The 104,195-nt window shown below is 46.0% G+C and overlaps 7 protein-coding genes across 14 annotated transcripts; 2 read left to right on the top strand and 5 right to left on the bottom strand.

Moving 5' to 3' along the window:
- Positions 1-2,851: 2,851 nt before the first annotated feature.
- On the bottom strand, positions 2,852-19,714 carry LOC108918801 (zinc finger protein 800-like). Of its 6 annotated transcripts, none has more exons than XM_018726355.2 (7): positions 18,763-19,714; positions 14,424-14,508; positions 13,809-13,950; positions 8,055-8,150; positions 7,825-7,968; positions 5,146-7,471; positions 2,852-3,723 (listed from the first exon to the last, which is right to left on the bottom strand). In XM_018726355.2, coding segments are annotated over exons 2-7 (2,763 nt in total). In that variant the 5' UTR covers positions 14,478-14,508; positions 18,763-19,714; the 3' UTR covers positions 2,852-3,722. The 6 variants fall into 6 exon arrangements, with proteins under 6 accessions (XP_018581871.1, XP_018581875.1, XP_018581872.1 ...); XM_018726359.1 differs by lacking the exon at positions 18,763-19,714 and adding an exon at positions 18,703-18,728; XM_018726356.1 differs by lacking the exon at positions 18,763-19,714 and adding an exon at positions 18,483-18,676.
- Positions 19,715-21,819: 2,105 nt separating this feature from the next.
- Positions 21,820-27,642, bottom strand: efcab10 (EF-hand calcium binding domain 10). The gene is made up of 4 exons (XM_018726145.2): positions 27,117-27,642; positions 25,717-25,881; positions 25,542-25,632; positions 21,820-22,582 (listed from the first exon to the last, which is right to left on the bottom strand). The coding sequence occupies exons 1-4, from the start codon at positions 27,217-27,219 to the stop codon at positions 22,537-22,539; spliced, it is 405 nt and encodes a 134-aa protein (XP_018581661.1). The 5' UTR covers positions 27,220-27,642; the 3' UTR covers positions 21,820-22,536.
- Positions 27,643-31,795: 4,153 nt separating this feature from the next.
- On the bottom strand, positions 31,796-49,588 carry atxn7l1 (ataxin 7-like 1). Of its 3 annotated transcripts, none has more exons than XM_029247446.1 (11): positions 48,615-49,588; positions 43,695-43,799; positions 41,625-41,704; positions 39,823-40,015; positions 39,275-39,723; positions 35,453-35,535; positions 35,099-35,355; positions 34,458-34,644; positions 34,240-34,361; positions 33,216-33,912; positions 31,796-33,048 (listed from the first exon to the last, which is right to left on the bottom strand). In XM_029247446.1, the coding sequence occupies exons 3-11, from the start codon at positions 41,638-41,640 to the stop codon at positions 33,025-33,027; spliced, it is 2,028 nt and encodes a 675-aa protein (XP_029103279.1). In that variant the 5' UTR covers positions 41,641-41,704; positions 43,695-43,799; positions 48,615-49,588; the 3' UTR covers positions 31,796-33,024. The 3 variants fall into 3 exon arrangements, with proteins under 3 accessions (XP_029103279.1, XP_029103280.1, XP_029103281.1); XM_029247447.1 differs by lacking the exon at positions 48,615-49,588 and adding an exon at positions 48,086-48,447; XM_029247448.1 differs by lacking the exon at positions 48,615-49,588 and adding an exon at positions 46,598-46,666.
- A 4,779-nt stretch (positions 49,589-54,367) lies between these two features.
- sypl1 (synaptophysin-like 1) lies at positions 54,368-63,689 on the bottom strand. The gene is made up of 5 exons (XM_018726372.2): positions 63,204-63,689; positions 61,524-61,642; positions 57,672-57,876; positions 56,325-56,516; positions 54,368-56,067 (listed from the first exon to the last, which is right to left on the bottom strand). Exons 1-5 carry the CDS (start codon positions 63,273-63,275, stop codon positions 55,936-55,938), a joined length of 720 nt encoding a protein of 239 aa, XP_018581888.1. The 5' UTR covers positions 63,276-63,689; the 3' UTR covers positions 54,368-55,935.
- A 2,795-nt stretch (positions 63,690-66,484) lies between these two features.
- nampt1 (nicotinamide phosphoribosyltransferase 1) lies at positions 66,485-77,551 on the bottom strand. Its single transcript, XM_018726343.2, has 11 exons — positions 77,373-77,551; positions 73,070-73,226; positions 72,124-72,227; positions 71,599-71,727; positions 69,721-69,879; positions 69,334-69,470; positions 68,763-68,988; positions 68,521-68,640; positions 68,245-68,385; positions 67,153-67,287; positions 66,485-66,868 (listed from the first exon to the last, which is right to left on the bottom strand). Exons 1-11 carry the CDS (start codon positions 77,424-77,426, stop codon positions 66,755-66,757), a joined length of 1,476 nt encoding a protein of 491 aa, XP_018581859.1. The 5' UTR covers positions 77,427-77,551; the 3' UTR covers positions 66,485-66,754.
- Positions 77,552-79,068: 1,517 nt separating this feature from the next.
- pik3cg (phosphatidylinositol-4,5-bisphosphate 3-kinase, catalytic subunit gamma) lies at positions 79,069-89,752 on the top strand. Its single transcript, XM_018726255.2, has 11 exons — positions 79,069-79,253; positions 81,680-83,710; positions 84,281-84,346; positions 84,723-84,948; positions 85,312-85,415; positions 85,600-85,746; positions 85,944-86,034; positions 86,771-86,901; positions 87,455-87,566; positions 87,676-87,833; positions 89,347-89,752. Exons 2-11 carry the CDS (start codon positions 81,692-81,694, stop codon positions 89,626-89,628), a joined length of 3,336 nt encoding a protein of 1,111 aa, XP_018581771.1. The 5' UTR covers positions 79,069-79,253; positions 81,680-81,691; the 3' UTR covers positions 89,629-89,752.
- Positions 89,753-93,111: 3,359 nt separating this feature from the next.
- LOC108918697 (cAMP-dependent protein kinase type II-beta regulatory subunit-like) lies at positions 93,112-103,949 on the top strand. The gene is made up of 11 exons (XM_029247454.1): positions 93,112-93,771; positions 95,736-95,771; positions 99,656-99,711; positions 100,252-100,335; positions 100,528-100,634; positions 100,784-100,937; positions 101,645-101,746; positions 101,851-101,925; positions 102,100-102,168; positions 102,319-102,454; positions 102,583-103,949. The coding sequence occupies exons 1-11, from the start codon at positions 93,462-93,464 to the stop codon at positions 102,714-102,716; spliced, it is 1,263 nt and encodes a 420-aa protein (XP_029103287.1). The 5' UTR covers positions 93,112-93,461; the 3' UTR covers positions 102,717-103,949.
- Positions 103,950-104,195: the final 246 nt, after the last annotated feature.

Here is a 104,195-nt window from a genome sequence, read left to right as displayed (position 1 = left end):
GCGCGCGGGCTCCCTACCTGTCACACACTTACGCGTAAAGAGAAGACATCTACCCGGAGGTGTAGCAGGGGGACAGGGGGTCGCGTCCCCTCCTGCGTCCCGTCCGAGCGACCGCAATGATAATGTACTCTGCGTAGTGTGTAACTCCGCTAAGTGCCGCTCGTCGTGCTTTCCGCCCCCAGACAAGTTGTCTCGCCGCCGCAGCCGCCCAGTGTTTCGGAGCACAAGTCAGTGTCTCGCGGAAACCTAACATGGACGCAGAGCACTTTTCATCTAGTAAGATCGGTCTCCGGTGCGCGATCGCAGCACCTCGCAACTCTCGTCTCGTGCTCAACAGCAACAGAACAGGCAGCAGATCGATAACGGAGCTCGTTTCGGCCCCGCGCGTGTTCGCCAACTTTGTGAAGCCAGGCGACGGGCACGCGACTCGTTTCTGGCCCCAGCACGAGCAGCGGCAGCTCGGCACCACACTCGCTTTAAATGCTTCGTGCCCAAGTTCTTCCCCGGAATCATGCATCGAGGGACTGCCGGGTTCGGACCTCACATGCACCAGGGTGAGGGGGGGGGGGTGATGCGCTCCGCATTCCTGCACAGCTGCGCGCTCCCGCTCCTTCCGCAAGAAACTATTTACACCTCTAACCCTGTTGCAAACATTTCAGCATTTCCCACATAAAATAAGAGTGCATATTAACAGACACCGAAAAACGGCATCATGTGCGTAGAATCGGGTGAAAATGCTCCCAGAAAATAAAATAAAATAAAATTTTAAAAAATGTCCGCGCGGGAGCACACTAAAAGACACTGGACAAAACACGCAGAAACACACACGCAAACACAGTCAACACCGAAGAGAGACGTCTACCTGCCTTCCGTGCGTTGGCTCGCGCGCGGTCCTCCCTCGCGCCGTCGCCGCGCCGCTCCGGAGCTGCGCGAGGCGTCCGTCTCGCGGTGCTGAAAGGGACAGCGCAGCGCGAGAGCAACGAGGCGCGCGCGCGCGTCTCGTCCGAGCGAACGGCGGAGAAACTCCCACCGGCCCTGATTGGTCCCCCACCCCTCTCCCCCCGGTTCCGCCGCGCGAGCCCTCGGCCTGAGGAGGCTCGTTCACGCTGAGAAGCGCGAACACGTATCACTGAGTACTTCGTACATGACAAGGGGGCGGCAGGGGCGCAGCTGAAGGTTGATGGTTCGAATCCCGCTCATACCGAGTCTCTAGCACCTTTGAACAAGCTTGATCACCCAGACCACGCTACTGTATAAATATGCTAATCAGGATAAAGTTGACAGTCTAACGCTGTAAGTCACCTGGGACAAAGGAGGTGGGTAAACGAAGCCCAATAAAAGTGAGATGCTCCTTTGTTACTAAAACGAGCCACATGTTGTCAGCAGGAGGCGATCAAAACCAATTATATGCGAAACAGTTTAATTAATGTGGACGCTTAGAAGTTGGCGACGGTGTGGAAGGAGAAAACGCGTCATTAAGTGCGACTAACTGGCCCTTCGTCACTGCACTCATTGTCATTGTACTGGGGTAAATGAACCGTGCCGTTCCATAATTGCAACATTCCTGTGCCTTTACATTTTTTCCACTTAGCAGACGCTTTTCTCCAAAGAAAGCGACTTACAATGGATACTATGTAGCGTTATCAGCCCACACACCTTATTCACCAAGGTGACTTACACTGCTAGAGACACTACTTACACTGGGTCACTCATCCATGCATACATCAGTGCAACACACTCTCTCCGTCACTCACACACTGTGGGGAAACCTGAACAGCATATCTCTGGACTGTGGTAGGAAACCGGAGCACCCGGAGGAAACCCACGCAGACACGAGAACGTACAAACTCCACACAGACTGAGCAGGAGATCGAACCCAAGTTCTCTCGCATCACCCAGGCGCTGAGACACCGTGCCGCCTTTAACATGTATCACAGCCCGTATTTCAGCGTTCTTCCTGGTATCTGCCTCCCACACCACACCCTGACAAGTTTTTGCGGCAAGTGTGAAGCCCTGCGATGGACTGGTGTCCCGTCCACGGTGCACCGCACCCTGCCTTGCGTCCCGTACTTCCGGGACAGGCTCCGGACCACCGGGATCCTGCAGCAGGACGAAGTGCTAGTGCCGTTGACCGAGAACGTGCCAACAATTACCACACTTGTAAGTGCAGCTTGCATTTCATTTACATAAGACTGATGTTGATATAAAGGTTTTACATTTCAAAAGCTCACTATAAATATTCCGTCCTTGGTGCAAACGAACTGTTTAAAATGTACAATCTGCGGAAGAGGGGAGGGAAGCACTGCACACAGTTCTCTGGAGTTCGGTGAAATCCTCCCCGTGGAGCTCAGCGCGGACTGCGGAGCGCTCCCGTGGACAGCGCACTGTCGCCATCTACTGGTCAGTGTTTGACATCGCACCTCCGGCCGTTCCATCAGTTTGCTGTGAACTAATAAATTTAAGTTACTGTCCAGGTATTTCATCTCCATTATGTTTGCGGGGGGGGGGGATTCAGTACACGTGCCAAAACAGAACAAGAAGTGTAACACAGTAGTTCAACCGCAAGAGGTTTAAACATTTTGTATCTGAAAAGGTCTGACATTCATATACACTGCTAGTTGACAGAAATCTGATACAACGTTAATGTAACAACTAAAATCAAGTTAATTAAAGCAGACTGACCATAACTGACCTGTAATCTGTGAGTAAAACCAGGTAGTCATCTGTAGTGTCCAGGAAAAACCCTTTCCCAACAAAGTTTAGATAGAGAAGGATTCTGCTCTGCATTCTTCATAAGCTATTTTAGATTTCAACACCCGTTACATTATGAAGAATAAAGGGAGGGGTGGTTTGGTTCAGTTCCTGTGAATGTTATGTGAAGGCTAATGTCTAATCCCCTTTGGAATAGTTGAATAGGCAGCTGTTTCTAATAATCCTTGAGATAAAACTTTTCAGGCATTGTAAGCAATTCTAGCTTTGAAAATATAAAAAGTGCTGGGAGACTCAAAGTTAATTCATGAATAAGGTGTATTCATCAAGCATAAAATACATTCCTTTTCAACCATAACAAAGTACATTTTGCAGTACTTCGGTGAAACACCACAATGGCTACAGTCTGCTTTACATGTTCTTTACAATTAAATCAGTCTCCAAGGATCGGCATCTGGCTAGAAATTTGTCATCTGATTTATGATATGAAGTTAAGAGTTTAAAAAAAATCCAGAACACTGCATATTTAAGCCTATTTCCAATGCTTATATTTTCATGCCCTTTAACAAAAGCCTATTAATTCAAAAACACGGAAGTGACGCAGGAACTAAATCGATCCATATGTGCACCTGTACACACAATTCCACTTACATTTCAAAATAAATGGTTATAAAGAAATTGTTTAAAAACATTTACAATACATTCGCTGCTGGAGGACCATCACACTGGTTATTGTCCGCAATGTTTTGGAGAAAATGTGTTGAGAGCTCCAGAGGGGCAGTGCAAAAACAGTTGGTTTCTGAATATGCACCGTTTCCCTACTTCATCAGCAAGCCCGCTCCCTCCTCCCAAGAACATTAAGAGCACAAATTTGCGAAGTCCTTCCTCTGTATCTTTTCTCTCATTCCTTCTGGTCTTTTCTTCCAGTTCAGCTCATTTCTTCCTTTTCAGTGGTTCTCCCTCTTCTTGTCCACTTCATGTGATTAAGAGGTCAAGAGCGTCTGCCAGGGACATCTGAGAAATGGGAAAGACAACACCAGCAGATGTTCAACTGCGCTCCAGTCTGTAAAGGGCTGCCTTTACCGCAGTTTTCTCAAATGTTCTGTAACACAAAGACCCCTACGAGTCCGTTCCTTACATCTCGAGCATGGAGCTGGCGTACGGAGTTTACTGGTTTATTTAAGTGCTTCCCCCCCTCCCCTTTTCACCTTGCAGCCCAATAGTTAAAACACAGTAAGACACTGTAAAGGACAGGATTAACTCAACTCAACGCACAGCCTTCATAGCTCATGTCTGCTGTTCATGAGCGGTGACAAGTATCAAGATGACGAACACCACACGTTTGTGGAATCAGCTGCACCCTAACAAGCAACGAAGAGGCTTTTGGGGAGACATTGTGTTTAAATTGGGTAATGTGTATATGGTTACTGCTTTGCACTTAAATGACCCGGGTTTGAATGCCACCTCTGGCAGTAGTACCTTTGAATGAGGTATTTTCCCTAAATCGATCCGGTACATTTACTCTGCCGTATAAATGGGTAAACCATTGTAAAATTTCTTTGAAGAAAAGCATCAAATAGATGTAAAATTTTGAAGTATGAAATATTAAAATAACCTAACTAGGAAATACCTTGAGGAACTTCTGTACTGATTATGACTCAGCAGCAAAAGTGACTTTGGAGTTGCAAACAAAATTAATTAAGGACAGACTCAGTCTCAACTGTTTTCTGCAGTTCAGCAGCCAGCGTATATCTGAGCTCCACAGATGTACTATACTGTCTCTTACTGTTTACTTTTATTGTTAATAACACTATTAACACATCTAGGGCCCTTGTTTCAAATGGGTGTCAAATTCATTTCTTTGTTAATTTCTGTAATTAACTGAGGAAACAAAGAGCACTGTCATGAAGCCAGTTTGTGATTCTCCATCAATGACCATGTCAAAGTTGTCCCCTGCCAGCTCCACCGCCGCACATTTCTGGGAAAGTCCCCCCCCCCCAATCAGGAAAAAAAAATTACAATGTTTGATATCTCTGATACTCCTTTAAGTGCCAGTTGAGATAAAGGATACAAAAGCAAAAACAAAAAAAAAAAAAAGCTAAAATCAACATGGACCACACAGGATGAAATCTGCACTTCTGATTTCTCTGTGGTCATCACAAAATGTAAATCTACAAACACAGCAAACAAAATCGTTTCTCAGTCCACGTGACTGTCACATCCATTTGTTTCAAAAATGGAAACTTGGAAAAGTGAGAACAACCAAAACCAAGGAATGTAACATACCCCCTTACCCCTCTCTTTACATTAATGTTGTAAATGTTGGTCTCAATAGTTTCTCCGTTTTTTCCATATCACATCATCTTAATTCCTGTACTGAAACCTGCAGAACACAGGACACACCTCACACAAGTTCTGTTAAGAAAGTAGACTTACCAAAGGTCAGCCTTGGATCGAGTCCTCCGGCCCGATTGTTCCTGAAGGGAGGGGGCCCTGTGGCTCCTCCTATGGGACTGTAGGTGACTCTTTCTGGCAAAGGCCCGCCCACATAAATCACACGTGTAGAGGGACAAATCCTTGGTAACTCTGACCTTGGTTGCTTCCAAGGTGGAGCTGGACCTTGTGATGACTTCACGCTTTCGAGTGGCAAGGGCCCCAGATCTCGTTACGCTGGTAGCGGCAACCTGCTTTGCTGCGCGTTTCTTGCTCAACTTGAGGACCACACTGGCTGGCTTCTTTATTACCTGGCTGTCTAATCTGGCGGTGACCTTTTCCAGGTAGTGCGAAGGCTTCTTGTGAACCACACTCAAGTGGCGCAGAACATCTCGTTTGCGCCGCGTCTCGTAGCTACACTGGGGGCAGGGAAAGAACTTGATGAAAAGGTTGTTGCCATCCAAGTGCAGGCCAATGTGTTTGTTCAGGTTTGCCCTCGAAGAGAACTGACGCTTGCACAGCTTGCAGTAGTGCTGCTCAAGGTCAAACACCAGCTCCAGCTTGGACTTGTGGAGCTTAGAGCTACTGTTCTGCTGCCTGACCTTGTTTTCCCTCGCCACCTCTCTTGCGCCATCTTTCGCTGCGTCTGTGGGGTCCTCTACCTCCCCCAAATTAGTTTTGGCATTGGAGGCTCGTTGAGACAGCGAGGATCTCTTTTTAACGGCGTTGATCTTGTGGAAGACACGCATGTGTCTGCTCAAAACCCACTCTGTTTTGAAGGTCCTCTTGCACATGGAGCACCTCCTGTTTTCAGCCTGAGGACAAGAATCTTGTTGACTGGATGTAGCAGACGTGGTCTTCCGTAAGATTAACTTCCCAGGCTTTGTGGCGACATCCCCACCCTTAATCATGTGGATCTTGTGGAAAACACGCATGTGTCTTATCAGAATCATCTTAGACTTGATGTTTCTCTTGCACAGTAAGCACGTGTGTGCCGACAGGCTTTTATCTGCCTGGGGAAGAGCATTTTGTTGACCAGAGAGAAAAGGGGACATGGACATCAGCAAGTCTGACTGGTGAGGCTTAGATGTGATGTCCCAACACTTAGCCGGAGCGATCTTGTGGTAGGCATGCATATGTTTTACCAGAACCATGTCCGTCTTGTAGCTTCTTCTGCATAAGCAGCACATGCCTGCTGACTGGCTTTTTTCTGCCTCCGGGACAGCAGGGAGAGAGGGTCGACCCTTCAGAGACACCATCTCCGTAGGTTTATTTGCAGCATCCTGAGGCAGACTGTGGTGCTCCTTGTCAAAATGACGCCGCATACCAACCTCAGTGGTGAATGATTTGTTGCACACGGAGCAGTCATAACCCACAGTATCCAAGGGACCACATGACTGATTTTGAACAATGGACACCAGACTGACTGGTACAGTGTGCGTTTCAGTGCATTTCCTCAACTCCTCAATGTTCTTTTTGTGAACCTTGAGGCAGTGGTGTCCCACACTACGTCGAGTGCTAAATTCCTTCCCACACAAGCAGCAGGAGATTCTCACTTTTTCTTCTTTGCTAGTTGTGCCCTCTTTATTGCATTCTTCTTCTTCATCAGAGGAGGGTGCTGGTTTTGACCGTTTAGTTTTACACTTGCTTTTGGGTTCAACACATGTTTCATAGCTAGGCTTTTGGCCTGTGGGTTCAACACGTGCTTCCAGGTTGGGCTTTTTACCTGTGGGTTCAACACGTGCTTCCAGGTTGGGCCTTTTACCTGTGGGTTCAACACGTGCTTCCAGGTTGGGCTTTTTACCTGTGGGTTCAACACGTGCTTCCAAGTTGGGCTGTTTACCTGTGGGTTCAACACATGCCTCCTGGCTAGGCTTTAGGTTTGTGGGATCAACATGTGTCTCCTGAGTAGGCTTTTTGCCTTTTGGTCCAGCAAGTGTTTCCCGGATAGGCCTTTTGCCTTTGGGCCCAGCAAGTGTCTCCTGGATAGGCTTTTTGCGTTTGGGCTCTTGGCCTTTGGGGTTCACAAATGTTTCTTGGCCAAGTTCTGCCACAGCCACTGAATCACCTGACTGTTCCAAATTTTCTTCTGCAACCTGTTCCACAGAACCCGAGATCACTGAGACTGGTCCAGTTGCAGGCTCTTGTTTTGAAGAGTTCTGCTCTGCATGTTGATTCTGGTTGTGCTCTGTAGTTAAAGTCTGGAAAACAGCATTCTGATTTCCTTCTATAGGTTCCAGTTGGACTGTATAACCTGTCATATCTGTTTGTGGGTATATGGCCTTTAGAAGCTCATTTACAGCCTGGCACTGTTTCTCTGGACAGGTATCTGCAGGGAGAACAATAAAGACTAGTCCATATGACTAGAAACTAAAGAATTCACAAAGACATTTGTTCATTTAGCTGACACTTTTCTCCAGAGCAACTTACAATGTTAGTTTACCTACAGTTATTTACCCATTTGTACAGCTGGGTTATTTTTACTGGAGCAATTTAAGGTAAGTACCTTGCTCAAGGGTACAACAGCCAGAGATCAAACCTGCAACCTTTGGGTCCAAAGGAAGCAGCGCTAACCACTATACTAGCAGCTGTCCCTTGAGTAAGATAAGAGGGGAGAGCACAAGAAGACTACAGAAAAGGAAGATCGGGGAAATGCATCACACAGACAAGAATTCCACTAACCATCAGTCTCATTTGGCCTGGTAAAACAGTAGAACTCCTTGTGTGTCACTAAGTTGGGTAAGCCACGGAAGAGGCTACGACACTGTCTGCATTCAAAGATGGTGTCAACCTCCTTCAGTAGGATGCGCTTGAGCTCTGCAGTGCCTGCACGGGCAAACGAAGGTGTACAAATTTAGGCATAAGCCAAGCAGCAAATGCACAATTAAGTCCAAAAGGTACAACTCGCATACCAGAGCGGAAGCATTCAATGATCTGCTGAATCCCAGATTTGGAGGTATGCAGCTGCTTCTGGAGTAGGGGAGGGTCCCCAGGCTCCATGACGTCCACTTAAAATACAAACAGGGAAACAAATCATTGCCGACACCCACAACAAATGTACTTTAGCATCCCGATCCAAATTGTACATAAAGTAAACAGAAGCTGGACACATTTAAAAAAGAAGCATGAAGGACAGGTTTAAGATCCACATATTAAAAACCTCTGACAAGAGACATAATATCAGTCTCTGAAGAGATGACTATTCAACGGATGTGCCAGTATCGGTATGAAAAACACCCTTAAGGTCATACTCATGATAACTATCCAAACTGCCTTAATGAAATCAAGATCACAGAAACATTACATCTACCCTAAAAGTTATTTAGTAAGCCATTACTAACATATTTAACCTTTCAATCAGGATGGGGTTATCACAATACTTAAACCACTGGAAAAAACAACCATTCAGGGAACTATCGAAATATTAAATATGACCGTAAAGCCTGGGAGGCCATTTCAAATCCATCCTTATATTCCGTTTATACATTTCTGTTTTAGGGGCATGCAGGCAACACAATGTGACAAGTTAATAGACAGCTAGTGAGGAACAGCACATCAAACCGCCTGTAACTCCCCTGGACGCCAACTTTAATGTGATGTGCAATTTCTTTGTCCTCGATCTAGCAGACTTCAGACAACCAAACCCAACCTGCTGCATCATGTGAACCAGGAGAAGGAAAACGCACAAACGTCATGAAGATCACAGGCATATGCCGCGCACATCTGACTCGTGTGTGGCCTTAAGAAACTTTCAGTGGAACTATGAGCAGAGAGGTTCTCTGATACCACAGAAACTCAACCTGTCACACAAGCTCCAGCAATCCTCTCTTTGAAACGGGCATTCCAAGATTGCTTTTGCATCTCTTAACTTTTAAGACGAATTCAACTTCACACATCGGTTTAACTTTAAATAGGTTTGGTCTCATGTCACTTTCATGAAAAAAATGATCAAGTCATGAAAAGTGGATGCAAAATATACATTATAGGGATACAGCGAGTTTTGCGGCGCCTTCCCTCAAAAAAGTTCCAATGCAGTTTTCAAAATGGTGTTTTTTATGGATTTATACAAATACCGGCCAAATCGTTGTTATTGAAGACATCTCAGATATTCAGACCAGCCAAAATATTGTTATTGAATTACAGTGGGTTAAGTGTATAAAAAAATAGGGGGTGCGGTGGCACAGTGGGTTGGGCCAGGTCCTGCTCTCCAGTGGGTCTGGGGTTCGAGTCCCGCTTGGGGTGCCTTGCGATGGACTGGCGTCCCGTCCTGGGCGTGTCCCCTCCCCCTCCGGCCTTACGCCCTGAGTTGCCGGATAGGCTCCGGTTCCCCGCGACCCCATATGGGACGAGTGGTTCTGAAAATGTGTAAGTGTATAAAAAAAATAAATAAATAAAGATGGGGGGGGACTGGACAATAATCACCCTACTGCCCTGATTGCGTCCCACTCTTGTTCTTAATTACTTAAATTACTCATTTAATAAATTGTTTTTAAATAAATAGGTTAAATGTTTACATGACGTAAGTGCATTATGGTAACAGCAAAATCTTTACAGTATTCACATATAATATTACCACACTTTCAGTTAACTCAAATTGTTCTATTTTTAATATACATTATTACACTAGAGGTTATATAGCTTATGTATTTGGTTTATATTCTGTAAATAAATTTAAAACAAAAATTTGGATATTTGAAAAATAAAGTGACTACTTAACGCCCAAAATAGTGTGAAATACTAATAATGGCCTGCACATTCCATTTCTTTAATAGGTCAGTTTCACTCCATACTAAAATTCAGGAGGTCCATCTGTTAAATGAAAGTCAGGACTGTACTGTAATAATGATCAAATGCATGATTACTGTGCTGAAAATTCATTTAAAATACAAACAAGAATGTAATAAGGGAGTGTGTAATTTGCCAAGGAAAATCAAAATTATGCTATTATAAATATAATTAAATAATTCAAAATCACTGAAATGATCTAATACTTCTGCCAATTTACTGTAGGAAATTTCAGTTGTATGTTAAGAAAAATGTAATCTACATTTATTCACCTAGCTGATGCTTTTCTCCAAAGCAACTTACAATGTCAGGCTGGTTACAGTTATTTACCCATTTGTGCAGCTGGGTAATTTTACTGGAACAATTTAGGGCAAGAATCTTCCTCAATGGTACTACAGCCAGAAGTGGGATTCAAATCTGCAACCTTTGCTTCCAAAGGCAACAGCTCTAACCACTTTGATACTAGTTGCCACTACCTATAATATGTATTTTATAGGGGGGCGCAGTGGGTTGGACCACAGTCCTGCTCTCCAGTGGGTCTGGGGTTCAAGTCCCGCTTGGGGTGCCTTGCGATGAACTGGCATCCCGTCCTGGGTGTGTCCCCTCCCCCTCCGGCCTTGCGCCCTGCGTTGCCGGGTAGGCTCCGGTTCCCCGTGACCCCGTATGGGACGAGCGGTTCAGCAAATGTGTGTGTGTGTATTTTATATATTCAAATTTCAATGCACACCCAAAAACCTTCAACTGCTATTTACATGAATCATGACAAAGAGGGGACAATTGCTAAGTTACTATTATACTGAGTATGCAACACGCATCTTACCTTTGTGTTGACCACCTAGTGGTTAGAGCTGCTGCTCTTGGATCCAAAGATTGCTGGTTTGAATCTCATCTACCACTGTAGTAGTACTGAGCAAGGTAATTACCCTGAATTGTTCCAGTAAAATTATCCCGCAGTATAAATTGATAAATAGTTGTAGGTAACTTAACACTAAGTTGCTTTGGAAAAAGGCGTCAGCACAAATGAACTTATATAAATAAATGTGACGACAATTGTGTGAAGCGTGTCAGCCTCTATTAAGCAACTTGGAGAGATACCAACTAGCTGGTTCCTTGGAACCTGAGCCACACAGGGTTTGGTCAGCAGAGAGAATGGCCAACCGGGGAGGGGTGTTAAAAACCAGACACAATACAAACGGCAAACTTTCGGTTCATTAGACAAAACTGAGCAATGGCGAAACCTCCCTCGACGCAGCCTCAAACTCAAAGCAAATCAACTGCAAACAGGACAAATACATCTGACAGTACAAGGTCACTGAGTTACACACATATTGGTGGGAATAAATTGTGTGCGTGACATAGCGGGAATGAGAGTAGACTGGAAGAGTAGTGAAAAGAGCAGTTAAGAGAGTTAAGCTGACATCAACAGGCTGCCCAGCACCCTTCTCAACATCTTAATCTGCTTCAGGTTCCCTTCTCAACTTAAGCACCATGAAAACCTCAATAAACCTTTTAATTCAATACTACTATAGATGCATCTGAAAAATTTAAAGCAGCAATTCTTGAGATGTAGTCCAATAACATTTTTAGTCACTACAACCTCTAATGAGTGAAAACAGGAACATAAAATTTGATTATTCAGTTCCACAAGTGGTTCCCCTCCACTAACCACAACCAACTCTTCATCCAGAATGATCTCTGCGATGTATATTGGGGTCTGGATTCAAGTTTGGTCATTCCATAGACTGCCCTCTTCATGGATCAGAAGCTGTCTGGTCTGCTAAAGTCGCCTTCCTCTACTCATTTCTCATGGTTCTCTGCCTCTCTACAGTACAGCGAAGCCCCACGAAAACAGGAGTTTGGATATTACACAACTGGTGATCGTCTCCCTTCCTCTGCCCACCCACAAGTGACCGCTTTGTGATTATTATCCACCTTGTGACTATTATGGATTAATTTTTTTTTTTTTTTAATAAATAGTGATAATGTAAACAAAATCTTAATACAGAACATAACCATGGATAAAACGACTCAATTTGTTTACTGTTTTAAAAAAAAAAAATGGAAAGCTCTGGATCAATTACAGAATGCAAAACAAATTCAGCTGACTAGAGGATTTGGTATTAGTGAGTCTAAAAGGGTGTAGAAAAGAAGAAGAAAAGCTGTGTGGTTCTCCTTGCTTTTAGACGACCAAATGTAAAATATTGTTTTCGTTAACATCACAATAGGGCAACCTCACATTTTACACAATTTAATTTTTGTACCCCATTTAGGGCAGGGTTTCACTGTACTTGACGTGGTCAACCACTGGAGCTTCTTTACCTCACAACTTGCTTTTGAATCATCATCATCATCACTGAACTGGTCTTATGTATCACACAGATTTTCCCAGTTCGTGTGGTGCAGAGCTCCCCCTGTTCTTTAGTCACCCCCGAAGCGTCCCGTAGGGTGCGGTGCTGATCCTCTTACTCTTCTGCACCTAGACCACTTCCTCCTGCTGCGTCATTGCTTCTTGTGGCTTTTCTGTATCACGGCTACGCAGACGACACATAGCTCTTCCTCAGTTCTCCTCTCACGGATTTTCACATGTCCTCTGGCATTGCAGCATGCCTCTCTGCCCAGATGACTGATCACCATCTACAACTCATGCTTTCAAAGACTAAGATCCTCCGTCTCTCTACTCTCCTTCAAACTAGACAACTTGCTCATCTCATTTCAGCCGATTCAATTTTCTGTACCTCCCAGCACAATGAAGCCATAACCTGATTTTGCAGACTGCCTCTACAGTTGTAGAATGCACCCATGTTTCAAACCACATTCTACCTAGCTCTTTGTCAATGCTCTATCATTTCACCTGAGCTACTTCAACTCCTTCCTGTCTTGTCTTCTGGCCTCTGCCATCAAAATTCTTGAACATTAGTGCAGGAGTTGTGCTTGACTGCCGAATCACTGCCATATGTATCCGCTAATTATACCTTTCCACTGGCTTCCAGTAGTTGCCTGTATCGAGTACAAGACCGTCGACGATTCAGCAACCTGACACCTATAGGACCTGATGCATCTCCACACCACAGCGAATGCTGCACCCTTTCTCTGGGTACTTGCTTGTTCCCCACACACACACACACACACACACACACACAGTCTGAGGGGACACACCCAGGACGGGATGCCAGTCCGCCGCAAGGCACCCCAAGCGAGGCTCGAACCCCAGACCCACCGGAGAGCAGGATGCGGCCAAGCCCGCTGCACCACCGCGCCCCCCAGAACCCATCTCCTTTGGATTAATTGTCTCCTATTTTCCTGAAAGCTACAGTGCTGCTTGGAAGTAATGAACCCTACAGGAATGGTCATTATTCTTACACAAAACACTAAAATACACTTATAAAATCTAAATCTTAAACTTAGAAAATAAATAGATGATTATGATTCACACACCTGATTCTACTTACCTGCTTGGTTTAACCAATGCAACCTGGGTTCATTTATTTTTGCACCCGCACTGCTTCTGTTTTTCTATTATACACACGATTTCCTCTAAAGCAACATATGGAATTGATCATTACACACCTATTATGTCAGATGAGGAAGACTTCTTGTCATTAAATTATTTTGTGAAGACTAAGGACACTAGAGGTTCACATACCTTAAAGCAGCACTGTACATTAACTGGTTCGACATGTGCTGCGCTTATCTGCGCGTTATGCAATATGTACCAGGAAAATGATGTGCCTGTCAAACGACCTGTTCTATGACAATTATGTATTTGTATCCAAAGCTCTTAGTCTGACGAGCGCTCTTTTGTATACGGGGTTGCGTGTGAAATAAATCAGTGCAAATGTCGGGGAAGCCAGTGTGTAGGAATACACCGTCAAAGGGAATACCTGGAGGTTTAGGGGCTGCCCACACCTCAGATGGCTCAGGCCCATGTTGTTGCTGCTCAGTTTGGCAGTACTTGTTTTTGGTTGGGCTCTGCTGTGAGCTGGGTGTGGCATCTGAGGTCACCAAGATCACTTTCCTGGGATGCTAAAGTGGAAAGAGAAGAAAGGGCTTATTCACAAACCCCGGTGCTTAACTTACCAAGTCAGTCACTACCCTACTGTAAACAATCAGTTTCCAAAACAACACCACAGATGTGTATCCTTTCAGAATTACTTCAGTTGTTACACTGAAATACAAGAGTTGAACAAGAAACGCGCAAAGTAAATTTTCTCTTCACGACTCGCAAGGTTTACAACCCCGTGACACTCAATCAAGCAAGTCCTCAGGACTCCAGAAGAGTTCCTGCCTATGGGAGTAGACTGCCGAAGTACAGTCACACATCAGTTCAGTCCCATCTGTACTCCATCTCATGGGGCTCACTTTTAAACAACTTTTCTAGGAGGTAAGGAGAATCAGCACAAACTGGTGAATCCGGTATCAAAATATTCATCCTGCTCAGTTCCTGAAATGACACTGCTATACGAGTGACTACATCCAAGGAGAGCGTGTTGCGTTACCTGCTTGCGTGGCCGACGAGTCGTCTTTGCTGAATCCAGGTCCATTTCCTCCATGCTGAGCCTTGCTGGTCCCAGACTAGCTTAGCTGAAGGGGGGGGGGGGGAAAAAAAAAAAAAAAAAAAAAAAAAAATCACAGGGGTACCACTGGTTACAGTCTAACACTCCTTGAGAGCATTCCGCAAAACAACAGCATGAGCTTTCACTGTTAGTTGGGGATAATTAGTGTACACAGGTGGTTCGTTTAAAATAAAAACCATGATGTGTCAACAATAATGATTATGATGACATACAGATTCAGATTAACTCAAGCTGATTTGTTTGTTCAGTACCAGCACTGTCTGACCCCATTAGTAAATCTGACAAATGTACAGTACATACACCTCTCTGAGCAGAGAAATTACTGTGTCTGATCAGGGGTTCAATCAGTGTTCTGGGGGGGGGGGGGGGGGGGGGGGGGATATATATATGTATAGAAAAAGTAGCACCCAGAACAATAAAACTATTCATCTCACTGTATGCGAAAGCTCTACATAACCTTAGAACAATATGCTTTTTCAAGCAAGTGAAAATTGTACCTTAAATTGCATCATTACCTTTAATTCTGTGACACCAGAGTACATAAAAAGGGCTAAAAGTATGAACAAAACCATATCGTTCTATTTTACAGTTCTTCAGTACCCATGGCTACATGCAAACTTCCTCTAACTGGAAGTTTCCGTCTTGTGTTTATATTATGCATTCGAGTTCTTATAAAAATACAGCCGTTAACCGCAGTTTGTCAATATTCATAGCAATTTCTCACACATCATAAATAGCAGAAGAGCAACAGGCTATATTATGGTACTTGACCTAACTGCATGTGCTATCTTGCCATGTTGTGAAACCAGGGCTAAATACTGAAGTGTGTCTACATCTATAGAATCAGGTGATATTCTGGATCATTTAGATTCAAATTTGTTCATTCTTTGGGACTCATAACAGCACTTATTGTGGTGTTCTATATATATATATATGTATATATATATATATAAAATACATTCTCTATATATTATATATATATATGTATATTCTCTATAACTCAACTTGTGAGAATTACACTCAAGGTAACAGTGTATATAATAATTCTTGGATCAGTTAGCACTAGGAGACAAATCTATGTTAAATATGCTGGAAATGTACCTTTAGCTCACTTTATCATTGCAACACTTCAATCAGTTGGACAAGGGAAGCGTTAAAATCAAAACAATACTGTTGTGTGTAAATCTCTTGCTTTCAGTCCAAGTTTCAATGAAGTACTGGTGACACCAGTGTAAATTCCATAGCACCTCAGTTCCAAGAGCGAACCCTCTTTTCACATTAGCCACACCGGCGAAAGCCACAAGAGGGAGTGTAGCAAGAAAGCACATCGTACATGTCTGTTGGGGGGAATACAGAACTGAATGAAGGGAAACATTTCATTTGACCTATAACAATCCATTCTGACTTCATATCCCCCCCAACACTAGCTATTGTTATTTAAGACTCTGTTGCCTTTTGAAGACCATCTCTTGTCTAAGCATCTCTCATTTGCCATATTCTTCCTCAGATCTGTGTTCCTAAACCTTACCTCTTTAAATTTCTCAGCTCTGACCTTAAAACTATTTCTGCCTTGTTTAACTTTTATTAAATAACTGTGTGTAGACTAGTCCATCCCTAAACTGAGTTTGCGTTGGATGCAACATATTTCATTATAGACTAATGAACCAAGCGTTACCTTGTAAGCACTTGTTGGCTTTGTTGTGCACTAATCCAACAGTGTAGGTCTCCTGGAACCAGTGTCAGCTATTCATACCTTCCTCTGATCTTTGGAGATCACAGGTCAAAGGGGGTTGTTTTTCTATGTGAATTCTAAATCAATCTCAGACATTGCAAGACTTTCTGTATTTTTACTTTTCCACTACCAGCACGTGTCATTCAGGGACTGGACTCATTGCCATATCACTAACTACATGAACCAGGAGTGTATGAGATAGGAAAAAACTAAGAGAATGGATAAGGGTTCCAGAGAGGCTTCCGAGTTATGCAATTCCTCCTAGGAAGCAACGGCGCAGCTTTACATGGACTGCAGTTGTGTGGGTGCAGTAGGTCTGGACACAAGTAACCGGCATCTCCGTCTTTAAATGACAAACAGCACTCAATCACCAACCCCCATGCCGTCCCTTCCACAGAAGACATACAAAAACAGTAGCTGCTCATAACACCTGTAAGGAAGTACTGTTAGTCAAAATTTCAACTGTACGCTAAAATGTCTCTTTAAAAACTGCTTTTTACTAGTAAAAAGCATCAAATTCCTTAAAAATTAAATAAAAGCAGTTCAAGCATCGCCCATCCCCCATTTCCCCCCTCCCCTCCCACAACTAACGGAAAGAAATTTGTTATCACGTAATAATCCAGACAGATTATGTGAATCTGCTTATTTCCCATGTTTCCGACACACTGCATGCAGTCCACTCACAACACCTGAGTTCAGCTTCTTTGCCCAGATTTACCAAGTCCGTGCTGCGGCGTGGGGGGTTTAAAAAGAGTCACGCACGTGCTCCGAGAAACCACGTGACCTCTCCAAAAATACACACCGCTCGTAACTATTTTCTTCGGGAACTTCAACGTGATTCAATTCGTTACGCGAACTGCGGGCCGAAGCAGCAGTCGGGATTTCGCAGCTATTTTCCAATCGGTACCGGCGAAGATGCTGATCTACACAGCGCGCTCCACGTCTCGCGCCGTCTAATCATGCCGATAGCGAATAGCGACTCACCACACTTCCCCGCAACTGAGCTCCACGACTCAACGGACGCGCGCGTCTCGTCAGGTTGTCCCACACGACCGACCAACCATTTAGCGACCGAAGCGCCAGACTGGTCGGTGACGAACGGCTCGCGTTCAAACGCGCAGCCGACGAGTCTCGTGCGACATCATCTAGCGCAAACACTAATTACGTAATCGCGTTTGTACAGTGTTACTACCAGCTCTCTTCCGCACGAGAGGGGGCTATTAGTGCGCATCGTCAAAACGGCCCGCGTGTTAAGTTTTACACCGAATGAAATATTCGATCGAAAGATCCTCCACCATGAATCCCGAGGAAGGCTAACTTTTCAAAAGTTGCGTGTGCGACGGCAGGCGCGCGCGGCCGCCGCGTGTCTGCTCGCGAGGAAGAGCAAGGACGCGGCACGCACGCGCCCCACGACTGGCGCCGTGAAACTGCGCTTAGAGACCAAATAATGGATGTTTTTATTCTCGCTCCAACAAAAACTAAAGCTAAAAAGTCATTTAGCGGGGAAGCTGATGGGGAAAGCAGCGGATGTTTACAGCCACCGACGGTGCGCAACGAAACGCAGTGGTTGCGCAGCTACAAATATCACATTTTAATGTTGGCTTTGTAGGGTAGACGTTCAGCAAATAACATTTAAATTATTTCCCCGTTATGAACCTCTGTTGAGAAGCGTAAAAGCGGTCGTGGTTTTCGTGTCCATGTTGTATTTATCAGCAGGATCTTCCTCAACGGTAGAGTCAACTCAAAAAATACGCCCCGGGGCCGATTTTGGACCAGTAATGCCGGCGTAACAAACTTCTACAAAACGAAATCCCAGTGCAGAACGTAACTTTTGCAGCATGAAAGGTCCTCTTTTTCGACGGAGTGGAAAGAAAGGGAGTGCGGCGTAAAAGTGTTTAGAAGCCAGTTTGAAACGAGGACGTCGTCGTCGTGTCTCCACGTACTCGCCCACATACACAGCGCGTTAAAGATGTCGCGTCGAGCAAAAAACCCCTCGAAAGCCGGGGAACTGAAGAGCCCGGGAGGGTGAAAACAGTCCTCAAGTGGCCCGAGTCGGGACCGTAGGTAGCGCAGCTGCTGGCCAAGCGTTTCCGAGCAGCAGCTCGGCGCACAGCACCTGGGACCTTCCGGCTCGGCGCGTCCGTCCGCCGCGCTCTTTTCCACACAAAGCGGCGCGATAACGGGATAAAGTCGTGTCCGCGCACCTCCGGGGACACGCACGCGCGCCGGCGACTGTGTGTGAAACGTACACCGAGAGGTCAGTCAGAGCTCCGGGAAGCGCCGCGTTCGCCCTCCTTGTGCAGACAGACCAAAGAGGACGGTGACGCCATTTTCTGCAAAAAAAAAAAAAACAACCACGTTCTGGAAGCCGCGCGGCGAAGCGCTCGGGTTCTTTCAGACGCCGCGCCGCGCGGCTCGTATTTTACTTTCACGCGCGCTTCCCGTGCGTGCGTTTCGCACAGATCTTACCCCGCGTGGCGTGCTCAAGGAAAAAGGAGACGCGCGAAAGGCGCGAGAGGGGAGGCTCGCCTGTGTCGCTCGCTGTGTCCCCGCTGCGCAGATCGTCCGCTGCGCCGCTGCCTTCTTTGTGCGCCCAGCGCGCCAGGAGGGACACCGTCGTCGGCTCGGGAGCGGCGCTCGGGCTGCCGCGCAAAGGTGCGAGAGCGGTGGGAGTCCGCGGCTGCGCTGTCCTCCGCGTCCCCGTCTGCTCGGTCCCGTGGCTGCGCGCTCGTGAGATGCGCCGTTTCGGCCTCGGAGTGCTCGCTCGCGCTCGCGCGCGCGCGCACTCTGCCCAAACCATGTGAAACGTGACGACGCAAAATACTCCTTTATTTTACTATCGACGTGCGTGACGACCTGTGTGACACTTTCAGGGAAATAGCAGTGGGCTCGTGTGTAAAGGCAAGCATCTGAAATATTATCTTTAAGCGACTTTCTAAAACAAACTGACAAAATCTGAATAGCAAGTTGAGACAGTTTGATTAGTCCCGTAAAACTAATTAACTGTTTTGTCCTTGTTGAGCCCCGCGCATGATGATGATGGTACCTCACCGGATCTCTTTGACAAATTTATTTTCCAACCAGGCAATTATATATATCGAAATACTGAAAATATTTTCTTGGTGGGTACCGTCAAAATTTGTGGAAAGTTTTCTTAAGATAATTAACAGAGGAGTAAATCATATTAAACATAAGTTAAACTTTAAGATGCAACTTTTAAGCAGGTGATGAGAACTAACAGTGTTTCACTACTTTGAGTTTGATGGAACACCGAACAGTGTCACGAGAACTCGAACCTGGAGCCCCGGGTACTTTGTGAAGAAGGTTGTAGAATTTGCGACATTTTGGTACTTTTTAAAAGCGTTGCACTTCGCACTTCTAGTCACCTTTCCCCAATCTCGGTATGTAATTTCACTGAGTTTTTTCCTCAGTGTGGTATAATTTATAACATCGTCACCATAGGCTCGAACCCCTTTATTCACTAATTCAGTGGTTCTTTACAAGTTTTACAATCTTTGGAGTTCCCTGGGAAGTATATATTACTAAAACTATTCAAGACTTGTTTATGAAAAGTGTATCTCGACTTGTGCGCAATACTTTCTGTTGTAAGTTGAGAAGTGCGTGGATTTCGTGAAACTAAAGAGGAAACAGTCCATTGTAATAAAATTGTAATACAAATGAATACAATACATTCTAAAAACAAAGCCTTGTGTACAGTGAACCCACATGTACTGAGGTCCAGTTTAACAGAAAAAAACTTCGGCTGATGGCCTTATTCAGTATAAAAGCATTTATGCCTGTTACAGTCTTACATCCAGAATGGGTGGAAGAAATAGTTAATATTTAAGAACACCAGCTGCTTTTGCACTTTGCTTTCAGTCAGTGCCGGGTTTTTAAAAGGAACTATTCTGTCCCAGTGCAGCATAGTTTCTGGCCTTTGGGCTACTTTGTACAAAACAGTTTAAGGAGCGACGCAATCATAAAAAGTGTGAACAGTAAAAAGGGTTAATAAAAGAAGGCCGCTTGACCATGTTGTGTTATTTCAAATAATATTTTTTTAGAGAGAAGTAGTCAGTCCATGGGCAGCAGCAGTGATAAGCAGCTTTTAGGCTGTCGGGTTAATAGGTGTAAGGACAGCTGGTTATCAAGAAAGATTGGAATTTAAAGAAACTTGTAAGAGACTTTCTTTCAGTGCTTCTGCGTGTTTCCTCTGGTGAGTTTACTTGCTGTACTGTTGTTCGGTCCACAGTCATGGCAGCCACCATGGATGGCTGCTGTAGTAGTGTCCTGGGTTCAAAAACTCAGTTTAAAATGATTATAATGGTGCCTACGAAAAAGAAACGTAGACTAATGCTCCACACCTGCTGCAGAAAAAGGGCCTTTCATAGTTTAGCATTTCTAATTCATAAAGAAAATTGAACACTCAACAGTGAAGCATTTCTTTGAAAATAAGAACCTCAGAGGTTAAAACACAGGTTGTCCAAGAATAGGTTAAAATAACATTAAATATAAATTGAAACAATTTATAATAGACTTCAGAAAGACAATTCTTTCTTCCAATGATAGCACAAGGTTTTCCCGCAACAGAGAAAAGCTCAGTAACTACTTCTTTGACTGGTGTTATAAATTCACACACACTGTCTGAAACCGCTTGTCCCGAGCGGGGGTCGCAGCGAACCGGAGCCTAACCCGGCAACACAGGGCGGAAGGCTGGAGGAGGAGTGGACACACCCAGGATGGAACACCAGTTCATCACAAGGCACCCCAAGCAGGACTCAAACCCAAGACCCACCAGAGAGCGGGACCCGGACAAGCCCTCGGCACCACCGCAGCCCCCTTGTTATAATTTAATGAATGTTATAATATAAAAACAGAAAGGACACTGCAAAACTGGTAATAAACTGGTAAATGAATGAAAACATAACCTCAGAAAAAGCTACAAATAAAAATTTTGTTACAAATGTAATTTTTTTTTCATGCATCAGAATACCTTTGATTTTGGTGTTTTAGTTTTAGGTAGCTTTTTTTTTTTTTTTTACCAAGAAACCAATATTTTTCCCATTAAAAATAATGGTAATTTTACCATCTAACAATAGGATTTTTTTTTTTGCCTTACTTGATTCTTGGGAAGTAAACTCTTATGTGAAGAATCAATTAAGCCGAAATGCATAAAAGTCAGTACCATGTATACACCATTCAGAGCCTAATTCACCAGTTCACTGAACCCTACAAGATATCCACTTTACCTCCTACAGATGTCTTCTTAAATGCCCCTTTTGATGTCAATTTCTCTACATTAAAATTGTAAAATAATTTACAGTGAGACAATGTGGTAGGTATACACTTAAAACACCTCTTCCATTAACTCATTTTGACTGACCTCTCAATCAAGGTCTCAGCATCTTTGTACCAATAAGTTTCATTTTGTGACCTGTCTTGGCACAAAAGATACCTTATCTTAAAGGTCAAACAGAGTAAATACCTGTCAGACATTCACCAGAAACTTCTAATCGTGTGAATGTCAACACCAAACACAGAAAACAGTGACAGTACTGGCGATGGGAAAAACATGCACTCACTTGGGTATGACGTTTAATGTCTTTATTTTTTGTGGAAAATTGAGATTTACAGAAGTTTTGTCACAACAAGAAAAACTTGAGAATATCTAAAAGAGAGAGTCATACAAAAGAAATATACTGGCTCCTCAGTGTCCTCCTTATTAACACAATTGGGAGTGGAAGTTGTGTTCACAGCTAATTTTGTAGGAAACTCCAAGTTACAATCAATAAAAGGTGCAGAGTAGCGATATCTCTTGATTTGCTAGTTAGGTTGTTACATAGCTACGAGGAATAAAAAATAATTTGTAAGACTTTTCATTTTAACATTTGTACTAACTTCGAGCTACGATAAAATTGCAACTACTTTAAAATGACTGAAAATGAAAATAACTTGCCTTCACCAGCTCATGTACAATACCAGTTGTTGGTCAGTTCATCTGCCAAACGTGAAACATTCTTGTTATTGATCACAGACGCTCATAACAGCAGACACAATAGACACAAGATGTAAAATCAGGAAAGCCAGTTGAATTAAGGTGGTGCGACACCCCTTTTCTGTTCAGGTGCCTTTTGCTGACATCTGTCAGCTGGGAGCATAAATACAGATTGCATTTGCTCTACAACAAAACACAAATTCTTATAAAATACATAAGTAAAGGTGATGCAATTAAAAAACTACAAACATGTTTTCATCTTCAAAAATCTGTAACACCCATTCACATCACTCGTAAGCCAGTGTACTGCATCACGCAGATTTATATGTTGCTGAACTTCTCAGTAATCCCTCTTTCCTGTTAAAAAAAAAAAAGTGTCAGTATTTAATGCAAGATGGCTATGTTCAAAAATAATAATCAGACTAAATTACAATTTACGTGGTACCATAGTGCCAAAGTCCACCTATAGCTATTGTCTCGTGAACAATCAGTGAACGAGTAGGGTTGGCTGTAGGTTTGTGCAACACAATGAGCTATTATCATATCACACAGTCACTCCTGTAAAAGTTCTTGGCCAAAACAGCATCAGGTCAAAAACAACTCAAGTATTAAGCACTTTGATTCAAAATAAGCCTTTCAGTGTTCTGAACCACTGGAATCTGGTTTTACGGCTTCGATGCGCAGTTTTAACTCATTGAAAAAATACATTTTTATGCACGTTATCAATAAATCTGCTCTGAGAAAATTAGATATTATCCATTGAATTAATCAAATAGATACAAAACAAATAAATTAACCACAGTATGCTAGATATTAACTATTATTTATTTGACACCTTTGTCCAAAGCAACTTACAGTGTTGAGTTTGTACATTAAACCATTTACATTTATTCATGTATACAATCAGGTGATTTCCACTGAAGCAATACAGGTTACATACCTTGTTCAAGGGTACCGAGGTAAAACAAGGGGTTCACACTTGCATCCTTGACTGCAAGGCAATGCATGCAATTCTACGTTTCCCGCTGCCCCAACTGGATAGTTACCTTCATCAAAAGTCATTTAAAACTGGCAAGAACAGGATTTGAACTGCTTTCTCTGAATTGCTCCAGCAAAAAAAAATCCAGCTGTATAAATGAGTAAATAGCTAGAAGAACTGTTGTTTCAAACCACTTTGGAGGAACGTACCATGTAAATGAAAATATAAATACAGTAACAAGCACTGGCTTCAATGCATGTCTATTGCAGCTAGATAAACGCTGTCTAACTTTGATATCTTAACTAAATTCCATTTGCTAATGCTGACATTGACATCGGGCAGAAAGAACACAGAACATGTTATGCAGTTAGTGAACAGTTCAGTAATAAACCTGCTGCACAACAGGAGGAGAGCAACTATACATTTTATACATGTATATTACATACAAGGGGGGCGCAGTGGCGCAGTGGGTTGGACCCGGTCCTGCTCTTCAGTGGGTCTGGGGTTCGAGTCCCGCTTGGGGTGCCTTGCGACGGACTGGCGTCCCGTCCTGGGTGTGTCCCTTCCCCCTCCGGCCTTACGCCCTGTGTTACCGGGTAGGTTCCGGTTCCCCGTGACCCCGTATGGGACAAGCGGTTCTGAAAATGTGTGTGTGTGTATTACATACAATACTGTATATATTTCGGCTGAACATGGGATTTCATGCAAACTGAGCATTACACCATTTTGGAAGACAATGAGCTCAAGGCCTGTGTAAAGTGTAGGTGTGCTGTAGCCACCATACCCTTTCCAATCATGTACATTCCAGTATGTATTTGTAGATCCAATAGACAACTACTTCTGTGTAGTGCAGTTGTGGTTAATGGCTATCAATTAGAGGGCATGTCCAATTAATTTTTTTTTGCCTTACTTGATTCTTCTATATTAATTACAGAAGAATTAATATTCTTCTTCTATATTAAAGTCCATTAATTTGCCTGCTAGTTAATATAAATAAATATTGACATAGCTTTGCCAGCTTCTTGGAACTTGCCTCTAAAATTAAAATTTAGTAGCAATTCTCCAGTAGCAGTTATAAGCTAAATAAAATATTTCAGAACCGTAACACGTGCTTTAAAATGACTCCTTAAAAATGTTACTTATGGTTTTAATCAGTATAACTTAGTTTTTTCAAACATGATTGGAGCATGGACCATGGCATGGTATGGATCAAGCGGGTATTTAATAAAACGCTAAGGACTGACCAAATAACTCGGTTCAAAAACATTTCAGACCCGCTTCACGCAGAAAATTTCCTCTCACGATACGAAAAAAAGTATTCACTTATTAATTTTTTGAAGGTTGTGAATTAAGGCGGGCGGAACTCGGCACTACCTTCTGATTGGTCAGCACTTCGCTCTTGTTGGTCAACACTTCGCTCTTATTGGTTGGTCACATTGAAAAGAGATATGCAAAGTGATATTAACGCACATCTCGTGTGCGAGTCAGTCTACGTATGACAGACATAGTCTAACAACAGGAGGTTGCTGACATTTACAATAAGCGAGATCTGATTTGTTTTTGATGAGAAAATTAAAACATTAAATGCAAAAAAATTAAAAGTACAAAATAACCAGGTAAAAACATCCATCCAAAGAATATTTCTGGAAAGTAGACTAGTTTCTCCAGAAATTTAATGACACGTAGTAACAGATGTAAATATTAATTTACTATATTATATATATAGTATATAGTACTATATTACTATACTATAAGTATAGTATTTTATATCTAATATATATAATAAATATAAATATTATATAATGCATAATATAATTAAGAAATATATATTATATACATAATCCTATACTTTACTAAAAATAATAACTCGTTACCATCCAAGTTTGGTTTCAGCACATACGCAGAGTTCAGAGCAGCAGGTTACTAAAATAAGTTCCCAGTCTCAAACGAGAAAAACTAGAGAAAAAAACGCTTTCAAATTCTGTCGCAGGTAGCGTCCAGCCACAACACTGCCATGTTCTTCCACACCCAGGACGGGACGCCACTCCATCGCTTGGCACCCTAGGCGGTGCTCGAGCCCCAGGCCCGCCAGGGAGCGGCACCCGACCAAGCCCGCTGCGCCACCGCACCCCCCGCATGTAACACGATTTTATTCATTTTAATTACATTACCGAATCACTGCAGACGAGTGCACTGACTGAATGTAACCGCAGTGTTCGCTGAAACAAGCCAACCCTGCTGCCCACCCACCCCCTCACACTCACACACACACACACACACACACACTCACGTAACAACAATCAATAAAAATGTACAAGAGTGTCGAGAGCTACTTACGCCGCTCTCCTGAAAGTCTCCAGAGAAACCTGATCGGCGGCGGCGCCTTCGGGAAACTCATCAAAGCCCGTAATTCCCAAGGTGGAGAGCGCTGCGCAGGAAGAGCCAAGAAGCCTGAGTTGGAGCATCCGCACGGTCTACTGGAGCGATTTCAATGAAAGGGTTAGCGACCCACCCTCCTTGTACTGCACCAGGGTGATGTGTCCCTGTCCCGTGGGGTCCAGTATCCCGAACACGGCGTCCACGTTGGAGTGGTCAAAGAGACAGGGGGTCTCCGCAGCGCCCGCTCTGGACGCCTGCAGCTTCTCCAGCTGCGCTATTAGGAACTCGAGGGGTCGGTCTGCGGGGTCAAAACAGGTAAAATGCTAGTCGAACAGTTCTCAGATGAATCAGATTTGACGGGTTGAGTCACATCCCGCCAAATCTGACTCATTTGAAAAACTTTTTTACCCACACATAAGTATAGTTTCTTTCATCTGCCTCCGCATTAGGGATCGGAATATACAAGATTTCCGTTCAAATTTCCTGGATCAGCGGGGTGTCCGATCACATTCACATTTATTTATTTAGGTGACACTTTTCTCCAAAGCGACTTCCAACGAACTCTGTGTAGTGTTATCAGCCCACACACCTTATTCACCGCAGTGATTAACACTTACAGTGAGTCACATGATTCATATATCAATGGAACACACTCTCTCTGTCTGTCACTCACACACTATAGGGGAACCTGAAAAGCATGCCTTGGACTGTGGGAGGAAACCCACATAGACACGGGGAGAACATGCAAACTCCACACAGACTGAGCGGGTATCGAACCCACGTCCTCTCACACAACCCAGGCGCTGTGCCCCCGTGCCGCCCAGAACAGAAAAACCACCAGGTCGTGGGGGCTGAACGAGCGAGACTATAATAAAGAGCAAACAGCATAAACAGAATTCCGGGGGTGGCATTAGTTCGGGTAAAAGAGGTCCAAAGATGATAAATCCCAAAAAGAAGCGCAGAACTTGTGAGCATGACAGCTGCAATGAAGTTGGCTAACAGCGGTCACAACCTGAAGTGATGATCTGTGGGTTCTAACTAAGTAATGAACAGTTACAATAAGCCACCAGATTTTGGAGGGGAAAATGAAAAATAAGATAAGAGTTAAGAACAGAAAACTAAACATACTAGTACGAATAATGGAGGGGAGGGGGGGGGGGGGGGGGGGTCCTGCAAAATTCTAGAAAGCCTAGTATTCCATCTGAACACTGTCGTACTGATTGTGTTTCTGACCCCCCCCCCCCCCCCAACCAATCAACCCCCCGTCAACACGCGACGATGTTACACCCCTGCAAAACAGAGCTCTGCTTTGCGAGCTTCTAAAGTGAAACACGTGCACAATCACGGCTCTACATTAAAGTATTATTAATTTCAACATATGTGTGTGTGTATATATATATAAAGTAAGTCTCATTTGATTAATATGAATCGAATGCAGTTAATCTAGTTGTACTGTGAACCTGGACTCCGGCAGTGGCGCTGGTGACACATCCACAGCGCAGCACGTGGGAAGAAGAGCGAGGAGCAACCCACCCGGCCTGTGGAAAAACAGCATACTCGTCAAATTGTGCATTAGCTCTGGTATTTTGTGCTTCTGCAGATAATCTGCGGCTTCTCTCTCGCGCGGGGTCGCCATGTTCCGTCCTTCGCAGGCGCTGAACTGCGCGTTCCTCTGGTTGCTAGGATACCGCGCGTCTCGCCTGTCGCCAGCGCGCCGCTGCCGCGCGCGAAAAGGACGCTGGTTCGTGTTGTTCGTTCACGTTAAGTAAGTACCGGGGTGGAAGAAATCTTGAAAAGCCTGCTGTCGGTGTTGATCCCGAAACAGATCTTAATTCCACTGCCGCATTTGTAAGACTCCCACGGAAGGAACCAGAGTTATGGGAGTGGCGCGTGCCAATCAAGGGTAACGTGTCCCAGCCAAATTTATGTACAACTCAGCTGAGTACTCAACATCTTTGCCCCCACACATGGCATGTCGCTATTGCCCGTACTGAGAGAACCTGCCAAGAAAAACAAAGCTGCCGGAGGAACTCGGACCCACGGAGACTCCATCCAAAATCATACGTACGGCGTGTCGTCTACACCAAGTGACCGGAAGCCCAACTTTTCTGGATTTTGTCTCGATGGATCAGTGGAGCCACGGGCAGTGCGACAGCAGTATCTTGGGAGGACAGCGCTGCCGAAATGAACCCAAGAGGAAGCAAGAAGCACCCAACCCATTCTTTTCATTCTAGATGGGGGGAAGGGGGGGAAACAACTTGCACTATCTGGAAAGGCCAAACTTTAGATTGAGAGCTGATTACCTTAAGAAAAAAAGTGCGGCGTGGAAGTCGCGAAAAATTAGGCAACACTTTGGTAGACTATATATAGCCCCCATTAAATGTGAGAAGCAAAGGTAAATTCAAATTCAGTTACTGTTAAATGCAAATGGCTTTCAGAGGGAAATACCCTGTTCAAACAATATGGACCATGGATCATGGAGGTGTCTAAGCCAAACTTAAGGTTTTCAGTGGGAATTCCCTTCCAGCTATCACCCTACCAATAAGGCTGTGCATGCTATTCTGACATTATCCCAGTCTTGTGTCACTACGTAAAAGCGCTCTACAAAAAAAAAAAAAAAAAAAAATTGAATTACAGCTAGAAAACAATTACTCTCCATACTCACCAATTTGAGCACTTTTCTATGAACACAATGACCATTGGGCCCGTTTTCTCTCAAAAAGCATCTCTCACAGTGCTCTTATTTTTCATTATACCAGGGTAAATGTTTGAGCTAGAGGACAGCAGTGGTCAGCATGATTTTGGCCCAATGGAAGCATACATTCTCCCCATAACTGACATTGGCACAGCTGAGAAACGCCAACAGTGCATTTTACTATAGGGGAAAATGTGTCCAGTTCCTTTTCATCCAGAGTCTGAGATTCACATTTTTGGATTTTACGGCAACAGGTAGCGCAAGCGCTTAAATTTCAAGGAAGGGCTTTGTGTCATTAAAGTCAATTACCGTTGTAAAATGGGACACGACAAATAGGTAAAAAGCCATTTAGGGTAAGAAAGGAACAACATGACATAAGGGATTAAATTGAGAGACAAAATATGACTGCGCTGCATCAACTAGACAAGATATTGATTTCTTAAAAACATATAAATTATTTTTATTTACAAAGCCAAATACAAAAACATGACAAATCACCACCAGTTTCTAGGCAAGCTTTGCAGAAAATGATAATCCATGGCAGTTTCACTCCATCTCCCTTCTCCTCCATGCACAGTTGGCTCTCAACTGTCACAGTTCTATAAGTTTGACATTTTCAGTTTGGTTCTGTTCCCCATCCCTCACTCTGGGATGGACTTGATCCTGGTATTGTACATCTACCACAACACATTTAGGACCACAGTTAAATTGTAGAAGTCAGAGGAACAACACTAACATAATGGGAATTAAAAAGAATTCACAACTTTACAGTGCAACCGTTATCAGGTGTTCAGTTTATTAAAAAAAAAAAAAAAAATATGGCTAATATAAATTTGCATAAGCAACAATTCTAAACACAGACATGAAAATATCTGCTTCCTTTGTTGATAATGCCATGGGATAAAATTTTGTGGAAAAGGTATAAAGGCATGTTTTAGACCACATTGTCACCAAGCCTTGGCAATGCCAAATAAAATACACACACACACACACACACACACACACACACAATGTATATATAACTCTCCACTGAAAAATTTGGTCAGATTTATATACAATGGATACAAAAATAAGGCATTTTCTTTAACACTCCTACACATGGAAGTGTCATGTTTGGGCACTGGGAGCAGTATTTGAATAAACGCTATCAGTTATGGTTTAAGAATGATAGAAAAATAAAGCAGATTGAAGTGTACCAATCTTGGATGTTATTAAAATAACATTTAGCTTAAAATAGTTTTTCAAACTTCTGTTCATGTAACATTTTTCAATTTTTTTGAAATTACGGGGACTGTTTGGAGAAAAGTGCCATCCATCTTTTCAGGAAATATCAGGCCAAGTTCAGGACTTTTTTTTATTTTTATTTATTTTTTTTTTTTTAAAAAATTAAGGACTTCCTACAGTTTTCCAGGGAATGGTTTGCACACACTGAGTGCCTTGCAAAGGTATTCAGACCAGCTCTTGACCAATTCTACCAACTGAATCGCAAACCGTACATTAAATTTTCAATATTAAGGATTTTATAGAAAGACGCTGAAACTCAGTTATTTTACAGACATTATCCAAGTTAGGAAATATTTTTAAAATAACTGTACAGTTTGTATATGTATTCAAACCCTACTCTAATACTAATATAGTAATGTTTTTGCAGTAAAAGTCTTCTGGGGTATGTACCAGGTTTTCATATTACTAACGGGAGCCATAGTGACTTGAAGGACCCAGGTTTGATTCCCACCTCCTGTTGTTTGTACCCTTGAACAAGGTACCCTCCCCTTAAATGTTCCAGTAAAAACTACCCAGCAGTATTAATGGGTAAATCATTGTAAGTCACTTTACAGAAAAGCCCCATCTAAATGAATACATGTAAATGACTAACAATCCTTTAACTTACCTTTAACATAAGAGCTGCTTTAATGTTTCACAGGTAGAAGCCAGTTGTAAGGCAACGTTTCCCTCATTAGGGAAGCTGTTCCCATCCATGTAGCATGGGGATTGAATACATTTGCAAACAGCATACTTCAGTTTTTTTTATAGATATTTTAAATAAAAACCAGAAAAAAAAACCACCTTAAATAATCTGAAGTTTCAGTGTTTTGAAAAAAGTATCAGAGAAAAATTCTTAATGCACCATTTCTGACTCAAAATGAGAGCACTGGTCAAGGGTGTAAATACTTTTTCAAGGGACTGTGCTAAGCATCCCTTCTGCAGACATCAGTCCTATACACAGGAGGCAGAAACAATCTCTGACCACTATTACACAAAAAGGTCCTTAATTAGTCCCGTCCATCTCGTATGGATAAGGAGGATTGCGGCTGTGCTCTGACGTTTGGAATACCACTTTAAAATTTCACATTTTGACATCAAGGAGCACCACAGGTGTGGCCGAGAGTGTTATTGTGCTGATCTACAGCACAAGGAGCTGCGTGTGGTGACACTTCTTTGCTAAATATACTATACTTCCTTGCATGCAATCAATGTCATTGTTAGAATATTTTCATCTATAAGGCAACTAGGAAGCCTCTCTGACTTTACAGAAGAAGCCTCTAGGTTCACAAAATGCAAAAGAGGGAGCAGGATGTGCACAATACAAAATGAGAACAAATTGAGAGAATTCACACACTGGGACAGCAGTTCTGGCAGCAATATGCTGGTTTCATTCCAGAGGGTGGCATGGGAGAGGTGTATCTTCTCAGCTCTCAAAAAGAAAATGACCAAGACCACCTTGATCAGGATCCAGAGTCCCCTGCAAAAGCAAAGTGGAGCCTGTGTATGTATATACATGTATGTATGTATGTGTGTGTGTGTGTGTGTGTGTGTGTGTGTGTGTGTGTGTGTGTGTGTGGGGGGGGGGGCAAAGGCTGCGTTTGTACATAGCCTGAGTGAAGGAGACCAGTCATACTGGTTCCCAGTAGCAGCCACTGCAACACAAACCCAAAAAGACTACAGTGGACCAGTGAGCAATACACAGCACTTATCATAGTGGTACCAAGGGTCCACTTTTTTTAAGAAAAACTCATATATTACAATTATGAAAATATTCATTACGTTCATAAAGTTCCTGAAGTAAGACATAAGGTGCTTTTTATTCATTCCTTAGCCAAGTAGCTGACTGTTTTCATGATCAGGTGTTTAGCACAGAAGTACTTCCCACAGATGATGATGATGATGATGATAATAATAATAATAATAATACTTTCCTACTGTAAATCGTTAACGCTTCTAATCCTGTTCACCAGGAGAAAATTACACTTCAACACTGAACAGATTTCAGACTGCCTTCGTGTATCCATCAGCATCGTACACAAACATTTTTGACTGCCTGACCTCCATCATTAACTGGTGCACAGGTACAAGTCTTGCTGGATTTTGGCCTATCCTTAAGATACCAGACAGCTAAAATTAACCACAAGAATTGTGTAAAACATTGTTTAAGAAAGAAAAAATTACTGCATCTGAGGCCATCATAAACAAAAGACTTGTTGGAGCAGTGACAAAATATTGTGTAAAGGCCAAAAAAAAGGAGCAGAAAGCAGGGAGGAATTCCCATTAGAATGGAAAAAAACTGCTCAGAAAAAAAAGCTTCACTGTGTCGGAAGAGCCCCACTGCTAAAACCCAGAGTCAAATGAGGCTTCACCCTTTTCAGAACTCACCGTGCGCAGAGATTTCAGTCGTACTCATTTGACGGAGGAGGGTGAAAACACTTTGTGTCTTAGGTCTGACAGAACAATAAATACAAAATAATAAAGCTACAGATGCATTTTAACCCAACAAGAACACTATGATGATGCAATCTGCTTTTAAAAGAGCTTATAAATATAATTTTGCTAGACATCTGCCGCACTAATCTGGTCAGTAAGAAAAAAAACACACACACACGCACACACACACACAAAACCAGCGCTTAAATTTTACTTGAAAGACCTGACATTTGTATTCCTTGCAATATCTAAAACAAACCTTGAGAGCAAGACTTCAGATATTAAAATGCAAACTGTAAAAATGTGCCAGTATAATAAATTCCCTTGGTTCAAAGTTCACTGTTCTTCAGCTCAGCCCGTTCCATTGCAGGCCCGAGAACTCTTAAGTGCACTTCTAACACTGTCCTGCTGGGGGCGCCCCTTCCGCAAACAGCCCCATGTTATGAGACCGGCAGGTTTGAGACCAGGCTGGAAGTGGTATGTCAGCCCTTCCCCATGTGAAAACCCCACAGAAGCACAGAACTTGTGACGTCCTTCCTGGCAACAAAACTACAACTTCAACACAAACTCAAGAAAACGAAAATCGGAACAACTGCAAATATTTGAAATCTATATGAAATGCAAACGCAGGAACAGTGATGGAGAAACCAAAATATGAGCCCTTGCAGGTACAGGTTAGAATGGGCATCTGACCTGTGAACATCTGGAGCTCCTTAAACGGGTGGAAGGTGGATATGGGTCCATCGGTGTCAATCCAAACCAAAGTGTTCATCTGAAACCACCCCCCGAATGTATCCAGAAAGTGCAGGCGAAGTTGAATGAGGGGCAAAGAAGGGCCACAGGGGGTATGCGTGTGGGGCCCATGAGTTCTGGACCCACCTGGATATAAGCCTCCACAGTGAGACAGATAAATTGACCCAGAAAGAGATGACGCAGGGCTGACGTCTTTTCCACAGGGTCTTCTCTCTCCAGTGAGCCTTTCCAGGTTAGAGTCCCCGATGTGGATGCTCCAGTTTGGAAGAGGGGTTCCCCTCCGCACCAGCCAAGTCAGTGGTGTACCTTAGGCTGCAACTGCAAAAAAAAAAAAAAAAAAAGTTAAATCATCAACGCTTATGTTTAAACTTATTGATTTCTCTGAAGTTTTTCACAAGAGCGACACACAGCTCACGAAAAAGAAGAGTACATTTCATAACAGGCAAAGTTGTTCTCAGTGACTGAATGTGTAGTTTTGTGCTCACCTGTCGAGGCAGGCCTGCGTGCTGGGACTCGGGGACAGCGTTAAGGGGGCCGCCGCTCCTCCTGAAGACGTTATTGGGTCCTGCTAGCCTGACCACCTTGCTGGGTTTAGTGTAAGAGCTGCAGCTCTTCCTCTTCCTTCCCTCCCCAGGGGGGCTGCAGGGCGGCTGGGTGTCACCACCAGTGAGGGCGTGAAACACAGTTATCTCGGTGCTGGTATGTCTAACAGGGGCCACGGGCCCCAGCTCAGCACGCTCCAGAGGATCCGGTTTGGCCTCGAGGCGCGATGTCCCATTACTGCTGGTGGCTGCGGCAATGAGGTGGGAAGGCGACGTGCTGAGGCTGGTGCTCCTGGGGGGCCCAGGCATTGAGGACAGACACACCTTCCTCCTTTGCCCTGCCTCATGGAGCCTCGAGGCCTTAGCGGCTTTGGCTCTTGCCTGCTTTCCCAGGACTGGGGGCACGAGGGTAGCAGGGTCCACGCTGCCGAACATTCCACCCCCACTATGCAGAAAGGCACCAGGGTAACTCAGGGCAGACACACTGTCCGGCTGGGGGGGTAGAGATGGGGACATTCCCAAGGAGCTGGTACTGGATCGGGGTGGGAAGACCGGGCCGGGATTGTGGAAGGGGAGGGTCTGGTGCGCAGGAAAAGCCCCAGGGAATGACACAGCAGTGTCAGCCACCGGAGGGATCTTCCTGCAACACACAGGGAACACCCCCCAACATCAGCGCAGATCAGAGGTAGCCGTCCCCACGCAGGCAGCACAGGTCTCGCTCTTTTCAATTCCCTCTGACGCACCGACGTTCTAGAAACTCCCTAAAGTTTCAGTGTCGGAAAGAATCCCGACCCACTAACTCTTTGGACACCGTAGTGCAGCAGTGCAGCTTAAGTACAGCGCTCGATGGTACTAAAGCAGGGCCCCTCCTGGGACTTAAACCATGGACTTTCAGATTCAGAGTCTGTGTCCTTAATCGTTACGCAAAGCCTGCTCCTCCAGGGCGGGGTGATCAGGCCGTACTCACTTCCACATCTGCGAGGTGACATGTCTCTCGACCATGTGGCGAAGCGCCAGCCTCAACCGGTCCCATCGCCTGTCAAACACGTAGTACCCGCGACCCATCAGCCGGCTGCCAAAGGCACAGCACTGACAGGTGAGAAAGAAGAGAACCGAAGTGGTTAATGGATCTACGTGGACGGCGGCGGGGAGGTTTAATGACAGCAGCGCGGCGCCAACACGTACGCCCATGGGTTGAGGATGCAGCAGAGAGCAGTGCCAGTCACATCCCTCCACGTCCTCCAGGGCCTCAGCCTCGCCCTCGTCGCTGGACAGCCGGTTGCTCCCCTCAGCTTTAGCACTTGGTGTGACAGGTGTTGGGGGGGACCCTGAGCAGGAAATCAGCCCTGGGCTGCCCCCACCCACAGGGAGTCTACACACAAATGTAAAGAAACGAGCAAACTTCAGCAATTGGCATAATCACTGTACCTGGTTACCCTGCATAAATATGTTGACGAAAATATGACGACAGTGGCGCAGCGGGCGCGCTGGGCTCTACGAGTAAGTCACCACATAACAAAGGTGACAACTAAAAACCAGTGGGCACCACTGTACACCACTTTGGAGACGAGCGTAAAGGCGACTGAAACAGAAATAATTCTTCCTCTACTGTCCTTTAGGAGAAGCCCAGGTTTCCAGTTCTCAAATGTTTCCACTGATAGAAGAACTATTCAATAAATGTGTCGACTTAAAAAATGCAGAATCAAACTCCGCTGCACTGCAGCGTCAGTTCCTTTTTCCACACATTTATTTTTGCAAATATTTCCATCCAAGGCAGCTCCTAAAACGTACACATTTACTACGGTAAATTTTGTACTGAACGTTACCTTGGCACGCATAAGCTGGCTAGCCTTGTTTTCAGGGAGGATTTGCCATCGTGGCAGTTTGCCGCCTCTCCTGGTGTCGGTTCAGGCTGCAGGCAGGTACGGCTGTGCTGAGTGTCCTTTCCTCCCTGTAGTTCTTGTCTGCTGCTCTTTTCCTTCTGCTTCTCCTTCTCCTTTGTCCGTCCCTTGTGCTCAGCAAGCAGGGTGTCGAACAGTTTCCTCCTCCCTGGCACCGCCCGCCGATGGGTCAGAGAATGGGTCTGGACACGCAAGCCCGCAGCGAACATTGAGAGACGTACAGCCACACGACCAAGCGTTCAGCCGTACCCCGCCACCTCGGCTCCCGGCCGCACTCACCTTGCAGGTCAGCGATCTTGTGCACGGTTTCTTGCTCTCAGGGTCCAAGACTCCACAGTGCTTGTCGGGGTCAAACTCCCTTCCTTTGGGTGCAAGAAACAAGATGTCATTATGAATTCACTTCAGAGTCCCGTGAAGGAAGAGCTACAACGTGAAGAGTTACCAAAACACATTCCCTCTCAGACAGTTGGGACATTTTAGGGGAAGCTTGGTATGAGCTGAACTTGACTGTTAACCCCTCAGCACCATTGGAATCTTGTTACCTTGGCAACAAGTTAAATAAATCCAGCGCCAAAGGCAAGGAGTGTGTGAGGAGATGGTCGACTGACGTGTCAGCGTCTCAAAGAGGACGGTACAGCAACATCCGGTAAATAGAGCAGGTAATACAGTACAGAGAGCATCGGGTGCTAGAGATCTTCACTAACCACTGTCCATAAGGTCCACATCGCAGAAGGGATACTGTCTGGAGTCTATATTGGAAGTATAGCACAAGGTACACCCTGGATAGGGCACCAATACACCAAAGAGTAATCACACACATATACACTCACGCTCAGGAGCAATTTAGAGTCACCAATCTACCTGAAACATGCTTTTGCACTGTTGGAGAAGAGTGCAGCACCTGGAGGGAACCTGCATGAACAGAGAACTCCATATAAATTGAGTTGGATCTGAATCCACATTTGAACACAGAGGCCAGGTGCTGAGAGACATCAGCGCTACTTCTTTGGCCACCATGCCACCCCACTAAGCATATCTAGCAATATTTTATAAAAAAAAAAAAAAAAGGCGCAAAATTGCACATTCATGAAACCTTACATCTGAAGTTCTCAGGACTTTCATCATCTACAAAGTCTTTAGGAACCCACTTAGAAAAAGCAACAAACAATACCACCACTGCCTGGGAGCGTGACTCCCAGCCAGCAGGCAGCAGAGGGTTGAAAGTACACAGAAAAAGGTAGAGTCGAACCAGGGGAGGCAGCTCAACCCAATCGGGCCCAGATGATGTCAGCTCTGATCCACATTCCTCCCAGCACAAGAGCAAAGGTACAACGCACAGGCCTGCTGTAGAGCCCTCTCACCTCCATCTGCCACCATCGCTTCACCGTTGTTTTAACTTGAAATACGGGGCACGTGTAACATGTAAGCTGGCATGGCTTCAAAGCCTCACCAAGAAACGAACACACAAGTAATTAACATATCTGACAAACAACACGGAATGAAACGCAGGCAACCACAAGGAAACACCAAACACCTGTTATCTTACCTGCCCCTCATATACCATCCCACGTAGCTGACAAATGCTGATTATTATTATTAAACTCTTGAAGCAATGCCTTTTTCTAAGAATACTTAGATTAGGTTTGTACACTAAGATACTGAGATTTACTGAGCCATTTATGGAGCAGGGAAAGGTTTACTGTTCACTGGCCATTCGAGTACGGGCGGTCCTTCACTTACGACATATGCGACTTACAATAAGGTTGATGGGACAGACATTGTAAGTATATTATTTTTCTCCTGACGTTTGGTCGTAACGCCTAATGACAAATCGCTCCATCTGCTGCACGATAACACTGGCTGGCCGCGCTACCACAAGGAGCCATATTCCTCACTAAGCAATCAGCGAGTCTATCTGCCACTGCCCTTTATTTATAAAATTTATTCACAAGTGTTTTACTTACAGAATATTTCATTTGTGATTTGTGAAGTTAAACTTATTAATTTAGCACACACTTTACAACGTACAACTCCTCAAAAACTAAAGTGCATTTCACCAACAGACGGAGAGATATACACAGACACGCAACTCTCGGAGTACAGTCAGTTTGTCCGATGTCAGCATTTAAACCAGAATAAATTACACAGGAAGCTGCATATAGAACTGCTTGAGTAAAAGCTTCAGAACGGGTTACATCACATGACTAGCAGCATATAGAGATTACAGGAAATTCAAAGGTATTTGTGACAAATGACAATGTAAATTTATGGAGCAGACAGGAGATGAGTCAATGTGAAACAGATGCATTCTGAGACCCTTCTTAAATTTTTGTGAATTTGGACCTCTTGTGCGTGGGACCACCAAGTGGACAGAGGAGGAGGAGCAAAGCAGTCTGGTTGGGCCGTAGAAAGCGAGCAGGTCTTGAACGTATCGAGGAGCACATGCTTCGATGGTCTTGTAGGCCATAACTAGAGTCTTGAGCTTGATGTAGGCAGCTCCAGGAAGTCAATGGAAACAGACAAGGAGGAGATACACAGGAATGCTTTGGCAGGACAAAAACCAAGTAGCAAAATTCTGTATCAGCTGGAGAAGTTTGATGGAGGAGACCAGGTAGGCAGACAGTACTCCAGGCAGGATATCACCACGGCCTAGACTAGAAGCTGTGTAGATTTTGTTGCAAGGTAAGTGTAGATAATGCAGATACTACGCAGGATGCATCTGCAAGATTTCGTGGCATATTGTAGCATCAATATGTTGAAAGAAGCAGAGACGATTGTTACTCCTAGGCTCTTAGCTAATGCGACAAGTGAAATGGGCAAGTTGTCCAGTTTGACACAGACTTTCCAACACGTGGACAGACCAGCTGGAAGGTGAAGGATTTCGGTTTTACGTAGGATGAGCTGTAGATGGTGATCAGTCATCCAAGCAGATATGTCAGAGAGACAGGCAGTGATATGTGAGGATACGTATATAACTGGAGGAGGAAAAGAGACAGCTGGGTATCATCAGCATAGCAGTGACAGGAGACTCCATTGGAAGCAATGACAGAACCAAGGGAAGAAGTGTAGATGGAGAAGAGTAGGGGACCCAGCACCATGCCCTGGGAAACACAAGCTGAGAGAAACTGGGAATAAGACAGGGAGCCATGGCAGACTCCCTGATAGATCTACTTTTTCACAATGACTACCAAGTGAAATGTGAGTGTTGTATTGTGAGGATGCAGAAGAGAAAAAGGTAAGAAAGCAGATTTACAAATTAAAGTAAAAATACTAGTGCAGCATGAAAATACTGTACTGTATTTATATTATTGTCCTATATTAAATTTAACTATTAATATCTGAAATTAGTGAAAAAATATGACAAAACCCTACTATAATGTATCATTCATTCATTTTAAATGAATATGTATCACTACGATACATATAACAACATACCGGGCGTTTGCAACATGACGTAGCCCACTTGTGACAAGGTCATTGGAACAGGACCCCGTTGTAAGTAGTGGACTAAGGTACAGACCTTTCTTACCTTTTCTGAGATTTTCTAGGATTTCAAGAACTCATACACACAGTCTGAAGCCGGTTGTCCCAAGCGGTGTCGTGGCAAACCAGAGCTCAACCTGGCAACACAGGGCGCAAAGCTGGAGGGGGAGGGGACATACCCAGGACGGGGGCGCCAGTCCATCGCAAGGCACCCCAAGCAGGACTCGAATCCCAGACCCACCAGAGAGCAGGCCTTGGCTAAACCCGCTGCGCCACCACGCCCCCCCCCGATTTCAAGAACTGCTCTTCTGAAAAGATTTGGTTTTATACATATTACTTATTGCTGGATGCAGTGAGCTGGAACAATTTATCTCAGAGAGCCCATGCTGACTGATGAAGGTGGGGTTTACATTTTTTGTTGATTTTTATTAATGACTATGCTAATCTCCTACTGATTTTAATGAGAAATACCCACTTACATGACAGTAGAACTGTCATTTTAAAGTCGCGTTGTCAGCCTTACTAGCATAATTCTGCAGACATCTCAGTGTATATACTTGCTGTGCATAAGGTAACCTAAATGGTATCAAAAAATTAAACCAAATGATTTGCTCTCACCTGAAAGTCTTTTATATGGCTTGTAGCCCTTAGTCCCATTTTGAGTCTTTTTGTCCTGTAGAGAGGGGCTTGCGCTGGGTAGCTTGTCCAAGGGAGAGGATGGGGTTTGCTGCCGCTTGTCCATTACAGAGGGGGAGGAGGCTGGCCGCCTCTCCAACGAGGAGGGGGAGGAACCTGTTCGCTTATCGTGAGCAGATGGAGAGATGTTGGGTCGCCTGTCGTAGGGAGAAGGTGGAGCGTCGGGTTTCCGTTCGAACTGAGCAGAAGGAGTAGCAGGTCCCTTGCCATTCATCACCCTCTCCTGAGACTTATGGGATACTGGAAGTGTCAGAGAGGGCTTGACAGGGGTGACAGGAGACGGTAAAGCGGAGGAGTTGACTCTGACGTGGCCTCCTTCTGCCCTGCCAAGGCAGGTCATCTTCTCCAGACTTACGACAGGAAGAGAGAGGCTGAGAGGTGAGCAGAGGAGAAGAGAGATGTGTCAGAACCTCTTCTGCCTGCGCACAGATGTGAGCCAAGGAAAAATGTGGTCTCCACATAGTACTCACCAGGGCTTGCCACGGGACCCCTTGGGTGGGTATACAGCATGTGGGACTTTGCTGAAAGGATTGCGGAGGTGATCCCTCGGTGCTCGCAAGGCCTTGTTCTGGGGGGCAGCGACGACGCTCAGGGTGGCCGAGCCTTTGGGCTTTGCCAAGGCCAATGTGGTCCTGGTGTCCAAAGGTGAATCATGTCTCCTCTCTGAAAGGCAAGAGGACCATACACAGGTATGGGGAAATGTGCCTTTTCTTAGTTCAAATTGAAGGGAAAAAAAAAAAAAAATCTAATAATAATGATTTCCATTCTAATAACTGCTCCCAAAACAAAGTGCCAAAAAAAAAAAAAACTGACCAATACAAGCAGGATGCATAGGAATAAACTGGCCCAAACTTTCAGTCAGTGCTGAGAACTGAACTGACAGAATACAGCCTCTGTCTTGCAAGTCTCAGCCTACTCACAAAAGTCATGAAATTTAAGTCCACACGGCACTGAGCAGTATGAAATTATCTATACTGTCTCTGCACATTCTTTCTGAATGCATCACTGGATAGAAATAAAGGCCACAAAGTCAAGCATGACTGAATTGAATTGACTGTGGTGTTCTCTAATTTCTTTCAGCTTGGATAAGGCTGTCAACCAAATTAAAAAAAAAAAAACAACAACAACAGTAATTATTATTAACAGCATGAGAAGGAATCAATAGTCTCAGCTGTAGGTCTTTTGTGTCCCTGGTAGACATTTTTCTGCAAAATGAAAACCTCAGCAACAGTTCAAACAGGCCATTTCTATTGCAACATAATAATTATCAGCAATAAGAATAAAACTGTTGGCATCAAGACAAAATAATAAAAATATCTGAGAAGACAACAACACTACAAAAACAGAAGCGTTTGTAAGCAGGACGCTCTCACATTAAGCACACTGTGTGAAATGGTGCGGGATTTAAGGTCATTTCTACCTTCACCCCAAGTTAAACAAAATATTTTGCTAAAAAGTCTCAAGTTTCAAATTAAAGAAACCTTGAATAAAGAGCAAGTTAGGTATCCACAACATATATAACAACATACGACATACATTAATTGATCTCTTCAGACCTTTAACATATTCATCCCAGATAAGAAAACCATGATACATTTGTTTCTCCAGTATTTGTAAATGCACTAAGGCTTTGTTAAAACTGACAAACAACAAATTATAAAGTGGAAATCAAGGGGAAAAAGTGGATCAATGGCATAAACAAAAATGAACCCGAAAGAGCACCCACATAAACCAGGACAAGCGTTCCGTCTACTGCGCGTTTGCTCTTCAGCTTTCAGCTATTCACACTCTCACACGCACAGTCTGAAACCGCTTGTCCCGAGTGGGGTCGTGGGGAGCCGGAGCCTAACCCGGCAACACAAGGCGTAAGGCCGGAGGGGGGAGGGGACGCACCCAGGACGGGACGCCAGTCCGCCGCAAGGCACCCCAAGCGGGACTCGAACCCCAGACCCACTGGAGAGCAGGACCCGGTCAAACCCGCTGCACCACTGCGCCCCCTCTCTCAGCTATTCAGCTTCTTTTAAAACACACAAACTTTCTAGCATATTACATATTGGTGGAGACGCAAAGGGCTGGGGAAAAATAATGAAAATTTTATGCTTTCCGTTACAAATAATCTGTAACCGTTAGGTGCAGGAGGACTGTTGACAAACGTCAAGTGCGGTACACAAGGGTACCACGCAATCGACAAAATTCCAAAAGCAGCTTGTTGTCACGAAAACTCGCGGAGGACAGCGTACAGAGCGTGCAGCGGAACAGCCACACCACTTACGGTTCCTGCTGTGCATGGCTTCGGGGGGGAGGGGGGAACGGAGGTGTCCTCTACTCACTGCGAGTCAGTGCCGCAGCTACCTGCAAATCCACAGAAAACACACTTTTAAACCACTGCTAAAAACACCAAGGAAATGAGCGGTTCTCCGACAAACTGGTCGCAACGGAGACGACGCAGTTCGTCGGTTCGTTTTCAGCAGGCCGCTTAAGAACTTCGCAGGCAGATGAAGGAGCCAAAAGTCTGGCTGACATTCCGCTGGCTTGTCAGCGCCGATACCGAGCGCCAAGCCCTTTCCCTGCTCTTGCCCTCGTTGTTTCAGCAAGTCGGCGAACGGCACTCGCCCAACTTTTACGGCGCCGTTAATGACTTGAGCGCGTTTTCAATTCTGAGCGCGGCCGCGGCGCGGCGCGGCGTACGCGCGGAGCGCCACGCGCGCCCACCAGCGTATCGTGCCCGGGCATTCGGGACCGTCCCGGAGTATTTACACAAAACGCCGGAACAAAGAAAACAAACCGCTCGTTTCAGTTGCGAAGACAAACTTCCAGTCAGTCTGAACCTGCTGCATGACAGCTGTGTAAATAAGGCAAACCGAGCACAGTGCCGTTCGTATCAGATGTGGGGCAAAGTCTATATTGTGCACAAAGGAGATATAAGAGCTACTGAGGATGCCTGCCAATTAGCTGTACGCTCTCTACAAGGTTCCTCCACATGACAAATGCAAACAGCTTCGGAAAAACGTGGTAAAGGCTAGCTGAACCCATAAACATCTGCTTTATGGAGTGTCAGCAGATAATACCCTATTGACTCCAGCTTAATTAACTCTAACGATCTATGAGAAGGTGTGGGCAGCAGAGTGATTGAGAAAATCTGCACGTGGAGGGACTCGAGCACGATACGTAATTGTTTGATAAGTAGCGTGAAACAATTAATACTTATGGCTTCTCCAGCAGCGCGAAGCTCTGCGCGGAGGGACCTCGCGGGACCGCGGATCCCTGCGCAGACGGGCTTCGCGCGCTCGTCTGCTCCCGCAAGGGGAACGTCGGCGCCCCCGCAGGTTCTTGAACCGAAGGCTCTACATAATTCCCCTTCTTGTTGCGTTTGTCAGCAACCGCAGGAAACGGCGCAATCTGCAGCAGCCGCACTAATTTACATGTCGGGGCAAAGACGTCTTGGCAAGTGAGCTTCCACCACAATAAGGCGGCCTGATAAGCGACGCCTCGCCTTTACGTTCTTCTCAAAAGCGCTGGAAACACAGCAGAAACCTCGTAAGGATTGAAGGAACTGCGGAGCTGCAGCTGTAAGAAAACCACTCGGCGTGCACCACCCAACGGTCCTGCTGCTCAGCGCACGCTTACGCGGGCCGTGTTGCCCGCCAAGCAGCTGGAGGTTTGCGCTGGGGTTTTCACACCCAATGAGATGCCTACCCTGGGAACCTTCACTCCTCAACATCGTGGCAGCAAGCAGCGAACAGCGCGCACAGCCGGGACGCCGCTGACCAGCCACGCAATTAGTCTCATGAAGAAAACCTTATACCACACGGGCAGAGCAGGTGAGCTGTGTCCAAATGGAGACACCGCTGCACCGTAGCGCAACAGGAGCGGCACCCTCTGACTTTGGGCTCTTTCATAGCCAATAAGCACCGTTATGCTCAAAGTCACAGAGAAGTGACAAATAAAACGTTCGTACAGAATCCCTGCCGGCTTTTTTGCACTGTTTGAATGTAACTAAAAGCCCTTCTCCTGGGACCAAAAAAAAAAAAAACTTTTGAAAAATTGCACAAATCCTTGAAATAAAACTCAACAAAAAAAAAAAAAAACAACACGATAGAGAGAAACATGTACAAATGAATCTCTTCTTCATTTAACAGGATGCTTAGGAACCGAGTCATTTTTTTTTTTTTTTTTTTAATCTCGACAAACCGCAGGCATAAACTCACAGTTTAAAGTGAAGGGAGCATGAAAAGCAAAACAGCAGAGGCACCCAGTAACCCGTCCAAATATTGCACAAACTTTAGCGTTACAGTAATTGACTGTATTTCCTGTATAACTTAACAGAAGAGGAAAGACTCACCACAGTGTGTCTGGAAGCCCTGAGGTTTGATGACTTGGTTGCAGAGATTGCATACAAGGAAACATAAATCATCACATGCAGGATGCTGGCCACAGAAATACATGCCTGTAAGGGGACAATTGGGACAACACTGAGAAAGTGCAACTCATGTGAACGCTTCTCACGCTAAAAGCAAACATCTGAAAATGTACACCCACAAAAAGAAAAGGTAGAAACACGACAAAAGGGAAAGAAGAGAATATAAAGTCATAACGAGATGGCAGCAGGCAGTATAATACGGGCACAAATCTCTAAGCTGATGCAAACTGTTACAAGCCCAAGGTGGGGTTCTTCTGCAGAGCCTTTGAGGAGGACTATCAATGGAACCAGAACTACACCAGAGAAGCACTCATCCGTATAGACTGATCCTTTTTGGGGGGGGTCAGCTATCTAACAAACCAACAAACGACAAAGTTAAATTCTACAGAGAGTGTAGTGTTTTGAGCCACTGCCATGCAATCACAGGACATGAGTTTGAATCCCTTCCCCCTCCTGTAGTACTCGTGATCAAGGTACTGATCCAAATCGCTCCAATAAGTATTACCAGGTGTTTAAATGGGTAAATCATTGCTAAAGGCCTATTACAGTTTATATAATATTGTAAGTTGCCTTGGACGGACACCAGCCAAATGAGTAAATGTAAGCGCCAAGAAAAATACACAAAATGCCCTGGCTAATACATTAGAATATTCTTGAATGCTTCATCGCAGCCCAGTCGGCAATAAAACAATAAATACCAGAATACAAGTGAGAGCCCGTGTAACGGAGGAGGACGGGAACGCTTGCAAAAGTACGGGGTACCTTTCGAGATCCCGACTGCGGTACACCGCTCTTCTGGTTCACAGAGACACGTATGGCTCACGCAAACACTGGCGACATGTGGGTTCCATCTCAGTGACAGTCTGCGCCAAGCTCTGGAGCAGGGCCTCCACCTTGTAATCTCCGCCACCAATCAGACCGCAGCTCTAGCTAAGCGGCAGCCAATGAGAAGTCCCTCCGAGACCGGTTACCGCTTAGTCTCGCGAACTATCCTCTGCACGAGAATTACGATTTGTCAGAAGACATGCTTACAAAACACCAAGCCCGGCTCTGACAAAAGCACGAATGTAATTTCCTACAGGGCTGCCAATCTAAATAAGCAAAGCGCAGGTCAAATGTTGCAGCGGACCGTCTCCCAGCAAAAGGCTCCGCCAGCATCCAAGAGCTCAAACAACCTCCCATCATGCGAAGAAGGATGTTAAACAGTGCCGGGAAACTATTGGCAAGTTTATTTTTTTCCTTTTTTAAGAAAGGGCTCCCATGAACACCTGGGGAGGCCTTGGCCCTTAGCATGGAGTGACAGGTCGAGAGGAGCCGCTTTCGCACCCTTTCGCACTGTACCATACAAACCTTTACGCAGCCCAGAGGGCATCAGGACCGACTCGGTCCCTTAATTCCTTAAACTGATTGCTTCCCTTAGGGTGTCATTAGTCTACAGAGTAAATACAGTCATGCGCCACTTAACGTTTCACTTCGCGACTGACTGCATATACGACGGAGGTCCCATAACATTATAATGGAGCTGAAAAATTGTTATCGAGCAGCGACATCGTCGCGCAACGTGTTCGTGGTGGTGCTGGTGTAAACAAAAATACTGCGCTGCCAGTCATATAAAATATAGCATATACAATCATGTACAATACATAATACTTGATAATGATAACACACACCTACATTACCAGTTTACGCATTTACTATACTGTACCTTTTATCTTTATCCTACAGTTTACTCTTTCTACTTAAGTAAAGTTTACTGTAAAACAGCATGCCGTGTTACGCCGGCAGCAGCATCATCATAAATCTTGTGTTTACCGCATCGAGGCTATACCATCTAGGTTTGTAAAAGTACACTCTATGATCGAGGCTATACCATCTAGGTTTGTATAAGCACACTATGATCGAGGCTATACCATCTAGGTTTGTAAAGGTACACTCTATGATGTTCGCATGACGACGAACTCACCCAACGACGCATTTCACAGAACGTATCCCCGTCGTTAAGCGACGCATGTCTGTACGCATATTTACTCCTAAGGAAAGTATTTATAAATGTTGCTACACAACACATGCTTTGTCTACGCAAAAAAGGCGGCGCACGATTACACGCATAAACATCACAGAGCTGAATTTACAACAGCATCACTCTTGTTTAGACATACTGCACAGGTAGTATTTCAGGTTAAACTTTTTAATTTGCGGACAATTACATTTTGCACGTCATCTCACGGCGTCCTCTGGCCCCTTCATTCAGCCGACCATGAGTAACGCGTGGGACCACAGGAAACGTATAACAGCCAGCTGCCAGGAGGCTCTCCCTAACACCACCACCTGCCAGGTTCCAAAGCTGACGTCAGTGGGTTCCGTCCCACTCCCTCCGCCACCACCGGGCCACCGTGAGTCACTCCACTCCCGCTGAAGAAGAGGTTCTCCAAAAAAGGAGCAAGGAGCTGGCACTCTGACTAATTGGCATAATCTCAGCGTGCATAAAAACATGACTAACTGCTGGGACGTGAGCGTAGCCGGGTATGAGAGTGGCCTGCGTGAATGCTTCATGAACCACCCCCCCACCCCGAATGAGATTCACTTACAAATATAGCTTTCAGCACCCTGACAATATTTTTTCTACATTTTTTTTTTCCCCCCCCGCAAACAGTTTTATCCAAGGCAACTTTCAATGCTAGACAAGCAACTTCACAATGCTGTACCCGCTTATACAGCGGGGTATTATTACTGTACCTTGATCAAGGGTTCTGCAGTAGGAAAGGGACTTGACACAGCAACGTAACAGCTTCAACCACTGCAGCAACTTGCCGTCCCACATGTACCTCATATTTAGGACATTCTATCAGCTGTCAACCACACACATGCCAATAAGCAGATGCCTGTGAGAAGCGCTGAAATCCTCAATGCGCGAATGACACGATTCGCCGCAACAAACCCTGTGGTCGGCAAAACGACAGATTCAGCACAAGACAAATAGCAAAGAATGCTTAAAATAACAACCAATTCGATGCATTATACAGATACTAAATTTAAAGTTACTTGTGCGATGCAAATGTTTGTTTAATAATTCTGTGTTTAGAATTGTAGAATAATGGATTAGCCTTTATGCAGCTACTCACGTGAGATGTATACTGGCTCATACGGTGGAAAGTAACAAACTAAGTGTACTTTAGAATCACGCGTCTGCATCTAAGTCTCCCTTTCTGATAATATAATGCACACATTGTATGTTTTTCCGAGACGTACTTCGCTTTGGAGAAAAGCGTCTGCTGAGTGAATAAATGTCAGTAAATACTAAATTCCAAGGAAGATCCTGAACTGGCTGCTAAATCAAAGCAAGTGGTCTTCAATAACAACATCTAACAATTAAAAATAACAACTGTTAGATGTTCCCAGGACCATGATGACTTAATTATAATACTTATTATTATTATAAAAACCTAACGATTAGGTTTCTACACAGAACTTGTGATGTATGTCACTACTTTGGAGAAAAGCATCTCTTAAATGAATAAATGTAAATTATTTGCCCATTTAGCTGGGTACTTTCTACCACACAGGGGGGCGCGGCGGGTTGGACCGGGTCCTGCTCTCCGGTGGGTCTGGGGTTCGAGTCCCGCTTGGGGTGCCTTGCGACGGACTGGCGTCCCGTCCGGGGCGTGTCGCCTTGCGCCCCGTCTTGCCGGGTTAGGCTCCGGCTCCCCGCAACCCCGTATGAGACAGGTGGTTTCAGGTGTGTGTGTGTGTTTACCGCATCGGTTTAAAGCGAGTACCTCGACCACTATTATTATTAAGGGCAGCGGGTGGCGTAGTGGTTTAGGCTGCTCCCTGTAAACTGAAGGTTGGTTCAAATCCCAGAGCTACTGTAGTACTCGGGGTAAACTGCTGCAACGCTGAGTGACAGCTTGAGAGACAACACAGAACAGATGAAGGTTCATTTCAAACATATCTTGAACTGTGAATCGGAATTTATTTAACATACGAACTGTTCTCGAGGTAAGAAGAGCCAAAGCACATCCGATCGGTCAAACTAAGGAAGCATATGAGATATAATTTACAGTTCGCAGAAGAGCGAAAAATGCAACACGAGGAGGAGGAGGCGCAGCCCAGGCAGGTACCAGCAGCAGCAGCAGCAGCAGCGGCCGCCCGCGACTGAGGCTGAAAAACTGAGCACCTGCTCGGCGCGGAGCTGTAAGCTCCTCGTCGTGGCCCACGGCACGCGCCCAGCGCGGGAGCGTGACGGCAGAGCGCGCCACTTCGCTCGCGTCACTCGCTCCACCGCCTGGCCGTTTTGCTCGTCACGCACTCACCGTCCTGGCTGATTTCCCCGCCGTCCGTGAGCCGCCTCGCATAGCGTCCCTCCGCAGGCGTCTGCAAGGCAGCGCAGAGGCGTCCTCGGGTGCCCGAACACCCGGCAATCTCCGCCGGTGAAGTGGCTTTTTAAGTTCGGTTGACGCGAGAGCGCCATTCGAAGTGCGTGAGGGAAAACTGGGTGACAGGAGCGCTGCGACAGCGACGGAAACTGCCCTCGCACGACAACAGAACAGCGCGCGCGGCCAGCCAGGAGGGCAGCCGCGCAGCAACCACGCAGGGCTCGTGCAAGAAGGGAACGGCCAGCCAATCAGCAAACCTGCAAGCGAGCACTAACGCGCTGCTTCGCCGCCGCCGCCGCCGCCGCCGCCGCCGCCTCTGTATGCGTGTTACTTCTGCACGCATGCATGAAGAAGACGAGCGAGCTGCTGCTGCTGCGCAGCTCCACTAGTGAATCCTTAGTGAAACAACTCGCGTGGACAGAGAGGGAATGACACCGACGGAGCGGCTGTAGAGACGGGTACTTACTGTCAGAGCTGTTTGTTTTATCACCGTCAGCGTGCGTGGACCAGCGCTCGTACACGAACATATCCGGACTTGGCAGTTCGCAATCCAGTGTCGCCATTGCTCTTCCTTCTTGTTGCCTTTTTTTTTTTTTCCTTTCCTTCATAGTCAACGACACGGGACTCGCGAAGCCTCCGACGTCACGCTCGTCAATGTCCGTCCCCATTCGACAGGAGCCTCGCGAAGCCTCTGACGTCACGCTCGTTACTATTCGCCTGCATTCGACAGGGAACTCGCGGGCCTCTGACGTCACACTCGCCAATTTTCGTCGCTGTGTTCGGCGAAAACTCGCGCGTTTCGGGGATCGTTCTCACGCTCGGCTTGCATGCAGAGGGATGCTGATAAAGACTAGATCGCCACCTTTTGGTATAGCTAAGCTTGTATAGTTGGTTTCACTGGCGGGTTTTCAAAATGCATTATGCCATTACAATTTTGTAATAATTCTTTGCACATTATCTTCTGCGCTCCACTTCAGGGCAGCAGTCTGGGACGTTCTGCCTGAACTGCGTTCCAGTGTCTGGCAAATTTGTGAAATACGACCTTGAAAAGGACATTCACGCAGCTTTAAAGCGTTACACAGACTTGTTTGTCCGATACTTGGCACTAGGTGCCGCCAGAACATAATTACAAACAGCCGCTGGAACCAGAGTAAAAACTTTTTGTGTGTAATTCTCCATTTACCACCGCATAAGTAAACGATTCCCCAAGTGCGCAGTAGGAAAAAAAAAATGATTTAATTGGCATTCGTTGTGTGCAGAATGTGTTATCAGCCTGTTTCTTCTCGTCTGCAGTCATCATACTTTTATCTGCGTGCCCCCCCAAAAGCAACTTATAATAATGTTTAATTACTATAAATTTAATTGTTACAATGTTTAGACACTTACAATCATTTACCCTTTTATACACCTGTGTAATTTTACTGGAGTAATTTAGGATAAGTTCCTCACTCAAGGGTACTACAGCTAGAGGAGGGAATTGAACCTCTGGGTCCAAATATAGTAGCGCTGACCACTACCACATGTCCCACCATCACCTCTTTTCACAGAACATAAACCATTGTAATGCAATATACTAGAGGAGTATTCTGAATAAATACAATGCTGGCAGCTGGATAAATCACGGGTAGAGAATGCTTTAGGCCTATGTCCAGAACCAGGCTTTGTTGCCACTGTAAACTGATTTGGCTGTGACACCGTACATTGTGCAGATGATCAATTGGACCACGACGACCAGCTAGATCTGCCTGTCGGTGACCCCTTTGCTCGACTCCAAACAAACCCACAGCTGCATCCCATGCCCAGTGACATCATATTCATCCAAATCCCCAGAACTCGAGCCAAGTTGTGAAAATCCAGTGATCCGTGCTATTACTCGACACTCTAAGCTCAGCAACACTGAGGCCGTCCGGGCAGAGTTAATGCTGTGTGCAGCTCTGGGATTTGTTTTCACTTCCTGGTGTAAATCAGTCCACCGAAATTGTTAGGTGGGAGTGTGTGACAAGGATTAATCAAAAATAATGTGTAGAGTTTGTAGGGCCAGTTAGAGTGAGGTCTTTTTTTTTTTAACAGATCTTAATTTTGACATCGTAGAGTGGATGCTTTGGACTCGCATCTTGATCGGAGCAACAGATCTGCGTTGTATTCGTGTCGCGTTGTATCTCTACCAAATGCCTTTAACCACGTATTTGGAGAACTCTTCAGAGACCACAAAGCTTCATATAGTTAATGCCATACTCTTGTCCCCAGTCTCTATCCATCTCTGCTACTGAGATCTACAGTGTAGTTTTTTCATTCCATCTCTGTCAAAAATGTGCTCCAGGAACAATATTTAATACCGTCCGCTGTCGGAAGTCATTGCACTGAATCTGCTTTACTTTCAATAACCGATGCTCTAGCCACAGTTGTTTCAGTCTCATTTGTCCTCGTACTTCATGACCTTTGACCTTGACAATGACATCAGCTTTGGCACTATCAGCCACTCAGCTCCTCCTTTCTCTCCAGGACTTTAGAACAACAGACACTGCAGGACTGACTTAAGTCTTGTGTTTTTCACCAGTTATTATCCTCCTTACAAACTCTCAGTTGTTATGCCTCAAATTGATGCCTCAGATTGATGCTGAGACCACTTCCTTTAGCTTTTTGTATTTTGTCTCCTTAGCTACATTCTTCTTCTTATTATTATTATTATTATGAAAAACAAGAAGAAGGATAAGGAGAATTTAGCAACCAATTTTCTTCAAAGAGACTGACTAAGTTAGGATTATTGTTAGATTTGTATACTAAAGATACAGTTATTTTCAAATTTAAACAGCTAGGTAATTTTTGCTGCAGGAGTTCACGGCAAATACCTTTATTCTCAGGGGTACTACATCAGGAGATTGTATTCACGCCCATTAATGATTGCTTATAGTTTATCACCTCTATACAGACAGTACCCAGATTTTCCCATATTTTTCAGACCATGTATTAAAATACCTTCAAGCCATATTCTCTGTGTCCTTCTGTATATTTTGGTTTTTTCATGCCCAGTAATGAAGCACCTGTACTTTAAACTCACTCACACTTGCTGAAACCACTTGTCCCAAGTGGGGTCATGGCAAACTGGAGCCTAACCCAGCAACACAGGGTGCAAGGCTAGAGAGGGACACACCCAGGACTGGACACCAGCCCATTGCAAGGCACCCCAAGCGGGACTCGAACCCCAGACCCACCAGAGAGCAGACAAAGGCCAAGCCCACTGTACCACTGTACCACTGCACCCCCCTGTACTTTAAATTGCTTTAGACAAATGCACCAGCTAGATAAATGCGATACTATGTACTGAACTACTTCACCTTAAACTTTACAAATTTGATATTCTGAGCACTGTCAAACTGCTTTTGACCCAGATGTCCCCTTTACTCTTAAACAGATTGGGCTCCAGGAATGCATGTCAGAGGTGGTTGTGGAATAACTTAATTGCAATTCAAATGTTGGTAAGTTCGAACCATCTAAGAAATTGCTTTGTCATAACCAATTATGATTTTATATCAATATATTTAAATAACTGCTTGCCTTGATCATGCTCATAGTGATCTAAAGCCTATATCAGAATCAGTGGGTACAATGCTGAAGGTGGTACACCCTTGACAGATCACCAGTCCTTCACAGGGTAGCCACATACTCATCCATTCACACACTGTGAGCAATGTAGCATCACCAATTCGCCTGAACTGCATGTCTTTGGACTGTGTGAGGAAACCAGAGCCCCAGAGGAAACTAACGAAGGCACAAGGGGAACATGCAAGTCCACACAGACTGAGTCAGATTCAAATCTATGCCCAAACAGCCCAGATGCTGGGAGATGGCAGTGCTACTCGCTACAGGGCTATGCCACCCTTCTGATTTTTATAAATAATTCCAGTTACAACATTTTATTGTAGCCCTAGAAAAAAAATAATAGACTATGGTTAGAGGCTAAAGTGGAAAAGCAGCTCATCTCACTGGGTAGCTCCAGGTTGGTACTTCCAGTTCTCTGCATTATATGCAGTATTTTAACAAGCCTTGGTACCTGTTGGTATGATGCACTGGGCTCCTTCAATACAGCATAACAACAGATACAAAAGCTTGTACCAGTAGGTGGAGGTTACAAGGTTACATGACTTTGACCTGTCTTTTAGTGATAATAAATGATTATTTTGTGTGTGTCAAAATCTCTTTCAGCATTAAGGAACAAAAAATACCCAGAAATTACCTTACTCCAGTTCATCTTCATAGGACATCCTTGGGACATCTCAGCTGTATTTTACACGTGAGGTTGCTCCAGGCACTCTTACTCATTTATTCCGGGAATTTGATCGGATACACGCTTGCTGGAATGGTGTTTGTTCAACTATTTAAAAAAATCTTTAACAAAACAGTTTTCAGATTCGTCTCTCTCTGCATTTCTGATGTGAGGAGTTATGAGATGTAGGCTCATTATTTATTTACGCACATCTGCCGAGGAAATGTATTTTATTGCTGTGCTCCACACCAGATGCTCCATCTACAAATATGCGGTTGACACAGTGCCTAACTTTCTCCTTCTAGAATGACTTACATTCAACCTGCACAATGACTGAATTATTCTGAAATATTCTGAAATATTTTGTCATCCTTTTGAAACTTCTTAGACAGTGATAGATGACATGAGGTAGTGGGTAGTCCAACCACTGGACTAGAAGCCAGGATTAGCAAGATGGAGAGCTCCCAGCGACCTACCCCTACCCAAAACGGATCATGACAGCCAGCTGCTGACACTGAAGGGCCACTTACATGCAGTATAAAGGCAGCTGGCCTGAAGAGTTTGAGAGGTGGTATTTTAGCAGAGGACTGGTTGAGAGGGGCTGGGAGAAGGAGAAGGAGAAGGAGAAGGAGAAGAAGGTTGTGTTTTGTTGTTGCCTTTTGGATAGAAGGACCTGTTTTGTTTTTTTTTTCTTTATAATGAAACCTATTTGTGTTGGTAAACCTGCTGTGTGGTACCTTAGTCATGCCCGTGTGGCTGCCTCTGGCCCCGAGAGGCCACAATGGCCACTCCTGCTAAGTGACATAAGCTTTTGCCTTTGCATTGTATGATACATCTATATTTGAAATGACTGCGTGCTGCTTCCGTCTCTATTTTACTCCTGTTGTGTTTTCGATTAGTAAAACAACCTGCATTCTTTCACAGGCTATCTCCTTTAAACCTCGTCTCTCAGAACGCATTTATTAGGATTACTCGGTCTCGCTCCTCGCTCCCAAGCTGCGGTGTGGACATTCTCTCAACATCTTCTCTCAGCCTCTAGCTTACAAGCATCTCTTGAACATAAACCTTTGCTCTGATCTGACATTCTAAAGCCTGTACGTAATACGTCTGTTTCAATGTGCTTTTGTCAATTCTAAGATGGATATTACATGATTACTTCATCTGCAGTCTTACAAGCGCTGATGTATTGTCAATGCTGACACCGCAAGTCATCTTAGACAAAGGTGTCACTCCAAATGAAGAACTGTAAGTACGTACATATAACACAGCACAAAATAAATCAAGTTTAACCCAAAAGGTTTCAATTGTTTCACCTCAATTTCTAACTGTTCATCAGTGATGTTAAGGGCAGCACAGCGGCGCAGGTGCCTTATTCCTGTTGGACTGTGACTGTGGATGTGGGTTTGAGTCCAGCTCAGTCTGTGTGGAACTTGCATGTTTAACCCTTGTTTGCGTGGGGTCCTCCTGGGTGCTCTGGTTTCCTCCTACACTCCGAAGACACGTGTTTCAAGCAGGCTGGCGACTCTAAATTGCCCATAGCATGCATATGTTTGAGTGAATGAGTGTGTGATAGCCCTGTGATGGGCTGGCTTCCCGTCCAGTGTGCACCCTGCCTCGTGACCTTTCCTCGAGGGACTGACTCTAGACCACCCTGACTCTGCATTAGGACAAGTGTTTTATTGCAGAGCACAGTCCCAGATAAGCAGAGAATAAAGCAGTGTACGAGGAAAAGCTGTGGATGACAAGTCCCGAGCTCCTTAGCAGCAGTGGCCAGCCATACAGCGGCATGTTCGCCGCCCGAATAATGATTCATTTGTTCTCCGAACACTACCAGAAAGACAAAACAGCAATCATCGAAGTCACAAGATAAACGAGAAAACAAAAGGCTTATTATGTCAGCAGGACTCGGATACAAGGCACAGAGGCAAGAAATCTCTTTATTTTGGTGTGTTTGACAAGACCCTGTAGTGGTTTTTGCAGGATTGTACCAATCTTAAGCCTCTGAGATTGGCAAAGAGTGTACTGGTAAGAAAAACAAAAGTATGTTCCAGCAGCAGAATGAGATACATTGTCATTGCAGGGTCGGCATTTAATTTGTAGTTCTATAAGCCAAGTTTAGCTTAAAAAAAGACTAATGTTAGAATGATGGTGGACCGCACACGAGACTTAGAGGAATGTACACGATCGGCTTCCTGATTACGCTTTAGCGGGACTGAAATGTGCAGACCAAAAGCCCAAAACCTATATAAGGCTCAAAGAAACTTCAGCGGAAATACTTTCCTGAATAAGCGGCTTGAGAAAAATGTTAAAGTCATTGGATTTATGTAAAAGAAACAAAAAAAAAAATTCTAAATTTCAGAGAGGAATACTCAGCAAGATTTACCTGGATCTGAACGGACAACTACGGTATCCGTAAGTGGCAAGCTGAATGTGAAATCGTGCGGCTTCCGAAAGGTACAAGGGAATAACGGTAGAATAATGCAGAGCTATTCTTTAAAAGAATAAACTGGTCTGTGCGCGTAAAGAAATGTCCTTTTGCACCAATGCCACAAGTAGATTTGACTGAACTTTGCTCTTTGTTCTGTCAAATGGACTAAAAGCAATTTTAGAAATTTACTTTTCATGTTAAACATGCATGGGAGACAGTGAATGGACTCCATTGGTTTTTATTCAGAGACAGCAGTCCTGGCATACATGACGAGCTCAGTCAACACAGCTACTCTCGAGTTGTACCGTGGTAGCACGGGTTTCCATGAGATCATACCTGCACTCAACCCGCACACGTCCCAAAACATACCATGACTGTGCTTTGCAAAATTTCCCCAGAACTGCAGCCATTTAAAGCCAAGTTTTAAAGCCAAGTGTTACAGGGGAGAAGGCTGACGCCTCACCCTGCCAAAGGGAACAATGAAAAAAACATTTTAATCCCAGAGTATTACACACAACCCTAAAAGCCAGGACTGGGGCTTTCGGATGTCTGTCTCAGTTACTCTCAACAGGTTACAAACACTGACATCAAGTCACAGCAGGGCAGTGTTACAAAAAGTGAAAAAACATATGAAATCATAAAAAAAAGAAATTAGAAATAAAAATGCATTTTCTGCTCAAAGCTTAAATGATTCCAAAATAATGAAGAGTAAAGAAAGACTAAAGGTGCAGTAAAAAGACAGAATAAGACCACGGTGCGGAAGAAAATACTATCTGAAATCCAGTTGTGACAAAGAGGCAGCGATGATACTTCCCAAAAAGGGATGAAAACAAAAAAAAGAAGTAACTGACGTGCTAAAAAGGAACTTTGCATGCTATATAATAGAAAAAAGTTAATATGACCAACATGCTGAAGAGACTCAGAAGAGGATGTGAGAGTACTTGGGGGAGGCCCTCAGGTGTGTGCACAGGTGAGGTACCGTATCTCCAGCAAGGCACTGTCGGTGGGGTAAGTGGGGAGCGCAACGCCACTGTCCTCACCCCTAGGAGACTCTAGGCCAGCAGCCCAGGACAGCGGACGCGTCCCCTCCGGGGGTTAGATTGGCGCAGGGACTTGGGCGCGACTTCCCGCTGGCTGGGAGGAGTACTTCTGGGCATTCCAGCGAGTCTCCTTGTACGCAAACCAGGCGTTTCCAGCCCACATGATCATGTTCAGGTATCCAAAAACCTGCACAGGCAGCAGAGCGATCAATGCGTTGAACGCACAGCCGAATCTTACAGTTACGCAATGCACGGAGATGGAAGAACGGAAAACTTCTTCTGATGGCACACACATATGATATGCGTCCATTGCCCTCTATAAACACCTTTTTCCTGAAATGTTTACCCTAAACATTACCCTCCCATTGCATATTGTTGTGTGCGCACGACAGCACACTGACACGACAGTCTGTGACGAAATGCAGAAGCGGGTTCGGGACTCACCACGGATATGTTGAGGCTCCGCATGCTGGCAAATTCCGAGACCTCGCAGACCACGCCAGCCTCCCGACACAGCGGCAGCACCTCCCTGATGGCCCCGGTTCCTGTGGCGTTCTTCACGGTCTGCAGCCCCCTCGCCCACGCCGATGAGCACACCAGCCAGAAGAAGGCAAAGAACACGGTCATCATGAAGTCCTGTGGGGGAGGGGTGCCGATAATTCAGGTCGAGAAGTTCAGATGACACACAGATTCCACCCCCCCCCAGAATAACATTATTTCTGTAATCTAGACCCACAAAACTTCTCCTTCATGTTCTGCTCTGGCTGGCTTCCCATAAAAACCTGAGATGACGAGGCAAATAAACACTTGGCTAAGCTACGGCGAAATCAAAACATCCATATTTGAAGTGTATGCTTCTTTGCTACTGCAACACATAATGTGACAGTCAGGGACAAAACTTTTTAGCCAGAAGGATGTTAGTTCGAGACCCAGGAACGGCCCTGCTGCTCTTAAGCAAAGTACTTTAGTATGAATTGCTCCAGTTTTGATATGCAACTATGCAACTGTACACACACACACACACACACACACACACACACACACACACACACACACACTGCCTGAAACTGCTCGTCCCGAACAGGGTCGTGGCAAACTGGAGCCTAATCCGGCAACACAGGGCGCGGGGCCGGAGGGGAAGGGGACACACCCAGGACGGGACGCCAGTCCATTGCAAGGCACCCCAAGCAGGACTCGAACCCCAGACCCACCAGAGAGCAGGACCCGGCCGAGACGCTGCACCACCGTGCCCCCCCCGTGCAACTCTATAAATACGTAAAATTGAAATTACCGTAATTTAAATACCATAGCTGACACTTTTGTCTTTGTGAACTTACACTGTTAAATATCAGCTTTACAATTATTTACTCACTTATAAAGCATGTTAGTTCCATCCAAGTAGCTTGATCAGGACTAGTGCAGCAAGACTGGAATTTGAACCTGGGACCATCAAATCGCAAGGTAACAGCCCCAAGCACAAATGACATTTAATGACACTTTTTCCAAAGCAAACCGCAACTACGTACCCATCGATACAACTGGGTAATTCTACTGGAGCAATTTAAGCTAAGTACTTTACTCAAGGGTACAACAGCTAGAGGTGCAATGAAAACTTGTAACCTGCGGGTCCAAAGGCAGCGGCTCTAACTACTACACTACTCGCCGCTCCCAGGTACAGCCCTTGGAAACTGTAAATCGCTTCGAAGAAACTCCTCATCTAAACAAACGCATATTTATTACCACGTTTAGAGAATATACTGTATAAGAGTATATATTGTTTGGCAGACTCACAACAATGGGTCCCAGGTCAGAGTCCCTGTAGATGTGCATGTAGCCCACGTAGACCAGCAGCGCAACCATGCAGTAGAGGAAGGCCAAGACGGCGATGGTCACGAAGAACTCGGCCGAGGACGAGGCGTTGCCCACCAGGTGCGTCTCCGGCACAGTGCGGTTGCAGAGAGTGGTGTTGCTCTCGACCAGCAGCACCTGGTTTAACCTTTGACACACGCGTGCGCGTGTTTGCGTGGGAGAGACACACATGAGGATTTCAGCCAGGACTGTGCAACTCCCACATGTATTTCACAGCACCACTTAAAGCCATATTTCTCGCCGAGGGTGTGTAACAAGGGGACTCTAATGCACCCCCCCCGGTAATGAATTTGTGCATGAATATATTGATTGATGGAGTCTGCTGATGCTGGGACAAAGACACATTCTACTGGTACTTTGTTCAGAAAAAAAATGTTTGATCGTTGATTTTATTGGATTTAAATGGTTTTTCATATTTAATAACTCTTTACAAATGTGTATTTCTAGTGTCGTGTGAATATTTGTGTTTTAATATAACCGATGACAGAGTAACATTGGAGCGTTGGAGCAGATTTAAGATAAGACTTGGGATTCTTTTCCTTTGGGATTTTTCTTTGCACAGTTTTGACGGTTTTGCTTAAAACACTTTTAAAGATTTCGGGGTTTTACAGTCCCAGGCTTTTATTTTTAATACAGTGCTGCTTGAAAGTATGTAAACCCTATAGGGATGGTCATAGTTCTTTAATCAAATATTAAAATAAACCAGTGGGGTGGTGATGCAGCGGGTGTGGCCAGGGCCTGCTCTGTGGTGGGTCTGGGGTTCGAGTCTTGCTTGGGGTGCCTTGCGACAGACCGGAATCCCGTCCTGGCTGTGTCCCTGCACTACCGGGCTAGGCCCTGGCTCGCCGCGACCCCGCTCGGGACGAGCGGCTGTACACTGTGTGCTTGCGTCTGTGTAAAATGAACCTGTAAAATCATAAGTGATTATGATTTGCACACCTGATTCTACTTACTTTGGGTTCATCTATTTTGGCACCTGCACTACTTCTGTTTTTCTGCTGCAAACCATTTCCTCTAAATTTCCTCAACATATGGAATTAGTCATTACACACCAATTACATCACACGAGAAAGTGCTCCTCATTAAATAACCATTTTGTGGTAAAGCTAAGGGACTCAAGGGGTTCACATTCTTTCAAGAAGAACTGTATGGTTACCTGTAATTTTTTGCTTTTAAACTACGATGTTTTCCCTTGCTGGATTTTGGGAAATATGAGCTAATGTGTTTTATTATATACAAGTGAATAATCTGTCAGATATGATGAGAGTTTTCTTTTAATGATGATATGGCTGTGTATTGTCAGTTGTAGTGCTTTTCTTTTTTTACTTTATTGAAATTAATCAAGTTTGGGGAGAAAGACATTTTCTGCCGGTGATGCCAGAGGACTGATCAAATCAGTGTGAATAAAATAATGAGGAAAGCTGAGTGGATCCTGGGACTTGGCCTGGTCTCTCTGGAGGAAGCAGCTCAGATGAGATCCCTAAACAAGCTCCTACCCGTCATGGACAAAGACCCTCACCCTCTACATGGCTAAACAGAGACCGGTCCAGCTGTGCTGCTCCAAGGAACTCTAGCTGAAATCACTGCTGTCAACAGCCATTAGACTGTATATGAGCCCTCATGTTGTCGGGGTGGAACCGACTGCTTATTACCCCAGTATTACTGAGCTGTCAAGGCTACTTTTTTACCTATCATCTCCATTACTCTATTTTTTTCCACTTCTTACTAGGTCTACTTGACAGGTAGCCCACGACCTTATGACGGGGCTCCTACCATGGTCGTTAGTCGAAAATCCTCTTAAAGTGCATTACATGAACCTTAAGGACAAATAAAGAGTTAAAATAAATGCTATGTTACATAACAGGAGTCTGTTATAGTGTTTTCATTAATTTCACACACTATTTGTATTTAAATAATACTAATATGGAATAAAATTAAAAACAAATTACAGTAGGCCTACTGTAATTATATTTCCAAGCTGCACTATTATTTTCACTTTAATTTCTAAAACTATTGCATGTTGTAAGTCAGGGACCCCCTGTATTTATCTTTTCCTTGTTACGCCGTTGTCCTCCTGTCAGCTTAGTTTTATTTTTTATAGCGTACTCTTCTCTGTAGCCACATATTTATTGTGCTGTGCAACTTCCCTCTGGCATCAATAAAGAATATATATAGAGTATTTATCTATTGGGGGTGCGGTGGCGCGGTGGGTTGGACCACAGTCCTGCTCTCCGGTGGGTCTGGGGTTTGATTTCCGCTTGGGGTGGCTTGAGACGGACTGGTGTCCTGTCCTGGGTTTGTCCCCTCCACCTCCTACCTTGCGCCCCATGTTGCCGAGTTAGGCTCCAGCTCGCCGCGACCTCACTTGGGACAAGTGGCTTCAGACAATATGTGTGTGTGTGTGTGTGTGTGTGTGTGTGTGTGTGTGTGTGTGTATTGATACTGTAATGATGCTGAAGGGGGCTGATGTGTATTAATGTAAATAGTTGGTGTTAAGTGTCTATTCGTGTACATAGCCCTGTGTTCTTTTCTGATTGGCTGTTACATTGCTTATGCTTAGTTTGCCAGGGGAGAATTCTGGGAGGTTCAAGGGGTGACCTCCTAACCATTGCGTGGAATGGGGGGGCTTAGCATGACTATAGAAAAGCCATATATGAGACCAGTAAAGAGTATTTAGCTGAAATACTATCTCCTGAACCTCTATTAGAGCCTTGATAGTTCAGCTAGTACAGGTATTTAATCTTTTATGGCACATTTTATTTAAGTTGTATTATTTTAAAAATTGGGGGGTGCGGTGGCGCAGTGGGTTGGACTGCAGTCCTGCTATCCGGTGGGTCTGGGGTTCGAGTCCCGCTTGGGGTGCCTTGCGACGGACTGGCGTCCCGTCCTGGGTGTGTCCCCTTCCCCCTCCGGCCTTACGCCCTGTGTTGCCGGGTAGGCTCCGGTTCCCCGTGACCCTGTATGGGACGAGCGGTTCTGAAAATGTGTGTGTGTGTGTGTGTATTTTAAAAATTAGAACACTTATTGTACTTTTAAGTGACCACCTATAAATGACTATGTGTGTTGGTATTAATTTTTTATTTATTGTTATTTATGCATTATGTTTAGTTTAGTGTAGATTAGTTTGTTGTATGGGTGCATGTTGTGTTCTAATTCTGTGTATGTATTTTATCATTCACCTGTCCCACTAAAACATCAACAGGGGAGATGTATTGCGAAAAGGGGAACACCCAAAAGTGGTAGGTAAGGTGTAACACCCTGGGAAGAGGCCAGGAGACCGCCGCTCTTAAGCGGTGAAGGGTAAGTTTCCTTTTAATTATTTATTATGTATGGTTTTAAGCCTTGGGGTATGTTTTTAGTGTTTTAGAAGCTCTGTCATGCAGTCTTCATATTAACTGGTCTTATTGATTTTTATTGTTTTATTTTAAATTTTATTATTAGCATGGCAGTTTTTAAGATTAATTTATTTATTGAATAAAGCTCAGTTGGTAGAGCATCAGACTTTTAATCTGAGGGTCCAGAGTTCAAATCCCTGTTTGGGTGGATGTTGTTTTGGGAGGGGGAATCTGTCTCCAATAGCTCCATGGGGGGATGCTAAAATATTACTGTTGTTACTATTAAAGTTCTTACTGCACCGCTTCCCTCCCATATTGCACTAGCTGCCTGGGACAGGGTGTATGGCCTACCGTGGCCACGTGCTGGGACCCTCCAGCCCCCAGACCCCACCTTGCCTCCCCTACCCCGTGTGGCCTTGTGCGGGAGCGGGCCGCTTACCTGAACGGGTAGGAGAAGGTGGCGCTCAGGGTGCCGTTGGCACCCTCGCTGCAGTACACGGACACCACGTTCCTCCCTGCATAGCCGCCGCATGTGGCAAACGCGAACACGGCCATAAACTGTGAAGGAGGCGGGCACACACACACGCGCACACAGCACAGGTAACTCCACCAGTGGAAAAGAAATGGTGCGTACTTGGAAACACACTTTGCAAATGGACAACGGATTGTAACGGGCCGGCGGAACTACGGAGGAAAGTCCACAGGAGAAAGTCCACAGGCCGTTAACTTTCATGAAACTACGCGGCTGTCAAACCCGCTTCCCCGCTCGACGTTTCCGGTTGTTTCGGCATAAAATGAAGGGGGGAAACTAAGGCGACAGGCCGGCAGTGTAGCTACACGTAAAACGTAACGTCGCCTTTTAACGCATCCAGCTTGCACAGCAAAAAGGCATAGTTAAATCATATTTTACACATAACTGACCACGTAGAACAGGCTTTGAAAAAAGGGCGCGGGAGTCCACGTGAGAGACATCAAAGGATTTAGCCAAGAGAAGAGTCGAGAATAAGCAAAACCTCAACGGGAATGAATGCGTCCAACGAGCGCGACTCTAACGGTACATTTTCAGTAGAAACCACCCACGGCTTCGCGGACATGTAGTTAATACTCCCTAAATGGAGGTTATTTTCACATTTTTGCAGTTCGACAAGGTCCGCAGAAAGAAAGAACACGCGACGCGTTTTGTTACAAACGAGCCGATACCTCATAATATACGGTCTGCTCGATTAAAATTAACATTACGGGAAACATGTTTGCAAGCCTGGAGGAAAAGGGGGCAGATGACTCATCACACATTAACACGAGGTCAAACGTAATGGTCACAATGAAAAGAAAACAGGGAACTTAAATAATAACAACAACAACGGCAGATTATGTGGCAACTATCTTATAAAAGATGGTTACAGCAAACGGGCAGAGGAAGCTTTGATTTAAACTTTCATTTGTTTCTCCTCGTTCTTACTTTACAATCCATCTTTAACGACCGCATTAGCGCCGTTATTAAGGCAGTATTTCACTGATCTGAGCGAATTTTAATGCCTATATTGTTGCTTATAGTTAATGGAGTATATTGATTGTTGGAGTAGGAGCGACCGACAACGCAGCGAGATCGCGCAAAAAAATTAGGCAGTAAGTTTGCCCAGGAAATTATTCAAGAAAATACTTCACTGTAAGTTGCGCGCACATTTCCAACAAAGGGCAAAAGTACTTTTAACACAAAGCAGTGAGGTTTTTCTTAATGCACGAATGAGCAGTGGAGCGAAGGAGACGGAAAGTGAGCAAAATGTGAAATAAAGGTTAGGAGAACTCAACTGCGCGCATATTTGGGGGGATTAGGCTACTAGGGGAACGCCGCACTTTTTCCATCCACGCACACCCTGGGAACCCGACGGAGAACTAGTATGAGAACTTCTCGGGGCGAATCCAGCGCCGTCTCGGTTCCGCCAGTCTACACTGGGTGTTTTTTTTTTTTTTTTTTCTTTTTTTTTGTGTGTGTGCAGAAGTAGGAGAAAAAGTGCGAGGCTCGCACGACGATGTGGAGGAGCCGCCAGCAGCGAGCGCGATTCCCGCGATCGGCCATTACGGGGAGGACGCGGCGCTCTCGTCTCGGCGGCGGACTCACCCATTCCAGCACTTTGATGAAGCCCAGGGGCTCCTTCAGAGGAGACCAGTTGAGGCGAAGTCCAGTCATCATCTACTGCAACCGAGAACAGGAGCAAAAAGCGGGTAAAAGCTGGGTGAAAGCTGGCCAAAAGCTGGGCGCTCCTGCGAACCAGTCTCCAGCAGCGCCTGCTCCTGCGGGGATGGATGGAGTAGCTCCTCCTCGGGTTTTTAACTCCAGAAACGCAGAGCTCTCCTCAGGCTCTGACAGCTGGCCCACTTGCCGGAGGCTTGGTGTGTGTGTGTGCGCGCGTGTGTGTGTGTGTGGACTCCCCTGAGCGGCACACGTGGGTCGCCAGCGCGACGCGTTGTGCGCGAAGCCACGCGCTGCGCTCTGTAAGTGCGGAGCGCATCTGGAGTCGCATCTGGAGGAGGACATGACGTCCCTTCTTCGGCCTCTCTCCTCCCTCTCCGTTGCTCGCCTTTGAGGAAATTGCATTTGCACGCCATCCCATGAGGCAGGAGACGCCGGGACCAGCAAAGAGAGAAATGCCGAGGCCGAAAGTGGAGCGCAGCGAGAGACGCGCTCTCTTGATGCTGCAAATGCAATTCAGTTTAGTTGAGACACAAGACAACACTGTAAGGTGGTGGTAGTAATAATAATAATAATAATAATAATAATAATAATAAATAATAATAAAAATAATAGTAGTAGTAGTAATAGTAATAATAATAATAATAACACGTCTTACATGGTCCTTACTTTTGCCGAGGGGGTTTGACCGGGTCCTGCTCTCCAGTGGGCCTGGGGTTCGAGTCCCGCTTGGGGTGCCTTGCGAGAGAGTGGCGTCCCGTCCTGGGTGTGTCCCCTTACGCCCAGGGCAGCTGTTTTTTTTTTTGGTAGTTACGTTAGATCTTTAAGTATTGCATTTATTCATTTAGGGGAGGCTTTTTCTCCAGAGCGACTTATATAATTATAATTATTACAAGCTTAGGATTGCTTACCCATTTATACAGCTGGGTAATTTTACTGGAGCAATTTTAGGGTAAGTACCTTGCTCAAAGGTACTGCAGCTGGAGATCGAACCTACGACCTTCGGATCCAAAGGCTGTAACTCTGTAACGCACAGCACCCACCGCTGGTTATTGGTTCAGAGCAGTCATTCAACGCAGCAACAAAGTAAACAGTTACAGAAGACAAAATTACACCTACACACACTTTTCTGAACTGCTTGTCCCATACAGGGAACCAGAGCCTAACCCAGCAACTCAGGGCATAAGGCCAGAGGGGGAGGGGACACACCCAGGACAGGATGCCCATCCGTCACAAGGGACCCCAAGTGGGACTCGAACCCCAGACCTACTGGAGAGCAGGACCCGGTCCAACCCACTACGCCACCGCGCCCCCCTTGATAAAATTATGCAGAAACTTAATTATGCTTAGCACAAAAGCCACATGGAAGAACAACATCCTCTCACACTGACAATCTGAGTAAATCACAACCAGTGATTGTCAATGTTAATATCACAGCTGAAATGGGACCTTCAATAGCAGTAATATGACTACTAATTTATTCTGCTGCTGTTGCTTAATGCCACTCACAACCTATAATGGCATAGTTTCTGCTGTATGGCCTTGTGGAAGACACGGACAATGATCTTGTCAACTTTATACGATAAACATCCCCATCTCGGAACCAAATTCAAACAGTCTCAGCGTGGAGCGCTCATGCGTCATGCTTCCTGGATAAACTCTGGACCTCTGCAGCCCTCCAAGTGGTTACTGAAAATGAATGAAAACAACACTAGAATTTTGTTACAAATGTTATATGTTGGGACTGTCACTGTCATCCACAAAAAAAAAAAAAAAAAAAAAAAAACCTCTTCTTTTGGCATTTTTCATCTGGGATCAGATTTTTTTCCGTAGTAATTTGCCCCCTTCACAATAGGATTTTACCTAAGGGGGTGACTTCACATGGCTAAGTGTTGAATGTCATTCTTATGTTTTTTAAGAAAAGGAAAAAAAAAGTATTAATGATATCAAAATTGTAATATCTTGCAATATTGAGACATGCTGTAGGTTTCAAACCAAAATACATATTAACTTTAGAATATCTGAAGAAGAATCTAGGAAAAATTTTTCTTCATAGAGAATTCATGAGCACACTTGTATGATTGGGTTTTTTTTTTTTTTTATTTTAAAAAAAAGAAAAAAAAAAACCACACTCTCCTCACACACAACCTGTGAAAGGTGATATGCATACTGCTGGATTATATACCAGTGCATTAAGGCTGAGGAATTCCAGCTCAGTTATTTATCTTATACACAGGGGAATGTATCATCAGTATACAGTCAGGGGGAGGAAGTGATATTCAACAAATAGGTGTTGGTGTAGGTGGTGACAAGTTTAATATCTTGACAATATCACCAGTGACATTTGATGGAATAAATGGTGTGAAGAAGAAAATTAAACAGACAATACAAAAAACTAAATTTACAAGAATTGTCAGTTGATTTTTAACATACACACGAAACACCGTACACATTCATGAGCCAAAAGCATACTAAGAGACCAGTGTGTGGCCAGATGATTTTTTTTTCATTTGGTATAAAATGGGTTTTTGACAAAAAAATTATATTCTATTCATACTAACATGCCAGCACCCTCCTAGTCACAATCAAAGATTTTATTTACATGAGAAACGGCAGTTTGGCCACATCATTCTAAGTAGAAATGCTACCTATCATAAACTTTCCCGTCATAAAAAAAATATTCTCTAAAAGTTGTAGTGAAGTAACGTATAAAAATTGTTAAACCAAACTCTGTTAAAATGGATTCCAGTTTCTTATAATTTAATAAAACCGACAAATGATAAAGTTTTCTAAAATTACAGAAAATTGATGCATTAAACACTTGTACATGTTCGTACACACTCAAATGGGGGGAAAAAAAACCGACATGATTTTAAGGAATACAACAGATGGACTCTGAAGACGTACTGCTACGATATTGGTCAGCTTTCAGCAGAACTGGCTATGAGAAGGTAAGTATTTGGCATTTGAAAAAGAAAAACCTGTCCCCCTTGACAATAACATTTTGCATAAAGGAGCATAAGAATTCCCAGCAAGAACAAAAAAAAAAAAAAGCTGCTGCAGCGCACACAGTTCTCACAGATTGCAAACATTTAACAATTACCTTAAGGTCCTAGAATAAAATCTATAGAAACTTTTATTGACGATAATAAAATGCACATATACCTCTGTTCCTTCAGAAAAAGGTGGGTGGTCATATGAACACGTCATTTTTTTTTATACACTGTGTCTATATAGAGTGATAGAAATCTTTCAACTGCATCGAATCCTAACCATTTTTGCTCTCCCGTTACTAAAAATCAAACCGAAACATACATGGTTCAGGAGTCTGACATGTGAGAGGGAGAGTTCTGTATACAGAGGAAAGGCTTACAGTGCTGCTGTGTTCATATAAACTCCTCTCCGGCCTCCAGGCTTGGACGGACGATCGCCCGTGGGCGAATCGCCCTCCGCCAGCTCCCCGACCCCTGGAGTCCATCTCAGCGGAGGAGCTCCTTCAGCTCACCCTCCTTCAACCGGGCGTTTTCCCGTACCTCGTCGAAGGAGTACGTTTTCACTATCGTCCCATTCCGGAACACTGTGTGCAGCAGGTCCTGCCAGGAGAACAGGTGCGGGAATTACAAACAGCTCTCGAACCTGCGCGCACGCTACTGCGTACACGGCGTCTTTACTTTTCAAAGTGGCAGCAGTGGCCGGATCAAGCGGCGCTGTTCAACGCGTCACTACGCGTTCGCAGGTAATTGCGGGGAGGCACCGAGTTCGGCTATAAAAGACGGGAACGGTAAGGATCTGGAATAAAGGACTGGGATGAGGTCAGCAGGGCACGGCGGGGCTGTCTGGGGGACCCGACGCGATAAGGGACAGGATGGATACGCACCTCCCCATATTCCTCGAGGTCCCCCTTCCCTTCCTCCAAAGTGACGAAGTCTCCACTGGGTGTTTTGTGCAAGGACAGGCGCCCCTTCTTCGACCGCTTATTGGGATCTGCCACTGGGTCCTTGAACACGTTCACCTGCACGGGGACAGAGACAGAGACAGAGACCTCACAGCAGTGCCAATCCTAACTGTGGACACTGGGAGGGGGGGGGGGAAGCACTAGCTGCAGTCACACTAAAGAGGAGAGGCCTCGCACGTTTCCCTCATCCTCGGATCCTCTGGGTGACGTATTGCGATGGCGAGGAACAGGCGGGTACTAAAAACAGTGGAGGAAATGGAACACGACAGCCCATCTTCGCTCCTTATTCCTTCATTATTTTTTTTCCCCCCCATGAAATGAAAGGATCTGATTGTTGACAGATGTCAGTTCCAGCAACAAACATATTTCAGAATGCATATAACCACACATTTAAAAATATCTGTACATTTTCATAAAAAATTAATTGTGCTGAACATAGTAATAGGATTATAAATTATAAGCAACAAAAACAAATGAAATGAGCCATCCATCCATCATCCACCCAATTCAATAACCACTCATCCTGAACAGGACTGCAGTGGTCCAGAGCCTATCCCAGAAGCACTAGGCGCAAGGCTGGGCGGGACGCCAGTCCATCACAGGGTCAAATAAACACGATTCGCTGTTATACATAATACTATTCTAACAGGTGCACATCATGTGCTGTACTTTAAGTTCAATATCCCGTACAATATTAATCAATATTTAACTTTCTTTTATGATATGGAAGTCCGAATACAAGGCTCAGAAATGAGAAACTCATATTGCATTTATCTTCGTGTAATATGCACCAGACAAACAAAAGGTGCAATAAAACGAGGCTCTTGTGATGAAGCGTCACGAGAGCTTTCTAGGAAACTCGCATGGAGTCAGGTTGAGCACTTTCAAGATGGTTCCTCAGCGTTCCGACTCAAACATCTTACTAGATTATTAGACGGCTCTTAAAACGACTGAGCTGCGGGGAACGGAGGAAAGGAGGCACTTCGCTGTAGAGGAACGCTCGGCCGGACTCACCCCCAGGCCATTGGTCACAACGTAGCTGCACTTGAAGGAGCAGTTGAGCAGATCACGGGTCAGCTTCTGCAGCAGCGCGCCACCAGACCCGAAGGAAATGTTCTCGATGCTCCACCGGTGCTCCTTCATTCCCTCCACAATCTGAGACACACGGAGGGTCAAGGAGGGGTTCTAGGGCGTTCAGCGAAAAGTGCTCCCCCAAACCGTAAAAGCTCGAGCAAGTGTGCGAAACCATTTGCGAAATACATAGAGGCGAACGCTGGATCGGCGCCGTACCTCCTGCAGGGTGTTGATGTCCACTCCGTCCCCCTGAATCACCCGAATGTACGGCGGTAGGACTTTGTAACCCTTGTTGTTCTCTTCCAGGGGGAACTTCTTCCCTAGGATCTCCAGAACCTGAAGCTCATGCAACCGCCTTCACGTCAGTCATCGGACATATACAAGTGCATTCATAGCTTGCATTCAAATGCATTCATAGCTTGTTCACACACTCTGGACCACCGGGCGGGGGGTCTCACCTTCAGCACTGTATCCAGGGGGTTTCCTGAGTCGGGCCGCACCACCAGAGGCGCGCTGGGGCTCCGAGCCACGATGAGGCTACGCAGGTCCTCGCCCCAGATCTTCTCGCAAGCGTTGTAGATGTCGTAGCTGTCGCTGACGATGGACACGGGCACCGAGGGGAACTGCTTTATGATGTGTTCGAAGGCATCCTTCTCGTGGTCTTTGCCCCAGGCCGTGATAGTACTTGGCGGAGGACAAGAAGAATGCAGCCTATATAAGCAGACTAAATACTTCCCAGAATCCATTATTAACAAGGTTCACAGGTTGAGTTAAAGAAGTTGAGTATGAAAATTACGATAGGAGACGAAAGGCAACGACAGGTCCTGACCCTGCCAGTAGATGGCATTCTGACCGATTTAATGCTTCCGCAACATGGGTTGCCAACCGAGGCCTCCAAGGACCACAAATGTAGCCGATCTGAAATTTTCTGGACGGTGACTTACCTGGTGTAATTCTGCTGACAAGTAGCCTTCCATGGCTGGAATTCGTGTAACACATCATGTATTTCGTTATTCAATTCTACTCTACCTGTGCTCTGCGGCCGGCACGGAGAAGCCCGGCACGGGGTCCTTGGTTCCGTAGTACTTCTTGATGACGCCGATGCCGGCCACCGTGTCTGTCCCTTTGAAGTTCACCAGGTGGGCAGAGGCTCCGATGCCTGCAGTCTAAGCACAGTCAGCGGGTTAACTGTGAAAAACACGGTAGACATACTACACGGTAGCAGATGGGCCTAAATCCCAGCACAAAAACTAAGCATCTTGTTAAGTGGCTTTGAGAATTAAACAATCATATTCCAGACTACTCTACAGGGAGAATTAATGAATGTCACCAAGTGGGGGGGGGTGACTGCAGTGTGAAAGCAGAGTTTAATAAGTCTGTGGGTTCCACAGATGAGTCAGTATGGCAGCCGCTGACCTCCTGCGAAGAGACGCCCCTGTAGCCGAAGTCGTGCAGCTTGTACTCCAGACCCTCCAGCTTTCCCGATGTCTCCATAAGGTACTTGGCCAAGATCTTCTTCTGCTCCCTGGAGTTGGTGGCCACTGTGATGGGGTACCAGATCTGAACCAGGATAGTCTGCAAGGGGAGGGGTGGAGAATAGGAAAGGTAAGTCCGAAGGGGAAATACCAGCGTTACCTCTGCTCTGGTCGGAGCGTCTGCTAAAAACCAGTTGTGTCGCTGCAACTCAATCCATGAGCGCAGTATTATTTTCAGAACATGAATAAAATCCACATTTAAACTGTACAGTCTTCCTTATTAAAAGGAAATTGTTCCTAAGAACCTTTTGTAAGGCAAATTATCTTAAATCAAAGGCGTAATTACCGTTAGCTTCAACGGTAAAAACTGTTATGCGTTCCTGAGCCTCAAAAGCTGACACCAATTTGTGCTAAAATACCACCGAATCTCATGAAAACAGACAGAATCACTTAAAGCTTTAATATTAGTAATCCAAACAATACAAGGCAGTTCCCCCCGAATAACTACGCCATAATACTGCTTGTTCGGCTCTTCGGTAGCTACTAGGCACCGTACAACGAAACGTTCACATACACACACGAGACTCAACGGAAAAGCAAAACTGCAGCAAAGACAAAAGCGGTCAATGGAAAGAACCCAAGCTCATCGTCGCCAAGGTTACGAGGTGCGACACCAGCGGACGAGGGCTAACGGAGGTTCGCGATTTAATGCGGCACGAGCCAAACTATCACCGTGCACAAGGCCACATGGCGCCTCTGGTCTAGTGCCACTTAGCAGTCAGGTGGGAAAAATCCAAATTCAGTCCTTGCAAATTTCAAGAAATGCCTTGCATGACGCCAAAGCAGGGCTATTAAAAGGAATTTGTCGAAGTTGAATTCTCGTAAAAGGAATTTGTCGAAGTTGAATTCTCGTAAAAGGAATTTGTCGAAGTTGAATTCTCGTAACCCAACGGGCGCACCTCGGGGTGCTGCGGCCTTTTTCTCGACCGTATCCGATGCGGATGGTTAAAGAATCCGCGTAACAAGTCAGAGGCGACGGGAACCGCCTCGCTTCCGTACGAGTCCAAATGAACGAATGTGCCGTAAACTATTTTTAGCTTCCCGCCGCTCACTTGCGCTCCTTCCGCGTTCGGAGACGCCGCTGATGACGCGGTGCTCCCCGGCCCCCCTCCGACGGCATCGTTCACCAGTCGCACTTGGGTGACGCCGGAGAGTCGCTTCCTCCGTTTCAAACGGCTTGTAGAAAGTGTGGAAAGAGGCTCAGCAACCCGGAAAACGCGCTAGACGTGGCTGAAAACGTTGTGGAACCACGCGATTGTGACCCAGTAAGTAGGGCGTATCCCCTCCACCAAACTCTCCCAACGGTGACGAGAACGCGGGGTCAACGTGCCTAAGGGCCGCCAGCTCATCAACCGGCGGCGACCACGCGGGTGGTCACCTCGTGTGCCGCCCATGCCTCGACAACGATAACGAAAAGAAAACAAAACCGGAGCGCAAACGAGGCACGTTTACGCCAAAGGGACGGCGCGTGTGTTTCAAGGACGCAAGCAGCCAGAGGGTCCATTATCAGCAAGGAACAGTTTATAATATTTTTAAATAATAAAAGGAAAAAAAAAAAAAAAAAAAAACTTGCTGTGCTTTTCCAGGTTTTTTTTTTCCTGCTTTCTTGCTCGATTGCAGTCGCCGTGCCATTCATCAACATAGCTGCGAGGGTCATGAATGGACAAAGCTGTTATGTAACTAGCCAACTGTGGGGGTGGCGAACTCCCAGGCACCCAGCGACAGGGTTCCCGCCGCGCAGCGGGGACGTCTCACTGACCTCCACCCAGTTGGTGAGCCAGTAACACTCGGGATCTGTGTTCTCCACGGTGAAGAGCACGTTTCCACGCGGGATCACGCTACCCTCTGGAACCGCCTTGATCTCGATGGGGAGGTGGCCGTCGTATTTCTGGAATCGGAGACAGAGGGTCATGGTCTATAGACGCCGGACATCGCAAACGTACGTCTGCATTCTTCTCCACCACATCACTTTGCCTCCAGCGGCTTCAGGCCTAGAAATTCATCTCCATCACGGACTGCTGCCGCTCCACAGATATGAAAGGACGCACCTGAACGTAGGGGTCGGCTGCAACTGCCTTGCCTGAGTGTTAATTAAATTACACATGCTTACGAGTATCACACAAAAAAGAAAAAATCTGATATGATGCCAAGTTACAACTTCATTTGTACTCAGTTAAAGAATCAGATGTTGGATTTCCTTTGTAATCTAACGGGGGAGGGTGTAAGCTGAGAGATCCCCGAGCGCCTCCGAGTCCCCGCCCTGTCTTTAGGTGCCGCCAATCACCTCCAGGATGTAGTTCCAGCCTTTCTCGTTGAACACATCATCCTGGAAGTGCTCCCGATACACCTCCTTGGCCTCCTGGATCTTCTCCGGAGTAACCACCTTTCCTGGGAGCGGGAGGCATCGAGAGAAATGTAGTAAAACGTGGAAAGGTAAATGGAGACGAGGAGAGGAGGAGTCGATGCGCAGCGCAACAGAGATGCGCGAACGGGAACGCCTAAAAATCACACATTCAGGAGCCCGATACGAGGGCAAAGAAACACCCAGTGGAGATTTTGGGGGGACCTTCAGGAATACGGAGCGGCGAGTACCCTTCCTGTGTACCGTCACCTAGCGGGTTCTCACTTGGCATACCCTACCTCCCTGAAAAGCTCCTCCTTTCTCCCTCTAATCCCCCCCAAAGAGAAGACTTGGACAAAGGCCATGTCCTCCTGCCTTCCAGGATGGAGAAGCACACAGGTTCTCCTCTGTCTTTACACACCTCCTCCTTCCTGTGCAAGAATACTCCCCACTGCAAAACGCTCTATGACTTCAACTGGCTTATTAAAAGAAACCCAAAATGAAAGCACAACTCTTAGGGCCCCGTAGGAGGAGATCGCACTAAAAGCGCTCGTCTCCTTGGAAAGGGCCGGTCCGCGGTCCGGCTGAAGCGGTAGCCGTCCCCTCACTGTCCCCTCGCTTGGCTGCAGCTTTAAGACCGACTAAGTCTGCTGCTCACTGCCAGGCCTCATCACATGAGAGTAATTTCCTCTCGGCTGGGAGGAAGAGCGACTACCTCAAGAGCTGGAGTCAAACACCTCCTGCCAGGAAGGCAAAGGCGCTCAAACTTGACCCCAACGCAAGAAATGATCCAGCACGACAGCATTTGGAAAACGAGAACCGCATCATTGCTTGGTAGATTATGGTGCTTTTTAAATTCTAAAGGGGGGGGAGAGATAATCAAACTTACCTTTTAAGTATTTGTGGAGAATGTACTGCAAGCCATAAAAGACTGTCTTGTCATATTTGACCTTCCGGTCTTTAGTGGAATCCGTCTTCTTCTCGCGACACTCAAAGTAGGAGTAGACTTTGCTGGTGTTGGGCGGGTACTGCTTGTAATGGGTGACCTGGATCGAATAACACACACTCGTTACCCGAACGTGCCATTTTCGCAAGTCCCCATCAAAACGGGCAGCGCGGCGACACGGCGGGCAGGGCGGCGCCTCGCAGCGCCTTTCCAAACGGACCGCGTAATCGCAAACACGACTTGGACCCCCGCGCGGTTCGCGTGTTCTCGCCGTCTTCACGGGAGCGTCCCGCGGGCGCTCCGCTCCAACCCCGGCAACCCAAAGACGCGTTTCGGACGAATCGCTGACCCTAAATTGCCCGCAGCGTACGAGGCTGCAAACAGACCTCCCGGAGCGTGCGGAAAGCGTCCTGCAGGTGCTCAGCTCCCCGTGACAGACCACAGCCCTGCTGCATTTCACGAGGCAACGAGACAGCGGGCGGTGTAGCGGTTAGTGCTGTCACCTTGCACCTGAAGGACATCAGTTCTAATCCCCCTCCTGCAGTCAGACCCTTGATCAGGGTACCGACCCTTGAACTGACGCAGTAAAGTTACCCATAAGTAGATCATTATACAAACTGAACGCAAGTCACCTTGGACTTAGGTCTCAGCTAAATAAATAAGAACATAAATATGTGGGACACGCAGCATCTCCATGCATCTCTCACCCCCCAAGAAGCAAAAATATTGACTCTGCTGCCGCTCCGGGACACCCTTGCGTTGAAGTGCGTACGGACGCACGGCGCGCGGGGGTCGAGGGTACGACCGCCCGGAACGGCGGCGTCACCGCTCCCGCGGAGCTCGCCGACGGGCATTTCGGCGGACACGCCCTCGCTTGTCAACCTGGCTCACGGGCAGCTCTGTTCCGAAAAAAAGACGAGCGGCTGTTAAAGAAGAGAGGGCGGTACGGGCAGCGCTCTCCTCTCGCTCCACCGCAGCGGCGACGCTTCTCCGGTGCGGGTGGCCGGAAAGCGGCGGAGCCGACGACGCCCCACAAGGTGGCGGGGACCACTTTGGCTGACCTCATTGCAACTTGCCACGCTGCGCCATGGGAAAAAAAAGAGTGTGTAAGGACATTTATAGTAAAAGCATCGAGGAATCGAGAAACTGTGCAGCGTGCGGGTTGTAGCAGTTTTCTTACCCTGTTCTACAATGGGTTTCTGATACTATTCTGTCACCAAGGAGGGACGGGAGCACTAAACCGCCCCTCGCTGAGGTGTGTGACAGCACCCCCCCCCAACCCAACCCTCTAACTCCACATGGACACTGTGACCTTGGCTTCATTGCCCCTTGGCCGGAGCAGAATGCAGGCCCTAAATATCACCGAGCTCTACAGTTTCACCGAACTTCTCAGCCTCCCCAAGGCAAATCTGCAGAGCTCTCCTGAAACAGACACACACACACACACACACACACACACACACACACGTGCGAGACAACAACGCAAAAACAAGAAAAGAAAAAAGTTCGCAGAGGAGTCGCGCATTCACGATGCCCCGAAACACCGAAAACCAGAAAAACCCCTTGGGGGAAAACAAAAGTGAATCATTCCCGTATTCTTATCTCACAGCTCACCTGACCGGCTGAAAAAACAACACAAGAAAGCGGAAGGATCGCGGAAGGTACCATGGGCGAGGTTTTGCCCGTCGACACCACGCGTTTTCCTCTAAATTGCTCATTATACAAAGCGCCACCGATACACACTAGTAAAACCAGAAAGCAGCTGGCCTGCAAAACAAGAAGTGAAGGTTCTACAGGCTTTTTCGGTCACTTTTAATTAATCACACTAATTTTTTTTTTTTTTTTGGTGACGACAAATTGAGGAGCTGTATCTCATCGCCAGGAGAGGACTCAGCATCCCGCCTCCGAGGTACGGAGGAGATGCCTCTTCGGTGAACCCGCATACACCTGATCAGCTTCGCCTCGAACCCCCGGATCCTCACGGTCGCTGCGGCAAAATCAAACGCGAAGATCTAGAGCGCCCAGGCACCCCGTCGACGCTGCAGAAGATGGAACCCTTGAGAGAGCAGTACGTCGGACCGCGGACCTCCACCCTCTTTCCACGCACGTCAGGCCCACAAATGAGCTGTGCGCGAATCGCAGGCCCCCGAGATCCGAGGACAGCGACAATCACCCTTACTTTGACGCGGTGGTAAAGGACGACGGGATGCCAGTCCGTCGAAAGGCACCCCAAGCGGGACTCGAACCCCAGACCCACCGGAGAGCAGGACCCGGTCCAACCCGCTGCGCCACTGCACCCCTCCATGACATATTCCTTCATAAAATACTTAGTTTTAGAACTCCCTATTTCTAACAAGTGTCAAACATGCTTGTGTAATGACCCAACAATCAAATTCTTAGTACATTAAGGGATTCGAATCTTGTTCCATTACATCTAGAGACGTGGGACTCCAACGTCACACATCTTTTGACAACTGTATTGAACATACTAGATTAACGGCACCGAGGATTCAGACTATAAGCAGATCATCAGGAGATTAAGGCAACTGTCGGAACGAGATCGGAAAACGCTCACGATTTTTATCTCGCTTGCAAAAACAGAGGTGACTAAAATGTCGAGTTTTAGCGAGCGCGGGACGACGCACGGACGCGGAAACAGCGAGCAGGAGGGTCCATCGAAGCGTACGGCTCGCTCGAGGGAGAGCCCTCCGGTTCGGGAACGAGGATCGGAACGATGACCGAAGCGGAGGAAACAAGAGGCCGCATAATTCCATCCCTCCACGCGTCCGACGAGAGCACCCTGAGAAAGTGCGACCGTCATTCTTGAGCCAAAGCTGCTCACGGGGGGAAGGGAAGGGAAGGAGCTCCTGTTTCCAACACACCCCAACTTTAATCATCTCCATTCGCACCCTTTCGGTCCGGGAGCGGCGGCGACGGCAACATTACAGCCTTTGACACCGAGACAAGGGACACGTTACATAACCGCTCTTGTGTGGTGCCAAAAAGTATACGGAAACAGAACACACACACACCCTTACTGGGAGCTTCCGGGGCGTCCGCTCTCACCGAAGCGAAACCGGGCTGGCCAAGAACGTGCGGTAATTCCGCCAGAGCCAGGGTTACGCGGCCTTCTCCGCACGCGATGATGACATTACGTTTAGGGGAAAACGAAAGTGGACTTCGTGGTTCCAGGAAACGCAGAGACGCACCGACTCAACGGGGCAAATTCACTCACTTTCCATCCGTTTTCAAGAGCCAGCGTGAGGGGACAGACAGACAGGCCGTGTGACAGGGAGGATTGGTACTTTAAGCCAAGAATTTGTACGTTTCGCGCAGGCCGGGATGCGTGTGGCAAACCGCCGACAGCTTCCAGCCGGAGCTCCGTCTGAGCCAGGGAGTTCCAGCAGCCGCACTTTAATTTCCTTTAATTTGTTTGCTTTCCCAGAGACATGATGATCACACAACACACTTAGGACGAAATGAGGCCGGGCGTTTCAACTAGACTCCGGTTGCTGCACATGTAGACGAACGTAGACTATAGTGACGCGTGTTACATTGAAGGGTTACAGGACGTCACAGCAACATGGGCTTTACGATCTCGCTGCATGTCAAAGTGTTCGTCGCTGGCCGGCCAGACACACACGCACGCGCACGCGCGCGCACACACACACACACACACGGGCGCGCGCACGCCGCCTCTTTCTTTCACTTCGACTTCCCACAGTGACTCTGCACAACCGGGGAGAAGGACCAGGGCAGGGGCGTCTGGGGACGGCGCCCTGACCTCGCGCTGCGTTCGACACCTCTCTCCGAGGCCACGATGCACGATCGGAACGAGGGAGCGAGCGCGACGCCGCCCTCTTGCTCTTCTCAGCCACCAACAATACACACGCTCATATTATCATCATGCGCTCCCCGGCACGAATCATGTGCGGGAGCTCCATGATCTTCCCATGATGATGTACTAGAGAAGACTGCGATCCGGACGCTCGCTCGAAGCCGGGTTGGGGGGGGGGGGGTGAGGTTAGACCGTTAGCAGCCCCCTCCTCGCTCCAGTGTGGCCCTCGCGCGCGATCTGCCGCTGAGAGGTCGCGGGGACAGGAGGAGAAGCGACGGCCTCGGAGATAAAGCTCATCGCTCATCATTTATTTTCACTTTCACTCAATTAACCCCCAGCAGCAGCCGGGAACGCAGTGAAATCGGCTCGAGAGCTGCGTGTAATAAAACCCGCCGCACGTCGCCTCACCTTGTAGGAATCAGTGGCCAGCAATATGTTGAAGTCGGCGCATCTGTGCTCCATGTTGCCCCCGGGGTCCAGCCGCTGTCAGGGCCGTGAGTGTGTGTGTGTGAACGTGCGCGTGTGTGCGCACTCCGCGCTGGGGGGATTCACAGCCGAACCCCGTCACTGGAGAGGCGTCACGTACGAAGGGCCGGGGGGCGGGGCCATGACCGCTCCGCCGCCCAATGCGAAAGAAGGACAAGCCGGTGACGTAACGTCGGAGGAGAGAAAGGCTCTGACGTCAGCATCAGGTGCCAGGATGTGTGCGTGTGCGGTTCTGGGCATGAGCAGTCGAGTTCGGGGAGTTTTCGGCCCTCTCGTTTACATGACACTGAACGAAACGTGAACGGTTACACTTCAGGAATTTTTATGAGCCTCATCTCCGATTTTACACTCTGCCAGCCTACGCACATTTCATGTAGGCAGTTTTATTCTTCATTAAATTTCCAATTACGCATTTTCACACGGAGATAAATGATTATCGTCATAGCATAGGGCAGCACCCGGTGGCACGAGTAGCACTGCTGTCTCAGTGTCTGTCTCACAGCGCCTGCCGTGGTGCGAGAGCACGTGGCTTTCCTCCGGGTACTCTGGTTTCCTCCCACAGTCCAAAGACATGCTGTTCAGGTTCCCCCATAGTGTGTGAGTGACAGAGAGAGTGTGTTCCACTGATGTATGGATGAGTGACCCAGTGTAAGTAGTGTATCAGTGTAAATTACTTTGGTGAATAAGGTGTGTGGGCTCAACACTACATAGAGTTCACTGGAAGTCGCTTTGGAGAAAAACGTCTGCTAAATTATTAAAATCTAATGTTACAAGTCATCGTACACAATTTCGAATAAAGTCATAGTTCAAAAACGGCTATTTCACCGTCAGTAGATATTATAATGTAAAGTGAGTAGGTAATACCACAATAAAGCGCTTAATAAGATGTTAGATAAATACATGTGAATATACGTCACATAACCTGCCTGATGTCACCAGCTATCAAATGGCCGTATTTAATATCCTAAAAGTGCACCTCAGACAGAAGATGGCGCTCCCTCCCTGTCTGTAAAAAATCCTCCTAATAAAAAAGAAACGGCGAATCGGGTTTTGCAGTGTAACCAAATTCACACTTTACACTTTAAAACAGAACCGCCTACTTATCAGAAAGAAACGGAATCACAAAGTTTTGACCTCCCCTGTTTAAATGTGTTTACATTAATATTTCCGTATGGGGGGGTGCGGTGGCGCAGCGGGTTTGGCTGGATCCTGCTCTCTGGTAGGTCTGGGGTTCGAGTCCCGCTTGGGGTGCCTTGTGATGGACTGGCGTCCCGTCCTGAGTGTGTCCCCTCTCCCTCCAGCCTTGTGCCGTGTTGCTCCCCGTGACCCCAAATGGAACAAGTGGCGTGTGTGTGTGTGTGACAGTAACACTCGCCAGAAGAATCGAATGTAGTTCTATTAAGTGACTGATAACAAATACGTACATGTCAGAAAACTGCAACTAGTCACTTTCAAACAATCAATGTGGAACATTGGTTACAGGTGAATGTGGAGTATTTAAAGTACAATATGAACAAAGCGCCCAGGGATGTATGTGCGGCACAGTAAGGACCCCCGTCGCCGAGAGAGAGAGAGAGAGAGAGAGAGAGAGAGAGAGAGAGAGAGAGGGGGGGGGCTGATGAGAGCGATCGGCGCAGCTTGTAGCGAAACAGGAATCGAAAGAGGAGGGAGAGACGCACCGAGTCGGAGGAAAAGGCACCGAGCAGGAGCCGCTTCGTGTTGTGCGTTTCATCCAAACGCATAAATGCGGAGCAGCGCCTGGTCCCGACTCGTCTCCCTGGGTCCGGACCGTGTTCTCTGAAGGTAATCGCGCTCCGCCAACCTGCTGCGCTATATAATATACTAGTCTAGTGTATTTACAACATTGAATGTCTGAAACCGTTACACCTCCGACCGAGAGTCGCTCTTTCGCATGATCTTGCGCTCACTGACCCCCCCAGGCCAGGCTCTCCAAAGTACGAATGGAACCTGTTGTTGCCGCTTTAATGTTCAGCGTCTGATTTCTAGCTGCGACTTAATACTGTATTTTTTAACTCTGCCGTGTTTTTTGGCGCGTCACAACTTCAGCAGCCCGAACGAACATCACGCTTCAACTTCGCGCCGCGGCTTAAACTTTGTGCGTTTAACTGTCGCGATCCCTTAGTTTGTGCGAACTGTTGTATAACGAGGCGATGCGCGTGTATTGTTTGCCATTAATTTTCGTTCCTTCTTAGTCTGTCAGAAGATTGAACTGAAATATGAAGTGAATCGGATATTACGAGCTTCCTGACTTGACGGACTTCCTCACAGTGAAGCCGAGCTCGTATCCGCCTCGCTGCAGCGCTCAGTGATCACCGCTGTTCCGCTGCTCGCCTGGCCTGGAATACAGCACTCGGTTGCATTCCACTCCACAGCATTCAGTTCCGCTCCACTCCACGCCACTCAGTTCCACTCCACTCCACAGCACTTAGTTCACTCCACAGCATTCAGTTCCACTCCACACCACTCAGCTCCACTCCACCCCACACCACTTAGTTCCACTCCACAGCACTGAGTTCCACTCCACAGCACTTAGTTCACTCCACAGCACTCAGTTCCACTCCACTCCACAGCACTTAGTTCACTCCACAGCACTTAGTTCACTCCACAGCACTCAGCTCTACAGCGCCCGGTTCCACTCCACCCCACAGCGCCCGGTTCCGCTCCGCTCAGCACCAATACACTCCAAACCACACCACTTCAATACACTCCCAGTCACTCAGTACTCGAGACGTCTCAACACCACATTTACATTTATTCATTTAGCTCACGGTTTTCTCTAAATCGATTTACAATGTTAGGCATCCTACAATTATTTACCCATTTATGCAGCTGGGTCATTTCTTTTTTTACACCACTCACCGCATACTAAACCACACCACTCCAGTACACTATACGTCACTCAAAAGTGAAGACCGCACCGCTCAATACCTTGGAGCACCAGTCTACCACACCACTGTACTCCCAGTCGCTCGACGCTCAAGACTACTCTACTCAGCACCACGTATCACTCAACGCCCCTCAACACTTAAAACGACACCACTGAGCACCTGTGACCACTCAGCGCAGAGTTTCTCAGCAGCTCTCCACTCCACACCAGCTCTCTCCTCTTCCACTGTGCCCCACACTGCACACTTCTCCGCATCACTCCAGACCACCTCCACTCCTTTGTGCTTCACTTTACTGCGCACCCCATCGCACCCCTGTGCTTCACTCCACACTCTTGTAGGAAGACAGTAGACTGTGAAGCTCATTTACTGGATCCTGGGTAGATTATTTCTAGGGTTGTGAAACGATACTGCCTTCTTCTCTTTTTTACTCTTTACGCTGCCGTAAACAATACCTGTATTGTTTTCTGATTATTACGAACCTGTGAGCAAACCCCATCCAAAAGCCCCGTGAACCCGACTAGGGATTTAATTCATCTCAAAGTGAATACATGCAGGAATGCATCATAAATTGTGTCTGAATTTTTGATGTACTTGTGTTTTTGAAACTTGAAAGAAAATGAACACTGCATATTGTTTACATTTATCTAATTTATATATTTTCCACGGCGGAAAATTGGCCGAGTCCATCGTTTTCAGTACAGGTGGGCCCTGATTTACGATGGTGAGCTGGCAATAGACATTCAGTAGAAACCGTACTTTGAATTTTGATACCCCCCCCAGACAAGCGATACTCTCTCTCAATGCTGGGCAGCATTTGTTAGGTGTATTAAATGCATTTTCTCCTTCCGATATTTTCGACTTACGATGGGTTTCGGGGAACGTAACCCCATCGTAAATTGGAGACCACCTGTATATTTTAATGCAAATAACACTCCAACTTCCTTGAAATACAGATCGTTTGGGATTGTAAGACAAAGTACAGCACATTTCAAGATGACTTACAGGTTTCTGTCCACACAATGCCTCAAGTTAGTTTTGACAAATGTAAAGAAAACCGCGATCCTCTCCTAACTGAAAAATGTCTGTTTCCTTTTTCAGAATTTAAAGGCCACATGATTTTACTGTGGTCTGCTGTTTGAGTAGATGGGCTACTGAAGAAATATACAGTCTTAAGACAGTGAAATTATATTTTCTGTCATTACTTCAAATTTATATATATTCTATGCTTTAGCAAACTGTCTTGAAAGCTGGATGCGTTGTACCCAGAATTTGATTGACTTTAAAAGGCCTTAATTTATCTCTTTGGACTTTAATTTTCAGAAAACTTCTGTTATGGAACAAGAGGTCTGCAATGATGATCAGCCAGTAGTTTTCAGAGAAGAGAACAAGAGGAGGAGAAGAAAGATGAAGGCGTTTACCTCCAGCGTCTTTAAAATGACAGACCTTATAACTGTTGAATTCGTCTTGCCCACATCTCCCAAAACTGGGAAAGGATTTGACTCTCTGCAGTTGGACGTGGCTGGGAACTGCACAGTGGAGCAGGTTAAGGCCCAAGTATGGGTGAAGGCTATTGCCACCAATTTGTGCCCGGAGTTCTACCAGAAGTACTCTCCCGATCACTGCATCCTGCTCTACCAGAAGAAAGGGAACTGGTATGAGATTTATGATAAGCACCAAGTATTCCAAACGCTGGACTGCATATGCTACTGGAAGACACTGAAGAAGGAAGTGGGTAAAATTCACTTGACCATCAGACCACAACTCTCAGAGGAGTCCATTCAATACCAGAAGTATCTAAATTACCTGATTGGATACGATGTCACAGACGTGAGCAATGTGCACGATGATGAGTTAGAGTTCACTCGGAGGAAGTTGCTTACGCCTCGCAAAAATGAGCTGCTGACTAGAGACCCCAAAATTTACTCTATGGATCCATGGATAACGACAAAGCCTCTTCCAGAGTACCTGCTGAGTAAAATCAGCAAGAACCACATTCTCCTTGTGATACATAGAAACACCTCCAGTCACACTGTCAAGGTTTCCATTGATGACACACCAAACCAGGTTCTTCAGAGCTTCTTTACCAAGATTGCAAAGAAGAGGGCTTTACTGGGCATTCCAGAAGAAGTTAGTGAATCCGATTTTGTTTTGAGGGTATGTGGAAGAGAGGAGTACATCTATGGGAACTATGCCATCAAAGATTTTCACTGGATTAGACAGTGTTTGAAAAATGGAGATGAGATACACCTGGTCCTGGAAACAGCACCTGACCCAGAGCAGGATGTGGTGCACAAGGAGGACTGGTCTCAAGTAGATATCTGTACTGGCTTGGCTGCCACCCATGAACAGCTTACCATCGACGAGAAGGACCATGAGAAAGTCTTCACAATTTCCCTCTGGGACTGCAACCGAAAGTTTCGTGTCAAGATCTTGGGCATCGACATTCCCACCCTCCCACGCAATTCTGAGCTCATTGTCTTTGTGGAGGCAAGCATCTTCCATGGGCAGCAACTGCTGGCCCAGGAAAAGACATGTCCTAAACCCTTCACCGAGGAAGTTCTCTGGAACACCTGGCTGGAGTTCAACATTAAGATCAAAGATCTGCCCAAGGGAGCACGGCTCAGTCTGCAGGTGTCCTGCGGAAAAGCCCAAACTCAGACCCAGCCCTCTAAGACTGCATACCCAGACAGCGCCAGTCACGAGAGCAAGAGCAAAAGTCGCCTACTCTACTACGTCAACCTCTTGCTGGTGGACCACCGCTCACTCCTACGGCAAGGCGAGTATGTCCTCCATATGTGGAAGATGCCGGAGAAGACTGAGGATCTCGGCAGCATTAATGCCGACAAGCTAACGTCGGCCACCAACCCAGACAAAGGTAACTCCATGGCCATCGCTATCATGCTGGACAAATACGGCTACCCCGTTGCGTTGCCCATGAGCACGGAGCCATCGGAGTCTTCGGAGGGGGAGGATGATGAAAGGGGCCACAGGGAGATGCCCAGTCACCTGCGGAAACAGCTGGAGCAGATAGTAGCAACTGACCCGCTGTACCCACTCAGCCCTGAGGACAAGGAGCTTCTTTGGCACTTCAGACAGGAGTGCCTGAGGATTCCCAGGGCGTACCCAAAGTTCCTCAGCTCAGTGAAGTGGGGCAGCCAGGAGGCTGTATTGATCACACACCAGCTGCTGGCCAGAAGCTCCTCCTGGAACCAAAGTCCACTGGATGTGGGTCTCGCCATGCAGTTGCTTGACTGCCATTTCTCCGATGCCATGGTGCGCTCCCTGGCTGTCAGGAAGCTGGAGAAGCTGTGCGATGACGACGTCCTGCGGTACCTGCTGCAGCTTGTGCAGGTGAGAGAGTCTCACACAGCGTCCGTCTGCAGGTTAGACACCCACCTGTGCGTTGAGAATACCACGCTGACATAGAAGCGGAGTGTGATGGTGTGTGGCACTGGCGCACTAGAAGACTGTTATTTCACAGCTGACCTACTTCATTTATACGCGGACTGTCGAGAGACGTGTTTTTGTAGACATGGCTCCTGAGGGCATTCTACTGCGACGTTATTTGTGAATCAAATAATCTGCGTGTGCTGCAGACAATGAGCCCTTTGGAAATATTCAAATCAGCAGTCATCGCATTTCACCTTTCAGGGCATTCTGGTGTTGGGGGAGAAAATACTGTCTGTGAAACTTTGTTAAGGGAGAAGTCACACCATTACAGTCTGTGCTGTTTCTATTCCCCATTAATCGTTTGTTTATATTAACATCTTACCTGTCCTATAGACATCTTTTAAAGCTTGTTTGTCCTGCTGTGAGTGAATAGTATCTGTCAGCACAGAATCCCATTTAGGACACACCCACTGTGATAAGAACAGGCTGTTTTAAGCTGCTCTGTTTTGTGCGTCCATCTCTTGCGCATAGGCGGTGAAATTTGAGCCGTACCACGACAGCGCCTTGGCCCAGTTCTTACTGAAGCGAGCTCTGAGAGTGAGTAAAGGATGGTTTTAAACATGGGTTACATTTTCATGCTCAGCTGGTAAGGAACAACATGAACAGTCAAAAAACTTGCTATATACACATCATCTGAAACCACTTGTCCCATATGGGGAGCCGGAGCCTAATTCGGCAACGCAGGGTGCAAGGCTGGAGGGGGAGGGGACACACCCAGGACGGGACGCCAGTCTGTCGCAAGGCACCCGACGTGGGACTCGAACCCCTAACCCACCAAAGAGCAGGACCCGGTCTAACCCACCACGCCCCCCCCCCAACACTTGCTATAGTAGAACCAAAACTATAAGACTGTTATTATATGAACAAAGCAGTAGCTGGTAAGCATCTGTAACGACGTGGCCTACGCACACAGAGCAAGAGGATCGGCCACTTCCTGTTCTGGTTCCTGCGGAGTGAGATTGCCCAGTCCATGCACTACCAGCAGCGCTATGCCGTCATCCTGGAGGCCTACCTGCGCGGCTGCGGGGACGCCATGCTGCAGGACTTCAGGAAGCAGGTGGAGATAACCGAGGCCCTGCAGAAGGTCACGCGCGAGATCAAGGCCATGTCTGTCGAGAAGTACGACGTCTCCGTGCAAGGTGGGTTCCTGGAAACGGAGGCATTCGTGCTTACTTCTTCATTGCTGCCCCTACCCTAGGCCTTAGACCAGAGTATATGGACTATTTGCCCATGGCAATAGTACTACTTTACTCCAGTGTACAAACCTCAGAGGTTATTTGAGTCAGTTGATTGAACAGGACTTCTATTAGTGCCTGGATATAGTTCTGTAGGCAAGAGGCATCTTTACAGACACTTTAATGACACTTAAATATCACCCCCTTTGTCATCTCATTCTCAGTACTCTGAAATTCTGACAGGTTCTAGTTCTCTACTTACATACAGATCTTGTTCAATTACATTGTTTCTAACATCATCGATCAAACTGTTCCTGGAAATGGCAGTTGTGTTCCAGCTGAGACAGAAGCTGGAGAACTTGCAGACGTCCGGGCTGCCGGAGAGCTTCAAGGTGCCCTATGACCCAGGGCTGCGGGCTGGTGCCCTGGTGGTAAGTGGGGTCCCCCTCTAAGCTCTTCTCTGTCAGGTTCTTGTCGCTGTCGTTTTTCCTCCTCCAGTACTTCCTCATCATCGCCTCTTATCGTACATTTTTTTCTCCTTCTCTCCCACCCCTACTTCACCTGTTCTTCATACCACACGGTTTCTGTTTTCGCCAACCCCACTTGTCCGTGCAGATCGAGCAGTGCAAAGTGATGGCCTCCAAGAAGAAGCCACTGTGGCTGCAGTTCCGGCGGGCCGACCCCACCACCCTGTCCAGCGACACCATTGGCATTATCTTCAAGGACGGCGATGACCTGCGCCAGGACATGCTGATCCTGCAGGTGTGCCTGGTGCCCTAAAAAAGTGCAGAAACAGAGCTCTGACTTTCAAATAAAAGAAAAAAAGTGGGCGTTCTGTCAGGTGGCACTCGAGCTTCTACTGCAGAAGAAAGATCACAATCAGTTTCCTGTGCTTTTTTACACCACCTATAACATTTCAAACTGTAGTCAAACTGAAATGTGTTTTGATGTGTCTGTAGATCCTGCTGATCATGGAATCTATATGGGAAGCAGAGTCTTTGGACTTGTCCTTATTACCCTATGGCTGTATTTCTACTGGAAATAAAATAGGTAAGTTCCTGTACAGTTTGTTCTCGGTTTCAGTCAAAAAGATGAGCTTTGCTCTGTGTGAGATTCCATTTTTTTGTCCTCTGCACATTATTGAAAAAAACCACTGCTGATTTAATTGGGACACTAAAGAGGCTGGGGTGGCATGTGGGTGCAGCAGGTACCACTGGTGCCTCACAGCTCCTGGGCTGTGTTAAAATGTGGATTTATCTGTCCGTGCAGAGTTTACATGTTCTGATGTGCATTTCCTCTGGGTGCTCCAGTTTCCTCCCACAGTCCAAAGAGACACACACACACACACACACACACACACACACCATCTGAAACTGCTTGTCCCATACGGGGTTGCGGGGAGCAGGAGCCTAACCTGGCAACACAGGGCGTAAGGCCGGAGGGGGAGGGGACACACCCAGGACGGGACTCCAGTCCGTCACAAGGCACCCCAAGCAGGACTTGAACCCCAGACCCACCAGAGAGCAGGACTCGGTCCAACCCACTGCATCACCGCGCCCCTCACCAAAGACATATGTTTCAGATGAATTCCTGATTCTAAATTGCCCATAATCTGTGAGTTAATTGACTGACTGGTGCCCCATGCCCTGTGTTTCTGGGATAGGGTCTGGACCACTGTGACCCTGCCGTGGACAAGCTGTTGTTAAAAATGAACAAATGAGTTAATAGCAGCTGCACGTGATATCTACAAACGCGCTAAGTGTTGTGTTTATTTGTTCTGCTCCAGGGATGATTGAGATAGTGAAGGATGCCACCACCATTGCCAATATCCAGCAAAGCACAGTGGGAAATACAGGTGCCTTCAAAGATGAAATCCTGAACCAGTGGCTGCGAGAGAATTGTCCTACGGATGACAAGGTGTGGCGCGGCTCCTGTTGGGGGGGCTGTTCGGCCAGCTGATCTGGAGGATTGGTGCTGTGTGAGAGACAGGAAGGAGACACCTCCAGCATACTTCCTCCTAGCTACAGTCTCACTATAGCTCAACTGCAGCTGTACTGGGCACAACCAGCAAGCACACTTTGCAACCATGGGCTTAAATTTAGATTTAGTCACACAGCTCAGACATTTTTTTTTATTTTTTATTTATTTATTATCTCTCCACTTATGTTACTGTGAGGAACCGTGTGGATTGGAGTAGCAGATAACTTAGTGGGTTTGAGCCGCACTCTTTGGACTCGGAGGTCCCGGTTTAAAGCCCACCTCTTGCTGTAGTACCCTTGAGCAGCCCAGCCCTGAATTTCTCCAGTAAAATGTGTCCACCTGCATAAGTAGGTAAATCACAGTAGGCTGCTTCAGAGAAAAGAGCGAGATGAACGTAAATGCGGTTTAAGAAGAGCTGAAGTTCAGTCTGTAGGACTTTGCCTGATCAAACCTGTTGACGTTTTCTCTCTTGTGAATCCTGCACATCTAGTTTGAGCAGGCTGTGGAGCGCTTTGTATACTCCTGCGCCGGATACTGCGTGGCCACATTTGTCCTGGGTATCGGAGACCGCCACAACGACAACATCATGATCACGGAATCTGGTACAGCCATTTACCCCCTTGGCTCACCTCAGTGTCGCTCTGTAGACCTCAAACGCTTGGACGCTGGCTTCTCTGCACACGCTGAACAATATGCTTTCCATGTGCGCAGGTAGCCTGTTCCACATTGATTTTGGACACATTCTTGGAAATTACAAGAGCTTCCTGGGAATAAGCAAAGAGAGAGTGCCTTTCGTTCTAACACCAGACTTCCTCTACGTCATGGGAACTACAGGGAAGAAAAGTAGTCCCCATTTCCAGAAGTTTCAGGTACAAAAATAATCCTCCACCAAACACTAAGGTATTAAGGTCCATGGCTTTTATGAATGTTTTTAGGTCCTTCACTGAGGAGCACAACTGGGATGTCTGTAAGTCTGTTTATAGTCTGATTTGTTTATAAATCCAGCCACTGTGTCTCAGTGAAAGCGTAACAATGCAGATGTGCCTCAATTTATTGATGGGCTAGGTTTGGCAAAAACCTCAGCTAAAGCTATCATGGACTAAACTTTGCTGTAAGATGTTATATGTTCATTATTTATCAACCCGTCATCCTGTGCAGGGTCTCTGTGTTCCTGGAAAGAGAGGGACGCGGTGAACGCTGGACAGGACGCAGCCTTTCATTTTTCATTCCTCTCGTTAACTCGAAACACTGCGTATGACATTGATCGGCACCTGTCCACGTTTAGTTTGGTTTATGAAGCACGAAATCAATAAAACCGTAAAGTATAGACAAATTGATTTATTTGCTGGGTAGGTTCTGTAAAAGTCTCAGATATTAACAAAAAAAGTTGCAAGATACATTTGAATATTTTGTTAATTTTAAGCTGCATTAAAAATTAAAACTTCAGAATGACTGAAAATTTAAATTATGATGTCTCCACAAATTTATACTTAATGCTGGTTCTTCACTGATATGTCCCATAAACATGTGAAATGCTTATCTCGTTATTGACCACCGAAACTGAGGAACTACAGAACAAATTGTGAACACAGTGGAAGGGAGTTGAATTGATCTAGTACCACATTCCTACTCAGTTTTGGTGCATTTTGCCACCAATTAATATATGCAGATATGCAGGTGATGTCTGCTCCATAATGGACACATTTTTCAGATTAAATTTAAATTAAATTTTTAGTCAAGTGAAGACAATACAATTAAGAATAATGTATATATGGAAAGGTCGTGCGGTGGCGCAGCGATCTTAGCCTGGTTCTGGTCTCTGGTGGGGCTGGGGTAAGAGTCCTGTTTGGGGTGCCTTGTGACGGACTGGTGTCCCGTCAGGGGTGTGTCCCCTCCCCCTCCAGCCTTGTGTCTTGTGTTGCCGGGTTAGGCTCCGGTTTGCCGGGACCCCACTCGGGACGAGCGGCTTCAGCCAGTGTGTGTGTATAAATGGGAAAAATGTTTGTATCTTTGAAAATTTGTAACTCAGATGTTCATAACACACGGACCCAGTGTATAACCTTTATAACTACGATATGCAAGTGATGTGTAAAAACATGTCTGGTCTTATTGTGACATTAAATGCATGCAAATATATGTGTGCAGTTAGTAGCGTAGTGATTTAAAACTACTGCCTTTCGACCCAAAAGTTACAGGTTCAAATCCCATTTTCAGTTGTAGTACCCTTCAGCAAACCACTTATCCTAAACTGCTCCAGTAAAAATTACCCAGCTGTATACAGTGATAAAATATTTTAAGTCACTTTGGAGAAAAGTGTCAACTAAATTTAATAAGTGTGTGTGTGGATCATATTCATCTCTTTCCTGTGTTCTTCTGGGACAGGACGTGTGTGTGAAGGCCTACCTTGCCCTGCGGCACCACACCAACATGCTAATCATCCTCTTCTCCATGATGCTGATGACCGGGATGCCCCAACTAACAAGCAAGGAGGACATTGAGTACATCCGTGATGCGCTCACCGTGGGCCGCTCCGAGGAAGAGGCTCAGCGCCACTTTCTGGACCAGATTGAGATCTGCAGAGACAAAGGCTGGACCGTCCAGTTCAACTGGTTCCTGCACTTGGTGCTGGGCATTAAGCAAGGGGGAGAAAAGAGGTCAGCCTAGTGCTGCTCACACACTCCACTCAATGCAGGCTCTTACCAGCACAAGGCAGGTACTCTCAAAAATGTACTTCTGACTAATGAAGCAAAAAATTAAAAAAAAAAAAAAAAAAATATATATATATATATATATATATATATATATATATATAGCACTGCAGCATTCTAACAGAAAGTGTGTGCATCACTGTAACGGTAGCATGGGTTTGAGGAACAGACTCCTATCCAGCCGAGCAGTCCTCCCTAACATAAGTTACAAGTTTTTAGTGCCCCTGGTAGCTGTAGCTGATGGTAGTATAGACTCGAGAACTTCAGTAACAGTAGCCCAGCAACAAACTATCCTGTATATTGTAATCTCATCTAAAAAAGTTAAATTAATCCTGCGGAGAAGTTGCCAGACTGATTCCAAGTGGAAATATTATCTTTGAAGTAATGACATAATTTGTCGGTATAATTTTGTTTTTTTTTTTTTTTTTTTTAAAAACTTACATTATTTTTTTGAAGGAAAAGTAAAAGAATATTTGATGGTGCTCTTTTACCAAATTGTATATGTTACCTATAATATTAATTAGGTATGTAAAACAACCAAGTACCAATCCTCAAGTATAGGGTATTAAAAATGTCAAGGTTGATTTGGTATGCAACACAATGGGCTGAATTGCAATGGAAATAAAATGCTAAGAAAGATGTGATCAGAATCTAGAAGGACAAAGGTAATAAAAAATTTTGTAGCCTTATTGTACTGTGGTCACCTTGCTGCTGGTAGCAGATTAACTACAGTTGATATTTGGATCTTTTTATCATCAAATATACTGTACTTCAAATTTACTATTTAGAAACACAGTAGCTATTTTAAAAGAGTCACCAAAGACTAAGTCATACATTGTTTCAACTTTTCATAAGAAACACCTGCTATTATAAACACCATTTATGACTAAGCAAGTCCTTCAGTGCCCTACAGCTGAAGCAGTATCCAACATAATATCACAAAGAGCTAAATCCTAGACCAAACCCAGGATTCCAACTCCTATAGGACCCCTAAAGTATCACTTTAAAGTACACCAATATAAAACGTGATCATAATCACCTTTCAGTTATTCATTTTGAAAATATTTTCCATCTTTTACATTTACTTATTTAGCAGGTGCTTTTCTCCAAAGCAACTTCCAATGAACTCTAGGTAGTGTTATCAGCCCAAGGTGACTTACACCGCTAGATACACTATTTACACTGGGTCACTCATCCATACATCAGTGGAACACACACTCTCTCTCTGTCACTCACACTCTATGGGGGAACCTGAACAGCATGCATTTGGACTGTGGGAGGAAACCAGAGCACCCGGGGGAAACCCACACAGACACGGGGAGAACATGCAAACTCCACACAAACTGAGTGGGGATCAAACCCATGTCCTCTCGCACCACTCAGGGGTTGTGAGACAACAGCACTACTCACTGTGCCACCATGCCACCCTTTTTTTTTTTTTACATTTATTCAGCTAACGTTTCTCCAAAGCAGTTGAGGGTAAGAGCGCTCAAGGGTACTGTAGCACGAGTTGGGTTTCGATCCTGTGTCCTTTGAGAACAAGGGAGCAGCTCTAAGCGCTGCACCATCTTGAGGAATGTTGGTTTGAAAATGCAGTGCATTAGAGAAGCCTGGAAGGATGACTCACTGTGTGTGTGTGTGTGTGTGTGTGTGTGTGTGTGTATGTATGAGAGAGAGTATGAGAAAGAGAGAGCGAGTGTGTGCGAGTGCCTTGCGCCCTGTACTTCCCGGATAGGCGCAGGACCACTGCGACCCTGTGCTACATGTGCAATTACTGATAATGGGGCAAAAATAATGGAAAATTTACCGACTGTTAGCGATGTTCAACACCTGACCAGGGTACAGTATTAACACGTTCCGTTCCCCCAGTTGGGTCCAAGTAGTAAACATGGGTGCCGTCAGCATGGCATCTTGTTTATCAGACTATCAAATAAATAAATGAATGTGTTTTTCCTAACGTAGGGACTGTTGTCAGATTTTTTAAACACACTTGTTTTAGCCTTTTACATACTCCTGTTTATGAACATGTTTATTTGCATGTGCTGCATTCCATTTGTGGGAAGTGTGTTGGTTCATTTGGAAAAATGGGAGCCTCGTGCAGCGCAGAGGACTTGCGCTGTAGCTGTGGTCATCACAACCATGGTACAGCACTAAACACACACACACACACACACACACACACACACACACACACACACACACACACACACACACAGAGAGAGAATACTGTATACTATGCAGGAGGCAGCAGGTAGTGTAGTGCTTAGAGCTCTCTGCATTCAAAGCCAAAGGTCACATTCGAAGGTCGAATCCCACCTACTGCTGTAGTACAAGAGCGAGGTACTCACCCCATTTTCTCTAGTAAAAACGCCTTGCTCTACATGGTCCAACCATTGTCGGAACAGCTAGTCCCATACGGGGTTGCGGGGAGCCGGAGCCTAACCCGGCAACACAGGGCGTAGGGCCGGAGGGGGAGGGGACACACACCCAGGACGGGACGCCAGTCCGTCACAAGGCACCCCAAGCGGGACTCGAACCCCAGATCCCCCGGAGGGCAGGACCTGGTCCAACCCACCGCGCCCCTCTCCAACCGTTGTGAGTAGCCTAATAAGTCAAATAAGTAAAGGTAACCAGGTCCATGAATAGAATGTCAATGTAACACAGAAACTCACCAGAAACACGTGCTTTTGGAGTGTGGGAGGAACCCCACGGACACACAGAACATGATGCTGTATGGACTGAGCCCATTGAATTCAACCCACAGCCTATGAACTGTGAGGCACCAGAGCTACCCGCTGTGCCAGCGTGCCGCTGTTATTGTTATTCTTGTTACTATTGCTGCTGCTAAGCTCATTATTACTGTCTGATAACGTTCTTCCCTTATTCCCGGTTATCTCACCTATTTCACAGAGAAAAGTCTCTATTAGGGCGCAATAATAGCGTGAGGAAACGCCGCACTGATCGCTGTAGGAAAAGCAGCAAAAATATTACAGAAAAAATACTGTACATATACATCGAGAGCACTTATTATAATCATAAACACCATCATTTTAAATAATAAAAAATATCCCTTTTTGGGTTTCGTATCTTTCGATTCCGTGTTGAGTACGTTGTGCTGATTATGAACGATTCATTGGAAAACCAACACCAGCGAAGTAATAGTCTCGATCCCACAACCCGCTTCCAAGCCTGCTTAGCGCGCCCACACTCTCTCAATACACTGGCAAACACAGTCACCCCATCATTTCTCCTAGACGTGCCCCCAGTGGTTGCACACCCACATTTCGTATTATTCCCATAATGCAACTATTTACAGTTAGGAGTTTCCCTCGTAAAACAGTAAGGCGGGGTCGTTACAATACTGTACCGCTCATGCTGTGCACGTCGCGTGCTGTGACAGCGTGACCAACTCACTGTCTCACACGAGGTGAAATCCGTGCAGGCGCGTGCCACTGCTCTCGCTCGTGGAGGTCAGCGCGCCATTCCTGGACGAGAGGTTGCCATGGTTTCCCGGGCCGCACGCGGGGGGGTGATAAGGAGGGGGGTGTTGCTCAGTCAGCCAGCAGCGCGAGATGCTCTCGTTTGCAGTGCGGTTTTCACACACGGGAACCGAGTCCTCCGGCGCGGAGCGCGCAGCGCGGGCAGAGACGGTCAGCAGGGGCGATGGAAGGGGAGGTGTGAGGTAAACGTGAACCTGACGAGCACGCAGCTAAGGGTACAAACGGCTGGGCTCTGCTGGAGGGAACGTACTACCACGAGCCCGCAGATACGTTGGCGGGACGGGCGGGAATGAGCGTGCAGGTGCCCGCGGGGCTGCGCGAGCTGCTGCAGGCCTTCACCGTGGAGGCGCTGAGGCGGCAGCCCGCCGACGTGCTCGACTTCGCCCTGCAGTACTTCAGCGAGCTCAGGGAGGGCCGCGACGGGGCGCGAACGCCGCCAGGTGCCGAGCGCACGGCGACCGAACGCTCCGGAGCCGCGAAGGCGGTCAGCTTCGTGCGGGAGACCGTGTGCGCAGACTCGGAGAACGGCGGGCAGGGCGGCGACGACGTCGACGACGACGAGGAGGAGGAGGAGGACGACGACGAGGAGGAATTCGTAGGTAAAATAAACACTTACCTGTTTATTATCTGTGCATTATCGTCTGTTATGTGGGAAGATTTAGAAAACAGAACAAAGCAGCAGTGTCTAGATTGAGAAAGATTGTCAGTTATTTCGAAATAAAACGCTCGCATGATAACGGCCCGTTGACGTTCCCAGGCGAACGAGTCTCCTCAGGCTAAGCCTAAGCCTAAGGCGTGCACGTGAGGTGAGGTGAGGTGAGGAGAGCGAGGTGCGCGCGCGGGACCCCGACTGACTCCCCCCGTGCTTCATTTCCACCATGACGCCATGAATTGACCCACAAAGATCTGTCCCAAGTATTATGCGTTGCTGTACAAGTGCGGAACGCCGCAGCAGAGGGCTGGCAGCTGTCCACGTGCAGCCGGAAGGTTGTTGGTTCGAATCCCACTGCTGCTTTGCCACCCTGACCACAGGACTCACCCTAAATTTTATACAATAAAACTCTCCTAGCTGTAAAAAAAAAAAAATAAAAAATAAAAAAAGGGGGAGGGGGTAAATGATTGTGATGTTTTTCATCCCTCACTGCGAGTCTCCTTGAATGAAGGCCTCTGATAAACAGGTGTATAACAGCTAGCGTATAATCTAGTAGGGCTTCGTGTACTGTGCCGAATGCGGTATTTTCACACTGCCAGTGTTCTCTTTAAGGCCATAAACGGTAATCCTCAGTTAACATCCAAGTGCTGCTTGAATAAAGCTCATTGGGGTGATATCCTTGCAAAAAAGCCCACCCTCATTCCACACTCTGGGGCATGACTGCATGTGTCTGGCCTTACATTTACTCCTTAGCAGACTTACAACGTTAAGGTTACGATTGTTAAAAGCTTACAATTATTTATCCCTTCAGGCAGCTGGGCATTTTTTACTGGAGCAATTTTAGGGTAAGTACCAAGGGTATTACAGCCAGAGGTGGGGATCGAATCTGCAACTTTGGGATCTAAAGGCAGCACCTTTAACCACTATGCTACCAGCTGCCTTAAAGTGTCCTACTGTTTTTCATTCTCAAGACCATTATATAGAGCTCTGAGTTTTCTTCCTTGTAGAAAAGGACGGATTTAGGGCCGCACCTTTGAGCACCGCTACACCTTGCATTCCCGGAACCGGACCCGGTTCGTGTGCAGTGAGCTCGCTGCCAATGGCTGTACGGTAACACCCCGCCTGGGATTTCCAGCTAAAGTGCGGCATCAGCATAACCGTACAGTCTGCTTAACTGCTGAGATAACTGTACAAACATCATTTTTGTCAGTGTACCGCCGTAATCAATTTTGTTGAACTTTGTTTGAGTGCGGCATGGTACGGTGTTTTAGGCAGCGGTGTCTCTGGTCTGCACCATCGCGCGCACAGGCGCAAAGGATCTGCGGCATGTTTATTGCCGCAAAAAGTGAGAGACGCACTCGCGTCACGTGGGCGCCGTATGCAGCTGGATTAAAGCCGAGCACCGAGACACGCGCACGGTGCCGTTATTCAGACCGCTTCAAAGTGGAAAATGTCTGTCTTGAAGACGTATGAGACGCGTGATATAATGTAAATGTATTTTCAACAGGAGGAAATGATGAGGATAGTGTGTGGGATTGTATTTTGGTGGAGGATGATTATGAGCACTTGCGGTCGGTCAGCAGAGCCGTTATGAAGTGCGCCTCGATTTTCTAGTTCACCTACTGACTCCAGTACCTTTCACACTTTCATAGAGCACATAACACCCTTGTCTGAGTGTGTACCGGTGGCCCGTGTTAGATCCTCAGTCGAGGATTAAAAGTGCAAACTGCCGATGAGTTTGAAATGCGTGTCCTCCTTTCTTTCCAGGTCTGTCAGGACATTGCTTCAAAGATTTATATTGTGGAGATGGGAGCTAATACATCTGCTGAGTGTTGACTGGGATTTGTCCCTAGCTGGGCGAAGCACCTGAAACTGATTCAGTTATAGATACTGTTTACTTCTCTTTTTCAGCTCCTGTTATCAACAGATTCATACGACGTGCTTCAGGTAAGTCCAGTTCATATTTGCTCACCTGGTGTCTCACCCGTAGCTGTCAGCTGTCAAAACTGTTGCAGATTCACCGTGTTTTGACCCTCTACAACTCAGATGACATTCCTGCATCTGCTACCGCCCTAATTCAGGTGGCAGGTTGACTGTGGTCCTGTTCCGGAAACATCCGAGGAGCCTTAGTGGAGTGTAGCTGCACCTGAGGATAGGGTTCGAGTTTGTGAAGCAGGTCAGCGGGGCAGTGTTTGACCTTGATCGCCCTGGTGGAGCTACAGCGTGCCAACCAGGCAGTCTCTCTCACTGCTGCTCATCTGACTGGCGCCAGCTTTCTCCAGTGCCACCGCGTGACTCACTGTACGACCGGTTGCTATCGCACAACAGTAGCTGCTACCGGCGGGGAGCCCACAGACACCCTGGAATAACAGTGATGGAACCAGAGGGAATGAACATGGTCAGGTCTTGGCATTTGGAAACCCTTGTCTCGGAGCAGTGTTCGGCGCAGGAGCAAATGAATGGTCTCTACTCGCTTTAGCTCTCTTGCGCTTTGCCATTTAGCTTCGTGTCTTGCGGAAGGGTGCAGGGGGGATAATTTAGACTCACAAATGTACCACACTCTGCAGACAGCCTGCTTGAGATCGGCAGGAAGCAGAGTCCATTTATAACTGTCAGTTCCGTCCTGCAATCATTTGTGAGCTGTGCTGATTCACTGGACGAACTCTGTCATACCGAGTGAAAAGGGAGAGAGAACGAGAGTACGATGCAGGGTAGAAAATCTTTCTTGCTATCAACAACGGTTTCTCCTTACGCTGGGTTGCGGAGATTCAGAGCCTATCCCAGAAACACTGCGGTACAACAGATGTATTATTATTACAGAAGAGTAGAGAAATAAAACATTTTGAGGAATTGTGCTTGATTTCACAAGAGCTGGGGGGAGGTGATTGCATGGCTGGTCTATTTCTGCGCTATTTTATTACTTGGTCACATGGCAGACGTTGCATCCGTAGTGCAGGGAGTCCAACTGAGCCGTCACAGTCCATGAAAACACTCCTTCTGTAAATGGTTCTGCGGAAAGTCTAAAGAGGCAGCAAGTGATGTAGTGGTGTTTGAGCTGTAGGACAATCTGGTTCAGGGTGATCTTGGTACCTGTTGCTTTCAATATCTGCAGCACACAATTTGCACTAAGGATAACAAGCTTTGCCTGCATTCAGCCATATTATTCATATGATCCTTACGTTCTTTTCACTTTCAGCTTTACTCATGATAAGAGCCGCTGAGAGTCAATGTGATCTCCTTTTAGATATTCCGAAAACAAGTTTGCAGAGACAGGAATAATAAACCCCCAGCGTGGAAGGAAGTATAGATCCAGAACAAAGAGCTTACGCTGCTGTTATTGCTGTTTCTGGTATTAATAGCAGGATCAGCTTTCTGCGCTATTTTGGGTCTCCTTTGTGCAGAGGGCCTTCGCTTTGCTCTTAAGCAGTAAGCTTACTGTACTCTCCTATCTTCACCACACTACATGCAACACCTGGTGAAGGAGCAGACAAAGTGGGCTCGACACCCTCTCGCGAGACTCCGTCCCCAGCGGAATCCTCACTCGCAGACGCCTGGTGCAGGAAACTGACGCAGAACACGGTCGCATTCTCTCACACACACAGTGTAATACTGAGCGGCGTAGCCCTGGGCTCCTACTGTACAGTGCTTGCATTTTTGACATATTTGTCTGTACGGAATATTATTGACAAACGTGGCACTCAGTTGCAGCAGAAGGGTGGAGCAAATGCACAACCTGCTTTATTGTCCATCGTTGAGGACATCTTTACCTCCTTCACACATTCCACTCGTTGAAATATGACACGTGATGAAAATATCGGGCCAACAGGTTGGTACAGCAGGTAGCTCTAGTGCCTCATAGTTTCTGGGCTTCCATGTGTTTCCTCCCACAATTCCAAAGATTTGTTTATGATGGGCTGGTGACTTCAAATTGCCCTTAGTGTGTGTATGTGTGTGATTACCCTGCAGTAGACTGGCGACACCTGTACTCTGCCTCCTGCCCTGTGTTTCTGGGATAGGCTCTGGGCCTCTCTGACCAGTATTGGTGAACAGGAAAGTTCCTTCAGTTCCTGATTAAAAAGAATATGTGATGACTCTTACAATAGACTTTAAATGTCATGAGGTGAGCGATGAGTGTTAATGGCTATTTAATCAGTTCTGCTCTTTCAGTGAATTTTTTTTATTAAGTGTAACTGGAGAACAATTTAGTTTTTAAGTACCATTAGATCAGTAAACTCTTTAGGTCAAACCCTAACCCTTTTCGGGGAGCTCCTCCATTTCTACTTCCTTTGTGCCCTTTATCCCAGACTTGGTTGGAAATGATGTTCTGTTACTGTGCGTCTCTTGCACAGCACTGTGTCAGTTATGGGTCATTTTGGCTTTTGCTTTATTTCCCCCTCAATAATTCCATACAGGACTTCTCGATGCATCTTTTGAGTTCTCTAGGAGCCTCCCTTGGCGTGAACAGGTTCCGCCATCTGTTCTGAAGTGAGAGAGGAATACATCTCACGTGAGTTGTCACTGATGGCACGCGAACACGTAAATACATGTCACATCAGTCACAAGGGAAGCAGCTTGTGAAGTTTTCTTAAGGTTTCCAGAAAGATCCCCTTTTTTTTTGGATAACAGACCGGATTGTATTTAAATGGTTTCGTATGGGCCACGACTGCTCGGCCGCTTTCCGTAGACACAGTAGTTTGGGAGGCGCTTTGAGGACGAGTTGAAGATTGATCCCGGTTAGAAGCAACGTCAGGGAAGTGTCAGCGTCACTTTAGAATGACACTGTTTCTACAGACAGCATTTTTCAGTAGTGTGAACAGTAGATGGATCATGCAAGAGCGTCAAGGAATAATTCTCACATTTTCCTGTAATGACAGTTTGTATTTTGATTAGACCCCCTGTGGTAAACCTGCTGTAAAACCCTTGGTGACTATATGCTGGCGAAATGAGCTGCGTTAAATGTGGTGCGATTGACCGATTTCTCCTTAGTGTCAGCTGTTTGTGCTCTTCTGTATTTGGAAAGAATGTCTCATGCAAACCCTAAATCCTTTCGGAATGACTAACGTTGGTGCGTATTTGAAAACCTGGAAGACGAGCATATGGAACGGTCAGGAAGTTCTGTAGAAACAAAGGAAATGAATGTGCTCAGTTCCAGCAAAACCCTGCGTTGTATTTTCAACAAGTGTGTCTTTCACCTGCTCTGGATTTGCGGTTCTATTCTAAGCCTGGTGAAGTGTCTGTGTCCATTAGCAGAGGGATCGGAGCACAGCGGAACAACTCGTGTCCCGCAAAGCTGTACTACTTTACAGTGTATTCACCGTTGAATATGCTCTTGAATCCCTCCGGAGGTTTATACTCCCAGGCGGTGGAAGTTCATGTTCCAATGCAATGTTTACATTACCAGTACAGCTCTCTTGTTGTCGCAGAGCAAGTGCACCACTTACTGTAGTAATGTTTCCACTGACAGTGACCCTCGGTGTAAAGTGCTGTAAAAAGCCTGCGTACCCTGAAAATCTTCAGCTCAAACAACACTAGTCTTGGCTTTTCTGAATACTTTTTGTACATTCATTTGAAAAGCATTGTTCTTTTTTCCCGTCCTTATAGCGTTGCATTTTTTTCCTTGATGCGCAAACATCATTGTCCTTGGAGGACAGAGCTGCTGTGATGAGCGACAAATGTCGGAGAGTTCTGATATTGATGTCGATTTGTTTTTGTATCGTGCCGTAAATGACCTCTCCTGTGCTCTGATCCCTGTCCTAAAGAGGGTGTCGTAGAAGGGTTCCTTCACGGCCCTGTGTGTGGGAAGGAAACTGACCTGTGCGTCCCATTTGCAGTGTGCGCCGAAACCTTCAACCCCGACGATGAAGAGGAGGAAGACAAAGAGCCCAGGGTGAGACAGAAGTGCTGTTCAGTATCCATGACAACCGTGTATGAGTCACGGTGCTTTGAGCTGCTCCCAACGAGAATGCGCTTCTACGTGAACAGGTTTCACTCTCTGGCTGCAATGCACTAATTTTCATGTGCTTGAACTCAATGGCCAAAGTCATGTGACTTGGTACTACTGCTTCCAGACAGTTAAAAATTAAAATTGCTGCTATATAGGATGTCTCAGAAATGTATGCACACTTCAATGTACGAAAAATACTCCATACATGATTAAGTGGAGATTTACGTTTGGGGTTCGTTGGAAGTAGGGCTTGTGATAAATGCTGAATTAAACAGTGTGTTCAAAATGCTCACTGTTAACATGTGGCCATTTTCGTTCTGATATCATCCTTTAAAGGTGTTCAGTTTTTGAGGTGCTACTTTTTACTGAATGCGACCTCAGTACAGAGCTGTGGAAACATTATCAAGTCACTCATACTCACTTTTAATGCAACAGTACGTTACTCTTGTTTGAAGCAACCACTTTGTTTTTCTTTTGTTTTAGATCACTTATCCCAAAACTGATGAGCAGAGGCAGAGACTACAGGAAGCCTGCAGAGACATCCTCCTCTTCAAGAACCTGGACCCAGTAAGATGAATATTGAGGTCATGACCCTCAGAAGGGCACCTTGGTGGTGGCTGCTGCTGCCGCCCCCCCTTCCTGTTCTCACGTTACAGCGAGACGTACAGCCAGGTGGTGTCCCGGGGGCCCGGACTCGTACGAGGGCTCTTTCCGAAAAACATGCTCCTGTAGCGTGTTCTTGTTATCTCACCACAACAGGAACAGATGTCTCAAGTTCTGGATGCCATGTTTGAGAAGTTTGTAGAGGCTGGAGAGCACATCATAGACCAGGGTGATGATGGAGACAACTTCTATGTGATTGAAAGGTGCGACCTCACAATGTATTGTGATTTAACTGTGGATTTTTGGCTGACAACGGACAACAAATTATTTCATCTTTCATTTTAAGCAGTGTTGAAAATGTGTTGGAAAATCTCTTCACCAATTTTTAAATGTACCTTCACTGTGGTTCCAGTGGAACATTTGACATCCTCGTGAAGATCAATGGTGTAGAACGTTCTCCGGGCTCATATGACAACCGTGGGTGTTTCGGGGAACTGGCACTGATGTACAACACTCCGCGGGCAGCCACCATTGTCGCTACCTCGGCCGGGGCCCTGTGGTGCCTGGTGAGCGCTGAGCCTTTCTGCGGCACACTTTTCTAATGGAGGGCAATGCTGCCCAAACGGACAATTTAGAGATGGCGTTACCATAGTTCTAGAGTACCGCTCAAGGCTAAATTCACAGAGGACCCATCCATACCTGGAACGTTAATTTTTATGTAAATTCATATAAATTTCCCTCAATGATGAAGAGCTGGTGTCACATTACGGTTTTAAATGGCCATAGCCACCATTGTAAAACAAACTTTAGTTTATCAGCCCAAGCATAAAAATGCATTATTGTTGGCTATAGCTCATATTTACATTTATTCATTTTGCTGACTTTTCTCCAACCAATTTACAACAGTTGCCCACTGACACAGCTGAGTAAATGATACTGTACCAACTTAGACCAATTACCTTGCTCAAGGGCACCTCAGCAGTACATGAGATTCGAACCTCCAACCTACAGGTCAAAAGGCAGCAGGCACCATAATAGTTGGCATAGAGCACAGAGCTGTCAGTCATATATTCACTGACATTCCCTTTTCCTCTGTGTTAAGGGTGCTGGGCAGTTATTTGTTGTCAGTTTATCATTTGCTTTATGGTCGGTGTGTGACTGTTCTTAACTTCATAACAATCCATACTGTATTCTCTTGTGCTCCCAAATTGTGGCACACAGTCCCATTATTTACAAGTTTTCAAACGGTGCCCTTTGACCTGTTTCACGGCAGGATCGGCTGACTTTCAGAAGGATCATTGTCAAGAACAATGCCAAGAAGAGGAAAATGTACGAGGCCTTCATCGAGACTCTTCCTCTGCTCAAGTCCCTTGAGGTCAGCATGGGATCCTGTGTTCTTTCCAAATGCTCAGCACATGCTTGAGAAGGAGAAAATGTTTGATACAACTCATACATCTCAACTTTCCCCACCCACTGCAGCCCTCGGAGAGGATGAAGGTGGTGGATGTTTTGTCCTCCAAAGTGTACCACGATGGAGAACGCATCATTTCTCAGGTTAACGTTCTGCTTTGAGCCTTTCCCAGTATTAGGGCTTTGTTGCCATGGTGTGGAGCAGTTGAGTGGTGACACTGTGTCCATCCCATGCAGCTGGGTACACCGAGAAGGGAATTAGACATCTCTCGCTGAGAACGTGCACTGATCCCACACTTTGTACACCTCTCCGTCCAGGGAGACATGGCGGATTGTTTCTACATTGTGGAGTCTGGCCTGGTGAGAATCACCATGAAAAGGAGCAGGGTAAGTGAGGTTGATGGATTGCTTTGTGCTTTTAAATTGATGATGTTTGGATGAAGGTGATAATCAGAGCAGATAGTGAGTGTATCACACTGACAGTTATTTGGTTTTAAACGTCACCCTCCATCTTAATGGCTGTCGGTTTTTCGCCAGTCCAAGAAGGAGTTGGAGAACGGGGAGGTGGACATTGCCCAGTGCTCGAGAGGACAGTACTTTGGGGAGCTGGCTTTGGTCACCAGTAAGCCCAGGGCAGCCTCAGCGTACGCTGTACACAATGTGAAATGCCTCGGTATGTCATCCTCTCTGTAGTGGAGAGCAAGCAAGAGAACATCACGTACCTTTTTTTTTTTTTTTTAAAAAAAAAAAAAAAAAAAAAAAGATATGACCTTCAAACTCCAGTGTTTTTATTTTCTACAGCAATGGATATCCAGGCATTTGAGAGGCTACTGGGCCCCTGCATGGACATCATGAAGAGGAACATTGCAAACTACGAGGAGCAGCTCCGCACCTTATTCGGAAGTTGCGCTGGAAGTGAGGATGAAAATGCATGAAAGCACAGCCAGAGGAAGGAGGCAGGTGATGCTTTAGAAGAGAATCCGGGAAGAAGGTGGTGAACATTTGACAGTGACAGCCGCACATTTCAGCAACTGCTTTTTTTTTCCTCCAATTTTGTTTTTTTGAAGATTGAAACTAGGGCCCGATACTCTCTGGTTTTTACAAGGGAATTCACTGCTGAAAAGAATGATAATCGTGGTAAATCACACAACCGTGTCAGTCTGTCAGTGCAGGTGGTTTCAAGTCAGCCTGTTTTGGCGCTGGTCTGCAAATTTCTACGATTTAATACTATTTTTGGTAAACCACTCCTTTTGATATAGTATTACCACCATCGCACTCATAGGGAATACTGGCTGTTAAGAATCAATGAAAAAAAGCTACATAATACTATAAGGATCCTACATGTACATTTGCTCAGTTAGCAAATGCTTCTTGCCAAAGCAACGCACAATCTCTGAGAACAATACAAAAAGTGGTGTAGCTAAAGGTCTTACCTAAGGAATAAGGTAGAGTGCAGTTTTCCCTTCCCTGGTCACTATATGTGTTCTCTGCCTTTCCCGCCTCTAACTCGTTCACTATCAGTAACTGCTTATGGTAAGGAAGGGTCATGGTGATCCGGAGCCTATGCCAGAAGCACAGGCTATGCAGGCGGGACTCGGGACGGAACGCCGGACCACCACAGCCTATCTGAGTTGAAAGCAAATGACAATGACGCATTTTTGCACCTGTAGCAAACACAATAGCAGTCATACATGTCAAACTTTCCTCTGACACAAGATGCTCGAACCTTGTTTCCCTAGCAACTGGGTACAATGACACCATTATATATGTGAATGTTCAAAACAAAATTGTTCAAATTACAATACTGAGCCAGAACAGGTACAGGAAACACAATAGTCCACAGTTTTCCTTTTTATTCTTTCTTGGCTTTTAGGGCTACTTCAGCTACGTGTGTATGCGCTACATTAATTTAAAATTTGATCTTAGATATACAGTTAGGTGTAGATTTAAGGTGTGTATACACTGTCAGTGACTTGTGTAAACTGACAAGTCTTATTACATTGCTAACAATAAGTTGAAACTACTTGAAAATAGGAAGTACAGTACATTTTTTTTTCCCCACTGCCATCCATTTTAATCAGTATCTCTGTGCACACCTGTATAAATTTTTCATATCTTGACATTCAGTTGCAAATTAAAGTTGTATTTCTAGTAATTTTTACTGGGATATTTTACACATTTGAAAGAATTCACTTTGTGCTTTTCACTAAAATGGCATCAAAAGCTAGATAACATTATAAAATTGCAGCGTTGCAACATCCAGATAAGGTTCATATACAGATTTTACACTTATGAAAGAAAATTAAATTAGCATCACAATGTAAAAAAAAAAAAAAAAGTAATTAAACCAATATTCACCTATTAGTGGTTAACGCGTTACCTTTGTACTTACATATGACTTCAGTTGTCTTCAC

Source organism: Scleropages formosus, chromosome 21 (assembly GCF_900964775.1).
Source record: "Scleropages formosus chromosome 21, fSclFor1.1, whole genome shotgun sequence".
Lineage (NCBI taxonomy): Eukaryota > Metazoa > Chordata > Actinopteri > Osteoglossiformes > Osteoglossidae > Scleropages > Scleropages formosus.
This window is presented reverse-complemented; position numbering and strand designations above follow the sequence as displayed.

Excerpts from the sequence above, each read along its gene's own strand:
- efcab10 (XM_018726145.2), bottom strand. The coding sequence starts at position 27,219 with ATGGCGACCCCGCGCGAGAGAGAAGCCGCAGATTATCTGCAGAAGCAC. Across the intron at positions 25,633-25,716 it reads CCTGGTGCAGTACAAGGAGG|CGCTCTCCACCTTGGGAATT; the intron begins GTGGGTCGCTAA and ends CTTCCTGCGCAG. Across the intron at positions 22,583-25,541 it reads GAGACTTTCAGGAGAGCGGC|GAAAGAGGGATTACTGAGAA; the intron begins GTAAGTAGCTCT and ends TTTTTTTAACAG.
- pik3cg (XM_018726255.2), top strand. The coding sequence starts at position 81,692 with ATGGAACAAGAGGTCTGCAATGATGATCAGCCAGTAGTTTTCAGAGAA. Across the intron at positions 84,949-85,311 it reads GTACGACGTCTCCGTGCAAG|TTGTGTTCCAGCTGAGACAG; the intron begins GTGGGTTCCTGG and ends TGGAAATGGCAG. Across the intron at positions 87,567-87,675 it reads CATCATGATCACGGAATCTG|GTAGCCTGTTCCACATTGAT; the intron begins GTACAGCCATTT and ends CCATGTGCGCAG.
- atxn7l1 (XM_029247446.1), bottom strand. Across the intron at positions 35,536-39,274 it reads GCCATATAAAAGACTTTCAG|GAAGGGAGTTTGACCCCGAC; the intron begins GTGAGAGCAAAT and ends TTGCACCCAAAG. Across the intron at positions 34,362-34,457 it reads TGCATCCTCAACCCATGGGC|TGCTGTGCCTTTGGCAGCCG; the intron begins GTACGTGTTGGC and ends CTCACCTGTCAG.
- LOC108918697 (XM_029247454.1), top strand. The coding sequence starts at position 93,462 with ATGAGCGTGCAGGTGCCCGCGGGGCTGCGCGAGCTGCTGCAGGCCTTC. Across the intron at positions 100,635-100,783 it reads AACTTCTATGTGATTGAAAG|TGGAACATTTGACATCCTCG; the intron begins GTGCGACCTCAC and ends CTGTGGTTCCAG. Across the intron at positions 100,938-101,644 it reads CCGGGGCCCTGTGGTGCCTG|GATCGGCTGACTTTCAGAAG; the intron begins GTGAGCGCTGAG and ends GTTTCACGGCAG.
- sypl1 (XM_018726372.2), bottom strand. The coding sequence starts at position 63,275 with ATGATGACTGGACTTCGCCTCAACTGGTCTCCTCTGAAGGAGCCCCTG. Across the intron at positions 61,643-63,203 it reads TCATCAAAGTGCTGGAATGG|TTTATGGCCGTGTTCGCGTT; the intron begins GTGAGTCCGCCG and ends CCTCCTTCACAG. Across the intron at positions 56,517-57,671 it reads CTGACCTGGGACCCATTGTT|GACTTCATGATGACCGTGTT; the intron begins GTGAGTCTGCCA and ends CCTCCCCCACAG.
- nampt1 (XM_018726343.2), bottom strand. The coding sequence starts at position 77,426 with ATGGAGCACAGATGCGCCGACTTCAACATATTGCTGGCCACTGATTCC. Across the intron at positions 73,227-77,372 it reads TGGCCACTGATTCCTACAAG|GTCACCCATTACAAGCAGTA; the intron begins GTGAGGCGACGT and ends TATTCGATCCAG. Across the intron at positions 68,641-68,762 it reads CCCTGGATACAGTGCTGAAG|GTTCTGGAGATCCTAGGGAA; the intron begins GTGAGACCCCCC and ends CATGAGCTTCAG.
- LOC108918801 (XM_018726355.2), bottom strand. The coding sequence starts at position 14,477 with ATGGAGGAAATGGACCTGGATTCAGCAAAGACGACTCGTCGGCCACGC. Across the intron at positions 13,951-14,423 it reads CTCGTCGGCCACGCAAGCAG|CATCCCAGGAAAGTGATCTT; the intron begins GTAACGCAACAC and ends TTTCCACTTTAG. Across the intron at positions 8,151-13,808 it reads GGCAGCCCCTAAACCTCCAG|TGGACGTCATGGAGCCTGGG; the intron begins GTATTCCCTTTG and ends TTGTATTTTAAG.